Consider the following 137648-nt stretch of genomic DNA (forward strand, 5'->3'; position numbering starts at 1 on the left):
CTGTGGCCTGGGAGGGCAGTAGAAGATGGCCCACATCCTTGGGCCCCTGCACCCATGTGGGAGACCCAGAAGCAGCTCCTCCTGGCTCCTAGCTTCGGATCAGTGCAGCTCCAGCCGTTGCCACCATCTGGGGAGTGAACCAGCGGATGGAAGACCTCTCTCTCTGTCTCTACCTCTCTCTTTAACTCTGTGTTTCAAATAAAATTTTTTTTAAAAAATGCTAAACCATAAGGGCATTTTCATAGGCAATTTAACCAAAGCCAATAAATATTAGGGCTTTTAAAAAACCACACGGGAAATCTAAAATACTTTGGCCCATGCTTTAAGGTGAACAATGAATTTACCTAAATGAAAAATCACTAAATAATCTGTCTACCCCCTCTCACCTTCAAACTAATTTTGCTTCCTGGAAAAGCAGTATATAATGCTTGACATGAATTTTAGCTGTGCTGTTTGACCTATCCAAGCCTGTTTCCCTAAAAGTTTCCTGTAAAAACAGGACACAATTTATACCTCACCAGGATTTTAGCAGGATTAGATGTTAATTCTGTTGTTAACTTAGTTTTAAAATATTTGTGAACTTAGTTGTTCAGCTTATAATTACTATTAAATATACAATGTGAGATTTAATTCTGCAAGTAACAACAGCATTTCCTGCAAATCAGCTCCTCCAAGACAAGCCCTATCTTACCTTTAAATATCCAAAGTCTCCAATATAGGGGAAGCAAGAAAAAAGTTGAACTTCTATCTTATAAAAACTTTGAAAGCAGACTGCTTTGAATTAAATCCTGGATTTACCACGTTACCTTTTGAAGGTAGGACCAATTACTCAAGCTCCTTGAGCCTCACATGGTTATTAGATAATATCAATGAAATACTTAAAATAGTGCTTGGAACATAATAATTAATGTTACTTTAAATAGTAGTATAAGTGTATGTGGGGCCAGCGCTGTGACACAGCAGGAAAAGCCACCAGCTGCAGGGCTGGCATCCCATATAGGTCAGCTGCAGGGCTGGCACCCCATATAGGCACCAGTTCGAGACCTGGCTGCTCCACTTCCGATCTAGCTCTCTGTCATGGCCTGATGGAAGATGGCCCAAGTCCTTGGGCTCCTGCACTCGCACAGGAGACCTGGAAGAAGCTCCTGGCTTCAGATTGGCCCAGCTCTGCCTGTTGCAGCCATTTGGGGAGTGAACCAGCAGATGGAAGATCTCTCTCACTCTCTGCCTCTGCTTTTCTATAACTCTGGCTTTCAAATAAATAAATCGTTTAAAAAATAAAAATAAAAAATGTATGCATAATAATTTAGTACTTTAAAAAGGTAGACTGTGGTATCAAATGATTAAAATATTAATAAGGGTGGTGTCACAGTTTAACTGTTCCACGACCAAAATGCCTGGAATTGGATGCATGCCAAATCAAACAGTTCTAAAAACATCAACTCTCCTGATAAGTCTGTTCAAATACCTCATCTTCATATATGAAAGACATCAAGTTGTTATAATAAGTTACCTTATTACTTACTCCAAAAGAGCAGTTAGTATTTTCCTTAGATTAGGAAAGAAGTATGACGAAGCCCTGTTAACTCACTGACAATCATTTATCATTAGCCCAGATGCAACAGTTGTCTCAGCCTTTTAGTCTACTGATGAGGAGGAGGGAATTCTATCACGTTTTCTTTGAAGAGAAAGTTCTGTGGATGACAATACTGTGCACTAAGCATAAGAACATGACTTACTCAGCAGTAAATAATGTGGAAACGAACAGCTTATTTTTAAATAATTTTACTCTCTATCATAGTCACATTTAAATTGGCAGAACTGCTCCCCTGACAGACAAGATAAACACCTGTCATGCAAGGAAAGGTAAGTGAGGTACCATGGCAACGCAGGGTGGCTGCAGCAATCTGACAACAGTGCGGGTTTGCAGGTGGGTAGGAATAAGGCCTGCTGCTCAGTAGTTGGCCAGAGAACACTAATGTTTCTTAAGGGTGCTTCCTAAAATGCCTGGCGAGCAGCTCACACACAACAGAGATAAATGGAACACGTGACACCACTGCAGAGTAAATTCTGTGAGTTCCTGGACAGGTTTTACAATTCTCATTCACTTGTGCTAAACGGAAGAATTAGGAGTCTGCAAAAGTAATCTCATCAGTGAGCATCCAGGTAGGTTTTACAATCAGTGAAAGTCTTGGGCCAAAAACAGAAAACAGCCTACACACCACAGATTAACATGGAGCCAGCTTAGGGTTTCTGAAAGAACCGGAGCAGGAGCGATTATTCAAACAGGAGATCTTCATCCTTCTCCTCAGCCAGAAGATTAGCAGGCTCCATCACCTCTCCTGCTGCTCTCCGTTGCTCCAAATCCTTCTCGGATTTTTCCTTGAGAATTTTTTTCTTCTCCTGTATTTTCTTTAGCCTGCAAGATTAAAGGGGGTATCTTCTGAATGCTATTTGTCCTGAGTAGACTTGACTGCTTCTAGTTTTGTAACAAGGATAACAAACACAACTAGAACAAAATTTGGTATGCCCATTAATTTCAGTAATTTATTGATAACCCATTTTTGAAAAAAGATTTGAGGTAGAATACACTCAGCTAATAACTAATTTCAGAAGCTCCTATCCCAAACTGATTTTGAAATCTTCCTAACAGAATATATTCTGAGCATTCAGGTATGTATTAAAATCCTCAGTCACCACAACTCTGAATTTCATTGGAGGGCAAAACTAAATAATCTTTGATAATTAACATAAATCACATTGAGATGGTACTCAAAGTCTAAGACCTGTATGTCACCCCTAAATACTCCTGTTTTCACATACCATCCACTTCTCTACACTGGGTGTATCAACCCTGACACACCACTGATTTAATTGTTTATCCCGACAGCTCTAACATCATAACCAATTCACAGACATGCAGCTTTTCTCTCTTCAGTTCTGTGCTAATTCTCTAATTGTATGATTTATACTATTTGGTAATGTTCCCAAGTACTTTACACCTTCTCCTGAACATATTCAACATGCTATGCATATCTGCCTAGTGACTAATTTGTTTCTACTCTCAGGTTTTCTGTAAAAGACACCCATTATAAATCATAGCTGTGTTGAAGTAATAAATCATTTTTAAACATGTGCAAGACACAGCATGGATTTGTCTCCACAGCATCTAGCAACACCATTCTCCTCCCTTAGCCGTGAGGGATATGTTGCAAGACCCCCAGGGGGTTCCTTAAACAGAACAATTCCAAACTATATATAATTTTTTCCATAGGGATATATATATATATACTTCATATATATGTTGGTTTCACATGTTCAAATTCAACCAACTGCAGATCAAAAATCACTACAGATAGAAAATAGTGTACATACATAATGATAATTGTTTACAGATTGGGTACGGTAAGAACTATTTTTTTCTAAGTTGAGAACTTTTTACCTTTTCACTTAAAGGAAGCACTTTGCAGCTTCTCTTTGGCATATCTAAATTGCCAACATAGCGATTCTTGTGCACTGGGACCATTATTAATTAAAATAAGCGTTAACTGAACACATGCACTTTGATGTTGCTACAGGTGGTCTGATCAACTAATTAACTAATCAACTCTTAACTAATAGGCAGGTAGTATACAGCTTGGATACGCTAGACAAAAAGATAATTCACATCCCAGATGGGACAGGGCAGGACAGTGACATGGCATGAGATTAATCATATTGCTCAGATGGCCACAATTTAAAATGTATGAACTATTTCTCAAACTTCCATTTAATATTTTCAGACTTTGGTAGAAACCATAGAAAGTAAAATAGCAGATAAAGGAAACTCCTGTGTTTCTTCTGATTTACCAGAACAGAACATATGCTGTGCTAATTCTTAAGAACATAAGCCAACTTATGAATTACAGCAAATCAAGCCTTTGACATATGGAAAACAAAAAAAAAAATGATCAATAACTTTCCAATTTCAACAAACCTATAGAACTCTTCTCGTTCTCTCTCATCCAGCTCTGTGATGATATAAGCAAGGGTACGTTCAATCCGAGGAATGATGACTAGAGTTCAAAAAAATATATATACATGAGAACTTCAAACTCCCTGTTTTCAAATTTCTAGTGCTCACCTGTGTAATACTTATCTCTAACTGTAAAATTAATGTAAATTTAATGCACAGAACTTAGAAGAAAAAACCACAAAGAAAAAATTAAGCATCACCTAACCACCCAAAGTAATTACTGGGAATATTCTTTATGTGCCCTACTAGTGTCTTTTCTATGCCCAGATAATGTATTGGAACAAAACAGATACTAAATTGAATAGATATGAAAATATGTCATTGAGCCACAGATGTTAATTTAAATATAATAGCGATTCACTGTTTAAAAAATGGAGCAGGGACAGGTGTTTGGTGCAGCAGTTAGGACATCATTTGGAAAGTCTACATCCTCTGAGAGCTTAGGTTCCAATCCTGGCCCTGATCCCAATTGTAGCTTTCTACTAATGTGCACCCTGGAAGGCAGCAGACAAGGGCAAAAGTGACTGGGTCCCTGTCACCCATGTGCGAGACCTGGATTGAGTTCCAGGCTCCTGGAGTGAACCAATCAATGAAAGATATTTCTCTGTCTCTGCCTTTTTTTTTTTTTTTTTTTAAAGATTTTACTTACTTGAGAGGTAGAGTTATACACACAGAGAGGGAGACAGAGAGAAAGGTCTTCCATCTGTTGGTTCACTCCTCAAATGGATGCAATATCCGGAGCTGAGCTAATCAAAAGCCAGGAACCAGTAACTTCTTCTGGGCCCCCACACGGGTGCAGGGGCCCAAGCACTTGGGCCATCTTCTACTGCTTTCCCAGGCCATAGCAGAGAGCTGGATCAGAAGAGGAGCAGCCGGGACTCGAACTGGTGCCCATATGGGATGCTGGCACTGCAGGTGGAGGCTTAGCCTAGTATGCCACAGCACCAGCCCCACTGTCTCTGCCTTTTATTTATTTATTTATTTTTAAGATTTATTTATTCATTTGAGAGTTACACAGAGAGAAGGAGAGGCAGAGAGAGACAGAGAGAGAGGTCTTCCATCTGTTGGTTCACTCCCCAACTGGCTGCAATGGCCAGAGCTGCACTGATTTAAAGCCAGGATCCAGGAATTCCCTCTGAGTCTCCACATGGGTGCAGGGACCCAAGGATTTGGGCCATCTTTCACTGCTGTCCCAGGCCACAGCAGAGCTGGATTGGAAGTAGAGCAGCCAGGACTCAAACTGGTGCCCATATAGGATGCCAGCACTGCAGGCAGTGGCTTTACCCACTATGCCACAGTGCCAGCCTGTCTCTGCCTTTTAAATAAAATTAAAATAAAAAATATTTTCTTAAATGTAGCAGAGAAAATGCAATAAATTTTTTATGTCAGCCACTGGACTCTACAAACTTTGCCTATTTTGCTTCTAGAATATAAACTCCTTGAGGGTGAAAACTATTACCCTTATGCATTTTGTTTTGTCTGTAGCCATGTATAATTCATGGCACTAGCAAGTGAGAAAGAAATATGATTTTGAGTTCTTAAAAAATGAAAACTTTTGGGGCTGGGGTTGTGGCATAACAGGTTAGGCCACTGGCTGTGATGCCAGCATCTCATTTCCTATCCAGCTCCCTGCTAATATGCCTGGGAAAGCAGCAGAAGACAGCCCACATCCTTGGGTCCCTGCACCCACGTGGGAGACTCAGAGGAAGCTCCCGGCTCCTTGTGTTGGCCTGGCCCAGTCCCAGCCCTAGTGGTTGCAGCCATCTGGGGAATGAACCAGCAGACGGAGGTTCTCTGTCTTTCCCCACTCTGTCTGACTCTGCCTTTCAAATAAAAAAAAATAAAAAAAGCTTTAAAAAAAAATTTTTTTAACACTAATGTAAACCTAATCAAAAAAATTTATTTCATCCAGTTTTTGCTCTTTACCTTAAAGTTGAATGTTTCTTGAGCAAAAAGTATTGTCAAAAGTAAACAAATAAACAGACTTTTTTTTTGGACAGGCAAAGTGGACAGTGAGAGAGAAACAGAGAGAAAGGTCTTCCTTTTGCCGTTGGTTTACCCTCCAATGGCCGCCGCGGCCGGCGGGCTACAGCCGGCGCACCGCGCTGATCCAATGGCACGAGCCAGGTGCTTATCCTGGTCTCCCATGGGGTGCAGGGCCCAAGCATTTGGGCCATCCTCCACTGCACTCCCTGGCCACAGCAGAGAGCTGGCCTGGAAGAGGGGCAACCGGGACAGAATCCGGCGCCCCGACCGGGACTAGAACCCAGTGTGCTTTTGCCGCTAAGTGGAGAATTAGCCTAGTGAGCCGCGGCACCGGCCAATTTTTTTAAAATAATGAAATAAAAGATAATAGAAAAATTTTGTTTTTAGAAATCAAGGAGAATGGCCTAAAGGAGAGGAATGTAAAGTTAAATACTGAATATATTAAAAAATACTTATCACTGAACCGTTAGAAAGAACGAAAGAAAACACTAACACTCTTAGGAAGTTTCCAGCCTTTACCAACTGCATGAACAACAGAAACAGAACATTCTGTAACTCTTTACTCTTCACTTCCCTCTGTAACTCACGCACATCACATACCATACATCTCTCTCAACACCTGCTTGCAGTGTTGACACAGCCCTGCACTGGGCAGGGGCAGTGTCTCACTCTCCTTTCAATCTGCAGCACAGTGCATCTCCCTGGCAGGTGCAAAGCAGATGAGGATGGGCAAGTGAACCAACAAAGTGCCTCACAGCAGCTTAGACTCACCATGCTCAATGGCATTTACACGCCTGTTGGTTATCTTTATAGCTTCATCCAAAGTAACAAAGGAAGTCTAAAATAAGAAGATACATTAATAAGGCGAGCACAAAGTCTTTCTAATCATACTCTGTTCACCTGGCTCCACGCAGACTGCATTAGTAAAATCGTTGTTGAGGGAGACGCGGCACGGAGGCTAAGGTGCCAGCTGGGACATAGCATCCCATACCAGAGTGCCTGGTTCTAGTCCCGACTCCATATCTGGGAGGCAGCAGTGATGGCTCAAATACCTGGGTTCCCGTCACCCATGTGGGACACTTGGATTAGTTCCCAGCTACGAGACACTGGGAGTGAACCAGTGTCTCTCTCTTTCTCTACCTTTCAAGTAGATTATATAACATTTTTTAAAAAGAAAGACAAATATTTGGGAACCAAGGCAGCTTCTTTTCCACATGTTTTAAAAACAAAATTTGTATGAGATTTCCACAGAGCTAACACAGAGCTTTACATCAGACTAAATAAAGAAAAATGACATCAGGAAATAATCATGCAGTCATAAACCTACATCTTAACTAGTCACAAAAGGAAAAACTGGCTTTCCTGTACAAACCATGTTGTAGCTGCGATTAAATCTAGTTATCAACTTCGCTGTTCTCATCTAGCAAAGAACGTAACTACCACTACACATACATTTTATTAATAATAAAAAACCGGGACAATGATACAGAAGTCACCATTTCAGAAACAGAAACATTAGGCTTGCTCCCCGAAGGATCATGGGAACAGTTCCAAGTACACGGTGCAGTGTGATCCGGTGCAAGGGCTAAATCTCCTCACGTAAGCCTTAGAAACCAACCCGCAGGGTTCCTGAACTCTGCTTGAGACTCACCTGCAGAGAAGCCAGTTCCACCAGTAGCTCCACTGCTTTGGCATAATTCCTCTTTAATTTAGCCAACTGTTCCCCACCTCTGGCCAAACCGGTCAGTTCATAACCTGAGAGAACCAGTCACACGACATTTGTAATTAGAGAGTAAATAATACTTCCCCATAACGTTCCCCAAAGGAAGAGAATTCAGAATAATACCAAACATGGTAAGACACATTGACCAACCACTGTTAAATGCAAACATGGAATGTCCATCACAATCCCCAACACTGTAGGAACACGCTGTTCAATGCAGTTTACAGGGGCTGGCGCTGCGGCGTGGCGGGTAAAGCTGCTACCTGTGGTGCTGGCATCTCATGTGGGTGCCAGTTCAAGACCCGGCTGCTCCACTTCCAATCCAGCTTCCTACTAATGAACCTAGAAAAATCTTTGGGCCCTTGCACCCATGGGGGAGACCTGGAAGAAGTTCCTGGCTTCAGATCTGCCCAGCTCCAGGTGTTGTGGCCATCTGCGGAGTGAATCAGCGGATGGAAGATCTCTCTCTCTCTCTGCCTCTGCCTCTCTATAACTCTGCCTTTCAAATAAATAAATCGTAAAAAATAAATATACAGTTTACACACTACACATACTATTGTGAATGTAACTAGAAGAGAAACTTTATTTTTAAAGATTTATTTATTTATTTGAAAGGCAGTTACAGAGAGGCAGAAAGGTCTTCCATCTGCTGATTCACTCCCCAAATGGCTGCAACAGCTGGCATTGTGCTGGTCTGAAGCCAGGAGCCAGGAACTTCTTCCGGGTCTCCCACACGGGTGCAGGGGCCTAAGCACTTGGGCCATCTTCTACTGCTTTCCCAGGCTGTAGCAGAGAGCTGGTTCAAAGTGGAGCATCCAGGACTCGAACCAGCACCCATATGGGATGCTGACACTGCAGACTGGGGCCCTAACCTGCTGCACCACAGCGCCGGCCCCAAGAGGAAAAACTTTTAACCAACCTTCATTTCACTAGCTGAACTTGCCAATGCCCCCTATTCCTTTTGGATACCCACTGTATAATGGCCCTGTTAATGGGTGGTCCTCTAGAATGATCTATTTTTTACATGATCCATAGATAATATTCTATATGATTTAATTAACTATTACATGAACAAATGAAGTCAGTGCCAGCAGAACATTGCTTCTATGAAAAAAAGTTACTTTACCTTGGAAATACTTAATAAATATATTACAACCCATTAAATGCTGTCAAATTAGGAGTGGAGTAGCTAAGACATTACAAAAAATTGGGAGTGAGCTATAAATATCTAGAAAGATTCAGCATTCAGGTTATGTCATAGTATCCAAGATCTTATTCCACTTTAAAGAAACCAAAACTGGAATCTATAAACAATGCATTATGGTTATAGTTTATGCAGAAAGATAACAGAGAAGTCTGGTCAGGGGTTCATAATCAAAGAAAAGGCCTTATCTTTTTAAAGTGGCAAGCCGGCGCCGTGGCTCAATAGGCTAATCCTCCACCTTGCGGCGCCGGCACACCGGGTTCTAGTCCCGGTCGGGGCGCCGGATTCTGTCCCGGTTGCCCCTCTTCCAGGCCAGCTCTCTGCTATGGCCAGGGAGTGCAGTGGAGGATGGCCCAGGTGCTTGGGCCCTGCACCCCATGGGAGACCAGGAAAAGCACCTGGATCCTGGCTCCTGCCATCGGATCAGCGCGGTGCGCCGGCTGCAGCGGCGGCCATTGGAGGGTGAACCAACGGCAAAGGAAGACCTTTCTCTCTGTCTCTCTCTCTCTCACTGTCCACTCTGCCTGTCAAAAATAAAAAAAAAATAAATAAAAATAAAAAAATAAAAATAAAAATAAAAAATAAAAAAAATAAAGTGGCAAATGACTATATGTTGATGTATTTCTAAGTTAAAATAAAATGTAGGGTATAATGTTTTATGGCTTTTGGCCATTAGACCTTTTTGATAAACTGGTAACTATTGCCCTATCAGATAAAAGGGCTTCTAACACTGAACTTCTGAACTCTAGGGTCTACCTAGCACCATTTTCCAGAACAAAATTCAATTAAAGACCAAAGGAGATCCTAGAGATACCTACTAACATAAAAAGTTTCACACTTACTATCAGTTCCTTCATGGTAATGTTCAAATACTGGCAAAGTAACACCTGTTAAAAGCAAAACATATATGGATTAACAAGCATGGCCATGAAAAAATACTCAAAAGTCAAGAATTACAATTGGTTTTAATGAACGATATGGGACCCTTCCTTTGTAAGTGTTCATTTCAATCCAAAAGTCAAATTATCCTGGGTAATAGGGACCTGATTGCTAATGGCTTTAACCTACATGTAAAGCCAACCTGTTGTAAAGAGAAGAGAGTAGTCTACGACCACACTGTTCTGAACATGCCCGACCTCATCTGATCTGGGAAGCTAAGCAGAGTCGGGCTTGGTTAGTGCTTTGATGGGAGAGAAGAGAGTGACAGGGACATCAAGATCTTGTATAAACAGGGTAATTTTTAAATGGCACCTTTTCTCCTTCAAGGATTTTAAAGGGTTGAAAAGTTACCTGCTACGTTATCTTTCTTTGCTCGAATCTTCACCTGGGCTTTATTTACATTTTGGATAACCGTGGTGCTGCAGGAAAAGAAAAGGCCTTTATTTGTGGTTTTAGAAATAATTCTACAGGGACTCACTGTATAATTTCAACATTACATGATACCAACAACGAGAAGTCACGGTTAAGTATGTTTTGTAAATTATCTTTTTGTCACAGAAAGAGAAAAATCACTGATGCCAGAAGAGGGCCTCAGAGAGCAGAGAAAGAGCAATCATTAAACCATTAGCCACTAAGATTTTACAGTAGGTGTACTGTTTATATTTTCAGTCAGGCGTGTGGTGCACGGATATGACTTCACAGATGCTGATTCTGCTAGTGTACTCTGGAGAAAATGTTCCTTCTAAGTTTGCTATTAAATTGGTTAAGCTGGTGGAACCTGTAAAACTTAATCTGACTCTGGCTCCCCACCTATTATTATCATAAGATTATGACCCTAAAACATACTCCATACCACCACTTACTCACTATTGATTTCTTCCCTTTACTGCAAAAGTCGTGCAAGCTGATATCCACCAGCACTGGCAAAAAATTAAAAGTCTACCACTTCAACTGGCCACGTGGTCCTCGTTGGCCACCAACGAGAGCTCCTAGAAAATGACCTAAGAATGGAAGCATCATGTTATTAGGGAAAATCAAAGCCCTAAACACCTTACACCTCTGCCCTTAACTAGCCATGTGACTTCAGGAAGACATTTAACTTAAACTAAGAATAACAATTTGAACTGCTTGCTTGCTTTTCTAATTTATTTTTAGGGTTTTTTTTTTTTTTCAAAGACTTATACAATAAGTTTTAAGATGAAACAATGGTTTTTTTCCTGATAAACAGAGCATTTAATTGACTATTTTATCAAGATTAATTTTTGATATTTGCTAAAGACTAGTTCTTTAAGCTATGACATAAGATAAATCCCAAAAGGCAATACCTCATTGTTTGCTTATCCTTTGTTCCTATATTTTTCAGAGGAAAACACTATAAATTGTAAATAGTCAATATGTAACTATTGCATGCAAATCTGTGACTGCTGGCAATGTCATCTAGAAGGAAAAGATAAAGTTTATTTACTATAAAAAAAAGAATAACAATGCTTGCCTTAACTACCTCACAGAATTATTTGGAGAATCATATAAGTTGGCATAAGCCATTGTAAACCATCTGTTGGTTCATTCCTCAAATGCCCACAATAGCTGGGTCCAGAGCCTGGAGCAGGGAACACAATCTAGGTCTCTCATATGGGTGGTAAAAAACTAAGTACTTGGGGCCGGCGCTGTGGCAAAGAGGGTAAAGCCATTGCCTATAGTGTTGGCATCTATATGGACACTGATTCTGGCTGTTCCATTTACGATCCAGCTCTCTGTTACGGCCGAGGAAAGCAGTGGAAGATGGCCTAAGTGCTCCATGGGCCCCTGCACCCACGCAGGAGACCCGGAAGAAGCTCCTGGCTCCCGGCTTCGGATCTGCCCAGCTCCAGCCATTGCGGCCTTCTGGGGAACAAACCAGCAGATGGAAGACCTCTCTCTGCCTCTGCCTCTCTACAATTCTGCCTTTCAAATAAATATAAATCTTAAAAACAAAACAAAAACACCCAAGTATTTGAGCCATCACTGCAGCAGAAAGCTAGAATTAGGAGTGGAGCCAAAGACTTGAACCCAGGCACTCTGATAGGGGTGCTGGTCTCCCAACTGGCACCTTAAGCTAAAGTCAGGACTCAGAGCCAGAAATGAACCCATACACTATGATGCATGACAACTGTGTTTTAACCATTAGACCAAAAGCCTGCTCCATACAAATCATTTCATATGCTATGTAACACATAGAATGATATGGCAACCCATAAAACTCATGCCTTTTAAACAATCTATTGCATTCTCAAAAATTTATCCTAAGGAGGGGCAGGCATTGGGGTGCAGCAAGTTAAACTGCCACTTGGGATGCCTGCATCTCATATTGGAGTGCTGGCTAGAGTACTGGCTACTCTGCTTCTGATCCAGCTCCCTAATGCAACTGGGAAACAGCAGAGAATAGTTCAATTACTTGAATTCCTGCCACCCACATGAGAGACCCAGAAAAAGTTCCTGGCTCCTGGCTTTGGCTCAGCCCAGCCCCAGCTGTTGCCAATATTTGGGAAATAAACCAGAAAATGTGGGGCCAGTGCTGTGGCATAGCAGGTAAGGCTGCCAATGCAGTGCCAGCAGCCCATATGGGCACTGGTTCGAGTCCCAGCTGATCCACTTCTGATCTAGGTCTCTGCTGTGGCCTGGGAAAGCAGAAGAAGATGGTCCAAGTCCTTGGGCCCCTGCACCCATGTGGGAGATCCGGAAGAAGCTCCTGGCTTCAGATCAGCACAGCCCCAGCCGTTGCAGCCAATTGGGGAGTGAACCAGCAGATGGAACACCTCTCTCTGCCTCTCCTTCTCTCTCTGTGTAACTCTGACTCTCAAATAAATAAATGTTTAAAATAAAAAAAAAAAGAAATCAGAAAATGAAAGATACTGCTTTCAGGGCCAGCACTGTGGCAGAGCGGATAAAGCCGCCACCTGCAGTGCCAGCATTCCCATTTGGGCGCTGGTTCAAGTCCTGGCTGCTCCACTTCCAATCCAGCTCTCTGATATGGCCTGGGAAAGCAGTGGAGGATGGGCCAAGTCTTTGGGCTCCTGCACCCACATGGGAGACCTGAAAGAAGCTTCTGGCTCCTGGCTTCGGATCGGCTCAGCTCTGGCCGTTGTGGCCAATTAGGGAGTGAACCAGTGGATGGAAGACCTCTCTCTCTCTGCCTCTCCTTATCCCTCTGTGTAACTCTTTCAAATAAATAATCTTTAAAAAAAAAAAAAAAAGAAAAAAGAATGAAAGATATACCATGCTCTTCTTCCCCCACCACATCCCCCATCAGCTTTTCAACTAAGTAAATTTATATTTGAGAGGTAGAGTTACAGAGAAGAGGGAGAGACAGAAAGGTCTTCCATCCACTGGTTCACTCTCCCAAATGGCTGCAACAGCCAGACCTGAGCCAATCCGAAGCCAGGAGCCAGGAGCTTCTTCTGGGACATCTGGGACCATCTTCCACTGCTTTCCCAGGCCATAGCAGAGAGCTGGATTGGAAGAAGAGGAGCCAGAACTCGACGAACCAGTGCCCATAAGGGATGCCGGCGCCTAAGGCAGAAGTTTAGCCTGCTACACCACAGCACCAGCCCAAATATACAATTCTTTAAAAACAACAACAAAAAGTATGGAGTGGGCATTTGGCACAGCCATTAAAATGCCACATAAGACACCCACATCCCACACTGGATGGCTCTAATTCTGTATTCCAGCTTCCTGCTAATGTGCACCCTGGAGGCAGTGGCTAATGTCCCAGGTATTTGCATCCCTACCACCTACATGGGAGACACAGACTGAGTTCCTGGCTCCTGAATTCAGCCTGGCCCAAGCCCCAGCTATTGCAGGGATCTAAAGACTGAACCAGCAGATGGAAGAGCTCTCTATGCTTTTCAAAAAAAGAAGCATGGATTTTCCATGAATTTCTGAAGCCCCCTAATATTAACGTAATTTCTTTAATGCTTATATAATTTTATACTAAAATGATCTTTAAATGAAAATTAGGGGGGCAGGTGCTGTGGCACAGCAGGTTAAGCCATCACCTGCAACACTGGCATCCCATATGGGTGCTGGTTTGAGTTCCAGCTGCTCTATTTCCTGTACAGTTCCCTCCTACTGCACCTGGGAAAGCAGGGGAAGATAGCCTAAGTGCTTGGGCACTGCTACCCACGTGGGAGACCTGGATAAAGCTCTTGGCTTTAACCCCAGCTACTGCCCCCATTTGGGGAGTGAACCAGATAATAAAAGATCTCTGTGTCTCTCCTTCTCTAACTCTGCCTTTCAAATAAATCAAAATTAAATGAAAATTAGGGGAAAAAAAAGGAAAATTACGAACTTGAAAGCACTTTGTTTTTGTTTTTTTTTTTTTCAAAACACCCACTTTAGTCTGCTTACCTGAAGTCTCCTGCTGTGAATTTGGCCTCAGCTAGTGAAAAGGCAGCTTCTCTCATGACTTCACCCATCAACATTTTAGTCTGAAAAAGCATTAACCAACAAATTCAACCAAGATTTCTATAGGGAAAAATTATATCAAATAAAGTTTCCTTAATAACCACCAGTATTTTATGCTAGGTGTGGATATAAATATTTAATAATGATAAAGCAAATGAAAACTTCCAATTATGAATAATTCGATTATGACCACTAACAATGTTGCAAAATCATGTTTTTTTTTTTTAAATTTATTTATTTGACAGGTAGAGTTGTAGACAGTGAGAGAGAGAGACAGAGAGAAAGGTCTGCCTTTCATTGGTTCACCCCCCAAATGGCCGCTATGGCCGGCGCGCTGCGCCAATCCATAGCCAGGAGCCAGGTGCTTCTTCCTGGTCCCTCATGCGAGTGCAGGGGCCTGAGCACTTGGGCCATCCTCCACTGCCCTCCTGGGCCACAGAAGAGAGCTATACTGGAAGAGGAACAACTGGTGACTAGAACCCAGCGCCCATATGGGATGCCGGCGCCGCAGGCGGAAGATTAACCAAGTGAGCCACAGCGCCGGTCCCCAAAATCATAAGTTTTATAATTACAATGTTAGAGGGGCCAGCGTTGTGGTATAGCAGGTAAAGCCACTGCCTACAGTGCCAGTATCCCATATGGGCGCCGGTTCGAGACCTGGCTATTCCACTTTTGATCCAGCTCTGCTATGGCCTGGGAAAGCAGTAGAAGATGGCCCAAGTGCTTGGACCCCTGCATCCATGTGGGAGACCTGGAAGAAGCTCCTGGCTCCTAGATTTGGATCAGCTCAGCTCTAGCCATTGCAGTCATTTGGGGAATGAACCAATGGATGGAAGATTCTCTTTCCCTGTACCTGTGTCTCTCTGTAACTCTCTGTAACTTTCAAATAAATAAATAAATATTTAAAAACAATAATTAAAATATTAGAATAAATGCATTAAGAAATAAAAAACTGAATCTTTACTGACAGGGCTCCCTATTTTATTTCTGATTTGGTCAAATTGATCTCTTAATTTAAAAAAAATATTTTTAATCCAGATGTTATAGATAACAGCTTTCAAAAACCTGTAAAGTAACCAAGACAGTACAGGAGAACATTTTCTTAATCTCTTTAGACCTTCCTTAGCCTTATATCCAACTTCAAAACTATATAGACTAATAGATTAGATCAAATAAAGATTAAGACACCTTTTCTGAAAGTCAAAAGATAAGCTGTGTAGAAAATCTGTTTAGCATGTTACACATAAATCAGATTATTTATAGAATTTTCACAAAAAATTTCATCAAGAAAATCAAATTACTGCAGGCTGGCACTGTGGTACAGCAAATTGAAACTGCCACTCATAACCTCAGCATCCCACACAGAAGGAAGGGACAGTTGGAGTACCAGCTCCTTTGCTTAGGATCTAGCTCCCTGTGTGCTTGGGAAAGCAGTAGAAGACGGGCCAAGGCCTTAGGCCCCTGCACCCATGTGGGAGACCTGGGGGAAGCTCCTGGCTTTGGATCGGCCCAGCTCCGGCCATTGTGGTCATCTGGGGAGTGAACCAACAAATGGAAGATCTCTCTCCCTCTGCCACTGCCTCTCTGTAACTCTGCCTTTCAAATAAATAAATTAATCTTTTTTAAAAAATCACTTAAAGGAAAATTAGGAGTGGGTGTTTGTCCTACCAGTTAAGCCATCAATAGGATATCTAATTCCAGCTTACTGCTAATGCACACCTGGGAGAAAGCAGATAATGGCCTGAATACTTGGGTTCCTGTCACCTATGTGGAGACCCAGATGGAATTCTGCACCTATGGGTTCAGCCTGACCTAACTCGGCTATTACAGGCATTTGGGAAGTGAAGCAGCAGATGGACCAACTGTCCCTTGCTATCTCGGTCTCTTGGAATTTCAAATAATTGTTTTAATGGATCATTTATTTTAATAAAAAAGAAAAATGCCAAGGGCCAATTTTCCTTATTAGATATTTCTAAATAAATACTGCTGGGGGTGGCCTTGTGGCACAGTGGATTAACTCACTGCCTGCGACACGAGCATCCTGTATCAGAGTGCCAGTATGGATCCCAGCTGCTCTGCTTCCAATCTAGCTCCCTGCTGACACACCTGAGAAAGCAGCAGATGAGGATCCAAGTGCTTGGGCCCCTGCCACCCACACAGGAGACCCAGATCAAGTTCTTGGTTCCTGGCTTCAGCCTGGCACAGCCCTGGTGACTGCAGCCATCTGGGGAATGAACCATTGTGTGGAAGATTTCTTTCTTTCTCTGTCTCCCTCTCTCTGTCACTATGCATTTCAAATAAATTCAAATAAAACTTGAAAAAAAAAAAAAAAATACTGCTCCAAGCAACATTCATGCTACCTCTATTATCTTCTTTAGGATTTGTCGAAATCGAAGCGTTAAGGCATCGGATTTTTTCTTCAGGAGGTTTCGGCCCGTCTGTGCTCCTTTTAATCGAGCCTTCATGATGGTCTGTGCCCTATACAAAGACGTAGAATTAAAGACATTTATTCTCATAGACTCATTGTGTTTAAGAGACACAAAAATACCTCCTTTATTTTTTGAGGTAGTGACATCAAGAATATACAGCATTTGCAACTGACAGGTTAAAATGGTTTCTTAATACAAAAGCTTTCTATCATGAGTGTTCCATAAATGAAGTTTATTTACTTACATCAGAAACAATTCTGCAGTCAATGATCTGGAGTAAGTATTAGGGCATAATAAAAATTATCAGGAGACTTATTTCCTAATACCAGTATAGTTCAAGTACTTATTTGATTTTTAAGTTAAAATAACGCAAATAATGGTTCAGTTGCCATTACAGGTATATTAAGACAAAACAAAAACAAATTGATCCGGGCCAGCATTGTGGTGCACTGGGTTAAGCCACTGCCTGCAACACCAGCATCCCATATGGGTGCTGGTTCAAGCCCTGGGTCTCCACTTCCTATCCAGCTTTCTTCTAATGTGCCTTGGAAAGTAGAAGATGTTCCAATGTGGGAGACCCAAACGGAGTTCCAGATTCCCAGCTGAAAAAGAATCGGAAAGAAATTATCTTCCTTCTGCTGGTTTATTTCCTACAAGCCCACAACAGCCAGGGCTGGGTCGGGCTGAAATCAGTAATCTGAAACTCAGCTGGGGTGGCAGAGACACAAGTACACTAGAGCCATCATCTGCTGCTCCCCAGAGTATACATCAGCAGGAAGCTGGATCAGACTCAAACCCAGGCACTCCAAGCATCATTTTAAATACAAGCCACAACTTCTGCCCCTACTGCATTTTATAATAACCATTTTCTATTAAAATGCCAACTGTTTTATTAATCTGTAAATGACTCTAGGTAACAAATGACATATATAAGGCTGCTGAGAAGTGACAAGCTGAACTTACACTCAATTCTCCCTTCATTTTGATTTTTTCCCCATCAGAAGCCCCAAAACTGAAATTATACAAAAATCGACATTTCTCTTCTTGCAACCATATGCCAGATAAAATATGGGAAAAAAAGTTCAGGTAATAAAATTCAACAAGAGATTGTACAAACTAGATATACAATGATTTAAGTATCTATATTGTAACATGTTACAATCACTGCAAAACAGCATGTAACAATGGACCTTTTCACCAGATTCTTATTATATATACCGAATATTACTCTATGATTAAGGTTATCAAGACAATCCTATAGCTGGAAGAGACTTTAAGCATTAACAAAGATGAAGAAAATAAGGCTTAGAAAAGTAGAACAACATCCTCACACTCAGTGAAAAGGCAGGATAGCAGCTTGAACCAGATTTTTTAAATTCTTTTAAGGATATATTCATTTATTTAAAAGGCATTGTTACAGACAGACAGACACACAAACACACACACACATACAGATTTTTCCATCTACTGGTTCACTCCCCAAATGGCTGCAACAGCCTGGAACTGGATGGGCCAAAGCCAAGAGCTGAACTCTACCTGGTCTCCCACATGGCTACAGGGGCCCAAAGATTTTTTTGGTCATTCTCCACTGCCTCCCCAGGCACAGTAGCAGGGAGCTGGATCATAAGTGGAACAGCTGGGACTTAGACTGATGCCCATATTTATTTGAAAGGTGGAGGCAGAGAGAAGAGAGATGGATCTTCCATTCACTGCCTTACTTCCTAAATGGTCACAACAGCTGGGGCTGGGCCAGGTCAAAGCCAGAAGCCTGGAACTCCATCCAGGCCTCCCACGTGGGTGGTAAGGGCCCAAGCACTTGGGCCATTTTCCAACCCCTTCCCAGGTACATCACCAGGGAGCTGGATCTGAAGTGGAGCAGCTGGGACTGGAACCCATTGCATCACAACATCGACCCCTCTTTCGTGCCTCTTTTGTTTCCATTCTCAATTTGTTGTTTTGTTTACTCTGGTGTTTAAGTGGGTGAAAAGAACATGTCAGATGATAATACTATAGTCTGGAATGTTTTAACCCTGTTATCCTTGTTTATTTTTGTTTCTTTGTTTTTTGAGAGACAGAGAAAGAGACAGAGCTCCTATCTCCTGGTTCACTCCCCTAATGTCCTGAACAGCCACAAGTCAGCCAGGTCAAAGCCGGAAACCAGAAACTCAATCGAGATCTCCCACATGAATGGCAGGGACCATCACTTGCTGCCTCCCAGAGTCTGCATTTACAGGATGCTGGAGTTTTAATCTGTATCTTAATCTCTAGGCCAAAGGCCTGTTCCCTAGTTTAGCATTTTTTTATGGTTTATTTATTTGAAAGAAGAGTTACAGAGAGAGAGGAGAGATAGAGAGATGTTCCATAGCTTAGGACATTTTTTTAATGATTTATTTATCTTATTTGAAAGGCAGAGTTACAGAGAGGTGGAGAGAGAGAGGTCGGTTCTCCATCTGCCGGCTCACTCTCAAAATGGCTGCAACAGCCAGAGGTGGGCTGATCCAAAGCCAGGAGCCAGGAGCTTCCTCTGAGTCTCCCATGACTTGGGCCATCTTCCACTGCTTTCCCAGGCCACAGTAGAGCTAGACAGGAAGAGGAGCAGCCAGGACTTGAACCTGAGCCCACAAGGGATGCCAGCACTGCAGGTGGCGGCTCCACCTGCTAAGCCAAAGCACTGGACCCAGCTTACGATTTTTTCTTTTTTCTTTTTTTTTTTTTTTAACAGGCAGAGTAGACAGTGAGAGAGAGAGACAGAGAGAAAGGTCTTCCTTTTGCCGTTGGTTCACCTTCCAATGGCCGCCACGGTCAGCTTACGATTTTTAAAACCTGTTCTTGTACATGTTTCAGAGCTGCTCAGAACTACAAAACAAAGTCTGACCTTCAGCTAGGACAATGACTTTGTTTCTAGCTGAATCAAAGACATATGACTATATGACAAAGAAACTGCTGTTGGGCCTTGGGGAAAATATTTACTCCCTGCACCAGATTTTCCTCTCAAGCAGCAAGCTGAGCAGTCTCCAATAGCAGTTTTCTCCTTCACAAACCAATTATTTTTCTTGTCTAAGCCTGAAAAGGTCAATTTTTGCTTTTTAGTTTCCAAATAAAAGTTCCAAAGTAAAAAGAAGAAATGTTAACATTCTGACTCCTGTGGAAGATGAACAGCCAGACATTATTTACAAGAGTGATAACAGACTTTATTCAGTAGCCACTGATAATCAAGGAAAGAAGAGAGTTCCTTTCTGATTTCTATGGAGGAGAGTGGGCTTTTTAATGGATAATTCTCTCTTTAAAGAGAATGGAGTGGAGCAGGCCCCAAATAGTCAAAGAAATGAACGATTACAGAGGGGTGGCTGTGTAAATACGCTTAGGCCAGGGATGTTTGCTAGCTGGCAATTATGGAAGTGGGAGTCCACCTTCCCAGAGGCAGGGAGACCCTCCTTCCTGATGACCACATTTCACCCGGCCCAGCCCTGCCATTGTGGCCGTGTGGGGAGCAAGCAAATAGATGCAAGAGCTCTCATTCTGCCTCTTCCTCCCCCTCTCCTCCTGCCTCTCAAATAAATACATGCATAAATCTGAGTGTTACCCTTCTGCCCAGTAATAGCTACGTATTCATGATTGTGAGCCCTTTGTAGTAAATCTAAGAATGGGAAATCAAGGGTCTATCAATCAGGTGTTGACTAGAAGAAATAGTAAATTATCTTTGCCTTTTTTTTTTTTAATTTTTAAAATTTATTTGAAAGGCAGTTACGGAGAAGGAGAGGAAGAGGGGAGGAAGGGAGGGAGAGAAACGTATCTTCTATCCACTGGTTCACTCTGCAAATGGCTGCAACAGCCAGAGGTAGGCCAGGCCAAAGCCAGGAGCCTGGAACTCCATCTGGGTCTCCTATGGGAGTGCAGGGACCCAAGCACCGGGCCACCTTCTACTGCCTTTTCAGGCGCCTTAGCAGGGAGCTGGATGAGAAGTGGAACAGCTGAGACCTGAACCAGCGCTCACGTGGGATGCCTGGATCTCGGGCAGCACCTTAATCCACTGTGGCACTGCCGACCCCCTCCCAGCTGTTCTGGCATTCTCGTAGGGGGCTGGAGGGCCATCCTAATGACACGACTTGATGCCGCTGGCAGCCATGTCACAGCTCACTTGTCTCTCAGCCAGAGGTTTGTGCGGATTCTGCAGTCCTCACCACCCCAGAGTAGTCCTAATGGCCCCTCTTTCACAGGCACTGCTTTCTCCACAACTGGCTTGCTTTCGCCTAGTGTTGCAGCTGTTACAAAGTCAGCAGTGAAGGGAAAGCCACGTCTTAAGGCCCTCTCATTCCACCAGGAGCTGCAGTGGCCCTGGCAGACTGTGATCAGGGGTCTGGAGCTTGAATGTAACAGCTTTTACCTGAAGCATCCTCAGATCCTCTGAGAAAAAGACAGGATGAGGAAAACACACCTCCACCAAAGACATGCGGCCACAAAGGAAAGCTCAGACCGTCACATTCACAGCTGATTTTCTGCTTCCTCAGTAGAGGTGGGGGGAGGGAGAGAGGGGAGAGAGGGAGAAGGAGGGAGAGAGAAAAAGAGGAAGAGAGAGGGAGGGAGAAGGGAGGAGGGAGGAAGGGAGGGAGAAGGGAGGAGGGAGGAAGGGAGGAAGGGAGGGAGGGGGGAGGGGACAGGGAGAGAGAGAGTGGGGAGGGAGAGAGAGGGAGGGGGAGGGAGGGGAGAGGGAGGGGGAGTGAGAGGTGGGGGAGAGGGGTGGGGGGAGGAAGAGGGAGGGAGGGAGGGAGAGGGGGAGGTGGAAACGGAAGGAGGGAGAGAGGGAGGGAGGGAGGGAGAGAGAGAGAGGCAGCACACAAATGCAAACGCTTTACTCTCCCCATAGCTGTTAGGCCCATTTCAGGCGATGTCCAACTCTTCTTACAAACTGGCCAGACACCTGCAGAGCTAAGTTGTTTCTCCCGACAAAGTGTTCTGCCCAAAAGAGAAAGGCGGCCCACCAGTGAGCAGATTCCAGGGGAACTTTGGGGCCTTTCTGTGAGCTCATAATCAAGACACGGGCGTCTGGTGGGAGAGTTTGACATGCAAACTTGGCAGTGTGGTGAGTGGCACAGAAACACGGGCCATGTTCCCATAGCAGGGGCCGCTAGGTCAACGAGGATGGCACTGCAAGATCCAAGCCAGCGCCCACGCCGGCGCAACTCCCCGCTCTGATATACCAAACTCTTCTGTATGCTTCCCATGGCAATCAACTAGCCTTCTCGGAGCCGGTTTACCAAACCTCCTTTTCTCTCTCTTCACTATAAACTGAGTTCTGTAAGGGCAAGAGGTGGCGACGGTGCAGTCACTTAGGAAATTAAAAAAAAAAAAAAAAAAAGCCGGTGGACAACTGAATTCAAAGATGTGTGTTTGGGTGCACAGCATTTCTGAATCCCGTGCACAGTTTTGCATAACATGCATCTTCCCCGACGCTGCGTAAATCCAGTGCCCGGCCCAGTGAGGGTTCGCGGAACACCGAACGGTTCCATTAGGGAGTAAAGACAGCGGACCTTCACACGATCGGCAGTCCGGCCGCGTTTTCCTGTCCAGCCTGACTCATTCAGAAGGAAAGTGAGGGACCCCGACTCTCAAAAAGAACCTGGGTCGGCCCTAGAAACAAGGACCCTCCGCGCAGGCTTTCCCGACCCTACGAGAATGAAACACCGCTCACCCGCCCCCTTTTACTTACATTCGCGAGGGGAAGATTTCAATTCGGTCTTTGCCAGACATTCTGACGATGGCTGACTGGCTTCGGTACCCCGCCGGGAAACCGTGGCTGCAACAGCTCCAGGACTGGCCGCCCCAGCGCCTTCCTCTACCGGAGTCAGCTGGTTCTGTCAGATGACCCCGCGCGTTGCTAAGAGGCAGCGAGGATACCCATCGCTCACTTCCGCTTCCGGTTGTCAGGGCGAGGAGGGGTGGGGTGCTGGACGAGGGCAATGCCCGGATGTGGAGGCGCGCGCACCGCGGAACTACCTCTCACTTCCGGTTCGCCTCCCCACACTCCTCCTCAGCCCAACTCTCCCGCGACTGCGCAGATCGCAGCACGCGCCGGGGTAGGGGGAGCGAGAAAGGAGAGAAGAGGACACTCTGTCTCTGCTTCCGTTTTACGTCGTTGGTCACAGCGCCATCTCATGGTTGGCGAAAACTTACAGCGAGGATTCCTACTCAAGGGCAAGGAATTATGGTCCCACCTCGTCCCTGGGCCTTGAAAGTTACTTAGCAAAAATTAAAGATCCTGAGAAAACGTGCTTTTCAGGATCTCCTAGGAATCATAGTACTCGGAGGACCCACGCTCTATAGTCAGTTGTGAAGAGCGCCGCTAGTCTGTCGGCGCCTGCGCGGGACAAGGCGGCTCCGCATGCGCGGTGGAGTTGAGCGAAGCGCACGCTGAGGTTCGGCGGCTGGTGCGGCTGGATCAAGTCCGATCTCTGCGATTGGAAGGCGCGACGCGGGACCCCGGTGTGGGATTCACACGCATACTTCAGGTCGCTAACCGCGTGGCTCGGTTTCTCCAAGATCTCGCTTTGGGTTGTGTCCGCTGACATGTGTGGTCAAGAGAGGGTAGGCCCCGGGCCGAAGCCCCCACCCTTTCCCGTGCCTGCGCGGGAAGTGTGGACACCGCGGCCGCCACCCTCGGGCTGTGTCCTGGGCCGAGTGGCTTGTACAGCCTCTGCAATATGCCCAAAGTGGGGCTCCCCCGAGGTGGGGCCCTGGCCACCCTGCCTCCGCCCCCGGGACGCCCAGCTCTGCTTTTTCCGGCTCCCAGCTTGCATCTTTTTTTTTTTTTGAAATCAAACCAATCTCTTCTCTAAGGATAGGTGTTGAGAACATCTGGGCCCATAAAGTGCCTTATTAATCTGATTTTTGAGAACGTAGCCTTATTGCCTTTTCGCTCTAGTTGTGCATTTCTGTAGGATGAGTCACAACTCGAACTGAAACTAAATCTTGGGACCCAGGAGTCTCTTACTGTTACTGTCGGTTTGCAGTATCCTGCTAACGATGGATCTTTGTAGTATTCTGGTCGTACAGTTAGTCGTAACGAAAAGCTCAAGGTAGGGAAAGACTAAGCTTAAATACGAATTCACCCCAAATCCTTGTAACCCTGAAACTTAGCCTGCCTTATACAGTTTTTGTTCAGCAGGGAACACTTCTTGGAGAAGTAATACAGCGGAGACGTCTCGATTTGTTTTTTTCTCCCCTCTATTGAGTTGTTAGTTAAGGGGAAAAAAGAACTTCTAACTGACTCTCATGGGTTACTTAAATAGAGCTTCCTACCTCAGTTTGCTTCCCGTCAAGTGACAGGTACCGATTCTCAGACTGTGCAGTTGAGTGGGACTTCCGGTATCAGCTGCAGGTAAGCGTGCGGCACTCCTGTGCCTAGAACTCGCATTCAGAGAGAGCACAGCTGCTGAGTAAGTGCTGGAGCCGACAGAATCGTCACGTAGCACATCCTACCCTGCAGAGAAATGTCGACTTCCTGTGCCCCGGACGGTGCCTGCCTGTGCGCTCGTGTGAGGAGGCAGCTCTGGGGCAGACAGCTAGCATGGGGTTTAACATGCTGCCTGGGATTCCCGCGTGCTGGAGTGTGTGGATTCAAGCACTGGCCCTGTCGCATTCCAGCTTTTCTGCTCGTGGGCACCCTGGGAGGCAGCAAGTGATAGGTCAAGTACTTGGGTCCCTGCTGTCCTTGTGGGAGACCCTTGGGGCGTTTAGAGGGTAAACCAGTGGATGGGAGATCTCTGTCTGCCTGTTAAATAAGTAAGTAAACACTTAAAAAAAGTCATATGGCAAACATACAATGTGAGGTGTTTGGAGTTGGGTTAAGATATTTTGAAAGATGGATTTTTTTGCATCAGAACACCTTAACAGTGTTGTCCTCTGTCACACTGAGACTCTGAGAAGCCCTCAATGTAAGGTCAGAAGACTTACATTTAGCTCCTGCTCTAGTCTGTATTAAGCATTTGTCCTTGAGGAGGACGTTTAATATTTCTATTCTTTGATAATTGATTGCTTCACTGTGCTGCTTTCTTAGTACTCTGTATTGTAATTATTTGCTTACTAGTTTGTTTCCTACTCCATATTTACACCTTAGGTACTGGGGGGAAAATTGATTAATGCAGTAAATTACAAAATGGAAATAATACTTCTTTGCCTTTTTTTTTTTTTTTTTTTAAAGAGAGAGGGAAAGAAAGCATTCACTAATTTCACTCTCTAAATTTCCAAAATGACTTGTAGTAGGCCCAGGCAACCCAGGTCTCCCATATGGATGACAGGAACCCAATAACCAGCCATCCCCACTGCTTCCCAAGGCCTGGATCAGCCAAGTATTGAACCCAAGCATTCTGGTCTGGGACACAAGCATGTTAATTAGCATCTTTAAGGTTAGGCTAAATGCCTGTCCCTCCTTTGCCTTTTAATACCTTATGTTTGTGTAACACATTACACTTTTTAAAATGTTGTTGCATACATTTGATTGCATTGGATAGACCCATCACATCTGTGAAGTATATGGCACAAAGGAGAAACCAGAGATGAAAAGGGACACCTTCCCAGACAACCACACCTCAGAGGCAGGTGCGCAGGACTGGAACCCAAATTTAGGGCTGCTCCCAGATTTCACCATGACGCGTGATACTTGTTTGACTCAACATTGTTTTTGGAGACCAAATAAAATAAGGCAAGATGCTATGAAAATGATGAAAGGGCCAGATAAATCATGTGATTTCTCTTCAGCTAAGGAAAAAAAAGGTTTAAAAAAAAAACCTTACAAGAAAATTATCCTTTTCTTTCCATTTTTTTCTTTATTTATTTGACAGATAGAGTTAGTGAGAGAGAGACAGAGAGAAAGGTCCTCCCTCCGTTGGTTCACCCCCCAAATGGCTGCCACGGCCGGAGCTACACTGATCAGGAGCCAGGAGCCGGGTGCTTCCTCCTGGTCTCCCATGCAGGTGCAGGCACCCAAGCACTTGGGCCATCCTCCACTGCCTTCCTGGGCCACAGCAGAGAGCTGGACTGGAAGAGGAGCAGCCAGGACTAGAATCCAGCCCCCAAGAAAATTATCTTTTCATAAAAGCAGTACTTTCTTTTTTTTTTTTTTTTTTTTTTTTATACAGGCAGAGTGGACAATGAGAGAGAGAAAGGTCTTCCTTTGCCGTTGGTTCACCCTCCAAAGGCCGCCGTGGCCGGCGCGCTGCGGCCGGCGCACCACGCTGATCCGATGGCAGGAGCCAGGTGCTTATCCTGGTCTCCCATGGGGTGCAGGGCCCAAGCACTTGGGCCATCCTCCACTGCACTCCCGGGCCACAGCAGAGAGCTGGTCTGGAAGAGGAGCAACCGGGACAGAATCCAGTGCCCCGACCGGGACTAGAACCCGGTGTGCCGGCGCCGCAAGGTGGAGGATTAGCCTAGTGAGCCACGGCGCCGGCAAAAGCAGTACTTTGAAGATCTTTCAGACAATGTGCAGGTGCTTTGTGATATGTGTTCTTGTGCTTCCTGAATGCTGCATTGGCGGTGTTCCATTATTCACCCTGTATATTGCAAAAACACTCCTGCCCCTTAAAGTTATATCCCTATCTCCCTCCAGGATTTTTTTACACTGTGTGTATGTTTTTAATCATCAGATTAAGCTTTACAGGGCTAGGGTTTGGTTCGATGGTTAAGAAGCCCACTTCCCACGTCAGAGAGCCTGGGCTCGAGTCCTGCCTCCACTTCCAGCCCAGCTTCCTGCTAATGTGTATCTGGGGACCAGCACCATGGCTCACTTGGTTAATTCTCTGCCAGCGGCACCAGCATCCCATATGGGCGCCGGTTCCGGTTCTAGTCCCGGCTGCACCTCTTCCAGTCTAGCTCTCTGCTGTGACCCAGGAAGGCAGTGGAGAATGGCCCAAGTGCTTGGGCCCTGCACCCCATGGGAGACCAGGAGAAGCACCTGGCTCCTAGCTTCGGATCAGCATAGTTCCAGCCATAGAGGCCATTTGGGGGGTAAACCAACGGGAGGAAGATCTGTCTCTCTCTACCTGTCAAATAAAAAATTAATATGTATCCTGGGAGGCTGTAGGTGATGGCTCGTTAGGTCCCTGCCATTCATGTGGGAGATGCCTTCAACCTGGACTTTGCAAATGGCTGCTGTGTGCATTGGAGGAGTGAACCAGTGGATGGACAATCTCTCTCTGCATTTCAAATATATAAAAATAAATTTTAAAAAATTAAGCCTTGCTTCCACAACAGTATCACCCTCACTATTTAGAGAAACTTGGTTAAGTGAATGTGAGTAACTCCTGTTAAATTGCATAAAACTGTGCTACATATTTCTGTGATTTATTTTGATACCCAATTTGAAGCTTTTTTTAGCTCTCAAGTGTGAGTACTTCACATTTAGGTATTTGACAACAGTTGTCCACCACTGCCTCCTCCCAAAAGGCCTGTTTAATGAAACAGCCAGCTCAGCTGTTTGTTAGTGGGTAATTCTGGCCATTGACAAACTCCTTCCCTTTATTTGCTAAATCCCTGTTCTGTCAAGCTACACCAAAAATACCTCTCCACTGTTTAGTATGCTGCTTTTTATTGTTAAATAGATTGTTACTAGTAATTTCCACTAGTCTGAGACATGTTCCAGTACTGAATATATTAGCAGTGCTTTTGGCGTATGTAAGATGTTTCTAATTATAATATATCTATAATATTAAGAGAAAAATACAGTCAGATTGATAGGAACACGCTCTGGATCCAGACTTCTTGAATTCAAATCCTGACTCTTTGTTTTAAATATTTATTTAAAATGCGGAGTTGCAGAGAGAGAGCGAGAAAGAGAGTCAGAGAGATCTTCCATCTGCTGGTTTACTCGCCAGTTGTCCAAAATGGCCAGAGCTGGTCTGGTCTGAAGCCAGGAGCTAGAAGCTTCTTCTGGGTCTCCCATGCGGGTGCAAGGGCCCAGGTATGTAGGCCATCTTCAGCTGCTTTCCCAGGCGCATTAGCAGGGAGCTGGATCGAAAGTGGAGCAGTAGGGACGGCAGTGCCACAGGCGGTGGCTTTACCCGCTGTGCCACAGCGCCTGCCCCCAAATCCTGACTCTTTACTGCTTCTTATCTATATGAAAGAGACTGCTTAACCTGTGCTTCAGTTTCTTTATAAGATAGGGGGGAAGTGACACCCCAAGGAGACTGGCAGGAGCCAAATCATATGGACCCTGTAGGTGATGAAGCCATGTATATATATATACCTGTCTCTTCCCAGTAGGTGGTGCTTGTGGGTATCAGGTAGCACTGGAGCAGACACTCATGTTCAGTGAGCTAGCTGGATACCTCTAAGGTCAAGTACTAGCAGCCTTAATTACCCAATTAAGTGATTTAGAAAAAACAATTTGTTAAGTGAATTTTCACAAATTCTTTTTGGGCCTTTGGGTTCTATTACTGCCTGTCTTCTGAGCTCTCAGCAGTAAAAACGTTAACAGGAAAACATGAAAATCATCAGCCAGAGCCCAGTGTTGTGGTGCAGTGGGTTAAGCTGCTGCTGTTTGCAGCGTCAGCATCCAGTATCTGAGTACTGTTTCTAGTCCTGGCTGCTTCATTTCCAACCACCTGCCTGCTAATGTGCCTGGGAAAGCAGCAGATGATGGCTCAAGACCTGGATGAAGTTTGTGGCTCCTGACTTTGGCCTAGCCTGACCCAGCCCTGGGCCGTTAGGCCATTTGAGGAGTGAACCAGTAGACAGAAGATCTCTGTCTCTGTCATTCTGCCTTTCAGATAAATAAATCTTTTAGAAAAAGAAAATCATCAGCCATTGTTGGTCTGAGAGCTTCCTTTTTAAAATGCACTTCTACTTCAGGCTTGTAGGTCATGAAAGGTTTGGTGCTAAAAATATCTGTAGTGCCTAGAGGTTAAGAGCAACTTGAAGATAATGAAGATGTATGAACCGTTGTCAAGATTAGGTATACTTCTTCAACAAAAGAAAAAATGGGAATAGTAGTATGAGAAGAGCATATATATTCATTAAACAATGTTTCCTGATTAATAAAATGTTAGCTTTTGTTTCCTTGACTTGTGATATCTTAGAGCTTTGGCTATAATAAATGATAAGGTATATCATTTTTAGATTAATTTAGACTTAGGAAAATTAGAAAATTCTTTCTTTTATACAGTGGGTAGCATAAATAGTCTTAGATAACTTGGAAAAAATGTAACTTTGGGGATGGCACCAGCCTTCTGTATGGGTGTTGGTTCAAGTCCTGGCTGTTGCACTTCCGATCCTGCTCTCTGCTAATAGCCTGGGAAAGCAGCTGAAGATAGCCCAAGTCCTTGGGCCCCTACACCCAAGGACTTTTTGGGGAGCCCAAAAGAAGCTCTTGGCTTGGGATCAGCCTAGCTCTGGCTGTTGCGGCCATTTGGGGAGTGAAGCAGCAGATGGAAGACCTCTCTCTCCATCTCTTCCTCTCTCTGTAGCTCTGCCTCTCAAATAAATAAATCTTTAAAAACAAAAAAGAAGAGTAGCTCGAGTTTTGCTGATAGATTTATAAGAGTGCTGGTGCTTCCCGTCATTTAGTGCTCCTGAAAGTGGTGGTGTTGAAGCAGGGCTTTCCTCCTGAGTATTCCTTTAATCCTGCGTCTCAGGGTGCTTCAGTACTCGTCATTACGTTTTATGATTCATCTGAAACTGGTGCCAGAGAATTGCCCAAGCCTTTCAGAAATGTGGAGCAAAACAAATTAAAGTGGCCTTCTTGAACATCTATTTTTTCTGGTGCCATTTAAGAAATTTAAGAGATGAGAAAGGGGCCAGCACTGTCACTCAGTGGGTTAAGCTACCATCTGCAGCGCCAGCATCCCATATGGGTGCTGGTTCAAGTCCTGGCTGCTCCACTTCCCATTCAGCTCCTTGCTAATGTGCCTGAGAAAGCAGTGGAAGATGGCCCAAGTCCTTAGGTCTCTCCACACGTGTGGGAGACCTGGAGAAGCTCCTGGCTCCTGGCTTCAGCCTGACCCAGCTTTGGCCGTTGTGGCAATTTGGGGAGTGAACCAGCAAATGGAAGATGTCTCTGTTTCTCCTCTCTCTTTAATTCTGCCTTTCAAATAAATTAAACCTTTAAAAGAGAGAGAGGTAAGAATTATTTTCAGTTGCAGTATGTGGAAAATTCACGGGCATTTCTTTATTTTGATCTGAACTAAAGGCATTGATTTTATTTCTTTGTTTAAATTGCAGAATGCCAGGTCTAAGTTGTAGATTTTATCAACACAAATTTCCTGAGGTGGAAGATGTAGTGATGGTGAATGTAAGATCCATTGCTGAAATGGGGGCTTATGTCAGCTTGTTGGAATACAACAACATTGAAGGCATGATTCTTCTCAGTGAATTATCCAGGAGGCGTATTCGTTCCATAAATAAACTCATCCGAATCGGCAGGAATGAATGTGTGGTTGTCATTAGAGTGGACAAAGAAAAAGGTACGTGAAGAAAAAAATCTAAAATATAAATTCCAGACTTCTGTTTGCAAGTTGTGAAAGATAATTCTTTCTGTACCTAAACTCTTCAGCATGCAAAGTTGTTAGAGAAGGATACCGATGAGCCATCCAAATAAGACCTCACCTCTTTACGTTAGTAGTAGTTTAATTAGTACAGCCCAAGATTCATTTCTCTGGGCCAGATAACTTGAATTGTATTCCCAGGTTTTATAAGGATCTTGGTGATGCACTCACACTGACCAAACTTAGGGAAGTGACTAAGTAAACCAGAATAGCAGTTCATCCATCTGCACTGCTGGGTATGAATGCATCGGTTGTCTTTTGCTTATTTAACGCTAGATTAATAATAATTAGTAATTAGATTATTGGGTGAGCATGAAAACTGGGCAAAGGTAAAGGATTTTAGGAACATTTCATAAGCTTTCACAAAGCAGTTTGTGTGTACACACACCTTAAATCCAGTATTGCATTTCTGTCCCCTAGACAGTGTTGAGTATACAGTGGGTATTCAGTTTTTACTCAGGCGGTGCCTTTTATGTGGACCCCATGTAAATCATCACCTTTGTGAGCACTTTATTTTCTAAACACAGTGTACAGTCCCATTAACTGGGTTTTGGTTTCAACCATCTCACTATAATTTATTTGGTGTTAGTTTCAGGTAAGTAATTACCATCATGCTTGAAAGACGACATATCAGTGACCTTGACAGAACTTGTCTTTCTGAATCTCCCCAGCCTTCCAGTTTGATACTTTCTCATTTCTGCAAGTAATCATTGTACATACTGACATATTTTAATTTTTCCTGAGTATAATTATAGATATTACACTTAGAGGATATTTTATGTTCTCTAGGAAGTAGCACATTGTTGGTAATAAATATTTCAATATGACTTGCTTGTAGCTTGACAAAATTATTAAACTATTTGAATACTGAGACCGTTCTTAAACTTGGGTAAATCTTCACATTACTGCCCTAATAGGACCTAGGATAGTGTCTTGTTGTGTGTTTAATTTTTTACTGTATAAAAAGCATATACAAAAGAAGGAATCAAATATATTTTCAAGTATATTCAGAAAAAAATGGAAAGGTATACTCATATAAGTATAATGGCTACATGTAAAAATATTCCCATGGTAGCATTTGAAGAGTATTAATTAAAAACAAGAAACAGGCTGGTGTCGCAGCTCGATAGGCTAATCCTCTGCCTGTGGTGCCAGCACACCAGGTTCTAGACCCGGTCGGGGCGCCGGATTCTGTCCTGGTTGCCCCTCTTCCAGGCCAGCTCTCTGCTATGGCCAGGGAGTGCAGTGGAGGATGGCCCAAGTGCTTGGGCCCTGCACCCCATGGGAGACCAGGAGAAGCACCTGGCTCCTGCCTTTGGATCAGCGCTGTGCGCCAGCTGCAGCGGCCATTGGAGGGTGAACCAACGGCAAAGGAGGACCTTTCTGTCTGTCTCTCTCTCACTGTCCACTCTGCCTGTCAAAAAAAAAAAAAAATTAAAATTAACAAAAAAAAAAAAAAAAAAAAAGAAACAGCCAAAATGAGGACTGGCTAAATAAATCATGGCATAGCCACACAGTGCAATTTTATACAGAACAGAATCTGAATCATGTGATGTGTTTAATACCAGGGACTCAGGTCCTGTTGGATAGAAACAGCTGTAAACCCTGGGCAAATTTTAAAATGCCTACCTAAAAACAATGAGAACAAGCAAAAGCAGGCTCTGAAGTCTTGCAGGCTTGAGAACCAGAGACAAGAGCTCTTGACAACTACAGCAGGTGGAAAGTGATGGTAATGACAGGTTTTAGAGGAAAGACACACACAAAACGAGAGTCCCAAAGTCCAAATATAAGTTGTGCCCAAATCTGTGGCTGGCCTCTGAACTACTGATACATAGGTTAGACTCCAGGCAGCCCAACAGGATAAAAGGGCTAACAAATTTCAGTTTCCTCACTTGGGAGACAGAGTTCTAAGTTCAGACAGTTCACCTGCCTCCTAAAATGAAACATCCGATGTTAAGGAAAGCATAAATGAATCCAGATATTCGTGGTGTCCTGGATACAGTCCAGAATTGCTAAACATACAAAGCAGGAAAATACGAACTACACAGAAGAGAAGGCAGGCAGTAAAGACTATCCCAGAGGTGATCCAGACGTTAGAATTAACAGACAAGGCTTTGGGGCTGGCACTGTGACGCAACAAGTTAAAGCCTCCGCCTGCAGCATCACTATCCCATATGGCTCTGTGGTGAATGGATGCCAAATAGATAGGAATCTCACATATAGAACCTTGTTTAAAGCAGGCTTAATAGATTTGACAACTAAATATGAAGGCCAGGATGAGGATGATAAATAGAGCTATATAACTCTTACATTCTACATGGAGAGATACAAGTTTGATTCTAAAAAAGAAACTTTAGAGTATATTTTTATTTCCTAAAATAATCACTGATAGATAGAGGAGTAAGCAAAAGCCAAGGTTAAATTTAATTGAAGTTGTAAAAAAAATTTCAGTTAAATTAAAGTCAGGAAAGGGGAAACAAAACCAGAATGAACAGATAGAAAATATTTAAAATATAAATCTGAATCCAGTTATATCAATAATTAAACATAAGCCAAACAACAAGTCAGAGATTGTTAGATTAAAAAGCAGGACCCAGGTGGCAGGCATAGCAGTAAAGACGCTGCCTGGGATGCCCACATCCTGTGTCAGATGCCTAGGTTCACTTCCCGTCTCCACTTCCTGTTCCATATTCCTGCTGATAGTGCGCATGCTGGGAGGCAGCCAGTAGAGCTCAAGTAATTGGGCCTCTGCCAGCCACATAAGAGTCCTGCACTAGGTTGCCAACTTTTCCTTTGGGGAGATTTTCTCTTTCTCTTTCTCTCCTTCTCCTCGCCTTTGAAATAAAGTAATAAAATGATTTTTAAGTTTTTTTAAAAGACTAAGAGTCCACAGTGTTGTCTATGAGAAGTATACTTACTTGCAAATAAATGGGTAGAGGGGCCTGCACTGAGGCACAGTGGGTTAAAGCCCTGGCCTGAAGCGCCAGCATCCCATATGGTTGCCAGTTCTAGTCCCAGCTGCTCCTCTTCCAGTCCAGCTCTCTGCTGTGGCCTGGGAAAGCAATAGAAAATGGCCCAAGTGCTTGGGCCCCTGAACCCCCATGGGAGACCTGGAAGAAGCTCGTGGCTCCTGGCTTCAGATCGTTGTAGCTCCAGCCATTGCAGCCATCTGGGGAGTAAACCATTAGATAAAAGACCCCTCTCTGTAACTGTCTTTCAAATGAATAAAATAAATCTTTAAAAAAAAATAAGAAAAGAAATGCATAAAAAAATACATTCTTCACAAACAAAGTAGAGGCCAGCTAAGCAATTAGACTGGGGCTGTTACTACAGAAGCTGCAGGCATTAAAAAGGGCTAAGCAAGTATCACTGACTTTATGCCAATAATTTCAGCAAGTGAAATGGGCAAATTCCTTGAAAAATTCAACTCACTCTGATACAGCATTAAAGGAAAAATTTAAATACTGCTGTATCTTCTAGAGAAATTGAACATAAGTTTTCCATCATGAAAACAGCAGGCCCAGATGGCCTCACCAACAAATTATCTCAAACATTTAAGGCAAAAATACTAAGAATCTTATATGAAAGTATCTCAGAAAGTTCATGGGAAAATGGAATCAAAAGATGAGTTGATTTTGGTACAAAAAAAAATTGAAATCCACAGGTATAGGGATTTCAGAAACTTTGTGAAGGGGCTGGCATTGTGGCACAGTAGGTTAAGCTACTGCCAGCGCCAGCAGCATCCCATTTGAATACCAATACCAGTCCCAGTCATTCCACTTCTAATCCCACTGCCTGCTAATACCTGTGAGAAAGCAGTGGAAAGTGGGCCGAGTAGTTGGGCCTCTGCATCCTCCTGGAGCATCCAGATGGAGTTACAGGCTCCTCGCTTGGGCCTGGCCCAGCCCTGGCTGATGGGACCATTTGGGAAATGAACAGGGGATAGACATTGTGTGTGTCTGTCTCCCTCTCTTTGTAACTGCCTTACAAATAAATAAATAATCTTTTTTAAAAGTTTTTGGGAAATAAGTATGGAAAGAAATTCGTGGATTTCAAAAATATTTTACACCAGAATTTTTCTTTTAATTCCATCTTTCCACAAACTTTAGGACGTACCCTTATATGAAATTTTTAAAAGGTGAGGAGGTAGGACACTTCCCTGATAATTTCATGAGTCCATCATCATAAGCCTAGTAAGCAAATGACCCAGGCAGACACTTGGTGCAGCAGTTACATTGGTGCTTAGAACACCTGCATCCCATTCCCACTTTTGATCCAGCTTCCAGCTGTGTACATCCTGAGAGACAGAGGATGGTCCAGTAGTAGTGTCCCTGCCACCCACTTGGGAGACCCGGATTGAGTTCCAGACTCCTTGCGTTCCAGGTGCCTGGCCTAGCTCCAGCTGTTGCAGACATTGAGAAGTAAACCAGAAGGTACACAGTATCTCCCCACTCCCCTTTTCAAATATTAAAATAATGATTCTTACCCTTTAAAATAAACTAAGACATTATTTCTAAAACGAGAAAATTACCAAACCTATGATGAGCATCAGTGCCAAGATGTATGATAAAATATAAGCTTATAAAATGCAGCAATATGTAAAAAAGATGACGAAGCAGGACCAAGTGAAGTGTATGGAATGCTGATTTTGTTGAACATTCCACACTTTATGTTTACTCAGTCATCAACAAAGGTACAGAGGCAGTAGAGAATTGTCTCTCTCTCTCAAGAGTTATTTATTTATTTTGAAGGAATAGAGGGAGACACAGGGAGCTTGTATCCACTGGTTCACTCTCCAGATTGCTGCTGCTGCCTCTGCCAGCACTGGGACAGGCCAAAGCCAGGAGCTTCATCCGGGTCTCCCGTGTGGGTGACAGGGGCCAAACTCTTGGATCATCTTCCGCTGCAGTTCCCAGGCCATTAGCAGGGAGCTGGATCAGAAGTGGAGCAGCCAGGACGTGAACCGGGGTCCATATGGGATGCCTGCATCACAGGCAGTGGCTTTACCCACTACACAATGCCTGCCCTGAGGAATTGTCTTGCTGACAACTGGATGTCCATATGCAACAAAAGAACCTTGGGTTATCTCCCATTTTACAAAGTTAACTTAAAATGGATCATAGACCTAAATTTAAAAATTTAAGACTATAAATAACACTTTTAGAAGAAAATGAGTAAATCTTTATGAACTTGGGTTAAACAAAGATTTCCTAGATACAACACCAGAAAAGTGTTGAACCATAAATGGAACAATTAATAAACTGGACTTCATCAAGTATTAAAAATACTATTTTAAGAAACTTAACAGAATTTAAAAAAAAAAAAACAGAAAATTTAAAGAATTGTTTAAATATATATATATATGAATATATATTAAACCTAAACTATCCTTTAAAAAATGAGCAAGATTTGAGGAGGGGCCAATGTTGTGGCACAGCAGGCTAAAATCGCCACCTGCAGTGCCAGCAGCCCATATTGGAGCACCAGTTTGAGTCCCAGCTATCACGCTTCTGATCCAGCTCTCTGCTAGTGTGTCTGGGAGGATAGCAGAAGATGGCCCAGACCCCTGCCACCCACATGGGAGACCCAGGTGGAGTTCTGGTTTTGGCCTGGCCTAGCCCTAGCAGATGGAAGATCTCTCATTCTCTGTCCCTTCCATGCTGTCATCTACCTTTCAAATTAAGCAAAATCTTCAAAAAAAAAATTCAGACAGACACTTAAGCAAAGAAGATAAATGGCTGCCAAGTGTACACATGAAAAGATGGTGAACATCATTAGTCAACAGAATGCAAGTTAATACCACACAGTGAGATGCTGCTGCATCTCTGTTAGACTGACTTAAAACAGCTGATAGATGTGGAGCAGTTGGAGTTGTTGCTCATTGTTATGGTAATGCAAGATGGAATATCCACTTGAGGAAAGAATTTGGCAGTTAGAATTAAACATACCTACTCTACAACCCAGAGATCCCACTGTGGGCATTTAATGCAAGTGAAATGGAAATTTTTGTTTATGGTGGCTTGGAAGTTGATGGATCTTGATTGTGGTGGCTACATGAACTATATAAGTGAATTTTGTTATATGTAAATCATAAACCAGATACCATGGTGACATTTTTATTTGTAAGGCAGAGAGAGAGAGAGAGACAAAGATCCTCCATCTACTGGTCCACTCCCCAAATGACCATAAAGGCCAGGCTGAAACCAGGAGCCCAGAGCCTTTCCAGGTCTCCCCACGTCGGTGCACATACCCAAACACTTGGGCCATCTTCTACTATTTTCTCAGACTTTCCCACTGCAATGGATAGGAAGTGGAGAGGCTGGGTCTCAAGCTGGCACCCATATGGGATGCTGGCTCATAGGCAGCAGCTCAACCCGCTATACCACAAAACCAGCCCCCAAATACTATCTTCTTGTACTTCTCATACAGAATTTTGTTAGAGTGATTTTAGGTGGGGAATTGCCACTTGTTATATGGACACCTGAATAGAGATAATTTTATTTTCAAAATTTCTCATAGGATATATTGACTTGTCCAAAAGAAGAGTTTCTCCGGAGGAGGCAATCAAATGTGAAGACAAATTCACAAAATCTAAAACTGTAAGTTCATTTTGGGATCACATTAGTTCACCTGTGTGTTTAATAAATAATGAGTTGAATTGTTCCTGACAGAAAAATGAAAAGCAAAAACTGATACAGGGTGTGTGTGTGTGTGTGTGCGGTTTTGTTTGTATTGCTTTGTTTTTGTAAACTGTGCTATTTTCCGTCATATATTACCTGGAAATACAATTGAAAATTTTAAATTCTAAAAGTTCAACTCTACAGTGTTTTTTATTTCAAGAGACTACAACCTTAAAGTATTGCTTACTAAGATTTAGTATTCTTGAATGAGTTCTGGAAGGTAGTGTTTTGAAGCCATTTCAGGTCCGATTAACTGATTTCAGCTGGCTTAGTTCATTTCTCATTGGAGTGTCCTAACAGCATTCTTGATATTCAGCTCTGGTGTGGGATAAGAGGAAGGAACTACCAGCTGTTGTATGTGAAGAATGAGCAAGTTTTCAAGATGTCTGAATCCATGAAAAGGCAGCCGCCTCTTAATAGGACTTTTTTTTTCTTCCCAGTTTGTTAGGATTATTTCTTTTCCTTTTCTTACTATTTTTGCTGTAATTTCCTGCTCATCTACAATAAGTGCTAGTAAATCAAAATCAGCCCTTTTATTCATATTTCTTCTAACATATTTCTCTGTTCTTAGGTCCTATGTAAATTATCCTTTGCTCCTTGGATCCTCAGTTCTTGACGATACTGTTTCCATTTTTTTTTTATCTTTGCCCTTTTCTCATGTCTTTTGTCCTCTTCTTCCATGCATGTTCTGTCCTCAAGATAAAATGCTAAAGAAATAATATTTGAATGAAGGAAAGATTTTTAAATCTTGCTTAATCCCAGTTAGAGTAAAGGTCTGAAAGCCAGCAGAGTGTTACCCAGATCTTTCTCTTTGTTTTACAGATGTATTTGTTACTGTTACTGCAGTGTGGTTTGCACTTTTGGAAACACTATCTGTAAAATCTCTTTCTGATAGGTCCTTACCACTCAAAATGTAGTCACTGAGCCAACAGCATTGACATCACCTGACTGCTTATTAAAACTGTAGAATCCTGGGTGCCATCAAATTTGAGAAGCACTGCTCTAGGAAAACTGCGCGTTTTTTTTGTCTGCTTAGGATGCTGTTAAAATGACTTTGTTAACAGATCTTATCCGGATAAGATGGTGAAATGAAACAGTCACTGTTAGTACCTTTCCTTATTAATTTAACTAATCTGAAAACCTCCTTTTTAAATGAAATAAATAAAACTTTCTCTTCTATAAGCCCTGTATTTTTAGGAGGTTAGAAAAGGAATTTGGCTATTGGGTAAGATTGAAGGATAATTGTTAATAATACATGTTTATTTAAATTGTCTACTCCTAGTATTTGTATACAAACATATTTGACCTATACAGAGATCCCTTCAGTAAGATGAAGAGGTGCTAGTATCTCCATTTTCAAGTGAGGAAACAAATTCAGATATGTTAATTTGTCCAATGTCAAGACTTGGTCCAGGTCTTAGGACACTAAATTATGTATTACTTCTACTAAGTATACCAACTTGGGTTCATTATTATGATAGTGTGAATATCTCTCTGTGGAGAAAGAACAGAGCTCTTTTATTGTTAATGAATTACTATAGTCAAGTTATACTATCTACCAATGTAAAAATACCTAGTTTTATAGATTTCCCATCTTGGAATTGTTGAGCTCTTCATTTTGTTTCTAGGTGTATAGCATTCTTCGTCATGTTGCTGAGGTGTTAGAATACACCAAGGATGAGCAACTGGAAAGCCTGTTCCAGAGAACTGCGTGGGTCTTTGATGATAAGTACAAGAGACCTGGATACGGTGCCTACGATGCGTTTAAACATGCAGTATCGTAAGAACACCTTTCTTTATGTCATTTTCTTAGTATTTGAAAGAAAGAGTTCCCATCTGCTGGGTCACTCAGTTCCTTTGGCCTTCAGTGCACACTGCCAGCTTGTGTTTAGATGGCCCCTCACCTTGGGTCTTACCACCAGAGTGTGCTTTGCCTCTGAAGCCTTTACTTCACACATTCTATTATTTTATCACAGCCTTCTTTCCTTCCAGCTCCCACAGAGTTAGATTTCTTCTTGATTTGGCTCTGGTTCCAAACCTTTTTTCTGCCTGGGTTAGTTTGTTTTTGTTTTGTGCTCTTCCCTGGCTTATCCAGCAGAGGCACACTGTGACCTATCGTTTCAATAGCTTCCTTACAAGTATCATAAACTTTTGTCCTGTTTTTCCTTCTGTTGCATCTAGTTTTGGGCGTGCTAGGAAAGATTAGTCTTGCAGGTTGATGCTGCCACACATTCTCTGTGTTCCTGCTCCGTTCTTTCCCGTTTTTATAGTGTCTGTTTTAGAGCTTCATGCTCTTGCACTTCTCAATGCCTATTTTAACTTTATAAGGAAAATAGAATCCATTGTACCAGTATTCCTCTACTTCTTTCACTGAACAGACTTAGCCCCGTTCCACCTCTCATTTCTTCCTGAGTTCCTGTCACACGGAAATTCATATCCTTCCTGCTCTTAGACTAATCTTACCTAGCATGCCCAACTGCTGCTGAGGGATCTCTTGCATCCATTAACTGCCTCTCTTGGTTCTTAGCCTTTACCTTTATTGCTTTTGCACCAAGAGCATAAACATATTCTCAGGAGGAGAGAGCATTTGGCTTAGCGGTTAAGACACTGCTTGGACATCCACATCCCTTAATCAGAGTTCCTAAGTTTGAGTCCCGGCTCTGCCCCTGATTCTGCCTTCCTGCTGATGCACACCCTGGGAGGCAACAGTTACAGCACAAGTGGTTGGACTCCTGCCACTCACAGGAAACATAGTTTGAGTTTCCAGCTCCTGGCCTCAGCCTAGCTCCAGCCATTGTGGGCATTTGAGGAGTCGAAGCAGTGGATGGGCGCCCTTTCTCTTCTCTTTCCCTCTCAAATTAAAAAGCAAAAAATTATATTAGTTTCCTCAGTTCATACCAAAAAACAAACTTCTCAGTCTTCCCCCTGCATTGCTTTGTAGCAAGCACCTACATTCTCTTCTTTTAACAGCCAGACTTCTTCAGTTCTCTGCGCTTGCTGTCTTGGCACCTTCACCTTCCTAGATGTTCACGTTCCGTGAGCAGCCTTACCCTGCACTGATTGAATTCATGTCCAGCCTTGTGCTGCCAAGATATTGGTCCCTGTGGTGCTCAGAATAGCCAGGTGGGACCTGGGAACTAGAAGCACCAACAAGCCAACCCTCCAAGGTGCCAGATCTGTTCCTGTCTACTACCCTTGTGTAACACTCTTTTTTAATCACACTGTGGGAAAAGTGGGAGTAATGATAATAGTTAACATTGGAGATTAAGTAATTTGTTCAGGTCATACTACTAACAAATTGTGGAGCCAGTGTTTTAAGCCCATTCTGAATCCATCCACAGTCTGTGCTACTTACCATTAAGCACTGCTTAATGTGTCTGTCCTGCACTCGGTCAGTGCATTTCTTAGCTTCGCTTGCGGTCATCTGGCCCCAGTTTACATTGCAAGCTTCTGTCTCCTGCTCCCCCTTGGTTGCCAGTACGCTGTGGCTTGTGTTATTCCCTTTACTGTAACACTCTTTTCTTGCTTTACCTCTCTGTCACAACTGTCCAAGTTTATTTAACAAATGCTAACTCTTTGCTGCATGCTCTTCAATATTTTTCTTTCAGTTAAATTTTTTTTAAGGCAGAGAGACCTTCTGTCTAGTGGCTCACTCCCCAGATGCTTTCAGCTGAGAAAGGGCTGGGCTTAAGCCAGAAATTTGGAACTCAGTCTGGGTCTCCCATGTGAGTGGTAGTGACCTAAGTACTGGAACCACTGCCTGCTGCCCCCCAGGGTACACATTAGCAGGCAGCTGGAAGAAGCAGGTGATGGCTTATATAGTTTGGTCCCTCCCACCCACATAGGACACCTAGGCTATTTCTTCCACCTGGTTCTATCCCAGTCAGTGCAGGCATTTGGAGAATGAATCAGTGAATGGGAGCACCCTGTCTCTGCCTTTCAAATTAAAAGAAGAAAAAGAAAAATTGCATTTTGCCTCTCAGTAAACTACCAAAAAGAAAATCACCTTCAGGGTCTGTTTATAAGGTAAACATAAACAAACTTCATGTTTAAACTTGTGTCCTATCCCTAAGTTCATTACGTGTGTGTGTGTATGTATGTATACACACACATATATACATACACACATGTAATGAACTATCTTAGGGATAGGACACAAGTTTAAACATGTTTAAACATACACACACATATATACATACACACACACACACACACTGTTCCAGACTCCAAAAAAATCTGAAATCCAAAATGCCTCTGGTCCCAAGCATTTCAGATAAGAGATCCACATCCCAGTTTGGAAAGCCTGGGTAAAGGGCCAGCTCCACTTCCAATTCCACCTTCCTTCTACTGTGCATCCTGAGTGCCAGTAGGTTCACTTGGATTCCTGCATCACTCAAGGAGGGAGACCTGGATTGAGTTGCTTGCCCTCGACTTCAGCATGACTCATCTCTACGTGTTGCAGGCATTCAGGGGGTGAACCGGTGTTGGAGAGAGATCTTTTTCTCTGCCTTTCTTTCAAATACATGAATAGATTTTTAAATAAGCTGATTTGGGGGCAAATGTTGTGGTGCAGCAGGTTGCCTTAGATCAAGTCCTGCTTTTGCTTCCCATCCAGCTTCTGCTAATGTACCTGGGAGGCATCAGATGTGGCTCAAGTACTTGGGTGCCTGTCAGCCACATGAGAGACCTGGATGGAATTCTAGGCTCCTGGCTTTAGCCTGGCCCAGCCCTGGCTGTTGAATGCACTGGGAAGTGAACCAGCAGGTGGAAGATTGATATCTCCCTCTCTGTGTCACTCTGTCTTTCAAGTAAGAGAGTTATGGCCAGAGATAGGGAGAGACAGAGAGATCTTCAGTCCACTGGTTCACTCCCCAAATGGCCACAACAGCTAGAGCTGGGCCTTTCTGAAGCCAAGAGCCAAGTGCCATCCTTTGTTTTCCCAGGCCATAGCAGAGAGCTGAATCTGACGAGGAGCAGTTGAGAAGGGAACCAGCGCCCATATGGGATGCCGGCCTTGCAGATGGAGGCTTATCCTACTGCACCTCAGTGTCAGCCCTTGTATTTTTACTTATAATGCTGTTGTGGAGCAAAATTTCTCCAAATTGCTATCAATATAGCAACTTTATATTAATTTCTGTGTTGTTTTTCATTGTGAGAATTATGTTTTCTCTCTCTTCCCCTTTGAGAGATATTGAGGTATTTTTCCCTTACATCCTGTTTTTCAAACAATGCTGTGTTGAATATTCTGTTCATGTCTCCATGTGTATGTGTTTGAGAGTTTCTAAAATAAATACTTAGGAGTGGAATCCGATCATTGGGTTGATTGTATTGTCTTTAAGCTGACATGATTTTGCCAAAGTATACTTCAAAATTATGCAATTTATATTCTCTAGCAATTGGATAGGTAATCCATTTCCCCCATTCTTGCCAACATTTTATGTATAAATGTATAGGGTTTTGTGCTTTGGGGTTTGTTGTTTTCATTTTACTATCTGATTGACATACAGCAGGCATTTTGTGATTTTGTGCACTCCTAATTATTTTGTGCACTCCTAATAACTTTTCATATTAATGGAAATATTATTCATATTAATTGTATTTCTTCTGTGGAGCATCTCGTTTGCCCATTTTCTGTTCATTTGCCTTCCTTTCTCTTGTTGCTTTGTGGACACATCTGTTGGCTTATCTTATTACTTTGGAAAGTTTCCTTCACCTAAATTTTGTTGCCGTTCATTCTTTACCAGACCCATGGTCTCTAGCCCTGATGCTTGCCCATGCCGTTCCTTTCTTAATATAACTTTCTTACAGTGATTCTGCCTGTGCTTGTGAAAGCACCACTCTTTTAGTCATTCACGTGGTCAACATTTAGTGACTGAGACTCTGACCCCTGTCGGTGGCAGCTGGGAGGAGAGCCAGATAAAGTTCTGCACAAAATCCTTCCTAACTGCACTAACTAGAAGTAACACTTTCCTCTCCTGGTTGGTTTCTATAAGTTTTTCCTTGTTTTCATTCTTTTGAAGCTAGATTACAAAGTCCTTGAAGCAAAGGCTGCTAATTATATAGAAAACCTTAATTATAGTGGGATGTCAGATGTGTTGGGAGACATTAGGTTTCTTGTTTTAGTCAGATCTCTGTAATTTTTTTCTACTGGTAATTGATTGTGTTCTGTTTGTCATCCCCTGCTAAGTGCTTTACTTGCCTTATCTTATTTAGTATTCACCACGGTCTTGTGAAATTTTCATCTCAATTTTACCATTTGAAAAGGCCCAGTTACACAGTTATTAAAATCCAAAACTAATATTTCTGACCCCAAAGCCCATGCGTTTCGGTGTGTGCATTATTTCATGATATAGTATGTTTTGTTTTACACTTACTGGTACTATAACCTTGACCCTTTGTTTTATTTTGTCTTTTAAATCAGAGATCCATCTATTTTGGATAGTTTAGATTTGAATGAAGATGAACGGGAAGTACTCATTAATAATATTAATAGGCGTTTGACCCCACAGGCTGTGAAAATTCGAGCAGGTAAATGATTTTTTATAAATACTTGTATGTACCAGAAAAACCGTTAAATATTTGCTTTTACGGCCGGCGCCGCGGCTCACTAGGCTAATCCTCCGCCTAGCGGCGCCGGCACACCGGGTTCTAGTCCCGGTCGGGGCGCCGGATTCTGTCCCGGTTGCCCCTCTTCCAGGCCAGCCCTCTGCTGTGGCCAGGGAGTGCAGTGGAGGATGGCCCAGGTGCTTGGGCCCTGCACCCCATGGGAGACCAGGAAAAGCACCTGGCTCCTGGCTCCTGCCATTGGATCAGCGCGGTGCGCCGGCCGCAGCGCGCCGGCCGCGGCCGCCATTGGAGGGTGAACCAACGGCAAAGGAAGACCTTTCTCTCTGTCTCTCTCTCTCACTGTCCACTCTGCCTGTCAAAAAAAAAAAAAAAAAAATTTGCTTTTACAAAGATTGGTCAAACTAACCTTTTTCCATCCAGAATATCATGGATACCCTTCCATGAGAAAGAACATAGGGATCTTATTCTTTTTCATGGCTGGGAGAGCGGATGAGCTTTAACAAACCAGTCCCCTTTTGATGAGTGTTTAAGTGGTGTTAGTTCTTTTTTCCACAATGACGAACAAAAGAAATGCACTGGCGCAGGTGGGGCCGGCACTGTGGCGCAGTAGGTTAATCCTCCGCCTGCGGCGCCGGCATCCCATATGGGCGCCAGTTCTAGTCCCAGCTGGTCCTCTTCCAATCCAGCTCTCTGCCATGGCCTGGGAAAGCAGTAGAAGATGGCCCAAGTCCTTGAGCCTCTGCACCCATATGCGAGACCGGGAAGAAGCATCTGGCTCCTGGCTTAGGATCGGCACAACTCCAACCATTGTGGCCATTTGGGGAGTGAACCAGTGGAAGGAAGACCTTTCTCTCTCTTTCTCCCTCTCACTGTCTGTGACTCTACCTCTCAAATAAATAAATAAAATCTTAAAGAAGAAAGAAAGAAATGTACTGGGAGCCAGCGCTATGGTGTAACGGGTAAAGCCACTGCCTGCAGTGCTAGCATCCCATATGGGCGCCAGTTCAAGTCCCAGCTGGTCCTCTTCCAGCCCAGTTCTCTGCTATGACCTGAGAAAGCAGTGGGAGATGGCCTATGTGTTTGGGTCCCTGTACCCATGTGGGAGACCTGGAAGCAGCGCCTGGCTCCTGGCTTTGGATTAGCACAGCTCTGGCCATTGAGGCCATCTGAGGAGTGAACCAGCAAATGGAAGACCCCTCTCTGTCTCTCTCTTTGTAACTCTGCCTTTCAAATAAATAAATCTTTTTTAATAATTAACACATTTATACAACAGTTTTCAAGACCAATTCCCAAAAGTAGAATCAGTGAGTCAGAGGGGCTGTAGTTTGTAGACACACCGCAGTGGTTATTTCACTCGGCCTTCACACCCTCCTAATCTCCATTTATAAACAAGAAACTAATTTCAGAGAGGTCGGAATCGGTACTTCAACCCAGTCGTAACCAAAATTTAAAGTGTTTATTAAATATATTTATCATTTGTAATTTTGTTATTAGGTGACTTGATGTGGATTAAAAGTTACTATTTCACTGTATATTTAGATATTTTTCATTGTAAAAATTAATAACTGGGATTGATTGCTAATTAAAAGGTGATAAAAGCCTTTATAATTATTTGAATGCTAGTGTATCTACCTCATCTCTTGATATCTTTTAAATCTTTAAGTAATCCTTCCTGGGTTTTTTGTGTTAGCTTTTGAATTTTTGTAATTTTAGATATTGAAGTGGCGTGTTATGGTTATGAAGGCATTGATGCTGTGAAAGAAGCCCTGAGAGCAGGTTTGAATTGTTCTACGGAAACCATGCCCATCAAAGTGAGTCCTCAGTTTTCTCTCTCCCTGATGAAATGTTGAAACCAAATGAGATCCTTATTTGGATTTTTTTTCTGTGATCGTGTTTCATAACAAAAGTGATTTGTCCTTGAAATTGAACCGTGATTCTTGGTGCTATTTCTAGGGAATGTGTAGGCTTTTTGTGATTACTGCTGTCACAGTAGATGGGGAATCCTCTTGCTAACTTCAGTAAAGAGATGTAATGCCCACATGCTCTTAGTACCTTGAAAAGGCTAGCCTTCTCTCTCAACTGCACACAAACAACCTCTGTGAAGTTTGTTCTGACTCTAGCAATAAGCTGGATGGCTGTTATTCACAATCTTTTAGAATTCCTTCTGTGGGCTTAGCTTAGAGCCAAAGTGTCCATTATGCTGGAAATGACTAGTTTAGCCACCAGTGCCAGCCAGAAGCTATAATTAATTCTTCATAGTCTGTATTGCAATGCTCTGTTTATGCTACTGGACTAGGTTACTTTATTAATTATTACTACATTGACAAATGGTCCCAAATTGCACATCTACAGGATTGGGAGTTTTGAGGTGATTTGTTAATGCCACAAATTAATAACACAATTTTTAGACATCCTAATTGTTATGTTTTGTAGGTAAACTCATAATTGAATTTTATTTCTCTTTTAGATTAATCTAATAGCTCCTCCTCGATACGTGATGACTACCACAACCCTAGAGAGAACAGAAGGTCTCTCTGTCCTCAATCAAGCTATGGCTGTTATCAAAGAGAAGATCGAGGAAAAGAGGGGAGTGTTTAATGTTCAAATGGAGGTGAGCTCAAGACCTTCATTTTTACTTTGTTCCTAAAGTCTTTATAGAATTTAAATCATGGCAAATAATGTGCTCTGTAAAATACCTAATCACTGCCCTTTAAAACATCAAATACAAGAGCACTTCAAAAAGTTCATGGAAAATGGAATGTTAAGTATGAGTTTAGGGGCTGGCAAATAGTGCTGCAGCAAGCTAAGCCACTGCTTACGACGCCAGCATCCCAAAGGGGTGAGGAACCTTTTTTCTGTGAATGTCCATCTGGGTATTTATAGTTTCATTCGTGGGCTATACAGAATTATCAAGTTAAAAATTAACCTGCTGTAGATTTATTGAATCTCGAGTCACACCTGCAGTTGCTTTGGCAGGGCCAGGCCAGATGATTTCAGGGGCTTTATACAATTCACATGGACCAGATATTGCCCATTCTTGCTACATTGCAATGCTCATTCCAGTTCCAGCAGCTGGCTTCCAATCCAGCTCCCTACTAATGTGCCTGGGAAGACACTGAAGATGGCGGAAGTGCTTGGGCACCTGCCATCCATGTGGGAGATCAGAATGGAGTTCTTGGCTCCTGGCATTGGCCTAGTCCAGACCTAGCTATTCCAGCCATTTCAGGAGTGAACCAGTGGATGAAAAATCATTGATTTCTACCCACACCCCCCCAAAATCATACTGCCTTTCAAATACTTTTTTTTTCTTTTTTTTTAATTTGGAAGGGTTAGAGGGAGAGACACAGAGAGAGGGATTGTCCATCCACTGGTTCACTCCCCAAATGTCTGCAGTGACCAGGGCTGGGGCACCAAGCCAGGAGCTTCATCTGGGTCTCCCAGGTGGGAAGCAGGGGACCAAATACTTGGGCCATCTTCTGCTACTTTTAAAACAGGCCATCACATCAGCAGGGAGTTGGATCGGAAGTGGAGCAGCCAGGAACCATATGGGATGTCAGTATTGAAGGTGGCATGGCTTTTACCACTGTGCTACAAATGCTGGCCCCATAAATAAAGCTTTTTTATTTAAAAAAAAATAAATAAATAAGTAGGGGACCAACATTGTGGCATGGCCATTAAAAGCCACCACCTGCAATGCCAGTATTCCATATGAATGCTGGTTCAAGTCCTGGCTGCTTCACTTCCAATCCAGCACCCTGATGATAGCCTGGGAAAAATAGCAGAAGATGGCCCAAGTACTTGGGCTCCTGCCACCCCCGTGTAAGACCAGGATGAAGCTCCTGGCTTCAGTCTGGCCCAACCGTGGCCACTGCAGCCAAATGGGGAGGGAACCAACAGGTGGAAGGTCTCTTCTCTCTCTCTCTCTCTCTCTTTTTTTTTTTTTTTTTAAGATTTATATTTATTTGAAAGTCAGAGTAACAGAGAGAGAGAGAGGTCTTCCATCCAATGGTTGACTCCCCAATTGGCCACAATGGCCAGAGCTGCTCCGATCCGAAGCCAGGATTCAGGTTCTTCTTCCGGGCCTCCCACACAGATGTAGGGGCCCAAGGACTTGGGTCATCTTCCACTGCTTTCCCAAGCACATTAACAGAGGGCTGGATCAGAAAAGGAGCAGCCGGCACCCATGCAGAATGCCAGCACTGCAGGTGACAGCTGTACCCACTATGGCGCAATGCCAGTCCCCTATCCTTTTTTAAAAATTATTTGAAAGATACATACAGAGCAAACTACTGTCCTCTGGTTCACTTCCCAAATGCCCACAATGGTCAACACCAGAGTCAGGAGCTGGAAGTGCAATTCAGGTCTCCCCTGTTATTGGCAGGAACTTAAGTCCCTGGAGTGAGCAGTCAAATCCAGACACCCTGGGGCTGCCACTGTGGCATAGTGGGTTAAACTACCATCTGCAGTGTCTGTATCCCATATGCGGCTGCTCCACTTCTGATCTAGCTCCCTAGTAATGTGCCTGGGAAAGCAATAGAAGATGGCCCAAGTCCTTGGGCCCCTGCATCCATGTAGGAGACCCAGAAGAAGCTCCAGGCTCCTGGCTTTGGATTGGTGCAGCTCTGGCCATTGCAGATGGAAGACCTCTCTCTCTGCCTCTCCTTCTCTCTCTGTGTGTAACTCTGACTTTCAAATAAATAAGTAAATCTTTAAAAAAAATCATTAATTCCATAAAATCCATGAACTTGTTGAAGTGCCTCCATACGTTTAGGATTACAATCTGCTGAGCATAAATTAATTGATGACTTGGGGCCCCTTTAGGGGTTTTCAATAGGTAATTAAAAACTGTCAGTTCTAGAATATCAAATTTTGCAATGGTTATTCAGGCCTGTTGCCCCCAATGGTGTTAAGGCTTTCTCCCCACAGGGAGAAATGTTTTACTGTCAGAATTGAAATGTGGTATGCTTAAAGTTTGATTTCAAGATTAGAAGCAAGAGTAGTCTCCTATCTTCCCCTCCTCTCTTCAAGAATGAAGCCTAATTTCTCTGTGTCTCTACATACATGTGTGTATGTATAATGAAACCTTTAGAAGAGTATTTTGAGGCCAGATGATGCATTTTTTTACTGGACATCTGATGTGTCTGCCTCAAATAATAATGCATCAACTTTTTTTGAGTGAATAAAGTTGTTAGAGAATTGTTTACAAGTTAAAATTAAGACACTAGGCAGTAGTAGTACTGAAATTGAATTTGTACACTATTTAACTACTTCACTTTGAACTTACGCCTGTTTCACAGCCCAAAGTGGTCACAGATACAGATGAGACTGAACTTGCAAGGCAGCTGGAGAGGCTCGAGAGAGAAAATGCGGAAGTGGATGGAGATGACGATGCAGAAGAAATGGAAGCGAAAGCTGAAGATTAACTCTGGGAAGTAGTCCAGTTTAAGGAACACAAAGCAGCCCTTCCTGGTGGCAAACCCTAGACTTGAAAGTTTTCCAGTATTGAAAACTTCAAAGCTGAATTTTTTTATTTCCAAGTATTTAAATTTTCCAACAGACCAGAACATATGAAATGCCCTCCTATTTGTCTGCTGTTTTCACACAGTACCTCCAACAGATTGAGCGTTTTTTAAGGGAGCGGCCTAATTTCACTAGAGACAAACCTTTAAGCTAAGAACAGTCCTAAAATTGGGCTTGTGATTTCCATTTCTGATGTCTCCAAATCGGCACCCCTTTGTAATTCAGTGCCTCCATGTGATTTGCCAGGGGCACCGAGAGTAAATGATGATAATCCCAACCTTTCTATATAAAATGTATTCAAGCAAACATGAAATAAATCTCTGGGATATTTAACTATAGGTTTCTTCCTTCGTGTCACCAGTTGAGAGCATTCTGAATGCTAGAACCCTCATTCTGTTACCTTCATTTTAGTCTAGATAGAGAAATATAGGACAGGTGAACAGTGGATCTATTTAACAGCTCCTATCAAAAGGAGAGTTTATGGAAAACTGCAGTGAAAGTTGATCCTTAGGGGGAAAGAGACTTAATAACAAGCACTTAAAGAATTACACTAGGTGTGTGCCTTTTGCCTACTTGAAGCTGATGACAACCTGTGGTGTGAGAGAAAATTGGTTCCTTGGTGTACTAAGCTCCTTGCCTTGCATTTGTAATTTGGGGCAGTAGAATTTGTTCTGCCTTTAAAAAAAAATGCTGCTGCTTTGATTTAGCTAATTTGGGTATCACCACCCAAAATTTGATACCCCTCCTCCTTAGAATAAAATACCCACCAGGTTCCACATAGAGCTTCAGTTTTCTGACAGAACAGGGATCTGTTTGAACACAATCAGCAGTTTCTCCATTGCTGTCATTTTTATCTTAAAGAGCTAGTTATGTTAAGCATGGGTAGGGAAGGTCCAGCCTATGGGCCATCTAAGGCCCATGAAATTGTTAGGCCTCCAAATTCAATCTATAGCAGGCTAACTTCTTTCTTTTCTTTTCTTTTCTTTTTTTTTTTTTTTTTTTTTTATTTGACAGGTAGTTAGTGAGAGAGACAGAGAGAAAGGTCTTCCTTGTGCTGGTTCATTCCCCAAATGGCTGCCACGGCTGGCGCTGCGCCGATCCAAAGCCAGGACCCAGGTGCTTCCTCCTGGTCTCCCATGTGAGTGCAGGGGCCCAAGCACCTGGGCCATCCTCCCCTGCCCTCCCGGGCCACAACAGAGAACTGGACTGGAAGAGGAGCAACCAGGACTAGAACCCGGCGCCCATATGGGATGCCAACGCCACAAGGCAGAGGATTAACCAAGTGAGCCACGGTCTTAAGTTGATAATTTTGTATGACCTGCAAATGATGTCACAGATACCTTTTTTCTGGCCCTTGGCAGAAAAAAGGATCCCTACCCCTGTGTTAAAGTATACGCACAGTTTCATAGGTAACACAGTTTTCAAAGTTAGAGCTGCAGCAGTCAGGTGCAGAATAATTTTGTCTTTGTAGATTTAATCTGTTAGGATTCTTAAGGTGCCAGTCATACTTAATTTTATTAGCCCTAGGAGTAGCTTGAAATGCTTAGAAGATTAAATGTAAACCACTATGATCAGTCCATGGTTAGACGTAATACTAAAGGGACTGGAAAACAGAAGTGAAAGATGTGTTAGAGTTTGTGCCAGTTAGGAAGCTTAATCCCTATAATGTGGCAGCAACCTGTACCAGCTTCTTAAATCCAGAAGTTTAACTTCAAATGGCCAGTTTCCAAGAGGTAATGAAAACTGCTCCCAGTTTGCTACATTGGGAGTATTTAGACTGAATGTACTCAGAATTAGCATGCAATGTTCATGGTTTGTTTTTTTGTTTTTTGTTTTTTTTTGTTTTTTTTTTTTGAGATGTCAAAATTTATAAAGCATATAATATCAAGAATGTCATCAAAGTTATTACAGGTGCTCTTTTGCTGTGAGCCAGGGGAATTAGGTTTTCTTTTTTGTTTACTTGCACTTTGGAAAAATACTGGTATCCTCCATGATAAGTCATTTTTATATAGGCTTTTTGCTAAGTTCCACAACAGTTTTTGTGAATTGATGACCCTAGCCATAGAAAAGACCAGTATTTAACTGATGCCATGAGGAAGAAGTTAACAAACTAAAATTATATGCAAAATACATGAGGACAAGATACATACCTGACTCTGAATAACAAGCAGAATTAAGACAGTTGAACAGCTTACCCAAATGGGTTTCCCACCAGAGCCTTTTCATTTAAAATCTTAACAGTTTCATGCCCTTACTCTGCCTGTGATTGAACTCAAGTGGTTGTCAACTCATAACTGAAAATTAGCAATACTGTGTGTCTCATTTTTGCATAAATTGAAAATCTGTAATGGCCAGAGGGTAATAGCATCCAAATCATTTTCATATCAAGTTTTTAGCAAAACAAGACAAACCAATTCTGGTGTGGATAATGGTCAGACACTTAGTGGGAGCTACAAAGACATGCTAAGCAGGAACATTTCAACCATTCATGATCTGCCTGTTTTACATCAAGAACAACTAAATGGTTAGAGATGCCTTCAAGTGCCAATACCTTGCCACCACTTGTTCATTGGGTTACCTCAAACTCATGGTCGTCTACTTGGGAACCCAGGGAGATCCTGACATCTCCCATAGAGTGAGGCAGTTACGCAAGTGAAGGCAGGAAGCCATCGGACCAAATGTAAGATAAACGCTTGCTGATAGTCAAAAAGCAATAAAGTAATTCCAGGAGCACTAGACCTCAGTGAACCGCCATATGGGAAATGGGTGCTGTAGAAGGCAGTCTCACGACCTAAAGAATAAACCATTTGCCTGGAATTCCTTATCAGTTGGGTCAGGTATTCCAGGCAAGATTAAGAGGAAACAGTTTAAACTGTTAAATTCTTTACTTAAGCACTTTGGAAGTATCCATTCCCCCTTAAATGTAAATTACATATTTTATCTCCTCATTAAAGAAGTCCAAGCACTTGTACTTGGCAAGAATGCTGGCAATAGCTTGTGCCAGATTACTGTATAAACTTGAAAGTAATAAAACTTCTTTTAAAAATGCTGTATGATACAGACTTTTCACTACTTCAGATTAACCGCCCGCTGGGAGAGTTTCTTGGGACGAATTTGTGTCAGTTAAACGTTCATTTTAAAACCAACATCCCATGCCTTAACTCTCTCCTATTCACATCTTTCTCTAGGCTCCCGTGCATCTTTGTAAGGGCCCATGTTTCATAGAAAAGCTGTAATGTTACTCTTATTTATTTATTTTGGTATGCTTGACTGTTATGTCCAACTAAGTCTATGACTTCTTATCTGCAGTGTATATTTCTACAGGCCTATTTTCCAAAGCAAGGCAGTATTCTCTGAATGTTCAAAGTCTGCCGCCCTCCCTAAGAAGGGGGCCAGCGCTGTGGCACAGCAGTTGAAGCTGCTGCTGGTGATCAAGCGGACATTCCCCACTGCACTGCTGGTTTGAGTCCCAGCTGCTCCGCTTCCGGTCCAGCTCCCTGCTAATGTGCCTCAGAAGGCAGTGGGTGATGACTGAAGTACTTGAGTCCCTGTCACCCATGTGGGGAGATCTGATTGGAGTTCCTGGATACTGGCTTTGGCCTGGCCCACACCTGGCTGTTAGGGCCATTTATAGCTTTTTTAAGATTTATTTATTTATTTGAAAGAGTTACACAGAGAGGAGAAGCAGAGAGAGAGAGTCTAATAATTGAGTCCCTGCCACAAATGTGGGAGACCTGGATTGAGTTCACAGGTCCTGGCTTCAGCCTAACCCAGCTCCGACTGTTGGTGGGTATTTGGGGAGTGAATCCATGGAGGACACCTCTCGTTCTGTCTCTGCCTTTGAAATAAACTTTAAAAATGTTAAGATATGAAGTATGTCTTAGTGACATCACCTGAAATGGTTCAGTAACCAACTTGAACAACAGAGTCAGGAACTGGGAAACCTTGGAAAACTATAAGACTGTACAGGAATTCTAATAGCCAAAAATAAATCTCAGTCTTTATTCATCCTAAAGGAGTTAAGCTGTTGACACTATTTCAGAGAAAGCCGCGGGAGACCAGAGTTAGATCTAATGTTACGGCGCGGCCAGTGTTAGCGTCCAACAGAAGGAGCCAAGGAATGGCTGTTGGTTGGGCAGGAGTCCAGCTGCTGACGGTGACAGGCTGTTCACGCCTCTCCTCGCTGCAGACATTCTGAAGACGGGGAAGGAGGCAGCACCACTGCCGTCAGATCCAAGGGACTCCAGCAGTCTCACTCCAAAGCAGTACAAAACGTACGAAAGTGAAAGTCCCCACACACTCCCGTTCTCCAGGAAACCCGGATCTCCCGGGAGGAAGCTGACCCTGTTCCGCGGGTGCTGTCATGTTAGTTTTTTGATAGCTTCAATCCACTCCGCGCGCTCAGCCTTGCTGCTGGCCTGGATGTAATAGTGTGTGTCATCCTTAGTAATCACTTTGAAGAGGTTTCCCTGGACATTCCCTTTAACCCCTGGGCAAAGGAAAAAAAAAATCAGTGGTTTATAGCCTTGTCCGCTTTCAGCTTGAACCGAGACAGGAACAGAAATAATACAAGGAACTATTTCTTAAATACAAACTGTGAGCTTAGAAACATCCCCCAGGTGCACGCCTTCCCCTTTCCTCCCTCGCATTCAGGCCTGGCCTGTCTGTTCCTAGAAACCCTCTTGCCTGCCCTCTGTGCTAACCATAATCTACAAATTCATTCCCATCAAAATGTTAAAAGCAAGCACAGAATTTTGGGGCTTGACTTCAAATTGTGTGACTTCTTTGAACCTCAATTTCTATATCCATGAGATGGGGATAATATTCTCTTCCTGCTATAGCTGGTGCTATGGTTTAGATAAGGTGTGGTTGTCTCCCATGGGTCTACATGTTAGAGGATTAGTTCAGGGTAGTCGTACTGGTACCATAGAGCCTTTATGAGACGGAACCTAGGGGCTGGTGTTTTGGTGTGCAGTGGGTTAAGCCGTAGCCTGAAATGCCAGCATCCCGTATCAGAATGCTGGTTCAAGTCTAAGCTACTCTACTCCTAATCCAACTCCCTGCTAATGTGCCCAGGAATGCACCAGAAGATGGCCCAAGTGCTGGTGCCCCTATACGCATTTGGGAGACCAGGGTGGAATTCTGGGCTCCTGGCTTAGGCTTGGCCCAGACCTGGCTGCTGGTGGCCATTTCGGCAGTAAACCAGAGAACAGAAGATCTTTGTCTCTCCCCCTCTCTCTCTCTTGCTCTGCCTTTCAAATGAATAAATAGATCTTTGAAATTTTTTTAAATCTTCATTTCCTAAAAAAAAAAAAAAAAAAAAATAGGCCGGCGCCGCGGCTCACTAGGCTAATCCTCCGCCTTGTGGCGCCGGCACACCGGGTTCTAGTCCCGGTCGGGGCGCCGGATTCTGTCCCGGTTGCCCCTCTTCCAGGCCAGCTCTCTGCTGTGGCCAGGGAGTGCAGTGGAGGATGGCCCAAGTGCTTGGGCCCTGCACCCCATGGGAGACCAGGATAAGTACCTGGCTCCTGCCATCTGATCAGCGCGGTGCGCCGGCTGCAGCGCACCAGCCGCAGCGGCCATTGGAGGGTGAACCAACAGCAAAGGAAGACCTTTCTCTCTGTTTCTCTCTCTCACTGTCCACTCTGCCTGTCAAAAAAAAAACAAGAGGCAGGACCTAGTGGGAGGCACTTAGATCCTCAGGGGCATGAGGCAGTTCTTGCACGACTCCTTCGGAGTTGTTGCTCTCTGCTTCCGTACAAGCTCCTGCCATCATATCTGCCATGACGGCCCACAGCCAGGGAGCAGCACTTGCTGAGCCCGTGCCATGGGGTATGGGCTCTGAACCTCCCAGACTCTTCATAAATGTGTCTGTCTCGGGCCCTTGGTTATAGTGCCGAAAGCTGACACAGCCAGCTCTAGGGAAATTATTGAGCTAACGGGTACTAAAGTGTGTTGTTAACCCTACAGCACTGTGTGGGACTTCGCTACTATTCTTAGGTGGAAGTTTATGGGCCATCAGCACACAAACTGAGGGGAAACTACATTAAAAACAAGGAGTATTTGCTTGTATGCTTAACACACCATGCCCTTTTGTCTAACTTCTGAAATCGGCTTCAACACTCACACCATCCTCTCACTGAGAAAGGCCTGCTCAGCTTCCAAAGCCTAGTCTTGCAGGAGTGGACATTACTGAGCTTAGAGAGGACCCTCAGATCTCCAGGCCAGGGCCGAAGTTGCACCTTACCAGTGGGAACGCCATTATCTTCCAGGGCAGACACGAGGGAGCCACGCAGGGAAAATCCACCCACTGGCCTGTTCTCTTCCTGCAGAGGAAAGGAAACCTAATTAGAAACATTGTGGATGTACCAAAGGCAAGAGCTGCTGTCCCTACAGCTCTCCTTGATCAGGCCAGCTCAAGTCAGTGCAGGTCGTAATAGAAGAAGCAGCTGAACTTGGACACTGCATGGCCAAGATCCATGCACCAGTAAGGAGGTCTGAGCCTCTGTTTCATAGCCAGTAGCAACAGTGCCCACCAGTGCTGCTGTTAGCAGTCTAGCAGACTTGAAAATCAGTCGGCACGCAGGCATTTGGTGCAGCAGTAAGACACCGTGTGGGCTGCCCGCATCCCATACTGAAGTACTGTCGGGGTTCCAACCCCCACGGCACGTTCAGTTCCACCTTCCCACTAATGCACATCCTGGAACACAGCAGCTGACGGCTCAAGGCTCAAGTATGGGTCCCTGCTCCCCATGTGGGAGACCCAGATTAAGTTCCTGGCTCCTGGCTTCAGCCTGGCCCAAGCATGGCTGTTACAGGCATTTGGGGAGTGAACCAGCAGATGGAAGGTATCTCTCTTTCTATGTGTGTGTGCATCTGCCTTTCAAATAAATAAGTAAATGTTAAAAAGAAGTTTTATTTTTAAAAAACCCGGTCTGCTTTTCATGTCCAGAGATGTCTCAGAGCCTCTGACCTGCACTATGCCAGAAGCATGTGCCAGCCTCCTTAACCCTCTTGTGCATCTTGCCAGCCAACAGAAATGACACAGAGTGATAGTTGTCACTTCTGCAAAACCAACAGACATTCCTGCACCTTGTACACTGTTACGCAAGTCTCTATACGTGCCTGGCAAAACAGAACTGTGGTTTGCAGTATCTCAGGTTACTCAGAGCAGTTACATACACCAAGTAGTGACTCGGGCCCAGCATCCTCTCCATTAATCAATAATCAACTTCATAAGACAACAGCAAACAAAAAGCAGTTAAATAACAACACCAGAGGCCGGCACCCCGGCTCACTAGGCTAATCCTCCGCCTTGCGGCGCCGCACACCGGGTTCTAGTCCTGGTCCGGGCGCCGGATTCTGTCCCGGTTGCCCCTCTTCCAGGCCAGCTCTCTGCTGTGGCCAGGGAGTGCAGTGGAGGATGGCCCAAGTGCTTGGGCCCTGCACCCCATGGGAGACCAGGAGAAGTACCTGGCTCCTGCCATCTGATCAGCGCAGTGCGCCGGCTGCAGTGCACTGGCCGCAGCGGCCATTGGAGGGTGAACCAACGGCAAAGGAAGACCTTTCTCTCTGTCTCTCTCTCTCATTGTCCACTCTGCCTGTCAAAAATTAAATTAAATTAAATTAAAAAAAAAAATAACAACACCAGAGATGTTGACACGTGAGACGCCCAAGGAGGGAAGGTTGTGGTTCGCCTGCAGAATTCCAGGGCAGCCTCAGGGAAGAGACTTGAGAAACAGATCCTTAGAGGGGTGAGGGCTTGCAGCCAGGGCGGGATGCAGGGCGAGCGCACAGCCAGGGAGCAAGGACCCAGGATGCCTGTAGGGTGGCACCTGCGCTCAGGCAGTGGACTCAGGGCACAAGGGGAGTACGTTGCCTGGGCACACAGTGCAATGCAAAATGCAACCGTCCATTGCATCCATTTGTGTATTTTTTTCCTTACTAACCACTGGGGGGTTTCAACTCTGTCCTGTAGCTAGCCCGAGACACTGCCAGGGTGCTTTCTGGAATTCCTTGCGGTTAACCCCTCAGGCAGCCCTCCCGCCATGCCTCTCCCCGACCCTCAGTCCTTCCTTGTGTCCTGGTGGGGTCTCCCCACCTGCTCTCAACTTACAGCAGGGCCTCCCAAAGCTGCCCACTCCTCCCTATTTCGGAAAGTGAATCATACATTCACCAAGACGAGGCTGAACAACCCAACAAAAGGCCATTGTTCTCTTCTTTTGATCGGAATTAATTCAATAGGCAGTCACGCTTATTATCTCAAGTTCAGAAGAGCAATCCCTTGGTGAATTCTTTTAAAAACAAGATGATTAGTGAATTATAGCTCGAAAATTATATGGTAAAAGAAACTCCTCCAAACGTAGGTGGGAACTACAGGTTAACGGAGACAGAATTAATGGGATGTTTAGATAGAAGAGGATGAAGAGGCTGGGAAGAGCCAGTTGGGAGTCTGATCAAAGCAGGCTCTAGGGAAACTAAAAGATGCTTTCTTGAAAGGGGGCGTTTAGCCTAGTGGTTAAGACACCAGGTAAGATGCCTGTGTCCTGCATCTGTGTGCCCAGGTTTGATCCCTGGTCTGGCTTCTGACTCCAGCTTCCTGCTGATGCAGACTCCGGGAGGCAGCAGCGATAGTGCAAGGAATTGGATTCCTGCCACCTGCTTGGGAGACCTGGATTGTGTCCTAGGACCTGGCCCCGTCCCAGTGGCTGCAGGCATTTGGGGGAGTGAATAAGCAAGACAGATTGGATTTTTCTCTCAAAATAATGATGCTGTCTTGCCACAAGAAGTGAGTGGACATGGAAGAAAGCTCTCGCTGATCAGGGAAGATCAAGAACGCTGCAAGGGACAGACTTAGAACGGCAGCAGCTTTGGTGGGGAAGCTGGGAGAGGCATCAAGGCCGGCGGGCGGCCTGCTGTGCTGGGAGACGTCACAAGGCAGGTGCCAGGTGAGCTGCCGCACGCACCTTAGAAGGGTCGTAGTAATGCAGGAAAGCGGGGTCCTTCCTCAAGACAAAGCGACGCACCTTCCAGTTCTTCCGCTTGTGCCCCTGAGGGAAAGAATGGGCTCATCAGAGACAGCTCCATGTCCCTCCTTCCTGCCTCCACGCAGCTAATGCCAAAGCCCACCAAGCCAGCCTGCGCCAGCGGAACTGCCTTCTCCGGGAAACCCTGGGATTGCACCGATGGGTCCCGGACTTGCCCTGACATCAGCCCCTGCCGCATGACACTTCAGCAAAAACACCTTCAATACAGACAATTGTTACCTGTCCATTTTTAAACAGCCTTTAGTGTAAATATTTATTTTTAAGGTTTTTTATTTATTTATTTGAGAGGTAGAGTTACAGACAGTGAGAGGGACAGAAAGGTCTTCCGTCTGTTGGTTCACTACCCAATGGCCGCAACAGCCAGAGCTGCGCCGATCCGAAGCCAGGAGCCAGGAGCTTCTTCCTGGTCTCCCATGGGGGTGCAGGGGCCCAAGGACTTGGGCCATCTTGTACTGCTTTCCCATGCCACAGCAGAGAGTTGGATTGGAAGAGGAGCAGCCAGGACTAGAACTGTTGCCCATATGGGATGCTGGAGCCGCAGGCGGGGGATTAACCTACTGTGCCACAGCGCCAGCCCCATATTTATTTATTTTTCAAAGTCAGAGTTGCAGAGAGAGGGAAAGACAGAAAGAGAGGTCTTCCATCCACTGTTTCATCCCCCAAATGCCTGCAACGGCTGGGCTTGGGCCAAGCCCAAGCCAGGAGCCAGGAGCTTCTTCCAGGTCTCCAACATGGGTGCAGGGGCCCAAGCACTTGGGCCATCCTCCACTGCTTTCCCAGGTGTGTTAGCAGAGAGCTGGATCAGAAGTGCAGCAGCCAGGACTCAAACTGGCACCCATTTGGGATGCCGACATCACAGTTGGCAGCTTAACCCATTATGCCACAATGCAGGCACCCAGTTTTTAGTTTAAAAGAACCAGAAGCTAAATCAGTATTAATAAAATAGTCCTCTTTAAAAAAAAAAATAACAAACCACTGTCACATTAGTCAAGCGGACAGAGCCAAAGGGAGTTACCACTGAGGGAAACGGAACACGTTACCCAGACACCGCTCCATAAAGGAGGGCAGGGTGGCAGCTGGACTGGGCGCTCACAGGCAAACCTGAACCCACTGACACCTGAAGGGTAGCTTAGTTCAAAAACCAACCTGCAGCAGCATGTATGTGTACACACGTGCACACATATGCACAAAACTCCTCGAACGTTCTGCATTTGCAAAAGACCAAGAAATAATTCATTATATGACAAAACCTAAGTGAGGGGCCAGCATTGTGGTGCAGCGGGTTAAGCTGCCACCTGCAACATTGCTGTCCCATGACTGTGCAGCTTTGAGTCCCAGCTGCTGAGCTTCTGATCCAGCTCCCTGCTAATATACCTGGGAAACAGCAGAAGTTAACCCAACTACCTGGGGCCCTGCCACCCACATGAGGACCTGCATGGAGCCAGGCTCCTGGCTTCAGCCTGGCCCAGTCCCAGACATTGCAACATTTGGGGAATGAACCAATGGATGGGAGATCTCTCTCTCTCTCTCTCTCTCTTTCTCTCCCTCTCTCATCCCCCCCCACCTTTCAAATAAATAAAATAAATATATAATTTTTAAAAACCCTAAATGTGAAGACATTAGTGTGTGTGTGTGTGTGTGTGTCTGTGAAAGAGAGAGAGACTTCATTAGCCCCACACTCCAGATCACAGATCTTCCTTAGCCCTCTGGCCTGGCCTGGAACTCCCTCAGAGCCTCTCCATGTTCTCCCAGGGGCCTCTCTCCTTCCCTCACTGAGGACCCAAGTCAGGCCCAGTAGAAGCAGAGTCTGTGGGCCAGACAGGCAACTCCATGGATGGTAAATCATCTAAGAGCAGCTGGGGATCCTTACATGCAAGACACAGGTGACAACGACAGTGCTTGCTCAGAACCACAATGGAAGTGGTGCTGAGCCGGGTACCTGCCCACTGTACAGACACGCACATTCACAGGACGTGGGCAAAACCGCTTCCACCTCCAGTACCGGGACGTGGCTTTGTTCACAGAACAGAACTTTAGGTACGCACAGGTACTGGGAGACGGTTTGCTTCCAGTTTAACACAACTGCTGTCCCACAGCTATTTAGGAGCAGTGGCCATGGCCAATTTTTCATCACTGAGCTTACCCTGAAGAATCTGATCTTCACCCTATGGACTTGGATGAGGAAAATTATTAGCTTTTGTTCAGAGAGTGTTCCAAGGGGATGTTTAGGGCCTCACAAAGGAAGGCAGAGCCCCCACGAAGCCCCAGGAGGCTGAAGGCCAGCAGGTGCAAAACATCAAGCCAGCCAGCCGTCCATATTTTCTGAGAAAAGTAAGTGCGAATGGGCAATGGCGTAGAAGTTCTTTCTCAGTGTTGTGAGGATTCTGTGTGTGTACATTTTTCTGGAGCTGGTCCATGCACACGTGTGAATGAGTGAGCACGTGTGTGCGTGCACTGCTCTTCACCTCGCTTCCCATGGCTGACCCAGGGCCCCGCTTTCGCAGATTCTGCTGGTGGGCATTGCGCTACGGCATTACCAGCCTTCCCTCTCTCTGGCTCCTTCCTGCCACTGACCCCTGACCCCGGGGTCTGCCAACCCTCCTGCTCCTCCCTGCTCGAAGGCAGCCATACCTGCTTGGCCAGGTAGCCCTGTTTTACCACCGTGCCACTTAACTCCACGGTGCTGAGACTGAGTTCTTCCCTGGAGCTTATCTTCTTCTTGGAGCTCTCAGCCTAGTGGAAAGGAAAGAGCAAGCGCTGTTAGAAAAGAGACTCCGGCCCAGGCTGCAGGGCACGCCCGGGATGAAGCTCTCCCTAAGACTGTGAAGCCCCCTGCACCCCCTCCTTTGCCTCTCCCTTCCCTCAGCCCTGGTGGCCAGGGGAACCCCCTCCCTAACTCACGAAAGTGTACAGGGCCGTGGAATCATCCAGAAACTGGTCCGCCAGATCCCCGGAGCGAATGGCTCCCGTGCTCCGGACACCTACTGGCCTGAGGAAGTTCTCCTCCATGAGCATGGAGGCCAAGGTCACGGCCTCCAGACGGTTGGCGGCGAAGCTGCTGGAGATGAGCCAGTCCACCAAGGAGGAGCCTGCGTCAAGGCAAGGGCAGCGCCCGTCAGATGAGAGACCACAGACCAGCCACAGGAAGTGGTGACCTCACTGACTTGGACCCCCTGAGCAGCCCTGGGGAGCTCTGTAAGAGCTGTAGCCATGCCCACTGTCCAGCAGGCAACTCTGGCCAGCTTCCAAAGGAGCCGGTCAAACATGTGCCTGAGCCCCGATCATCAGCTCCCGGGTTTCCACTGCCCAGCCCAGCCCCTGCGCAGGGAGGGGCAGGCTCACCTAGAAAGGTCTTTTTGTAGGTGCTTCCTTGCTCCATGTTGGGGCTTGACCGGATCCCATTGCTGCTGTCACGCATCTTGTCCACGATGTGACTGCAGGGAAGGCAGGCAAAGGAGAGAGGACTCGCATCAGCACCGCCGGGCACTGCCACGGGTCCAAACCGTGGGACACCCCAGCAAAGGAGCACCAGGTCACACTCCAGAATCTGAAAGGCAGGATTTGCAGACCTTTCTTTCCTTCCCCTGGGTCCTCTAAATGTTCTGTTCTTCCTGTGCCAGACAGGTATTACTTTGGGAGTAAGAGCAAGGACTTGTGAGTTTTACCTTAAACAGGAACGTACAGCAGCCAGGTGATTCTCACTGATTGACTGCATTAAGTCCACGTCCCTCCGGCTACTTCTCAAGGGCACGCGTCTCTGAGTCCTCCCTTCAGCCACCCTCTGCTGCTCCTCCCAGCACTCAGTACAGTGTAGCAGCTCCTATGCACGCAAGGTGCACAGTCAAGATTTCGGTGCCGGGGCTGGAGTCTCGGAGCCCAGGACTGCACGGATGCCACACTGTTGATGGGCACAACGGTTCTGCTGCTTGGGAGGTCAGCAGCTTCTCCTGCAAACCAGAGAGTTTCCAAGATGGGAACTCCTTTTGCATGTCCCTACCTCACCAAATCACCTCCGCCACAGACCAGCTTTCCCTCTGCCCTGGAAGACAATTACTACCACCACCGGAAGACGCTTTTTTCATTTCTTGCTTCTGTACTCGGGCTGGATGAGACTTTGCTTATCTGTATTTGCATCTGCTGAGCACCCGGCTCCGTGCATGGCATGCAGAAGGCACTCAGTGACTGCCTGCTGGGTGAATGAGGAACCCCACTGAGCAAGCAGCCAGCTGCTCCCAGAATGCACCCTTCTCGCCACCAGGCAGCAAGCAAGACCAACTTGGTAGGTGGAGATTCCTGGGGAGCCGTGCTGTGGCTCTGATCTCCCTGGCTGAAAATGAAGCGAGGTGTGCACCTCATTCACTAACAGAAACCAAGAGCATTTGTGGTGCAGCAGGTTAAGCCGTCACCTTCAGTGCCGGCATCCCATATGGGCTCCGGTTTGAGTCCTGGCTGCTCCGCTTCTGATCCAGCTCCCTGCTAATGTGCCTGGAGAAGCAGCAGAAGATGCTCCAACTGCTTGGGCCTCTGCACCCACATGCGAGATCCAGATGGAGCTCCTGGCCCCTGGCCTTGGTCTGACCATTGTGGCCATCTGGGGAGTAAACCAGCAGATAGAAGATCTCTCTCTCTCTCTCTCTCTCTCTGTAACTCTGCCTTTCAAATAATCTTAAAAAATAAAAAAAAATAAAAAAAAAAAAAACAAAGAAGAAGAAAAAGCATCAGCAGCCAAGAGATTACACAGAAGCAGGGTGGGTACCCAAGGCCACTTCCAGGCAGAGAGAGGAAAAAAAAAAAAAATATATATATATATATATATATATATAAAAACCAGACAGGGACAGCTGAGGGCCCTGAGTGGCAGCCACAGCCCCCAGCCGGGCCTGGTCCTCCTCCCACCAGCCACAGACAGGAGAGGCTGCAGCGAGGCCGGGCGGTTGCAGGGGTGGCGGGGTGGGGGAGGCACTCACTGCAGGCTGATGTGAGGCGGCAGCTTGAACGAGTTTTTCAGTATGTGCAGTTGCTGCACCTTCCCCGGCTGCCCTGCGTGAATAGCCCCTGTTATCTCAAAGGCCCAGGCGTCCCTCTCCTCTCGAGAACACGCTTCCAGGAAGTACTCCGTGGACGTCTGAGTCTTCAGCTTAATGAGGAGCTGTGGGAAGAAACAGAGGCAGAGCCGGTGAGAGAATGCTGCACGGAAGATACCACAGGGCCACTGCAAACCTACGAGACGGTGGGGCCCACTGACTGCCTGTGGCCCCAGTTCCTTGCCCACACCCCAGCAGGTGGTTTTTAAAGCTTCACTTGGCTGGGGGCGGGGGGAGGCACCACCGTGGCATAGTAGGAAGCTATTGCCTGCAGCGCGTATCCCATAAGGTCGCCAGTTCTGGGGGCTCCACTTCTGATCCGGCTCCTTGCTAACGCACCTGGGAAAGCAGCAGAAGATGGCCCAAGTGCTTGGGCCTTTGCACCCACATGGGAGACCTAGAAGAAGCTCCTGGCTCCTGGCTTTGGATTGCCCCGGCTCTGGCCGTTGTGGACATTTGGGGAGTGAACCAGTGGACAGAAGACTGCTCTCTCTTTCTCTCTCTGCCTTTCGAGTAAATAAATATTTTTTAGAAAATTTTTTAAGATTTTATTTATTTATTTGAGAGGTAGACAAACAGTGAGAGGGAGAGACAGAGAGAAAGGTCTTCCTTCTGTTGGTTCACTCCCCAAATGGCCGCAACAGCCGGAGCTACACCAATCGGAAGCCAGGAGTCAGGTGCTTCTTCCAGGTCTCTCACACGGGTGCAGGGGCCCAAGGACTTGGGCCATCTTCTACGGATTTCCCAGGCCATAGCAGAGAGCTGGATTGGAAGAGGAGCAGCTGGGACTAGAACCGGCACCCATATGGGATGCCGGCACCACAGGCAGAGGATTAACCTGCACCACGGTGCTGGCCCCAATAAATATTTTTTTAAATAAATATTCACGTCCGGCGCTGTGGCATGGCAGATAAAGGGGCTGCCTGCAGGGCCAGCATCCCATATGGGCATCAGTTCAAGTCCTGGCTGCTTCACTTCTGATCCAGCTCTCTGCTATGGCCTGGGAAAGCAGTAAAAGATAGCCCAATTCCTAGCGCCCCTGCACCATGTGCCAGACCTAGAAGAAACTCCTAGCTCCTGGGTTCAGATCAGCATAGCTCCGGCCATTGCAGCCATCTGGAGAGTGAATCAGTGGATGGAAGACCTCTATCTTTCTCTCTGCCTCTGCCTCTCTGTAACTCTGCCTTTCAAATTAATTAATTAATTAAAAAAATAAATCTTCACTTGGGGAGCTGGCATTGTTATGCAGTGGGATAAGCCTCTGCATGTGATGCTGACATCCTACCAAGAGGACTGGTTCAAATCATGGCTGCTCCACTTCAATCCAGATCCCTGCTAATGCACCTGGGAAGGCAGCAGAGAATGGTCCAAAAGGCGCGGGTCCTTGCCACCCATGTGGGAGACCAGGATGGAATTCCTCACTCCTGCATTTGGCCTGGCCCAGATCTGACTACTGCAGCCATTTGGGGAGTAAACCAGCAGATGGAAGATCTTTCTCTCTCTCTCTCTCTCTCTCTCTCTCTCTCAACCTTTAAAAATTAATTATTAGCCGGCGCCGCGGCTCACTAGGCTAATCCTCCGCCTTGCGGCGCCGGCACACCAGGTTCTAGTCCCAGTCGGGGCGCCGGATTCTGTCCCGGTTGCCCCTCTTCCAGGCCAGCTCTCTGCTGTGGCCAGGGAGTGCAGTGGAGGATGGCCCAGGTGCTTGGGCCCTGCACCCCATGGGAGACCAGGATAAGTACCTGGATCCTGGCTTCGGATCAGTGGGGTGCGCCAGCTGCAGCACGCCGGCCGCGGCGGCCATTGGAGGGTGAACCAACGGCAAAGGAAGACCTTTCTCTCTGTCTCTCTCTCACTGTCCACTCTGCCTGTCAAAAAAAAAATTTATTTATTTATTTTCATTTTATTTGAAAGGCAGAGAGACAGAGAGATATTCCCCCAAGTTTGATTCACTCCCCAAATGCCCAGAACAGCCAGGGCTGAGCCAGGCTGAAACCAGTAGTCTAGAACTCAATTCAGGTCTCCCGTGTCGGTGGAAGCAGCCCAGTTACTTGAGCCATCATTTGCTGCCTCCCAGTATGCACGTTAGTAGAAGATGTAAGTGGAGTAGCTGGGACTCAAACCAGGCACTCTGATATAGGATGTGGTTATCCCAAGTGGTGACTTAACCACTATACCAAACACCCAGCCCCATTAATTTTGATTTAAAGATTTTTATTTATATATTTCAAAGTCAGAGTTACACAGATAGAGAGGGAGCAAAAGAGATATCTTCTATCTATTGGTTCACTTCCCAGATGGCCACAATAGCCAGGGCTGGGCCAAGCCAAAGCCAGGAGCTTCACCCAGGTCTCCCATGTGAGTGGCAGGGGCCCAAGCAATTCAGCCATCCTCTACTGCTTTTCCCAGGTCATTAGCAGGTAGCTGGATCAGAAGTGAATCAGTGGTGCCCATATGGAATGCTAGCATCGTGGGTGACGGCTTTACCAGCTATACCAGCTATGTGCTATACCACAATGCTGTGACGGCTTTACCAGCTATACCAGCTATGTGCTATACCACAATGCTGTCCCCACCTTTTTTTTTTTTTTTTTTTTACTTAGAAGGTTCCTTGATTGATCTCACTCCTTCCAGTCTCTTTTTCTCCTGTTCACAGCAGGCATGGAAGACTCCAAGAAGAAAAACATGATGAGAAAGAACAAAACGGTTCTTCACGGCCTCGAAATCACATTAGTAACTGAGTGCATTAGCTTCCATCACTATAACTAAACACTCGATGCAGAATTACTTATGAAGGAAAAGGCTCATTTCAGCTCATCGTTTGGAGGCTCCCAGTTCAGACTGGGCAGGCTCCATTAGCTCAGTATGAAGGAAGGATCTCACATGGCAAGCCAGGAAGCAGAGAGGAGGCACACACTGTCTATGGCTGTGTGGTTCCCCTTTTAAAGCCACCATGATTTGATCCTGGGGGTCCCACCCTAAGGATCTAATTCAATCTAATCACCTCCCAGAGGCCCAGCCTTCAGCCACCACAATTAGATTACATTTATGCCCTTAATCCATTCACCACTTACATAAGACTACAAGAACTTGGGCTGGTGCTAAGCCTCTGCCTGCAACACTCGCACCCATATGAACACCGGTTCGTGTCCTGGCTGCTCCCCTTCTGATCCAGCTCTCTAGTAATGGCTTAAGAAAGCAGTGGAAGATGGCCCAAGTGCTTGAGCCCCTGCACCCACAAAGAAGACCCCGAAGAAGTTCCTGGCTTCTGACTGCCCCAGCTCCGGCCATTGCAGCAATTTGGGGAGTGAACCAGCAGATGGAAGATCTCTCCCTCTCTCTGTCTGTAATTCTACCTCTCAAATAAATAAATAAATAAAAAGGTGTGGCCTTTAACACATGAGACACCAAAACTTTATGGACACCAGAGCACTGAGCTTTGTGGGCTCGTCCTGCGAGGCCCATGCACTGCCGGGATGGTGGGGTGACGGCGTTTGTTTATTAACAATCAGTCTCAAGCTTTCAAACAGCAGGCAGAGGGGGCGTGGCTAATTCAGGGCAACACTGATTCTATAGGATAAAGCCAATCTTGGTGCCAGCGTGTTTCTCCAACCAGCTTGAAGGTCACATAGGCTACCGTAGCTTTCCAGGTGGTCCTAATAGGCCTGGGCCACACGCAAGAGCTGTTTGTCAATTACAAGACCCTTCAAGGGTCGGGGGCAGAGGAAATGTACTTGGGGCTCCTGCCACCTGCCAGCAGTCAGGCTGTCCAGGGAGGCTTGGTGTGCCACACCCCCTAACTTCCTGCACGGGCTGGGCGGGCAGCCCCCCGGCCAGACACAGGATCACACACAGTCTTTTCCGAGAGGGTTTTCGTCAGTCCATCCAAGCTCTCTCATGACCTTCAGTGGCTCCACATTACCTCCGCTTGCCCCAGCTAATCTCCCAGCTCCACTTTCTCTCCTATGGCTACAGGGCAGCCCTTCTCCCCAGAATCCACTGCAATCTCTCTCCGTGCACAGTCTTCTTTTTTTAAAATTTAACTTAATTTTATTTATTTGAAAGTCAGAGTTACAGAGATAGTGAGAAAGAGAGATCGTCCATCTGCTGGTTCACCCCCCAAATGGCCGCAATGGCCAGGGCTGTGCCAGGCTGGACCCAGGAGCCAGGAGCTTCTTCCAGGTCTCCCATGTGGGTGCAGGGACCAAAGCACTTGGACCATCCTCCGCTGCTTTCCCAGGCATATTAGCATGGAGCTGGATCAGAGGTGGAGCAGCTGGGATTTGAACAGGCACCCTTTGGAGATACCTACATTGCAGTCGCGGCTTAATGCACTGGCCCCTCTCCTAACTTTTACTCAAGACATACCACCTTCCCCAAACTTCTGCGTCTCTCCTCTTTCAATCTGTGCCCCAATCTCTACTCCTGGAGCCATACCTAACCCAAACAGATTAGGATGGCTTCTTCCTCCTCTTCAGGAATAGAATTTTCGCTGCAACTGCAGACTATTTATCCATCACAATGAACCCCAAGACAGCGGTAACAACCCACATGGGTGTTGTGCCTGCTTCCTAGCCTGCAAGTGTTTTCACAGTGCATTGCCTTGATGATCTTCATCACAACCATGCGTGATATCATCCCATTTTCCAGCTAATAAACGAAGGCACAGAGAGGTTCAACTATTTGCTCAGTGTCACAGACCCGGCACGTTGGGACGCCAGGATCTGAATCCCAGGCTCCAGGGATAACTCTTAGCTCTTCCTGTTACCCACCCTTCCTTCCCCAGAGAAGCCAGAGGTGTGTAGGGCAGGGAGGAGCTCGGCAGCAGGGGCTCACGTACAGGGCGGTTCTCATAGTCCAGGCAGGGGCAGGTGATGGTGCAGCCGTCCAGGAGGATCCGGCCCTTGGGAGGGGTCACTCTCCGACCCCCCTCCAGCTTGTAGTACAGCAGCGTGTTCTGCCGAAGGATGAACCATCGAGCCTTCCAGTTGTGGACGATGTGACCCTAGAATCAGACAGAAAAACCCTGAGGCGAGGTGGCCAAGGGCAGGGTGTCACGTGGAGGCAGCTGTCCCCACACACGGGGAACCACGCGGAAAGTACTTTCCGGCAATGATGGGGAGAACAGCATCTTTGTTTGGACCTTTGGTCTGAAGCAAAGACCTTTGGCATTGACCTTCTAACTCCCATTTGGCCTTTTTCCTGCTTAAAAACCTTGAAAGAAACTGTGAAGAGGAGGGGCCCTGCACTGTGGTGTAGTGGGTAAAAGCCACCACCTGCAGTGCCGGCATCCCACATGGGTGCCAGTTCCAGTCCCGGCTGCTCCGCTTCCAATCCAGCTCTCTGCTATGGCCTGGGAAAGCCGTAGAAAACAGCCAAAGTCATTGGGCCCCTGCACTCACGTGGGAGACCTGGAAGAAGCTCCTGGCTCCTGGCTTTGGATTGGGGCAGCTCCAGTTGTTGCAGTCAACTGGGGAGTGAACCAGCGGATGGAAGACCTCTCTCTCTCTCTCTCTCTCTCTCTCTCTGCCTCTCCTCTCTCTGTGTAACTCTGACTTTCAAATAAATAAGTAAATCTTAAAAAAAAAAAAAGTATGCATGCTAAGTGTTAAAAAAAATAAAGAAGAGGAAAAAAATCACTCAGCTATAATCCCAGTGACAAGAGATAGTCATTGTTAGCATTTGGCATCCCTCCCAGACTTTTTTCTTTTCGGGTTTTACTTTCTATTTTTATTTATTTATTTATATACTTATTTATTTATTTGAAAGGCAGAGTTACAGAGAGGCAGAGACAGAGAGAAAGTAAGATCTTCCATCTGCTGGTTCACTCCCCAATTGGCTGCAATGGCTGGAGCTGTGCCAATCCAAAGCCAGGATCCAGGAGCTTCTTCTGGGTCTCCCATGTGGGTACAGGGGCCCAAGAAGTTGGGCCATCTTCTACTGCTTTCTCAGCCACAGCAGAGAGCTAGATCGGAGGTGGAGCACCTGGGACTCAAACCAGCACCCATATGGGATGCCGGCACTGCAGGCAGTGGCTTTACCCACTACGTCACAGCGCCAGTCACAGTTTCTATTTTTTAAAAAATTATTTATTTGAAAGACAGTTACAGAACTCCAACCGGTCTCCCATGTGGGTGCAGCAAGCCAAGCACCTGAACCATCTTCCACTGCTTCTCCTGTTGCATCATCAGGAAGTTGGATCAGAAGTGGAGCAGACTTCAATAGCGGCTCATACAGGATGCCAGCATTGCAGACAGCAACTTAACCAGCTGTTCCACAATGCGGGGCCCTCAGACTGTGGGCAGTTTCTATGTTGAAGCCACAACTGTGGTAGGCATTAAAGGAAGAGTAATTTTGGGAGTTCTTAGTTGGGAGAACCCCAATTGACAGGGTAGGCAGGTGAAGGCAGAGAGCCTGTTTCCAGTATAGACCAGCGGATAGGACCGTGTCAGCTGAGTGATCAGAAAGAAGCAGGTCTGGGACCAGCACTGTGGCACAGAGAATTAAGCCCTGACATCCCACATAGGCACTGGTTCGACTCCCGAATGCTTCACTTCCTGTCCAGCTCCCTGCTGTAGCTGGGAAAGCAGCAGAAGATGGCCTACGTGCTGCCATCCACTCAGATGGCATTCCAGGCTCCTGGCTACAGCCTGGTCCAACCCCAGCCATGGAGGCCATTTGGGGAGTGAACTAGCAGATGGAAGGTCTGTGTGTGTATGTGTGTGTGTGTGTGTGTCTCCCTATCTCTCTGTAACTCTTTCAAATAAAATAAATCTTTAAAAACAGAAAGAAAGAAATGGTTTTGGTGTGCACTCATGAAAGCATATTCTTGGGGCCAGCATTGTGGCACAGCGGGTAAAGCCGCCACCTGTGACACTGGCATCCCATACGGGCATTGATTCCTGTTCCAGCTGCTCCACTTCCAATCCAGCTCCCTGTTAGTGTGCCTGGGAAAGCAGCAGAGGATGGCCCAAGTGTTTGGGCCCCTGCACCCATGTGGGAGACTGGGAAGAAGCTCCTGGCTCCTGGCTTCGGTCTGGCCCAGCCTTGACTGTTGCAGCCATTTGGGGAGTGAACCAACAGATGGAAGACCTCTCTCTGTCTCTCCCTCTCTCTCTGTAACTCTGCCTTTCAAATAAATAAAATAAATCTTTTAAAAAATAATTTAAAAAAGAAAGAAAGCGAGCGCATTCTCAGCATATTTCCAAGCAGGGATCCTTCAAGGCTAGGTTCTGACATGGTTGTGCTTTATCTGAATCAAGGACACTGAGCTAATTCATTTCCTTCCTAGGACTTACTAATATCAAAGGCGCCTGCAGTTCTCACATTCATGGTGCAACTGATATGATTCTTCCCATGCTCAGCACATACTGAGAGCTGTTAGGGAAGAGAAGTTGTAAAAGGAATTGCCAGCTGAAAGTTATTTATGTGCAAATATGCTTCAGGAGCACTGATTTGTCTCCAAATAGAAGTTACTATGGCAACCAAATAACAGTTATAGCAGGAACAGGTGTTTGGCCTAGCAGTTTAACAGGCCCAAGTCCCACAATAGACAGCCTGGACTCCACGCCCAGTTCCAGCTCTGGAATCCAGCTTCCTGCAAATGCACACACTGGGAGGCAGCAGTGATGGCTCAAGCAACTGGGTCTCTGCCATCCTCATGGGAGGCCTGGATTGTGTCCCTGACCCCTGGCTTCAGCCTGGCCATTGCAGGCATTTGAGGGGGTGAACCAGAAGATGGGAAAGCTCACACTCTCTCTCTCCCCTAAAAAAAATTAATTTTTTAAAGAAAAATAAGGCCGGCACCGCGGCTCAATAGGCTAATCCTCCGCCTAGTGGCGCCGGCACTCCGGGTTCTAGTCCCGGTCGGGGCGCCGGATTCTTTCCCGGTTGCTCCTCTTCCAGGCCAGCTCTCTGCTGTGGCCCAGGAGTGCAGTGGAGGATGGCCCAAGTGCTTGGGCCCTGCACCCCATGGGAGACCAGGATAAGTACCTGGCTCCTGCCATCGGATCAGCGCGGTGCACCAGCCGCGGTGGCCATTGGAGGGTGAACCAACGGCAAAGGAAGACCTTTCTCTCTCTGTCTCTCTCTCTCACTGTCCACTCTGCCTGTCAAAATAAATAAATAATAAAGAACTGAGCTAATCCGACAGTTTACTAACACGCCTTAGTGGTATTCATAGTGTCCCCTGAATTTGACAGTTTTTATCTCTTCACTTTGTTCCTTACTTAGAACATGCATGTGGCCTCCTGAGGGGTGACAATTTTATCTGACACAGGAAAACTAGAAACAGCAACAACAAAAAAAGGGTCTTTTTTTTTTTTTTTTTTTTTTTTTTTTTACAAAACCAGGGTCTTAGCCCTCAGTCCTGGGGTTCTGTAGCCCAGCCTCAGCTCCCCACCCCCATCCAAACCCAGGTAGCAGAGCGGAGCTGGCCTGGGGCATCTGGGTGCTGCAGAACTCAAGGCAGTAAGGGCTGGGGGACCAGGCTGTGGCCGCTGTAGGGAGAAGAGAATGCAACCCAAACTGATGGTCTGAGGGCTGGTGTGCGGTGCAGAGGAGGAAAGTGCAAAATCTCTTCAACTGAAAGCACAGGTACGTAAGCACAGGTACGCAAGCACAGGTACGTAAGCACAGGTACGTAAGCAAGCACAGGTACGCAAGCACAGGTACGTAAGCAAGCACAGGTACGCAAGCACAGGTACGTAAGCAGATGCTCAGTCTAGCAGCTAAGAGGCCTCATCCCCCATCACAGTTCAAAGTCCTGGCTCCAGCTTCCTACCAGTGCAGACCCCAAGAGGCAGGGGTAATGGCTCAAGTAGTCAGCTCCCTGCCACCCACGTGGGAGACCCCAATTGATTTCCCAGCTCCTGACTTCAGCGTGGCCCAGTCCCAGCCACTGGGGCTATTCAGGGTTGAACCAAACAAATGGGAGCTCTCTGTCTTTCTCTATGTCTTTCTCAAACAAAAACAAAAAACACCAAAGGTGTTATGAGATGAGTTCTGTTGCCTCCAAAATTCTTATGTTGAAGCCCTAACCCCAGGACCTCAGAACGTGGCTGTGACCATAGTTAGAGACAGGGCCCATCCAGAGGTGATTAAGATGGCCCAACAGGGAGGGCCCCGATCTGACCTGACTGGTGTCCTAATAAAGACAGGCAATTGGACAAGCAAGAGCCACCAGGGAGGCCTGGGCCCAGAGGAAAGCCATCTGCAAGCCGGAGAGAGGGACCGCAGAAGAAACCACCTTGGACCTGTAGCCTCCAGACTACGGGAAATGAATCTCTGTTGTTGAAGTCACCCCAGTCTGTGGTTTCTTGGGACAGTTCTAGCACACTACTACTACAGGGAAAGGTGGAAGGGGGCTGGATGTGCAAGGGGGCAAAACGTAGCCAAGAGATGTCGAGCAGAAACAAAACACACACGGAGCTGTTGTGAAGTCCTAGACAAAAAATTTAATTTCCCAGAATCCCTGGCACTTAGGGGACAGACACGTGACCAAGCTTCTGCCACCCTGCTCACAGAGCAATAATGCATGATTGACAATGGGGAAACTGGCGCTGTGGCAAGGGCAGCAGAACAGGAAAACAGTCTAAATATAGGAGAATTTCCAAAAGTTCCTGGAAAACAAATTAAAGATGTTTATTTGGGGGCAAAAAATTTTGAAATGCACATATAGGTTTGTTTTTTGTGTTTTTTTTTTTGTTTGTTTGTTTGTTTTTTTTTTTCAGAGAGACAGAGAGAGTTATAGACAGTGAGAGAGAGAGACAGAGAGAAAGGTCTTCCTTCCGTTGGTTCACTCCCCAAATGGCTGCCACGGCCGGAGCTGCACCGATCCAAAGCCAGGAGTCAGGTGCTTCCTCCCGATCTCCCATGTGGGTGCAGGGCCCAAGCACTTGGGCCATCCTCCACTGCCTTCCCGGGCCACAGCAGAGAGCTGGCCTGGAAGAGGAGCAACCGGGATAGAATCCGGCGCCCCAACCGGGACTAGAACTTGGGGTGCCGGAGCCACAGGCAGAGGATTAGCCTAGCGAGCCGCAGCGCCGGCCTAGTTTTTTCATAATACACATTCCCCATGAACGTTTTTAAGTCCCTCATATGCATGCATTTCATAATTTTTTTCCACCAAAATATATACCTTTTAATTGCACTTTCTAGGAACATTTTTGAACCCCTTGTATAACAATATGGCGCCTGGCGTGGCTGCAGTGAGGGTTCCAGCCCTAAGGGGTGGGGAGCCCTGCCAACACCTTGATTTTGGACTTGTAACCTCCAGAACTCCTTTCCTCTTGTATGCATATTTTTTTTCTTTCTTCATACCTTTTATCATTTGAATCTGTGCATTCTACTACTATAAACATTTTAACACCCACATAACCATAACCTATCTAATCATTTTTTTATTTGGGAGGACATATAGGTATTTTCCAGTTTTTTCCATGCATAAATAACACGGTATTCAGGGGCCGGCACCGTGGAGCAGTAGGTTAATCCTCCGCCTGCAGTGCCGGCATCCCATATGGGCACCGGTTCTAGTCCCAGCTGCTCCTCTTCCAATCCAGCTCTCTACTGTGGCCCAGGAAAGCAGTACAAGATGGTCCAAGTCCTTGGGCCCCTGCACCCACATAGGAGACCTGGAATGAAGCTCCTGGCTCCCTGGCTTTGGATCGGTGCAGCTCCGGCCGTGGCAGCCATTTGGGGAGTGAACCAACGGAAGGAAGACCTTTCTCTCTGTCTCTCCCTCTCACTGTCTGTAACTCTACCTCTCAAATAAATAAATAATATCTTTAAAAAAAAAAAAGCAGTATTCAGAAAGCTTGTATGGTGTTTCCTTGGAATAGAGCCCTACGGATGAAATTCCCAGGCTAAAACGTGTGAATACTGCTATGGCATTCACGCTGGGAACCCGGAGCAAGGCCTACAAGTGCTTCTGCCTGGACAGAGTGAGAGAGAGAGCAGGTGCAGGCAAGAGAGCTTCCATTTGCTGATTCATTTCCCAAATGCCCTCAAGGAGGAAGCCACCGCTAGGAGCCAGGAGCTCAATCCAGGCCTCCCATGTGGGCGGCAGGAACACTGTGATTTCAGCCATCACCGCTGCCTCCCAGAGACTGAATTAGCAGGAAGCTGGAGTCAGGAGCTGAAGCTGGGAGCTGGTGCTGTGGTGTACCGGGTAAAGTTTCCAATATGGGTGCCGGTTCAAGTCCCAGCTGCTCCACTGCCAATCCAGCACCCTGCTAATGCACCTGGGAAAGCAGCAGAAGATGGCCCAAGTCTTGGGCCCCTGCACCCATGTGGGAGACTTGGAAGAGACTTCTGGCTCCTGGCTTCGGATCAGCCCAGCTCCAGTCATTGTGGCCATTTGGGGAGTGAACCAGCAGATGGAAAATCTCTCTGTCTCTTTAACACTGTCTTTCAAATAAATAAATAAATAAATCTTAGGAAGGAAGAAGGAAGGAAGGAGCGAGCGAGCGAGCGAGCTGAAGCTGGGTATCAAACCCAGGCACTCCAAAGTGAAATGCAGGCATCCTAACAGTTGGCTTAGCCACTAGCCCAAATGCCTGCCCCATTCTGCCTCTTCTTACCAGAAAGGCGGTCCTGCCCGCAGCTGATCCATGCCTCCTCCTCCCCCACTCTCCTAACAGCCAGGCCCTGCATTTCGTCTGGAGTTTTGCTGCTTTCTTGTCTGGGCGGAATTCAGAGCCAAGCCCATCGTGCCCCTGCCTGCCCGTCTGCAGCTTTGCCCTGCCCGGTGACCACTATTCTGCTGTCTGCCTTCCAGCGTGGGGTGGGGGCCGGCCCCACCTTCGAGCTCTAAACCCTCCTAAATCTGCGCGACCCACTGCCGCAGACCTGTAACTTTTCAGGCAGTCACCCGGGAGGAAGGGAAACTGGGGTGGAGGAGAAAAAGTCAGAACTGAAGGGCTCAGTAGGCGGAGACCACAACCTGGGCATTGGGGCCACTCCCTCACCTGCAGTGAGGGGCGTGGCTTCTGCTTGCCTCAGAGGAGGGAACGGAGTTTTGGGCATCTCAGCCAAGTCCTCTGCGTCCTCCAGGCCAGACCCGTTGATTCTGCTCACTTTGCTGCACCCTGGATTCCCTGCCCAGGCCATCTGGTGGGTAATCCTGTACTTTCCCGGGGATATCCCCGGGGGGCCCTGTAGCTCCAGCCCTCTGACACTGCAAGGTGGTGGTGGTGGGGGGATCATGTATGTATTCCCTGGGAACAGGAGGAGGCCCCCAAGGCCCCATCTGAGGAGGGTGGGGTCTGTCCTTTGTATTGACTCCATTCTTTCCTAGGCCCCTAGCAGGGCCAGCTACCAAGAGTCCACCCAAAACCCCTCTGCCCACCTCACACACTGTCTGTCCCCTCACAAGCTGCATAAAAGGACCCGCCTACCATTGTAGCCACAAACTGGGTGTGGAATTGTGGACTGTGTATGTCCAGTGTGACCCTTGATCGGCTGCAGCCTCCCACTCTCCTTGTGTGCAGTTTTGAGCAAATAATCCACCCTCCCTCCTGCATCAAATAACGTATAACAAAATACAGACACGTTACAGAGGGAACAGAAGGCTCAATGATTTGAGCTTTCAGGGGCCAGTGGGGCTGATCTGGCCACCAGGGGAAGTCACGGAAAGGAAAGCCCCTTCATCTGTCATTATCCTCCCCCAACACAGACACACACACACACACAGAACTGGAAAGCAGTGGAAGAGTCCTGAGGCTCGTCCCCAGCCTTCGCTACCTGTGCACACTGCTGCACGTTAGCATAGACGCTCATGCTAACCTCAGTAGGAACATCAAACATAACTGGAAAATACCAAACTTCCCCTTGAAGCTGCTCTCATTCAATTTCTTGATCCCAGGCATCCTGCTTTTGTCTGGACTGCCGCTTGCTTGCAGTGGTGATGGGGAAGAGCTAGGCATGGAGGGTCAGAACAGGGCCAGGACCAGCTCTCCACCAGCCACCAGCATTCTCACCCTCTGTGTGTCCTCACCTGTAACACAGTGATCACGAAACCCACTGTGCACAGCACTGGGCAGACAGGAAGGGTCTGGGGGACGACCCGAGGGGGGCTGACTCTGGCCCCATCACCCACCTCCTCTGTGACCCTGAGCAAGCCACAGACCCTCTCCGGGCTTTGTTTCCCACTGGGTGAAAGGGGCAAGGCCGTACTACTGGGAGTTACGGCAGCCAGCCTCCCTGGCCCGCCAGGCACGGTAAGTGCATTCCTCCCTTCTCACTGGTTGCAAACCATGGCGCCTGTCTATGCTACTTTCACAAAATATATTTAAATATTCACCACGGCTCAGTAAGTTACTTTAAGTCAGGCTTCTGTGCCCACACCGCACCCACCAGGCGGGGCTCTCACCGGGTGCCCGTGAGTGGCCCCCGCTCTGCCAGCTGAAGCTTTCCCTGAAGTCCATTCACTGTCCTCCTCCCTCCCCTGCCCCGCCGTCCCCACGCTGCCGGACTCCACTCCGGGCACGCCCGGGCTAGGGCGCGCGTGCGCCCCGCTCCGGTGAGACGCAAGGTCCCCCGGGCCCCGGGCGCGCACTCACCCGCTTCACGAGGAAGCCCTCTTTGAGCACGCCGTCCTCCATGTCGCCCAGGCCAGCCCAGGTGCGCCGTCCCGGCGCCCGCACAGCCCGCGCTCAGGAAGCGGCTCCGACGCGGCGGGAGCGACGCCTCCCTGGCGCGGGTCCAGCGCCCGCGGCCGCGGAGCCTCCCGGGCAGGAAGTCGAGCCGGATCGGGGTTTCTGCCCTAACTTTCCCGGCTGGAGGGGCTTCGGGGCCCGCGGTGCGTCCTCACGGTTCGGAACGTGGACGCCCCGCCCGCGCAGGGCACCGCATCCAGGTGCACCGTGCGCTGCCTGTCCTCTTCCAGCTCTGTCCAGCCTCCTCCTTCGCCGCCCCGAACCAGCGCCTGCCTAGCACTTGGCCTATTGCCCGCGGTTAATACGGGAACGAAACGGAGCTGAAAGGACTGCGAAGATACGGAAACATCTCTGAGCTCAGTGCAAGCATGGGCAGTGTGGACCTGGACTGGGGACTTTTCCCCTGGGCCTCTGGTGGTGGTGTTGGTGGGGGTGGGTGGGGGTGGGGAGGCGGGGCAGAGAAAAATTCCCAAGAGCCAGAAGGGCACAGGTTTAAGGAGACAGGCACAGTGTCTGCAAGGACCTCTGCCCTGGAAACACCCCCCCCCCGCCCCCAAAAATGCTAGAGCCAAGGATTCCATCAGTAGGAGCAGAATTTAAAGGAGTGCCAAGAAATTGAGCCATTTAGGTAAATAATATTTTAATGCAATCGTTTTCTAAGTACCAAAATATCCACGGTGGGCAGCATCCACAATTTGAACAAAGGATTAGTGACAATGGCCTGTAAGACCATGGCGGAAGCTAAATCACGAAGTACTGGTCCAGGCTAGTAATGCGTGGGCCAGGTCTCCTTTGTCCTTGTCTACACTCCCTGACAAAGGGCCCTGTCCCGACTCTTCACCAAGCAGGGGAGAGACGCTCAGCGGCCCCTGGGATAGAAGGGTCCCCAGGCTCTGGACAGCCCAAGGCACCTTTCACAGCCTAAAAGGGTGACCCCCAAACCATCCCAGGTGCCCAGGCTGCAGTTCCGGCCACTCTGCTGCACCTATGTGGATGGCACAGGCATAGACCGAACAACCCCAGATAACCTGGCGAGTTCACGACACTGTGTTTCCTGGATGATGGCTCAGCAGCTCTCAGATCTACCGGCAAGTTCAAAGGCAATGGGGCTTCTCTTCTATTTCAGAATGAACATCGACCCCGCACCTTCCGAAGCCAGGCCTGTAGGTTTTACTTAGGGCACAGCAACTCCACGAGGTGAGTTTATTATTTCACATTTATTTTTGGCCAGGGGAATGGAAACTCCAGGCTGTTCTCCAGCTTGCCCAGGGTCACCCAGCACCGGGGCACTGAAAATACACTCTCCTTGCAAGAAAACGACTCAGCCCTGCAGACAGGCTGGGCTCCAGCCCAACACCTGAGAGGATGGGCTGGGCAGCTCTGACCAGGCCTATTTTCTTTCTTGTGGAGTTGTCTTGGCTCTACCCAGGCACAGCCTCTGGGGCTTAGAAGGGATGGAATCTTCTCGGACAAGAGGGGTTCGTGGATGGGAAAGGGAGATAGATGGGTTCTGTGTCTGCCAGGACAGCTCCCTGCCCCAGAGGAGCCCCCGGGCAGGCCCACCTGGCTGACGCAGTGGACTTGGGCATGAATCACACCCTTTCCTTTCCTAGGCTGTGGTGGCTGAGCCACCAGCCACCGGGGAACCACGCTGACATCAGCCTCACTCAGCCACAGGGAGGTGGATGGAGACAGAGGAAGCAGACAGCAGTGAACAGCTGAGGCTGGAGGCAGGGGACAGGAAAGGGAAGGGAGCTCCACACCCAGGAACTTGGCTTGCTCCTCCACACAGACGTGTCTTCCTCTCCCTCCCAGGGTACTGACCGCCCCAGTGCTCATCTCCGTCTGGTCACCATTGGGCCAGACCTAGTCGGTGAGCTGTGTGTTAAAAGCTGTTACATCAGTGTTTGGGTGTAGGTGATTCACAGTCTGATGTGAATTCCACTGTTAGCCATTCCCTTAGCTTTAGATACATACCAGTGCTGTGTTTCAGATCTATACATTGAAGAAGGGTCAGTCATGGAGCATTATTCACAATGAATATCTCAATACATTATCTGAATCTCAGAAGCCAATCTTTAAAGATCCTTCAGTCAGACGCTTCATTTTATAGAAGACAATGCCCTAAGTTTAGAGAAATAAAACGCCTGTTCAAGGTCCTGCAGCCAGGTTCAGATAACAGGGTAAGAGGACGGTCTAGCAAAGCTGGCTCCTGGCAGACACAGGGCGGTGACCTGCCTCGGAGCCTCGGAGCATCGGCCGGGAGAGGGTGCTGTGCAGGCCTAGAGGGCTCCATCTGCAGAAGGCTTCAGAAAACATCTCTAGGTGTTTTTTCTTTTTAAAGATTTATTTATGTATTTGAAAGAGTTACACAGAGAAAGGAGAGATAGAGGCAGGCGGTCTTCCATCCACTGGTTCACTCCACAAATGGCCACATCGGCTGGAGCTGTGCTGATCCGAAGCCAGGAGCCAGCAGCTTCCTCCGGGTCTCCCACGAGGGTGCAGGGGCCCAAGGACTTGGGCCATCTTCTACTGCTTTCCCAGGCCACAGCAGAGAGCTGGATCGGAAGTGGAGCAGCCGGGGTTCAAATCGGCACCCATATGGAATACCGGCATGAAGGTGGTGGCATTACCAGCTACACCACAGCACCGGCCCCTCTAGGTGTTTTTTCTGATCGTGTAGATAAATTTGTGCTCATTGGAGAAAATTTAGAAAATACCAAAAAGGATAAAACCACCTAAATCCTATTACTCAGATACATGATTAATATTTTATATACATAACACTTCTACCAAATTTTATTTAAAAACTTACTTTGACTGCCTTTCTTCACTTGTAATAGCTAATAAGCTTACCAGATCATTAGAAATAATTTTAATTACTTCATAGAATTTCATCATGATTGTATTATAATATATTTAATCATTTCCTTTTAGGTTGAATTTCTTTTTTCACTATGTAAATAAAATGTGATAACTATCTCTTTATATAAACATTTTTGCCACATCTCTGATTACTTCAGATAAATGTTTAAAGATTTACTTATTTGTTTGAAAGGCAGAGTTAGAGAGGCAGAGGCAGAAAGAGAGAGGTCTTCCATCTGCTGGTTCACTCCCCAGATGGCCACAACAGCTGGAGCTGGGCTGATCCAAAGCCAGGAGCCAGGAGCTTCTTCTGGGTCTCCATTCAGGTGCAGGAGCCCAAGGACTTGGGCCATCTTCACTGCTTTCCCAGGCCATAGCAGAGAGCTGGATCAGAAGTGGAGCAACCAGGACTCAAACTGGCACCCACGTGGGATGCCGGCACTGCAGGCGGCAGCTTTACCCACTACACCACATTGCCAGCCCCCAGAGTGCTCTTGATTTGGGATCTCAATTCGATTCCAATCCTGTGAGGCTAGTAGGGGTTTTGGTAATGAGTACCTCCAGAGTTATGGAGCTGGGGAGGAATTATCATAGGGACAAGTATTCACTGTGCTCCTACTTTAGTATGCCAGAGGCGTCACCTGTACCATCTCATTGATCCTCAAAATTACCATGTGAACTAGGTATCATTCCCATTCTGTAGATGAAAACATTCAGAGAAGTTAAATTAATTGGCCAACATTAATCTAGACCTGTCTGTTCCTAAGCTTCGATCTCTACTACACCGTCTCTCTTCCTGAAAAGGAATCTTTCAGCCTATGTCAGGAGACCCACTGTGGTAGGTTGCAATACTGTACCTAACTATTCATTGCCCTATGCCTGTAGGGACAGAATTCTGTCTCCCTAACCCATTGACCAACTTCTGAGCCTGTGACTTGCTTTGAACAATGAAACAACACTTGCATATCCCAGTGGAAGCCTTCTAAAAAACAAATCTTTAAAAATTATTTTTATTTTTTTAAAGATTTATTTGCAAGTCAGAGCTACACAGAGAGAGGAGAGGTAGAGAGAGAGAGAGAGGTCTTTCATCTGATGGTCCACTCCCCAATTGGCTACTATGGTCGGAGCTGTGCTGATCCAAAGCCAGGAGCCAGGAGCTTCTTCTGGGTCTCCTGTGTGGGTACAGGGGCCCAAGGACTTCGGCCATCTTGTACTGCTTTCCCAGGCCATAGCAGAAAGCTGGATTGGAAGTGGAACAGCCGGGTCTTGAACCGGCGCCCACATGAGATGCCAGCGCTTCAGGCCAGGGCATTAACCCACTGTGCCACAGTGCCGGCACCTTAAATTTATTTTTTATTTACTTCAGAGGCGGGGGGGGGGGGGGGGAGGAAGCTTCTATCTCTTGGTTCACTCCTCAAATGTCCACAATGGCCAGGGCTGGGCAGGCACCAGAGCCAGGAGCCAGGAACTCAGTCCAGGTCTCCCACATGGGTGGCAGAGACCCAATTACTTGGGCCGTCACCATTGCCTCCCAGGTGCATTGGCAGGAAACTAGAATGAGCAGCCAGAGTTGGCAATTGAACCCAGATACTCTGATATGAGACACAGGTGTCTTAACCACACTAGGCAAATTGCCTACTCCCCTAGTGGAGGCTGGAAGCACCATTGCTTCGCTCTGCCATGTTCTTTGTCCTGTGCCCCAGGTCCAGCTTGGCCCAGATAGGTCCCACAATGCAGCTGTTTAAATCAGGTAAGAATGCTGCTGCCAACATGAGTGAGAGGTAATGCCTTGTGGCTGTAAACACCGAGGTTGGGGGAGTGTTTGTTACCACAGTACTTTTGTTTTTTAAAGATTTATTTATTTATTTGAAAGCCAGAGTTACACAGAAAGAAGACAGGCAGAGAGAGAGGTCTTCCATCCGAGGGTTCACTCCCCAGATGGCCCCAATGACAGGAGCTGTGCCTATCCAAAGCCAGGAGCTGGGAGCTTCTTCTGGGTCTCCCACGCGGGTGCAGGGGCCCAAGGACTTGAGCCATTTTCGACTGCTTTCCCAGGCCCCAGCAGAGAGCCAGATCAGAAGTGGAGCAGCAGGGACCCCAACTGGAGCCCATATGGGATGTTGGCGCTTCAGGCCAGGGCGTTAACCCGCTGTGCCACAGCGCCGACCCTCACAGTAGAAATCAGGAAAGCTGACTACTACACTCACTCCTCCATTCCAGCTGCCTCTCCCACCATGATGCTGCATGGAAACCCAGAAGGGCTACAAGGCTTGGGACATCTCCCATTAACACCCTCAAGCCCACCTCTATTCTGGAAAAGCTGCAACAACTTGGGCGGGTTGTTGTCACTGTCCCTGGGGCAGCCCAGAGCCCAGATTCCATGATCCCCACCAGCTCTGCCCACCCTTCTGCCCCAGAACCCAGCCAGGGAGGAGAAGTGCCCCTTGGCACTAGGGAGGGTGGGGGTGGGGCAGGATGCATGCTGTGACTCAGCTGGGGAGCGGCAGGGCTCAACCTGTAGGATAGTGATAAGGGCCCCTCCCCTCCTCCTAGACTCCCTTCCCTAGATGATTTCCCTGGAGGTTTGCTTTCTTTTGGACTGCTTTGTGTGCAGGGAAAAAATAGAGGATCAGAGCCTTGGCTTGGAGGTGTTTGGGGAATCCCAGTGCAGGAAGGGGTGGCCATGGGAATCCCCAGCTGATCAGCTGATGCTGTGGGCCGCCTCTGGCCCCAAGGCCTCAGGGACTCGCACTGGTGGTCAGAATCACTTACAGGATTTTCACCAGCGCCTCCCAGGGCCACCCCTTACAGCAGTGCTGGTTGTTTACTGCCGGAAAAGCAAAAGCATCCCGGAAATCTGCTCACAGGGGGCCAAAGTGCAGTCCACGTTCCATAGTCCAAGCGGCACCTCCCTACAGGGCTGCAGGCCCCAGAGAGGGGGATTCGGCGCCACGCAAACGCTCTAACCACTTAGGGAGCCACAGCCCTCGAGACTGCGGCTACCCAGAGCGGCGAGTGTTTTTCTTTGACGGAAATGTAGCAGGGACCTGCCCGTTCTGTCACGGGCAATCCCTTTTACTGGGTTGGGGAATCCTTCTAGGAAATCTCTCCAAGCCTCTTGGAAGGCGTGCGGGCTCTGGGGACCTCGGCCGTGGACTAGCGCTGAGCTTCTGAACGCTCCCAGAACTCTGTGCCAGCCGAGGACCCGCGCATCCTTGCAGAGCTGGACCCCGGAGGTGGGCGCCGCAGGAGGGAGTCTGCTGCTCGCTGGCTCCCAGGTGTTGAGCCTGGCCCGGGGCTGCGCTCCGAAGAGCAGCCTGTGTCCCTCCGGGCGCCCACCCACACTCCGAAACAGGCATCAAGGCGTCCCCGGTCCCCACGCTCCGCCCACGGGAGCCAAGCTCGTTGCTAGGTGGAGCAGTTTGCTATGGAGAGGCACAGAGGGGTGAAGCCAGCCCCAACCACCTCCAACGCAGGGCTGTGCGCTAAGGAGGTAGGGAGAGGCTGCGAGCTTCCTGGGAGTAAAATGGGAAGAGATGATAGGAGGAACTGAATTCTGATTCCGAGCAATCACAATAATTCCTGGCGTCCCCTATACAGGAATTCCCAAGACGGGAGCCAGCGAAGAGCCCCGAGCTGTGGCGCAGCGTGGGCGGGTGCCCCACAGGCGTCAGCAGCGAGGACTGGCGGGGAGACTCCCGCCTCCTCCTGGCGGGGCAGGACGTGGCAAGCACAGAGTCCTGGGCGCAAAACTTAAGGAGGCGCGCGCTCCTGGGATCCTGCAGGTGCAAAGTCGAGCCCGGAGAGTGCAGGCTTCCTTAAGTGTGCACCCTCGGCTCCCGGCTTACCTTGCCTAGAGGTGGGGCAGGCCTCAATTAGCTGGCGCTCCTGACCGCCTATGGGGCGCCCACTCTCTTGTGCTGCACCTTCAGGCCCTTAAAAACTCATCTCCTCTAAGTAGGGTGAAGGTAATCGCTCTCGGGAGGCTCAGAAATGGAGGTCTTTCCTGTGCAATTAAGGATACATTTCCAGTAAATGGAGAACCGTCTGGGTCTGAGCTTGGTCAAGTGCGGATCTGGCTCTGGGGGTCTGTGCCAGGTCTGAGTGGCACTGCTGGTGAGCTCTGGGTGTGCACTAGGCTGTGGTGGATGCCTTGGGTCACCGAGGACACCTGGAGTGGCAAGGACTGAGATGACCTTGGACAAGTTACTCTGCTCCCCTAAAGGTCTCCCACCATGAGCCCTGGACCAGCTTTCTAGTTTGCAGAACCTGGTGCAAAATCAAAGTGTGAGAATTTCAAGACAATGACAGCAAAGCATTAAAACAAGCATGGGGCCCTTTGAAGCACAGGAGACCCCATGCACCTGCTGGAGCCGCACAGGGCTGTTGAGAGGACAACCCAAGTGTAAGGCATTTCAAAAGCACCTGGTGCATGGTGAGTCTGGACATACAAGTGGTCATTGGCCAGCCCCAGAGAGCCTCTCCCTGTATGACTGGACCATCAGATGGTGAGCTTATGTAGACCAACATAAAAGAGGAAATCAAGCCCCGTGGCAGGGAATCAAAGAACAAGCTGTCTCCCCAGAAAGAAAAAAAGGGTGACAGTAGGGAGGTAACACCTCATCTCCCAGATGTGCTGAGAACAGGAGCCTGGACAGATGGACAGAGGCACAAAGTTAACTGGCACTAAAGACACAGCAATCCTAACCATTGGATCATTTGCTTAATGCACTTCGAGAGATGCAGAGCCTGAGCCATTGGCAAAGGCGTGGAATCGCCCAGGAGCTGCAGGGGGAGGCCCCCAAAACATCTTGTGTCTGAAAGGAAGGCTGGCTCCTGGGCTGTGAGGTTCTTGCTCTGCTTCTCCTGTTTTTTTTTCCTCTCTCTTAGTGCCAGCTGCCGCTTCTAATTGCTGTCAGGGTGCCCATCTCCCACACTCACTTAAATTGCTCACAATCTAATAGACTGAAACAAATAACTCGGGTTATTAGAACAATACTTAGAATAAAGATAAGTCGTACGTGACTGATGACAGGCGGGGGAGGGAGCTTCCCAGTGATGTGCATGTATTTTGTGCTCTGCATGCTGACATCTTAAAAAAAAAAAAAAAAAAAAAAAAACCTGCCAACTTCTCCCTGAGTGAGCTAATTCTTAGAGATAGCAAGGGCTTGGTCTGGAACATGCCTGTGATATCTGAACTAACCAATCCAGAGCCATGCCTCTCCTATCTGGCCCACACACCCCGGGGAGACAATATTGCTCAGCCTTAATCATCCCAGAGCCAGGTGCCAGGCAACAAGGGACCACCCCTATAGCTTAGATCCTCCCCCCTCCCCACCCTGCCCTGCCCCCTTAGTCAAAGGAACTGATCCTAGGATGTGCATTAGCAAGAAGCTGGAAAATGGATCTGAACTGAAACTCAAATGCCTACCCCAGGGTTTTTTCTGTCTTTTGATCATGCAGTTGTCCAATTCCTCTATGGAAGAAGGGGGAGGGACATTGGGAGGGCGGTGAGTTCAAGGTGGAACCCCGGAAATGGGGAGCTTCAAAGATCCTTGAGGATGCAAGGTTCCTGGGAGCCAGTGTGGGAGAAGCCAAGAAGCAGGGCAATGGGCGGGAAATGCTGGGAGACCAGATTTTGGAAAGACATCAGAGGACAGCTTTTCTACCAGCTCAACTCCATTCCCCTCCTCACAGGCTCTCCAGCTAGCTCAGTTCTCTCTGTGCCAGGGCCTTCATATGCGCGGCTCCCTCTCCTCTACTGCCAGCCCACAATAGCTTCTGCCTAACTCACCCCCCTTCCTCCTCCTTCAGCTCCAGCTGAAAGGTCACTTTCTAGCTCCCAGCTCTGCTTCAGATTCCAGCTTCCTGCCAAGATGCACCCTGAGAGGCAGCAGATGATGGCTCAAGTAGTTTGGTCCCTGCCACCCATGTGGGAGACCCATACTGAGGTCCTGGTTCCTAGTTTCAGCCAGGTCCAGGCATTGCTCTTGAGGGCATTGGGGAGTGAACCAGCAGAGGAAGTGTTACTGACCTCAGGCTCTTTGACTCACTTGCAAACAGCACTTGACAAGAGGCCAATGTGCAAGCCAGACAAGGTTTATTGGGGCTTATGCTTGGGCACAGGGAGACAGCACAGCGGGAAGAGGTTCCACTGACTGGCTGTCCGTCAGGAGCTGAACAGGTGCTTTGATGGGGTCAAGGAGGTGTAGTGCACTTCGATCAGCACCTGGCCTGGATTTCCAGCTCATCTGTACCTGGCTCAGTGTTCTACGCAAGCGCTGTTTGTTTATTATCTTGTGCAAGACATACATGCTTCAAGTGGCGGTGTTGCTCACTAGTACCACTCCAGGAAGGCCACACATCAGTCACATTGGGCTATTCCAAGCATGCTTGCAAGTAGGGGTGGGAGAAGTGGGGGGGTGTAGTCCCTAGCAGGGCAATAGGGGCCTCTTTTTTGTTGTTGTTGTTAAGATTTTATTTATTTGAAAGGCAGAGTCAGAGAGAGAGAGAGAGAGAGAGAGAGGTTTTCCATCCACTGGTTCACTCTCCAAATGGCCATAATGGCCAGGGCTGGGCCAGACCAAAGCCAGAAGCCAGGAGCTTCTTCCGGGTCTCCCATGTAGGTACAGGGGCCCAGGTACTTGGGCCATCTCCTGCTCCTTTCCCAGGCACATTAGCAAGGAGCTGGATCAGAAGTGGAGTAGCTGGGACACAAATCAGCCCCTATATGGGATGCCAGCACCACAGGCAGTGGCTTTACTGAATATGCCACAACGCTGGCCCCTAGGGGGTCTCTTTTTGAGGTTCAGGTCTGGAGATGCTCCTTACTGCTGATTGGCTTGGAGCTGGAGCTGGATACATAGTCTGGTAAGGAGACAGATGCATGGGCAGATCTGGCAGAGTCAGCTGTGGGCTTGAATTTGCCAGTTGTCTGACTTTCTTTCTCCTCCTCCTCCTCCTCCTCCTCCTCCTCCTTCTTCTTCTTCTAACAGATTTATTCATTTGAAAGAGTTTCAGAGAGAGGGGGAGTGGGAAGGAAGGAGAGACAGAGAGAGTGTTTCCATACACTGGTGACACTCGCAGGAAGTTGGAGGCAGGCGTGGAGCCAGGACCCGAAGTTAGGCACTGTGCTATAGGAAGCTCATGTCCCAAGCGGACATGCTCCATCAAACACCCACTACTGCTCTTGATTTTAGCAATGGCAGCTCCCTGTGAATCCTGGCATGTGGAAGCCAGTCCATAATGATCAGCTGACAGTTAACTGAATGAAGGCCAGGTGGGTCCATCCACCGTAGGAATTTCTGCCCCTTTCCACAGGGAAGTGGGGCCTGCCCAGAGTAATCACTAGAACTGTGATTCGTGCGTCCCAGGGACCATCCTCAACCTTCTCTCACACACGGAAGAAAATGAGATTTAGAATGCCCTGGGCTACAAGTAACTGAAAAGTCAGTGCCAGGGAGAGGTTGGTCTTTACATAACCAGAAGTCCTGAGCAGGCAATTGTGGAGTTGTTCCAGTGGCTCAAGGCTGCCCTCCAAACCCGGGCTTGTCACTTTTTTCTGCTCTGTCATCATCCTTGTGTTGGTTGCCACAGCGACAGACATCACATTCTCTCCAAACAGTGTCCCAAGCAGAAGAGACAAAAGGGAGGTGAGGGAGAGCATGTGTTTGCACAATTGAATTTAAAAAAATTTAAGTAGCCCTCTGTGGACACCACGAGGATGGTGTCATGACGTGGCTTTGTAATTGTTTCTTCTTAAAAATGTTTCTTTATTCATTTTTAAAATATATTTGAAAGGGAGAGGGGGGGGAGAGAGAGAGAGAGAAGGAGAGAGAGAGAGAGAGGAGAATCTGTCATCTACTGGTTCACTCCCCAAACGCCTAGAAAAGCAGGAGTGTGTCAGGCTGAGCCAGGAGCCCAGAACTCCATCTGGGTCTCTCGCTATGGGTGGCAGGACCAAAGTATCTATGTGTGCCTTAGCAAGAAGCTGTATTGGACGCAGAGTAATCAGGACTCAAACCAGGCCCTGGGATCCGGGACGCTGGCATCCCATGCAGCATCGTAACAGCTGAGCCGAAAGCCTGCTCCCCTAAAGCTTTCTCTCCCCGGAGCCACCCCTTCCCTGGGCTCCCCCAGCGTGGTTCTGCACAGCGCAGGCCAAACTGCAGGGCTTGGCTTTGCAGGCCCCTAGCACGGTGCAGGGATCTCTGACCCGGCCTAGAGTGGGCGGGCAGGCGGGCAGGGGCCGCGTCTGCAGCCGGAAGTGGGGGACTGGAGGGAACGCGGGCCTGGGGGTGTCCGCAGCACAGGGAAGAGGAAGTGGTAAGTGAGAAAACACGGGGGAGTCGTGGCAAGCAGGCTGAGACAGGGAACGGTGAGCGCCTGAGGTCGGTGCCCGCCCAGCTGCCTTGAGGCCCCCTCTCAGTGGGGGTTTTTCCTCACAGCCCTGGTGAGTTGGGGCTGGCACCGTACCTAGAAGTGTGCAAGTGAGCCGGGGTCCGGGGTGTCGCTGACGGGACTTGAAATCGGCCTGCCTCTTTCCAGAATCCAAGGCTCAATGCTTGGCGCTTAAAAAAAGGTCAGGTAGAGACGGGGCAGGTACAATATGGAGGGTGAAAGAAGAGCTGGCAGTGGGCGTTTGGCACAGCGGTTGAGAAACTTGTCTCATATCCGGGTGCCTGGGGCCAAGTCCAAGTTCCACTCCTGATTTGACACCTGGATTGTGTCCCCGGTGGGACCTGCTGTTGTGGGCACCTGGGCAGTGAACCAGCAGATGGGGCTCTCTGCCTCTCAAATGAAAAAAAAAAAGTTTATTTTCTTTTGCTTTTTTAAAAAATTTTTATTTATTTGAAAGTCAGCGTTACACAGAGAAGAAGAGGCAGACAGAGAGAGAGGTCTTCCATCTGCTGGTTCACTCCCCAGATGGCCGCAATGGCCGGAGCTGCACCAATCCAAAGACAGGAGCCAGGAGCCAGGAGCTTCTTCCGGATCTCCCGTGTGGGTGCAGGGGCCCAAGGACTTGGGCCATCTTCTACTGCTTTTCCCAGGTGTAGTAGCAGGGAGCTGGATTAGAAGTGGAGCAGCCAGGACTCCCAGGCGACAGCTTAACTCTATGCCACAAATACCAGCCTCATATTTAATTTTATTTTTAGAAAAAATCCATCCAGATCTCAGCGTCTTTCCTGGGGGGTGGCCTGGTGAGCAGGGTCCCTGCTGATGCTTCTTGGAGGGGAGCCCTGGGGTTAGGCTGGCCTCAGGACCCCATGCTCTGATCCTGTCTCCTGCCTGAAGGGGGGCTCTCCTAAGGACCCCGCCCAGCTCTTGCCCACCAGAGAAGGCCCAGCTGCCTCTGTCCGCTCCTCCGAGAGGCTGACCCTGGGTGGCAGGGCTCCCTTCTCATGGCTCTCATTCTTCCAGAGTTCCACTGGGAAAGGAAAGAGATCACCCCTGTTGGCCCAGCGGCTTTGTCTGGGGAAGCAAAGTGTACCAGAAATTAGGAAGGCCAGCACTACCTGCTGGGCGTGTGCTGCCCGGGAGAAAACATCTCTAGGAGGTTCACTTAGATAACACATGAGAAGCCCAGACAGACTCCATAGCTCGCATTTACAATATTCACGCGACTCTCAGACTTCCTTGTAGAGATGACCACAGCGGCGGTCCCCAGAGAACACGAGGGCGCTTCGGAGAGTTCGCAGGGGGTGGGATGGAAAAGCAGTTAATTTGGGTGAAAAAGAAAAAGGAAATCCATGCATGGTTTGTTTTTTTTCATAGTAAGCATTTTCCATGAACTTTGTGAGGTCCCCTCCCAGTGTTGGGTCTGACGGGCTGTCTGGTGGGGTTGCTGGGGAAGGGAGACGAATGAAGCCGCACCCTTAGGCTCTCAGTGATGATCTCAGCAAAGGAGTTAGAAACAAGACGAGGGACTGTGGCTGATGCCTTTAAATCATGGAGGCAGGGGCCAGGCATTCGGCGCGAGGGTTGAGATGCTGCCTGGGAGACCAGCACTGTGGTACGACGGGTTAAGCTGCTACCTGAAATGGAGCAGCCCACATGAGCATTGGTTCCCGTGCCGGCTGCTCCACTTCCTCCCGATCCAACTCCCTGCTTTTGTACTTGGAAAAGCAACAGAAAATTATCTAAGTCCCTGGGTCCCTGCCACCCAGGTGGGAAACCTGGATGAAGTTCCAGGCTCCTAGCTTTGGCCATGACCAGCCTTGGCCATTGTAGCCATTTGGGGAGTGAACCAGCAGATGGAAGGTTCTCTCTCTCTCTCTCTCTCTTATGTGGTGCCTTTCAAATAAATAATATGAGAGAGAGAGAGAGAGAGAGAGAGAGAGAGAGAGAGAGAGAAAGGTCTTCCATCTGCTGATTCACTCCCCAAATGGCCGAAATGGCTAGAGCTGAGCCAGGCCCAAACCAGAAGCCCAAAGCTTTATCAGGGTCTCCCACATGGATACAGGGGCCCATGCACTTGGGCCACCCTCTGCTGCCTCCCCAGGTGCATTAGCAGGGAACTGGATTGGAAGTGGAGCAGCCAGGACACAAACCATATGGGACTCTGGCATTGTAGGTGTTAGCTTTACCTGCTATACCACAAAGCCAGTCCCAATTAAATACATCTTTAAAAGGGGGGAGGGTCACTTTGGGTGCCCACATCCTGCAGCAGAATGTCTGGATTCACGTCCTGGCTCTGCTCCTGATTCTGGCTTCCTGCTAATGTGCACCTGGTTAACAGTGACAGTGGCTCAGGTAATGATGGCTCCCACCCATTCGGAAGATTCCTATTGAGTTCCTGACTCCTGACTGGCCCTGGCTCTGGCCTGGCCATTGCAGGTATTTGGGGGATGAAGCAGTGAATGGAATGCTCTCTTTCTCGTTCTCATTCTCGTTCTTGTTCTCATTCTCTCTGCTATTCTCCCTCTGCCTCTTAAATAAATAAAACAGAAAGTATTAGACCCTATACCTTGACCTATTGGAAGTTTTATTTTCTGCTGTTCCCTTTGTTATAGGGACAGACACGACCTCCTTTTAAAACACAAATGGCGGGGGCTGGCGCTGTGGTGTAGTGGGCTAATCCTCTGCCTGTGGTGCTGACATCCCATATGGGCACCAGTTTGTGTCCCAGCTGCTCCTATTCCTCTGATCCAGCTCTCTGCTTACGGCCTAGGAGAAGCTCCTGGCTCCTGGCTCCAGCTGTTGCAGCCATTTGGGGAGTGAATCAGCAGATGGAAGACCTCTTTGTCTGTAACTCTGCCTCTCAAATAAATAAATAAAATCTTAAAACACACACACACACACACACACACACACACGGCTGGTGCCGCGGCTCACTTGGCTAATCCTCCGCCTGTGGTGCTGGCACACCAGGTTCTAGTCCCGGTCGGGGCGCCGGATTCTATCCCGGTTGCCCCTCTTCCAGGCCAGCTCTCTGCTGTGGCCTGGGAGTGCAGAGGAGGATGGCCCAAGTCCTTGGGCCCTGCACCCCATGGGAGACCAGGAGAAGCACCTGGCTCCTGGCTTCAGATCAGCGCAGTGCGCCAGCCGCAGAGCGCCAGCTGCAGCGGCCATTGGAGGGTGAACCAATGGCAAAAGGAAGACCTTTCTTTCTGTCTCTCTCTCTCACTGTCCACTCTGCCTGTCAAAAATAAATAAATAAATAAATACATACATATGTACATACATCTTGGCTGGTGCCGTGGCTCACTTGGCTAATCCTCCACATGTGGTGCCGGCACCCCAGGTTCTAGTCCCAGTTGGGGCACCAGTTCTGTCCCGGTTGCCCCTCTTCCAGGCCAGCTCTCTGCTGTGGCCCAGGAGTGCAGTGGAGGATGGCCCAAGTGCTTGGGTCCTGCACTCGCATGGGAGACCAGGAGGAAGCACCTGGCTCCTGGCTTCAGATCGGTGCAGTGCGCCGGCCGCAGCGCACCAGCCATAGTGGTCATTTTGGGGGTGAACCAACGGAAAAGGAAGACCTTTCTCTCTGTCTCTCTCTCTCTCTGTCTAACTCTTCCTGTCAAAAAAAAATACATCTTAAAGGGAAAAACCCATCCCATTCTCCCCAGGCTTCTCCAGGCTCCAGGCCCTGTCCTCTGCCCATTAGGAGAAACTAGGTAAGCGGAAGGAATGGGAAAGCAGGCATGTTGGAGGTGGCCAGGGTGGATTGTGCTGCGTGGGGCAGAAGTGCTCAAGCAGGCCGATGACTGTGAGAAAGTAGGTGGCACCGTCCAGTGGACAGTCCCTTCTAACCCTAAAGCACTGCCCCAATGATATTGGAGAATCATCCTGTTGCCAATTTTAATAGCACTTCTGCCCAGTGACCACTAGGGGGAGGCCAAGTCCCACACAATTCACCAGGGTCGCTGGCAGGTAAGATCTTTGGTCCCCAAAGGGGGAGGGGGCAGAGAGGGCGGCCCCAGCTGTGGCCTGGGGAAATACTGCCAAAGGCAGATCTCAGGGGTGCTTCCAAGGCGAGGCTCAAGCCGGCCCAACACATTCAAACAGAACTACTGCGTACTGCCCGGGAGCCCATCTGCCTGGTGTGCGGTGAGCTGGGTACTAGAACATACCCTGAATGTCCGCTTTTCGTTCTTATTCCCTTAACTTGCACTAAAATATTAGCTCTTCAGATGAACTGATTTTCACGGAGGAATGAAGGGCACGCAGCTGTGTTTTCTTCCTGCAGAACTCGCATTTGAGGGGGTTTGACCCTGGAGCACACAGTGAGGTCCTCTCAGCTTCCTGGGGCTCCTGCCTTGGGTGATGATGGTCACTGTCAGACACCGTATTATTCTGGTGTGTTCTGCCACTGCTCGGGGACCATCCGCAAAAACTCTTGCACACATTTCCAAGACTCCTCAGCCGCTGTCTCCCAGAGCTCAGAAGTGTGGTTTCAGCCTTCACCCATACCCAGACTTCGCAGTCAGCTCTGGGACGCCGCTGGCTGCCACCAGGGTAATAGTAGCGGCGCCGTCCCTCCGTGTCCCTCCCCGTCAAGGTGGCCTCAGTGCCCCAAGCCCAAAGCTGTACGTTGCTCCCCAAATCTGACATATTCACAGGCAACATAGCACTTCTCAGTGGCCTAGCACTTTTCTAAGGGGATTTCAAAAGTGCCTGGAAAGTAGAATTGAAGGGTGAGTTTAGGGGTAGGTATTTGGACGAAGGGGTAAGACACTGTGTGGGGGCCGGCGCCGCGGCTCACTAGGCTAATCCTCCACCTTGTGGTGGGTTCTAGTCCCTGTTGGGGCGCCGGATTCTGTCCCGGTTGCCCCTCTTCCAGGCCAGCTCTCTGCTGTGGCCCGGGAGTGCAGTGGAAGATGGCCCAGGTGCTTGGGCCCTGCACCCCATGGGAGACCAGGAGAAGCACCTGGCTCCTGCCTTCGGATCAGCATGGCGGCCATTGGAGGGTGAACCAACGGTAAAGGAAGACCTTTCTCTCTGTCTCTCTCTCTCACTGTCCACTCTGCCTGTCAAAAAAAAAAAAAAAAAAAAAAAGACACTGTGTGGGATGTCCACGTGCCCCACGGTGGAGTGCCGGGGTCTGAGTCCCAGCCTCACTTAGCTTCCTGCTAGGAGGCAGCAGATGCTGGCTCAAGTAGTTGGGTCTCTGCCACTCACATGGGAGACCTGGACTGGGTTCTGAGCGCCCAGTTTTGGTCTGGCCCAGGTCTTGCTGCTGTGGGTATTCGGAAAATGAACCAGCATCTCTGTCTCTCTTTCAAATAAATAAATAAACACTATGCATATACTATATATAATGTAAACACATACATACACTACATATAATATATAACACATACACACACTATATATAATGTAAGCATATTTTAGTACAAAAATTTGAAATCTATGCATAGTTTTTTCACACAACACATTTTCCATGAGCTTTTTGGCCACCCCTCCTACTCACGGACATTTATTCTTCACTACCCACTGGGGGGAGCTATTGTTATTATTCCTGTTCCAAAAAATGAGGCCTCTGAGATGTACAGAGGTGAAGTACTTTGAGCAAGGTCACACGGCAGTACAGATCCTCAGCCTGTACACCCACCACCTCTTTTTGTTTCTTTAATTAAGTAATTTATTTCAAAAGCAGAGTTACAGAGAGAGAAAGAGAGACAAGCGAGAGAAAGAGATTTTTCATCCTCTTGTTCACCCCCAAAATGGCCAGGAGTCAGGAACTCCATCAGAGTCTCCCACATGGGTGGCTGGGGCCCAAGCACTTGGGCCATCTTCTACTGCTTTCCCAGGCCTGTTAGCAGGGAGCTGGATTGGAAGCAGAGTAGCTGGGACTTGAACTGGTGCTTGTATGGGATGCCGAAGTCACAGGTGGCAGCTTAACCCGCTGCACCGCGGGGTCGGCCCCACCATCTCTTCAAGGAGATGAGCCGGCTGTCCTGCCTCTCCTCCGACCTTGTGTTTGAGGGCTGTCCCTTGTTCTGTTAGTACGAGCGTTATTTCGGAAAACTCAAGGAAAACAGAACAAAAAGTTAAGTTTATTTTGGTGCAAAAATTTTTTCTTTGAATTAGTTAACAGCAGGAGAGTCTGCTAGGGAGAGAGAGAAAGAGAGAGGGAGAGGCATGGGCTTTGCTGTTGAGGAGCTGGGTGGGCTTTGACAGCCTCTCTTCCCAGGCCCCGTAGGCAGCAAGTCACCTCAGCTGATGATCCTAGTGTTGGCAAGTAGAAGCGCCTGAGCAGAGCCCAGAGCGATGAAACAACTTGTTCAGGTTCATCAAGTTCAGCGGGTCTGAGGCCATGACTAAACCCGGATCATTCTGTCAACAATAACAACAATGGAAGCAACTTTTATTGCGAGCTTACTCACTGCCAGTACCAGCATCGAGCCCTTCCTGGTGTCTTGTCTCGTTCAGTGATTCTAACAGCCCGGTCACCTGGCTCTGTGGCTATCCTCATTTTAGCAGTGAACAAACTGAGACTCCTGGAGGTTAAGCAGCTTACTCAAGATCCCTCAGCTCGCAACCTGTGGAGCTGGCATTGAACCAGGTTTGTCTTTGATACCCATCAAAGCTGAGGCTCTTAAGGATGAAGGTGTGAAATCCACGTCTGTGAGGGGCCTTCAAAACGTTTGTGGGAAATGTGTATTATGAAAAAGACTGGGCTTGAGTTTCAGAAATTTTGCACCAAAAGAAGCTTCTCTAGGGTGGGTGTTGTGCAGTGAGGGAAGCGACCCCTTGGGATCCCCGCATCGCTGGCTGCTCTGCCTCTAATCCAGCCCTCTACTGGTGCACCTAGGAAGCACGGCCCAAGTCCTTGAGCACCTGACACCCACATGGAAGATCCCGATGGAATTCCAGATTTCTAGCTTTGCCTGGCTCAGCCCCAGTCACTGAGGGCTGAGTGAACTAGGGTATGGAAGACATACAGTCTCTCTCCCTCTCTCTCTCTCTCTCTCCCCTCTCTCTCTCTTTCTCTCTCTCTTTCTCTGTCTTCCCCCCACCTCTTTCTGTCACTCTGCCTTTCAAATAAGTGAATAAATAAGTAATCTTTTTTAAAAATTACATTTTAAATTTAAAAAAGTATTTATTCCTTTTCACTTTATTTGAAAAGCTGAGAGACAGAGAGAGATCTCAACATCCAAGGCTGGGCTAGACAAAAGCCAGGAGCCCAGAACCCAGTGTGAGCCTCGCTTGTGGTCACCAAGCCCCTGCTACCTTGTGTACGCATTAGTGGGAGACTGAATTTGAAGCGGCAGGGCCTGGACTCACACCCAGGCACGCTGAGATGGGACGTGGGTGTCCCAAGCAGCATATTAACCACCACACCTAATGCGCGCCCACTCCGTGAACTTTTGTAGAAGTGAGTCACAAGCACTCTTGAAAAACTCTTGTAAGAAGAGATCCTGGTTGTAGCTTGGTGGGAGCTGAGACACACAATGGCACGTGAAGACAGGCCTCAGTCACACAGTGCAGCCCCCTCCTACACGGGACAAAAGCGTACACCTTGGATGACACAGACCCAGGGTCCCCTGGGATGAAACAGGAACCCTGTACACAGTCTGAGTTTGTCCAGACAGAGCAGGGGCTAGGGAAGTGTAGGTTACAGGAAACAGCATCCAGGCTCAGGGAAGACAAAGAGACTTGGTGTGAAAGAGGGAGCCTCCTGGCCCGGTGGGCGGATGTTACATTCGTGGTGGGTACCTACGGGTCAGGAAGGACGGAGTGAAAGGCTGGGCATCGTGTGCTGGACCCACACCTGGCTCCCCGGAGTGCCCACGGGCTCTCAGGGAGGGGCTCTATGACAGAACTGAGTGAGGATTCCCCTAAGGGCGCCAAGTGGCTTTGCTGGAAGTCCCCCTCTCCCCAAAAAAGGAAGGAGGCAGGTTGGCTGGGAGGACTGTGGTGTAGAAGGTTTAGCCTCGGTCTACAGTGACGGCATCCCATATGGGCGCTGGTTCATGTCTGGACTGCTCCTCTGCCAATCCAGCTCCCTGCTAATGGCCTGGGAAAGCAGCAAAAGATGGCCCAAATCCTTGGGTTCCTGCACCCACATGGGAGACCCAGAAGAGGCTCCTAACCCCTAGCTTCCATCTCTCTCTCTCTCTCTCTCTCTCTCTAACTCTGCCTCTCAAATAAATAATTAAATAAATATTTTAAAAAAAGGAAGGGCTCGCCTTTTTCTCCTGGCAGAGAGGTAACTGAGCAGAGTCTTATGGACCAGGGTGGACAGTCCAGAGGGGTCGAGACCCAGAGGAGGTGAAGGTGGTGACAGAACTTGAAGAGCAGAATCTTGGCAGTGAACGTGGGAGGCTGAAGCAGGGAACTACAGAATTCAATCCTGGTGTCCCACATGGGTGGCAGGAGCCCAGGTCCTTGAGCTGTCACCGCTGCCTCCCAGGGTCTGCCTTAGCAGGGAGCTGAAGTCAGGAGATGGAGGTGGGCTTCAAACCCAGGGACCCTGGTGTGGGACAAAGTGTCTTAGCTAGGTCAAGTGCTCGCCCAACGTATTGTTTCAGCAGGAGAGTACTTCAAAAAGCTCGTGTGTATGGAGTCTTCAAAAAGCTCATGGAAAACTTGTGTTATAAAAAAAACCACGTGTGGATTTAAAAAAAAAAATTTTTTTTTGGTGCCAAGATAAGCTTATCTTGTAATTCCATTTTCTACAAACTTTTTGAAGTCGCCTTGGATGTGGAACTAACACATGGGACAATGAGGAATATTCTGTGGGAAGTGTGTGTCCCTCCTACCCTTTCACCCTGTTCTTCCTGCTCACAGGAAACCACTATTGATTGTAACATCTGCTCAGTGTTTTACAGTTGAAACATTTCCCCATAATCATGTCATCAGGTCCCAGCAACAGCTCCCTAAGATGTGTTGCGCATAAATGACTCGTGTGCCCATTTACAGAGGGGAGCCCAGCTCCAGGAGGTTACAGGATCTGCCCCGAGTTAGGCTGCACAAGGGTCAGAGCCCAGTGGTCACAGCCCAGCTTCTAAAGGCTTTGAATCCCGCGTCCCTGCCTGCCTTGGAGAAAGAAAAGAGCCCTGGGTGCTTAGAACCTGCAATGTGCCATAAATAGTTCGCCTTCTACAAAGAGACTTGCGGTCGGCCAGGAAACAGGAAAAATCTCATCACATCTTGAGTGTTTACATTCCGGAGTGAGCTGTTCACTCTCTGCCGGGGGCAGGCTCCCGAGGACACCTCTCCTCTGGGTTTTAGATAATCCTACAGTTAAAAACCACAGCGGGGAGCTTTCCGGCCAGACCGGGGCTCCCAGGTGGACTGGATATTTAAAGCCAGCTTGACAAATCACCACCAATTTGGTGACTTCAATCTCCAGACGTTTATTCTTGCAGTTCAGGAGCCAGAAGTCTGAAATCAAGGTGTCAGCACAGTGTTTCCTTCTGCAGGCTATGATGCAGACTCTCCGGGCCTCTTGGCCACAAGGAGGCTGCTGACGGCCCTTGGCGTTCCTGGGTTTCCAGGTGCATCACCGGGTTCCTGCCCGACCATCACGTAGTTCTCCAGCTCTGTGTCTGATGACTCTCTGGCTCTATTTTTTAAAAAGACTTTATTGGGGCTGGCATTGTGGTGTAGCTGGTAAAGCTGCTGCCTGCAACACCAGCATCCATATGGGCTCCGGTTCATGTCCCAGCTGCTCCCTTTCTCATCCAGCTCCCCAGTAGTGGCCTGGGAAAAGCAGCAGAAGACGGCCCAAGGGTTTGGGGCCCAGCAACCCATCTGGGAGACCTGGATGAAGCCCGTGCCTCCTAGCTTTGGCCCGGCTCAGAGCTGGCCATTGTGGCCATCTGGGGAGTAAACCAGCAGATGGAAGATTCTCTCTCTCTCTCTCTCTGAGTCTCTCCCTTTCTCTTACTTATTTATTTTTTTAATATTTATTTATTTTATTTGAAAGTCAGAGTTACACAGAGAGAGGAGAGGCAGAGAGAGAGAGAGAGGTCTTCCATTCTCTGATTCACTCCCCAGATGGCCGGAACAGCCAGAGCTGCTCTTTGCCTGTCTGAAGCCAGGAGCCAGCAGCTTCCTCTGGGTCTCCCACGCAGCTGCAGGGGCCCAAGGACTTGGACCATCTTCTACTGCTTTCCCAGGCCATAGCAGAGAGCCAGGTCTTGAACCGGCACTCATACAGGATGCCGGTGCTTCAGGCCAGGGCGTTAACCCGCTGCACCACAGTGCTGGCCCCTCTCTTATTTATTTAAAAGCGGAGTGGCAGAGTGCTGGTTTTCTTCCCCAGCTGGTTCCCCAAATTCCCATAACTGCTAGGGCCGGGCCAGGACAAAGCCAGGAGCCAGGAACTCCATGTGGGTCTCCCACATGGGTGGCATGAACGCAGGTACTTGGGCCATCATCTGCTACTTCCTTGATGCATTAGCAAAAAGCAGGATTGCAAGACTGGGGCTGATACATGATAGAATTTAGCAAATATATCATAAAATTCATCTGGAGAGAGAGTGGACAAGGCATCAACAAATTTTGACAAGGAAAGAGAAACTAGGTGGTCAATTTAAAGTGATTGGTCATCATTGGGGTAAGGACAAGATGGGTCAAGGGACTGGAATAGACTACAGAAAAGTGATTTAAGGGCTTGATAGAAGATGAGTGAACAGCAACGCAATGAGGAACTGTCATCTAAATGTAGGATGTCAGCATGGATTAGAATTACTTTATTTATTTATTTATTCACACCATGCACCTCAGTACATTTCCAGTGGATCACAAAAAGCCAGAGAAAGAAATGGAAAAGCAAATGTGCTTCAGCTGTGATGAGCAGAAAGCATTCTGACTATTGATGAAATAGATACCAGAGACAGGATGGAGGGATCCAAATGTGTTTTTAAAAGCCTTTGTGCCACAGAATGTAATAAAGCAAACACAAAAAATGAAAACCACGAAGCAAAGAGAGTGAGAAAAGAAAAACCCAAGAAGGAAGAAATGTATGTGACAGATCAAGCTTTCTGTACAAAATAGCTAAAGAACAGATCCAAGTATAAAAGACCAGTCTCCTGCTCCCTTTAATAAGTAGTCAAAGGAAACACGCAGCTTGCACACCAATCTTTACATAGAAAGATGAACAGTACCACTGTAAATCTTGAACTTGCAGTTTAAACAGCTTTTATGTTGTTGTAAAAATCAACTGAGATGGTAAAACCTAACATGTGATTGTTCAGATTCCCTGGATACTGATTTGGTGAAATGTACAAAACAGTTCCTGTCCTTTGATTCCTTTTTTTGTTTTGTTTTGTTTTGTTTTGTTTTGTTTTGTTTTTTGACAGGCAGAGTTAGTGAGAGAGGGACAGAGAGAAAGGTCTTCCTTCCGTTGGTTCACCCCCCAAATGGCTGCCGATCCTAAGCCAGGAGCCAGGTGCTTCCTCCTGGTCTCCCATGGGGTGCAGGGCCCAAGCACTTGGGCCATCCTCCACTGCCTTCCCGGGCCACAGGAGAGAGCTGGCCTGGAAGAGGAGCAACCGGGACAGAATCCGGCGCCCCGACCAGGACTAGAACCTGGGATGCCAGCGCCGCAGGTAGAGGGTTAGCCAAGGGAGCCGCAGCACCGGCCTCATCCTTTGATTCCATAATCACACTTCTAGGGAAGTGGCTAGAGAAAACAGGGACAGGGAAGGTATCTGTCGTGTGGGTAAGCCACTGCTTAAGATGCTGCCAGTCCGTATTGGTGTGCCTGGGTTCCGGCCGGGTCTGTTTCTGCTCACGCAGATCCTGGGAGACAGCAGGTGGTGGCTACGCTGTGCGGGAGTCCCAGACTGGATTCCTAGAGCTGTGGGATAGGCAGGCAGCTGGGTAGGCTTGCTGAGCCGGAAGTGGCAAGCTCCCATGTCATTCTATCCTACTTGTCAATCAAAACACCCCTTTCCTGGGATGCGTCCGTGTCATCTGGGACCTAAGGGGGGAATGCCGCAAAAATATGGAAGTTGTGTTCCACGTGGGACTTGTGGAGGTGCCACGTCAGGTGGCCTCTTGTCTGGAGGGGCACCGTCCCTGACCTCATAGAGGAGGTCAGCAGCTGGGAGGGGCTCTCTCTCTTCTACTGCAGACCACGGCTGGAGGTGATGCACTCTTTCTCCCTCTCCCCCACCCCTCCTCCTCCGGCAGTCTTCTGGCCCACTGCCCACTCATTTCTCTGTGTGGGGCGATCCACACATGATCACGTGTGTGTGTTCATTTTCTCACCTTTTGAATAAAGTCGTTATCACTGTGTGCACTTTATATGTGCACTTAGCATGCTTTTCTGGGTACAAGACAAGAGTCTGGAGTGAAGTTAATAGACCCGATGCCCGCATGACTAGTTTCTGGCTTTGGCCTGGCCCAGTCCCAGCTGTTGCAGCATTTGGAGACTGAACCAGCAGATGAGAGAGTGCTGTCTCTCTTTTAAATAAACAAATAATTTAAAATTTTATTTTATTTGAAAGGCAGAGTTAGAAAGAGAGAGAGAGAAATCTTCCATTGGCTGGTTCACTCTCCTAAATGGCCGCAACAACCAGACCTGGGCCAGGCAGAAGCCAGGATCCTGGAACTCCATCCAGCTCTCCCAGTGGGGTGCAGGGGCCCAAGTACTTGGACCATCTGCTACTGCTATCCTAGGAGCAGAGAGCTGGATCGGAAGTGGAACAGCTGGGACTCAAACCTGTGCCCATATGGGATGTCGGCACTTTACCTGCTATGCCACAGTGTCATATTTAGTTGCCCCTAAATAAATAAATTTTCACATGCATAAGAAAAATATTATTTCTACAAAGCCCTCATTGCCGTGTTATTGGAAAAGAAAGAGACTGGGAACCAACCACTCGTGCAATGATTTTGAAGTCAGCGTTTCTCAACGTGAAGTCTAGGGATCCCACAGCTCGGAGTCTGGGCCGTGAAGCAGTCTGCAGGGATCCGGGGAGCCTGCATTTCATCACGCAGACCAGAGGATTCATTACTCTCTCCAGTTTGAGAGCCACTAGGCTCTGCACAAACCACAGGCCAGGAAAGCCTCTGGCAGCCTTAAGAGCGTTTCAAGTAACGGACGGACCCCGTGCCTGTGCAGAAAGAGGACGAGGGAGGAGTGGCGACTGCGGAGAGGACACCAGCGGTCACGACAGGACCTGGGACTCGAGTCATCGGGGCTCATTATGTCTGTTTTGTTCTATGAACTGTTTAGTTTTGAAGATTTATTTATTTACTTGAAAGTCAGAGTTAGAGAGAGGCAGAGGCAGAGAGAGAGAGAGAGAGAGAGAGAGAGAGAGAGAGAGAGGTCTTCTATTTGTTGTTCACTCCCCAGATGGCTGCAATGGCCAGAGCTGTGCTGCTTTAAGGCCAGGAGCCAGGAGCGTTTTCCAGGTCTCCCACATGGGTATAGGGGCCCAAGGACTTGGGCCATCCTCCACTGCTTTCCCAGGCCACAGCAGAGAGCTGGATCAGAAGTGGAGCAGCTAGGACTCGAACTGGTAACCATATGGGATGCCGGTACCGCAAGTGGCAGCTTTACTTGCTACAATGCTGATCCCTATGAATTGTTTTTAAAACTCATTGTGATCAGATGATTTTTTGTTATTTGTTGAACTCCCAGGAAAGTCACCTGAAAAGCTAACAGAACACTCACAAAGATGCCCCGGAGTCTTGTCTCAAGTCATCCTTGCCTCTTCCCTCCTTCTCCCTCGGCCCCCACAGTCCCCAGGTGACTTCAAGGCCATTTATGCCTTGAAATCTGTCACAGGACTGCGAATTCCATACGCCTCACCCTCCGTGTCCTTGGCAGCTCCGTGGGGGCAATGCCGGCTGGGAGTGTAGTCCTTGCAACAGGACAACTCACCGACCACACATTTTGGTACCGAAAAAAAAATTTTTTTTGAAATGAGCAAAGCATGAGCCCAGCCGGCAGCCTCCTGGAGACTGTTGAATATTTCCTTTTCCAGATGGGGAGGGGACACAGGTCTGATGGGACGAGTTGCTAATGCAGCTCTGAGCTGCTTTGGCTGTGCAGGGCTTCCTTCCCCAGGGGCTGATCTGAGCACCCTTGCTTCTTCGCGTCCTCTTTCCTGGAACCTACAGACCACTCTTACCCAGAGCCTTGGGACTTTTTGCCAGAATCTGTGGCTGTCACAAGATACTATTGTCCCACCCAGGTTGGCCAGCTACCCCAAGACCCCAGGCCAGCAGACGCAGGTAGCTGAGTTGCTGGGGATGTTGGGGGAGCCAGGCCTAGCCTGCAGCCCCGGGGGTGGGGACCCACTCCCCCTTTCAATCTCCCGTCCCTTGGCTCTGAAATACTGGCTGTCACCCTGGGTATCCTAAAGCTGCTTGCTTAGGTGGCACCCAGTCTCCGACAGCCCTGTAACGTCTAGCAGAGGGAGTCCCTTTTTCATATTGGACACCAGGCTCGGGCAGGAATTCCTTCAGGATCACTCGCCCCCAGTCTCCATCTTATAACCCTTATAAGCACCTTAGAACCCACGGTCACCTTCTACCGTTTTGCAGATCCTTCCTGCAGGGTCAGACACCAGCCCAGAGAGCAGGTGCAGCACTCCTTCAGCCTCTTGTGCAGTGACCTGGCCTCTGGAGGGAGACAGCAGAAGGGAGAGTGTGGGCAAGACGCCTGGCGGATGGCCGGGGCCCCGCTGTGCTTTGCATAATGGGCCTTTCATCTTTCACCCCAAAGCGTTACTCAAGCGCCCACCAGATGACAATCGCTGTGCTAGGAAGGTGCAGCCAGGAACAGCCAGCCGTGACCTTTACCCTCCTGGAGGCTGCAGACCAGGGGAAGGGGCAGATAATCAGCAGGTGAGCGACGTCTGGAAGTGACATCATCAGATTGTAATGAGTACTCAGAGGGAAATAAACAGGGGCTGTGACAGAAAATAAACAGGGTTCTGCAGCAGAGAAGGTTCCCAGGGAAAGGCCTCTCTGAGCTGATCCTGGGTGACGGGGAAGAGCTTTAGGCTTGGGGAACACAGGTGCAAAGATTCTGAAGAGCAATGGGCATGGTGTCCAGGGAACCCAGGTTCAAGGTGGCGGAGTGCAGGGAGTGAGGGGCAAAGCCTGTGGCATGAGATGGTTGCAGGGGTGGGCAGGGGCCAGATCACGTGGACCAAGTCTGGAAGTCTGGAGATCTTGATTTTTGCCTGAATCACTGGAGGTTTTTTTTTTTTTAAGATTTATTTATTTGAAAGGCAGAGTTACAGAGAGGCAGAGGCAGAGAGAGATAAAAATCTTCCATTTGCTGGTTCACTCTCCAAATGGCCGCAACGGCCAATCTGAAGCCAATCTGAAGTCAGGAGCCAGGAAATTCTTCCGGGTCTCCCACATGGGTGCAAGGGCCTAAGCACTTGGCTTTCCCAGGCCAGAGCAGAGAGCTGGATGGGAAGTGGAGCAGCCAGGTCTCAAACCAGCACCCACATGGGATGCTGGCCCTGCAGGCGGTGGCTTTACCCACTACGCCACAGCGCTGGGTTTTAAGCAAGGCACAGGCATCACTGTGGCTTGCGGGGCTGAGAACAGGCTGTTGGGGCAGGGATCGGAGGCAGGAGATCATGTGGGAAAGTCCACAGTATCCAGATGAAAGGGATGCTGGCACGGACCTGCTGATGGAGCAGAAGGAGAGAGCTGGGGAGGTTTGAGGCCCATTTGGAAGGTTGGACAAGGGTCCTTCAAAAAGTATGTGGGAAAATGAAAAGTAAGTTTATTATGGCACCAAAAAAAAAATCATAATCCTGGAGCAGCTGTTTGGCACAGCAGTTATGTGGGTCCAAGTCCCATGTAGGAGAGCCTGGGTTCGAGTCTTAGCTCTGCTTCCGAGTCTAGTTTCCTGCTAATGTGTATCTAGGAGGTAGCAGCTGACAACTCCAGTCCTTGGCCCCTTCCACCCATGTGATTGAGTTCCAGGATCCTGGCTTTGGCCTGGCCCAGCTGTGGCTGTTGTGGCCATTTGGAGAGTGAAGCAGGAGATGGTCTCTCTCTCTGTTTCTCTCTCTCTGCATTCCAAATAAATAAAAAATTAAAATATTTTAAAATCTTTGTCTATGAGGAGTCTTCAAAAAATTTTAAACTGCAGTTTGAAAAGTCTATGCATAGATTTCACAATTTTTGCACCACAATAAATGTATCTTTTAATGCATGTATTGTATTGTATTGTATTGTATTTCTCTGAAAGATAGAGTTACAGAGAAAGAGAGATTTTCCAACTGCTGGCTCACTCCCCAAACAGCCACAATGGGCTGGGTCAGGCTGAAGCCAGAAGCTAGGAGCCTCATCTGGGTGAGGGGTGCAGGGGCCAGGGACTTGGGCCATCCTTCACTGCTTTCCCAGGCGCAGTAGCAGGAGCTGGATCAGAAGTGGAGCAGCGGGGACTTGAACCAGTCGCCATATGGAATGCCAACATTGTAGGATGTGGCCTAACCCGCTTCACCACAGTACTGGCCCTAATAAATGTATCTCTTAATTCCCATTTGCCATGAACTTTTGGAGCCCTCCTACCTAGAGGACTTCCTGATGGGCTGGTGAGTGCGGAAGACGGAGGAATCAGGGCAGAATCTCCATCTCCAACTTCAGCAACCCCAAGACAGGTGTGCCGTGTACCAGCCTTGGAGAAGCCTGGTGAGAGAGGGCCGCTAAGAGTGAGGGGCGGGAGCCATGGTGCCCATCTTCTCATTCCACAGTCAAAGCAGTCATGCTCTTACGCTCCATCCCACCCAGGCTATGAAACCCTCAGTTGATAGGCTAAGGCAAGTGTGGTGAGGCCAGGGGAGTCAGGGCTGAGATAGGGCAGCCGGGAGTCAGTTTTCCAGGCAGGATCTTTTCTGCTCAGTCTAGCGCCCCCTCCCGTACCTCTCACCAAGGCCCCTTCAAGCCATCTTGGCCACAGCCTCCAGGTCTCATCCCTGAGCTCTCTTGAACCTCCCTGGTTTTCCCAAAATACTTTTTTCCGGTGCCCTCTCCTGGGTTAGACTCTAGAAGATGCAGGCACATGGGCAGGTGCATGGGCTGGGGCAGGAACCTGGAAGAGGGGCGATCTGGGCCTGGTGCTGGTTTCAGCTCCTATCTGATCTGGGCTCATTTCTTCCCTCCTCTCATTCTCTTCTTTGCTTTGTTAAAGTGCTTGATTGATATTATTTTGTGATTCTAGATTGGGCAACACTTCATTCCAAAAAATAGAGTGAGTGTTCCTGGAATTGTATATTGCTGACTGCAAAAGGGGACATAATCCTCCTTTTTTGTAATTGTTAATTACTGAAGGTGATTCCAGTATAAATCACAGTAGCTTCTCTATCAAAAAACTACATTTATCTACTAATGAGTCTACCAAGTCCTTGAAGAATCTTGTGTATATTTCCATGGGATAGTTTCATTTGCTTTACAATGAATTCATCTGGAACACTAGTTAAAAATTTATCTCAAGTCTCGGGTGCAAATGAAGACTTCGAGCGGAGCACACGATGCTGAACAGCCCTTGGAGGTTCCTGCCTTTCGTCCGGGCCCCTTGCCTGTGGTTCCCAGCCTGTTGGCCCAGGAAGGACTCCCAGGGGCCCAGATCCTCCCTTATGCCCACGGGTGGTGCTCACTACAGGAGTGGAAGATAGGAGTGGCTCGCTGGACCAGATACAAGCAGGAGAGAGGCAGAAAGAGGCTCAGGCCGTTTTGCCAGTGAGGATGCCACCTAGGACCAACGCAGGGCGGGCTTCCTGTGCAAGACCGCCCAGCTCTCCAGAGAAAATCCTTTCCATAAAAGCACCAGCATGTCCCACCCTCCCCCGCCCCACCCCGGAAATGCCGGAAGACAGTCTCCCTCAGGTACCGACTGCTCCGTCTCAGGCTCCACTGCTCCGGCCACCCAGCCCCCAAATCTCTCCTTTGTTTCCTGGGTTAGGAGTAGGGGCTGTGGAGTTAGGAGGACCTCAGTTCAAATCCTAGCCAGCTGGGTGACCTTGGGCACGTGACTCCTCTAATCTGCAGTTATGTCTTACAAAATAGAAACGAATAGTAATCCCCTCTCCTAATGGGCTCTCGTGAGATTTTGGTGGTGGAGTGCCTCACACTCAGAGCGTCAAGCCAATGGTGGCTCAGGTTGTTGTTGACAACACGAGGAAACAGGTGGCAGGCTTCAGGCAACAGCACAGGTGGGAAATCACAGGATCTGAGGTGTCGACTTGCTCTGCACGTCCCAAGCCTGAAACACACGCATCCACTCTAGACTGGCCCCTGTGGAGTTAGGCAAGCCCAAGGCGACTGCGTATGGTTTTGTGGCTTCCTCATTTTGTCTCTGTGCCTCAGTGTCCTCATCTATAAAATGGGGTAATAATTGTGCCTGTCTCCCTGGGTTGTTGTGAAGCTTAAGTGGGTTAGGTTTTTTAAAAAATATTTATTTATTTACTTATTGATTTGAAAGGTAGAGTTACAGAGAGGCAGAGGCAGAGAGAGAGAGAGAGAGAGAGAGAGAGAGAGAGAAAGGTCTTCCATCCACTGGTTCACTCTCCAAATGGCTGCAACAGCCAGAGCTAGGCCAATCAGGAGCTGGGACAATCCAAAGCCAGGAACCAGGAGCTTCTGGGTCTCCCATGCAGATGCAGGGGCCCAAGGCCTTGGGCCATCTTCTACTGCTTTCCCAGGCCATAGCAGAGAGCTGGATTGGAAGTCGTGCAGCTGGGCTTGAACTGGCACCCATGTGGGATGCTGGCACTGCAGGCGGCGGCTTTACCTGCTATGCCCCGAGGGTTAGCTTTTTAACTACTAAACTTGTAAGGGATTTGGAGTTGTGTCAGGAATAGGCTGTTGTTTGTGTTGGAGTAGGTTTTCAGGAAGTTTTCTTCAATACATTTCCTTTAGCGGGAAACTTGTCTTCAGTGTAGCAGGCACTATGTTCTCTCAGCTGTGGAAGAGGAAAGGATGGATAGTGGTTAGTGACGATGAAAAAACTGACAATTTTGAGAAGAAATTTTAAGAAAAGTTGCAAAGCTGAAAATCAATCTCATCCTACTGGAGTTTGAAACGGACCTAGGAGCTCATGAAATACAAGAGGAGCCAAGTCTCCACTTACGACCCCGTGTGCCATCCAGCTCCCTGCTGGTGCACCTGGGAAGGCAGCGGAAGAGGGCCATTGCCGCCTGTGTGGGAGACAAGGATGGAGTTCCTGGCTCCTGGATTCAGCCTGGTCCAGTCCCCGGATGTTGTGGACATTTAGGGAGTGAACCAGCAGATAGAAGCTCTCTCTCTCTCTCTCTCTCTCTCTCTCTCTCTCTTTCTCTGTCACTCTGCCTTTCAAATAAACAAATCTTTTAAAAAATCCTATCTTTCATGGGAATATTGGCGATCACTTGGTGAAGTGGTTATTTATGGTAATTTATGATGACTTAAAGGGATCTAAGTCAAAATCATTTTACACATGGGTTAATTGTGCCTAGAAGGGATCTATGATCACTCAAGGTCACAGCCAGGCTCCGACAGAGCCAATGCAAAAGCCTAGATCTGCTTTAGGTCTAATCCTCCTTCTGTTGGATTTTCCATAGCTTGATTAGGACCTTTTCACTTGCGGGCAATTGAAACCCAACTAAAATTGGCTTAAGAGAGGGAAATTCAAGACGAATTTTAACCAGAAAGAGAAGTAGATTCTTGATAGGAAAAAACACTGGATGCCCATTAAGCCTCTGGAAACAGACCCCATCAGGGCCAGAGTCTCCCCTTTCTGGTTCAGAACCCACAAGTAGGCTTCCCTGGCCTCGTCCTTGTGAGTCACCACTATCCCCCCTCCCACACACACACACACAGAGTCATATTCCCTTTTCTGAGCAGGGCCCTGAGAATCCCTTCTTTGGCTCATTCCACACTGACTCAAGCCTTGTCTCAGAATGCGCTGGAATCATTCTCAGAATAACCAGCCCCAGTCCACCTGCTCTTCCCTGTTCCTCAGAGACACAGCATCTCCCCCAGCAAAGGTCATCAGAACACACTGTCCCCAACAGCTTTCCAGCCAGAATTTATTAGCTGGTAGTGATGGAAGCATCTGCATTCTTTATTGTCTTGCTGGTGATCTGTACACATCCACAGAACTAAAAATAAATGGCAGGAGATCCGACTGGTTTTGAGATGGGTAAATGTTCATTTTTATTTTTTTTTCAAGGATCCAACTTCCTTGATATGGACGTAAGATCAAAGGAAACGTGCCTACGGACTATGGCCTGTGGTGTGGACATGTAGGTGGTTGGGATAGACACCGAAACTCCCGGCTATCAGGTTTCTGCCTCTCACCTTGCCCCACCGCCAAATCGTGGCTAGGGTGTGAAGATGCACCCAGCTCTCCGTGTCGATGCCCTGATCTGTTTTACCACTGGCCTTGACACATGGAGCAGATGGGCTCCGTTCCCTGTGTTCCACTATTCTCCATCTGACCAATGGGAGGGAGGAAGAGAAGGTAGGGGACGAAGGCAGAACATTGATCGTAACGGTTGTCCTGTCACTGGTGCCTCATGAAGAGCCCCAGGCCTTGCCTTTTCTCTACTCTTATGTTCCTACAGATAGAGAGCCGATATTACAGGGTATTGAGGCCAGGGGATAAAAAGGAAGCATCAACTTTTACTTAAATATTTTGCAAGGAGTAAATATGAATATAATGGGGTATAGAATGCAAAATTTAGATGATTTTTTTTTTCAATTAAAAAATTCAATTGAAAAGGCATTTCCCCGTGGTGGCTGTCACTATTGATGAAGCTAACTGATCTAGGGTCTAAGGTTGGGTTTCTCTGGCTTAGAGGAAGCTTTGTGCCTTCAAATTCTGCTAGGCAAACTTCAAATCCCTGGGGGCTTGACATAGACTGGAGATATTTGTCAAGGGATGGAGATGGTTTGTGACAGAAGGCAGATGAGAAGTCCATCCTCTGAGGCCTTGGCCTTTTTCTCTTCCCACTGGAAATTATGATGCGTTGGCCACTAGCCTTCAAGCGCCTCTACAGTGAGGCCAAGTAAATGCGTGTATACAATCAACTCTTGCACAGTGCTAACGCCAAGGAAAGGGTTGAATGTAATTTACTCCATAATGTTCAGGGATGACTGCTCTATTAGGCTCAGTAGACACAGCTTTTTAGTTGTGTGTGTGTGTGTGTGTGTGTGTGTGTGTTTTAGGAAAGCAGAGAGAGATATCAAGACCTCATCTGCTGATTCATTTCCCAAATGCATGCAACAACTGGGCCTGGACCAGGGCCAAAGTTGGGAGCTGGGAACCCAATCCCGCTCTGCCCTGTGAGTATCAGGAATGCAATTACTGGTGCCATCACCCCTGTCCCCAGGGGTCTGCACTGGCATGAAACTGGACCCAGCAGCTGGAGCCAGGTGTCAAACCCAGGTATTCTGATGTGGGTCACGGGCACATTGATCACCAGGCTAAACACCCACCCCTGTGGCAGTTAATTTTTTCAACTTGATTGGCCAGATAGTTGGTTAAATATTATTCTGGGTCTCTCTGAGGGTGTTTCTGAAGGAGCCTGACATTTGAATCAGCAGACTGAGTAAGCAAGTTACTCCCTCCAATGTGTCTGAGCCTTCTCCAATCTTGGAAGCTTGACTAGGAGAAAGGAAAAGTGCAGTAAGCAAAAATCAGGCTCTTTCTGCCTGCCTGTCTTTGGGCTAAAACATCGGAGTTCTCCCGTCTTCAGATTTGAACGGCAGCTTCTCCATTGGCTCCCTGGGCCTCCAGTTTGCCAGCCGTGGATCATGGGACTGTTCCGCCTTCATGGCTTTCAATCTCATGTCTATGGATTCTGCATTCAAGATTCAGCCACTTATGGATCAAGCATACTTGGGGGAAAAAAAACTGCACCTGTACTGAACATGTACCAACATTTTTTTTTGCCATTCCTTAAACAGTAGAGTACAACAACTATTTATCTGGCATTCACATTTTATTAGGTATTATAAATAAGCTAGAAATAATTCAAAGGATACAGGAGGGTGTGCATAGGTTACATGCAAATACTACACCATTTTGTACAAGGCACTTAAGCATCCAGAGATTTTAGTTTCTCTGGGGCAGTGGCTGTTCCTGGAACAAATCCCCTCTAGATACTGACAGATGACTGTATACATGCAGGGTCATCAAAAAGTTCATAAAATGCAGATTTGAACAAACTATACACGGATTTCAATATTTTTGGTGCCAAAATGTTTATATTTTAATTCTACTTTTTCATCAACTTGAAAGATTTATTTATTTGAGAGGCAGAGTTACAGACAGAGTTAGAGACTGAAGCCAGGAGCTTCCTCCAGGGCTCCCACGTGGGTGTAGGGGCACATGCACTTGGGCCATCCTCTGCTGCCTTCCCAGGTGCATTAGTAGGGAGCTGGATCAGAAGCGGAGCAGCTGAGGCTTGAAGCAGTGCCCTCGTGGGATGCCAGCTTAACCCACTGTGCCACAGCACCAGCCCCAAGTTTTATCTATTAATAGAATTGTAAGTGTGAGCAACGAGATCAGGTTGAGCAGCACAGAAGGCAGAGTAAACCAGAAGCAGTAAAAGTAAGAGCTTCTCTTTCCAAAGAGGGTGACTATCGAGGAGCATCGGTCCCTGCTCCCACCGCCAGTTTACCACTGTGTCCTGTCCTGTTCTCGTCTAACGAGGTTGACCTCTGTTCTATAGACCAGGGGCAGCATCCATGGCATGTAGAAATAAATGCAAATTAGAGTACCATGTTGTAGAAGACCTGCCTTGGCAATAAAGTGTTTTCTGTCCCACAGCCCTTTTAATCACCTGCAATCTGGATAGGAAAAGAGAGGGCTGTGGCATAGTGCGTAAAGCTGCTGCCTGTGGTGCAGCATCCTATACGGGCACTGGTTCAAGTCCCAGCTGCTTTACTTCCGATCCAGCTCCCTGGTTGTGGCTATCTGGGGAGTGAACCAGTGGATGGAGACCTCTCTGTCTCTCTCTTTCTCTCCTGCTCTTTCTCTATAACTCTTTCTAGAAAATAAATAAATCTTTATTTTAAAAGGGAAGAAAGGCATTCCAGGCAGATGGCGCAGCAGAAGCAAAGAGGAGGCGGTGTGAGTGTCCTGGCAATGGCAGGCAGTTCTGCACGGAGGGAGGGATGCGGGGCCTGCGTGTGGCGCCTGTGACCCCAGCATCCCGTTTTGGAGTACCAGCTCAGGTTCTGCTGCTGATCTAGCTCCCTACTAGTGCACCTGGGAAGGCAGCAAGATGACGGCCGAAGTGCTTGGATCCCTACCTCCCATGTGGGAGACCCAGATGGAGTTTCTGACTCCTGGCTTCAGCCTGGCCATTACAGCCATTTGGGGAATAAACCAGCATATGGAAGGTCTCTTCCTCTCTCTCTCTCTCTGTATCACTCTGCCTTTCAAATTAATAAATCTTAAACAAATAAAAATTTTTAAAAAGACATCAAAATTTATTTGCACCAGAATGAAGTTAATCTTTTAATTTTGTTTTCCACAAACCTTTTGAAGGTCCCTTGATTGTGTTCAGACTCTTGTTTTTTGTTTTTGTTTTTGTTTTTGCCTCTAACCTATGAACATCCTAGATGACAGGAGCTGTACAGTTTAGTGTGGTCTTCTACAAATACATGTTTGGTCTTTGTGCTGGGTTCCAGGCACAGAGCTCCTAACACCCTTGGGATTTCTTGGGTGATAGGAGCCTCTTTTGAATACACCTGAGCTAATGGTAATGGTGTGGGGCCCATAAGTAGCTTCAGGATGGGGGCTGTTCACCCAAAAGGCCCAACATGATTACAAGATGGGAACCTTCAGCCTCACTTCCTGACCTCCAGGGGTGGGTGAAGGGCTAGAGATTGAGTTAAAGAAATTCTTTGCTTTTTTGTTTTGTTTTGTTTTTAAAGATTAATTTTTTGAAAGGCAGAGAGATAGAGGAATATTTTATCCACTGGTTCACTTCCCAAATGGCCACAGCACACAGGGCTGGGACAAGCCAAAACCAGGAGCCAGGAATTCCATCCTGGTCTTCCACATGGGTGGCAGGGGTCCAAGCACTTGAGCCATCTTCCGATGCTTTCCCAGGTACATTCACAGGAAGCTAGATTGGAAGCTGAGCAGCTGGGACTCGAACTGACACTACAGTATGGAACGGCGGATTAACTCGCTGTGCCACAGTGCCGTCTTTAAGTTATAGGAAATCTTGAAGAATGAGGTTCCAAGAGTTCTGGGTGCACCTGTTTCACCCCATCTCCTCCGTTTGGCTGTTCCTGAATTGTGTTCTCTGTAAGAAAGCACTAGGCACCAGCTGGGCACCTTTCCTCAGTGCGATTCTTTATTTATTTTTTATTTTGGACAGGCAGAGTGGACAGTGAGAGAGAGAGACAGAGAGAAAGGTCTTCCTTTTTTGCCATTAGTTCTCCCTCCAATGGCCGCCGCGGCCGGCGCACCGCGCTTATCCGTAGGCAGGAGCCAGGTACTTATCCTGGTCTCCCATGCGGGTGCAGGGCCCAAGTACTTGGGGCATCCTCCACTGCCCTCCTGGGCCACAGCAGAGAGCTGGCCTGGAAGAGGGGCAACCGGGACAGAATCCGGCGCCCCGACCGGGACTAGAACCCGGTGTGCCGGCGCCACAAGGCGGAGGATTAGCCTAGTGAGCCGTGGCACTGGCCCTCAGTGCGATTCTTGAGAATTATCAACCCTGAGAGGAGGGTGTGGGACCCTCAGATTTGTAGTTGGCCAAGTGTGAGTCACCTGGGGCTCCATTTACTGCAGGTGTATGAAGCAGCGGCAGCCTTGTGAGACGGGCCCTTTCCCTGTGTTAACTCCAGTGTGACAGTGTCACAATTGTGTTGAATTAGATTTAATTGTTGGACACCCAGTTTTTTTTGTTTTGTTTTGTTTTAAGATTTATTTATTTGATAGAGTTACAGAGAGAAAGGGAGAGACAGAGAGATCTTCTATCCACTGGCTCACTCCCCAGATGTCCACAACAGCCAGGGCTGGGTTGATCCAAAGCCAGGAGCCGGGAGTTTTTTCCAGGTCTCCCACGTGGGTGCAGGGCCCAAGCACTTGAGCCATCCTCCACTGCTTTCCCAGGTGCATTAGCAGGCAGCTGCATTGGAGGTGAAGTAGCCATCACTATGCCACAACGCTGGCCCTAGACACCCAATTTTTGTTGGCGAATTGGATTATTGGTGTGGAAAAACACATATTTGGTATCAGAAAAAAAAGACACATTTGGTGACAGAAAAAAAAATACACATAGGAATGTGCATTCACAAGGAAGCATCCCTAACCTAGTTTAAGGTTTAAGTTCACAAAGCAGCTCGCGACGTTACAGTTTCCTTATGGCTAATGTAAGAAAAAGTCATTTTGGCTTTGGAGCTAAGTCTGTGAGAAGCAGTCCCTAAAACAGGGCTTCCCAGCTGTCTCCTTGTGTTTGGTGCTGGTCTAACAGAAAACCTGACGTCGCGTGATTTACAAAGAATGGCGACTTATTTCTCACACTCCTGGGGCTGGGAAGTCCAAGGTCGAGGTACTGGCAGGTTTGATGTCTGGTGAGGGCCTGTGTTTGTCAATCAACACAAACTCAGAAATGACAAAAGCAAAAGGGATTTTCTTTGGGTTCTTAGGAATTGCAACCAGAGAGACGGGGTCAAATACCTCTGAACCAGTCTTCCAAAGAAGACAGGTGGGAAAAAAAGTGAGAGCTTAAGTGGGCAAACGGGGGCAACATGGTAAACATTCTTTTGTAGGGAACTTGTATTGACATTCCGGGCTCCAGCGCTGTGGCTTAGTGGGTAAAGCTGCCGCCTGCATCCCATATGCGTGCCAATCGAGTCCCTGCTGCTCCACTTCCGATCCAGCTCTCTGCTGTGGCCTGGGAAAGCAGTAGAAGATGGCTCAAGTCCTTGGGCCCCTGCACCCACGTGGGAGACCTGGAAGAAGCTCCTGGCTCCTGGCTTTGGATCAGACAGCTCTAGCCATTGTGGCCAATTAGAGAGTAAACCAGAGGATGGAAGATCTCTCTCTCTCTCTCTCTCTCTCTCTCTGCCTCTCCTTCTATCTCTGTGTAACTGTGACTTTCAAATAAATAAATATTTTTTAAAAATTCAGAAAGGGGGGACCAGGATTGTGGTACAAGGGGGTAAGCTGAGGCCTGCAGCGCTGCCATCCCATATGAGCACTGGTTTGAGTCCCAGCTGCTCTGCTTCTGATCTAACTCCCTGATAATGCACCTGGGAAAGCAGCAAAAGATAGCACCCACATGGGAGACCTGGATCAAGTTCCACGCTCCTGGTTTTAGCCTGGCCCAGCTCTGGCTGTTGCAGCCATTTGGGGAGTGAACCAGCAGCTGGAAGACCTCGCTCTCTCTCTCTCTCTCCCTTTCAAATAAATAAAAAGTAAATCATGGGGCTGGTACTATGGCATAGTGGGTAAAGCTACCACCTGCAGTGACAGCATCCCATATGGGCACCAGTTCTAGTCCCAGCTGCTCCACTTCCAATCCAGCTCTCTGCTATGGCCTGGGAAAGCAGTAAAAGATGTCCCAAGTCCTTGGGCCCCTGCACCCGTGTGGGAGACCAGGAAGAAGCTCCTGGCTCCTGGCTCTAGATCAGTTCAGTTCCTGCCATTGCAGCCATTTGAGGAGTGAACCAGCAGATGGAAGACTCTCTCTCTCTCTGCCTCTGTGTGACTCTGCTTTTCAAATAAATAAATACTAAAAAAAAAAATCTTAAAAAAGAAACTCAGAAGGAACAGGTGCTGTATGACAAGAGCTTGTGATGGAAGAGAAAGAAAATATGTGCATACTTAGGGGCCAACATTGTGGTGCAGTGGGTTAAGCCACCACTTGCAATGTCAGCATCCCATATCTAAGTGCTAGTTTGCTGGCCCACGTACTTGGGCCCCTGCCACACACGAGGAAGACCAGGATGGAGTTCCTGCCTCCTGGCTTCAGCCTGGCCCAGCTCCAGTCATTGTGGCCATTTGGGAAATGAACCAGCAGGTAGAAGCTATCTCTGTCACTCTGCCTTTCAAATAATAAATATTTTTTTTCAAAGGAATATGTATGTACATATATATTCAGCATAAATATCCATGAAAACTGAGTCCAATAACCTGTCATACACCTTGAGTCTCTGGGCACAATGTGATTGCCTGTTCTAGAAGTCTGCAGTCAGGTCGGCGCCGCGGCTCACTAGGCTAATCCTCCGCCTTGCGGCGCCGGCACACCAGGTTCTAGTTCCGGTCGGGGCGCCGGATTCTGTCCCGGTTGCCCCTCTTCCAGGCCAGCTCTCTGCTGTGGCCAGGGAGTGCAGTGGAGGATGGCCCAAGTGCTTGGGCCCTGCACCCTGCACCCCATGGGAGACTAGGATAAGTACCTGGCTCCTGCCTTCGGATCAGCGCCGTGCGCCAGCCGCAGCGCGCCAGCCATAGTGGCCATTGGAGGGTGAACCAACGGCAAAAGGAAGACCTTTCTCTCTGTCTCTCTTCTCTCACTGTCCACTCTGCCTGTCAAAAAAAAAAAAAAAAAAAAAAAAAAGTCTGCAGTCAAAGGGTAAAGATAACCAAGCCAGGACGCTGCTGCTCTCCGCATGAGGCTGGCTTCCTACTGGCCTCCACTGTGGAAAACCCCTACAGTGTTGCTGCCATCATATTTCCCTTTTTCTTTTCTCTGTTCCCACTTCCAGGCTGCATCCCCTGGAGAGGGTACCACCGTTCCTCACATGGCTGAAGAGCGAGGAGAGGGAGCCGACTCGGAAAGTCCTTTTTGACTTTTAAACAAGTTTTATTTATTTATTTTCATTTTACTTAAAAGTCAAAGAGACAGAGACAAGAGAGATCTTCCATCTGCTGGTGCACTCCCCAAATGCCTATAGTTGCCAGCTCTAGGCTAGGCCAAAGCCAGGAGCCAGGAACCCCACCTGGATCTCCCATGTGAGTGGCAGGGACTCAAGTACTTGAGCCACCCCCTGCTGCCTCCCAGAGTGTGCAGGAAGCTCAATAAGAAGCGAAGGAACTGGCGCCACGGCTCACCTGGTTAATCCTCCGCCTGCGCACCTGCACCCCAGGTTCTAGTCCCGGTTGGGGTGCTAGTTCTGTCCCGGTTGCTCCTCTTCCAGGCCAGCTCTCTGCTGTGGCCTGGGAGTGCAGTGGAGGATGGCCCAAGTGCTTGGGCCCTGCACCTCATGGGAGACCAGGGGAAGCACCTGGCTTCTGGCTTCGGATCAGCGTGATGCGATGGCCGCAGCGCACCGGCTGCGGCGGCCATTGGAAGGTGAACCAACAGCAAAAAGGAAGACCTTTCTCTCTCTCTCTCTCTCTCTCTCTCTCTCTAATTCTGCCTGTCAAAAAATAAAAATAAAAAAATAAAAAGCGAAGGAACCAGGACTCAAACCAGGTGCTCCGAGATGGGGGTGCGGACGTCTCAAGACGCAACTTCACAGCTGTGCCAGATGCCCACTCCCTAAAGCCTTTTTTAAAAAAGGCTTTAAACACACATGAGGGCGTAGCCTTCATGGCCCAAATCACCTCTTCCAGGTCCACCTCAATACTGTTACAATGGCAATTAAATTTTAGGGTTTTTAAAATATACACTATAAGGTTTTTTTTTTTTTTAAATTTATTTATTAGAAAGGCAGAGTGACAAGAGAGAGGGAGAGAGATCTTCTATCTGCTGGTTCACTCGCAAAATGCCTGCAACAGCCAGGGCTGGGCCAGATCAAAAGCAGGAGCCAGGCTGGCTTCAGATCAGCCCAGCTCTAACAGTTGCGGCCATTTGGGGAGTGAACCAGCAGATGTTTTTCTCTATCTCTCCCTCTCTGTGTCTCTTTGTAACTCTTTCAAATAAATAAATAAATCTTTAAAAAATAAACAAACAAAAAAACCCAGGAGCCAAAACTCTATCCCAGTCTCTTATGTGGTGGCAGAGTCCCAAGTACTTGGGCCATCATCCATTGCCTTCCTGCCTCCCACGTGCACAAACAGAAAACCAGATCAGAAGTGTCATGGCCAGGGCTTGAACCAGCACTCCAATATAGGATACCAGCATTTTAAGACGTGGCTTAACCCTCCGCACCACAGTGCCAGCATCAGCAATTAAATTCCAAATGATTTTGGAGGGAATATTCAAATTGTTATGCCAGGAAAAACTACACTTTTTTTTTTTAATTTGAGAAGCAGACAGACGAGAAAGAGCTACCATCTGCTGCTTCACTTGTCAAATTGACCGGCAACAGCTGGCTGAAGCTGAGAGCAAGGAAATCACTCACGTGAGCCATCACCTGATGCCTCCCAGGGCGCTCATTAGCAGGAAGCTGAAATTGAGAATGGAGCTGAGAACTGAGCCCAGGCATTCTAATATGGGATGTGGGTGTCTAACTGCTAGGTCTAATGCCCATCGCAAACTTCTGTTCATTTTAACAGCAAGCTGGCCAGCAAGTTTCCCCAGCCTCCTGTCCTCCCTGCAGCCAGGCTGACAAGGGGGCCCCTGGGCTTGCATGGCACAGGACCCGGATTTCAACCTGCTTCTTCCTGATGTCCTCAGTGCCTTTGGGCAAGTTGCTCCCCTTTTGGGCTTCATTTTTCTCCCCAATGAAGCAAGAGAGTACTGGACTGGATCGCTAAGGTACACCCAGCCCAGAGATCACAAGAGGATACAGTAACATAGCCAGATCTAGGGCCGTCACACTGAATCACAGAGGGTGCTGGCTAAAGCAATTCTGCAGGGAAGCCGGCAGGAGACGGCCTCCCTGAGTCTGAAGTCAGGGTGCAGGCCCCCCCAGCAGCAGAGGCTGTGCTGCAGGGGGTGAGCAGAGCGTCTTGTGGGCACCCCACCCACTGCAGCCCTCGGCTCTCCCCACAGTGCTCTTACCCAGGAGAGCAGCACAGTCACCCCCAGGTACCTGCTTAGCAACTGATGGCCCATTAAGATATGAGAGCTCATTCAGTGTGCACCGAGCTGCTATGCTGGGTGACAGACTCTGGGTACGAAACAACACCGCTGAAGCTCACAGATTGGGTTTAACAAGGAGAAATGAGGATCCCAGTCTGAGATCCAACCAGACCAAGAGGTGACAAACTACAGTCTGGGTGCCAAATCCAGCCTTCTGCCTGTTTAGTGTAAAATCAAGTTTTCCTGGCACACAATTCTGTTCCTTAGTGTATACACTCTCTGTGGCTGCTGTCCTACTACCAGGCAGAGTTGGGAGTCACTCTGATCCACGAACTAGACAAGGAGGCCCTCATGGGAAGTGTCTTAGTCTGTTAGGGTTGCTTAAGAATTATTATAAGCTGTGTGGCTTAAAAACAATAGAAATTCATTGCTCACTGATACAGATACAGGGAAGTCCAAGATCGGGTACCTGGTGGGGGCCTGACTTCCTGGTTCCAAGACGGTGCCTCCTCACTGTGTCCTCACATGGCAAAAGGGACAAGGAGTGGGTGGGCATTTGGCCCAGCAGCTTAAGATGCTTCTTGCGATGCCCGCACATCTACTTCCAGTTCCAGCTTCCTGCTCCTGCACGGCCTGGGAGGCAGCAATTACTGGCTCACATACTTGAGTCCCTGCCACCCATGTGGGAGACTTGAGAGTTCCTGGCCCCCGGCTTCAGCCTGGCCCAGCCTTGGCTATCGCTGGCATTTGCGGACTGAACCAGCAGATGGAAGATGTCTCTGTCTCTGCCTTTCAAATAATTTTTTTTTTCTAAAAAGGTACAAAGTGGTCTTTCTTGAGCCTCTTCTCTAGGGGCACGAATCTTGCTCACTAATCCCACTCACCAGGGCTGCATTCTCATTACCTGGTCACCTCCCCAGCCCCCCACCTGCTGACTTCATCACCTCTTGGGTTAGGATGGCAACACAGGAACTTTAGACAGAGACTTGAATTGATAGCAGCTAAAGTGAAAAAGATTTAGCAAGCAGAAAGGACATAACTAGTTAGCCCACATTAATAGCATCGTAATGTTGAGACAATGACATTAGGCAGGTGGGTCTGTTTGGGATGTAAGTGACCAGTGGTAGCACTAGGCAGCTCAGTGCAGGAGGGGTGTGTTGGAAGGATGCTGGGATATCTCACAGAGTAACCAAGCCCTGCAGAAGACAGGCGCGTCTCAGGAACAATCTCACCAGGCCCCGGGGTTGAGTTCTGCCTGGCTCTCCTGCACCCTGAGAGGGGCAGGTGCTGGCTCAAGTGCTGGGGTCCCCACCACCCCTGTGGGAGATGTGGATTGGGAAACTTGTTCCTACGATCGGCCTGGCCCGGCCTCAGCCCTTTCAAGCGTTTGAGAAATGAACCAGTGGGCAGGAGCTTTCTTTATCTCAAATTAAATAAAAATTTTAAAAAGAAAGAAGCAACTTGGAGGCCAAGGTATTATGGGTTGAGTTTGGTCCTAAGTTAATTTTCCAGACTCTTGTCTTTTACTTAGAGAAGAATTCTAAGTACAGACCCAAACACAGCATGCAGTGTGATAAACTTTATTTACAAAGTGAGAAAAATACACAGGCCCGATAAGGCTTTATTTCGGGAGAATGGGGCAAAAGAAAGGGAATTATTACACCCTGCCTGGCTTATCCTGAGTTCACGGGAGGAGAGATGGAGCATCCGGTCTCCCCAGCTTTTTATGCACTTAGGAAAAATGGAAGTGTTTATGTGGTACCACCCCCATATCCGGGGTAAGGGGAGGTACTTCCTGGGGAGGGGTCCCCTGATTGACACGAGATGAACGTGGCAACATGGAGCAAAGGAGGTGCGGCTTCCAGCCTGTGAACCTAAAATTATCTATCTAAGCTACACTACATCAAAGGTATTGCTACCTGTGTATCATCAAGGTCTTCGCCCTCATTTCAGAGTTGAGACCCCGTGGCCATGTGTCTCAAGTTCCTGGCAGGGCCAGGCTTGGAATTCTGCTCTTCCGGCTTTCCTGGGAAGCAGGGAAGGGTGGGATAGTGACTAGGAGCACAGACCACAGTCGGACTACCTAGGTTTGAATTCTGCCTTTGCTTCTTAGTAGCTGTGTGACCTAGCAAGTGAATTTCCCTCTCTGTGCCACAGAGACAGTACCTACCGCAGAGGGCTGGCTGGAGAGCAGACTGGTTATTGTTCCCAAGGCTCAGAGAGAGTAAGAAATTTGCCCAGGATCACGCAGACAGGAAGAGGCAGGTGCAGAATTTGAACCCAAATCTGCCTGATTCTGAAACCAGAGCTCCTCCTGGCCCCCACCCTCACCAGGCTGCTACCCCCGGCCTACAGAAGGCTGTTTTTGTTTTTAAAGATCTTCCTTTGCCGTTGGTTCACCCGCCAATGGCCACTGCGGCCGGTGCACCACGCCGATCCAAAAGCAGGAGCCAGGTACTTATCCTGGTCTCCCATGGGGTGCAGGGCCCAAGCACTTGGGCCATCCTCCACTGCACTCCCTGGCCACAGCAGAGAGCTGGCCTGGAAGAGGAGCAACCGGGACAGAATCCGGCGCCCCGACCGGGACTAGAACCCGGTGTGCTGGCGCTGCTAGGCGGAGGATTAGCCTATTGAGCCGCGGCGCCGGCTAGAAGGCTGTTTTCTGTTACTGTTTCTGGGAGGCCTCGTTGGTCAAGCCGGCGTGTGAAATTTCTATCCTCACAGGTGGGGAAACTGAGGCACAGTACAGCCCGAGTGACGTCACCTCAGGGAGCGGTACTCAGGAGCTGAAGCCTGCACCAGGTACGTTTTGAGTTGAATTCTTGAGGTTGAGAATGACCAAATTGTGTTCAAAATTTCTTCAGTTACCCCTAGGGGTCGGCTTGGCCCTAGGGCTGCGTCCGGGAAGCTGGGTGGGCTGTCACGTTGCCCCTTCCCCTGGTTTCGGGTGCCTCCTGAGCCAGTGAGAGGGCAGGGGCGGGGCAGAACCAGCAAAGGCACCTATCATGCAGGCGGGGAGACAGGGTCGGCCAGAGGCTCCCAGCCCCGCCCCGATGCCTCCCATCAGCCCACTCAGGGACCCGGGCTGCTGACTCGCCAAATCCTTGAACAACCTTCCCTTCTGTCTGGCTATCATCTTCCTGCCTATCAGGGATGTATAAATAGATTCCAGCTGCACCTATCCCCCACCCCCCATCCCACCAAAGTTGCTGATGGACTGGGCTGTTCCTGATCTGTGCCAGGTCAGGGTGTCGCTGTCTGGGGCGCGGGGGGTTCAAGGTTCGGAGCTGACAAGGGAGGCTGGGGAGAGAAGGTTGCCGAGTCAGCGGTGTGCAGGGCGAGCGACTATCTGCCGGCCCTTGGTGGCGGTTCCCATGCAGAGGAGGAGACCTGGGCTGAGAGCTCAGCCCCCAGCCATCCGCAGGCCCTGGACACAGAGAGAGCGGTTGCAACTGCAGATTCTGGCCCTGCTGCTTGTCAGCTGGCTGAGCTGTGACCGTCTCTGAGCCTCAGCTTTCTCCTCTGCAAAATGGGAGAAAATCATATCTCCATCTCTCTAAGAAGATCTTGAAAAAGAAAAGAAAATTGGGGCCTGAATGAGCACTGGCAGCAGAGCCATCGTGGCTGGAGGGCAGCACAGGGCAGGGGTGAGAGCCTCCCCGGGCCAGCCTGCTTGGCTTCACAGATTGGCTGCATCCCTGTGGGTGGGGGTGCAGATGTGTGTACTTAACCTCTCTGCCCCTCAGTTTCCTCGTCTATAAAATGGGTGTGGTAATAGTCAAAGCATAGCACAGCTCTGAGTAATTGTTAGGAGGATTTAAATGGCTTAATACTTGCAAAGCACTTAGGACTCGACACAGCCATAGTTCACGAGCGTCTACTGATTGCACAGCTGATGATCTTGTTCATCCCCATCAACCCAGGCAGCTCTGCCTGTTGACAGTCCTTGCCAGCACCTTGAAGCTGTCATCCCCCCTTCCTGCCAGGGATGGCACCTCATGCCCTTATTTCCTTCATGTGGCGCCAACTGCATACATCTGACCTGTCTCTCCTCCCCACCCCCCCCACCCCACTCCCCAGTTTTCTGGTTCCTTCTCCAAATATCAGGGCAAACCCTTGTCCACACTCGCTTGTGGGCATTCCTGACTTGGCTGGGGCTCCCTGGGTGTGTGGAACTCCAAACACCTGTCCAAAGTACTGCTTGACCCACAGGGACTCACTCATTCATTGATCCAATGTATAATTTGATAAGTTACAAAAATCCCATGGCCAATGTATATATGAAAAAACTATGCCTAGGTTTCAAAAATTTATGCACCAGGGGTTGGCATTGTGGTGCTCATGCTTCATATTGAAGTGCCAGTTTGAGTCCCAGCTGCTCTGCTTCTGATTCAGCTTCCTGCTAATGCACCTAGGAAGCCTTTGGATGATGGCCCAAGAAGTGGGGCCCCTGCCAACCATGTGGGAGACAGGATGAAGTTTCCGGCTTCTGGCTTTGGCCTGGCCTAGCCCTGGCTGTTAACAGCTATTTAGGGAGTGAACCAGCAGATGGTAACCTATTCTCTCTCTCCCCTTTTCTCTCTGTTGCTCTACCTTTCAAATAAATAATAATATAAGTATTTACAAAATAGAAATAGGGGGGTTGGTGTTGTGGCACAGTGGGTTAAAATGCCTCCTACACCACCAGTATCCCATATGAACACCAGTTAAGTCCAGGCAGCACCACTTCCAATTCAGCTCCCTATTAATGTGCCTGGGAAAACAGCAGAAGATGGCCCAAGTGCTTGGGCCTCTGCCACCCATGTGGGAGATCTGAATGGAGGTCCAGGCTCCTGGCTTCAGCCTGACCCAGCCCTGGCCATGTGGCCATTTGAGGAGTGAACCAGCAGATGGAAGATCTCACCCCACCCCCATCTTTCCCTGTCTCTAACTCTGCCTTTAAAATAAATAAATCCTTTTTTTTTTTTAATCCACCTTCCAGTATGTGATGTGGGCTCTTTTTTTCTTTTAAGGTTTATTTATTTATTTGATAGGTAGAGTTACAGGGAGAGAGAGAGACAGAGAGAGACAGAGAGAGACAGAGAGAGAGAGAGGTGTCTTCTATCTGTTGGTTCACTTCCCAAATGGCTACAATGGCTGGAGCTAGGCCAGACTGAGGCCAGGGCCCAGGAGCTTCTTCTGGATCTCCCAAGTGGGTGCAGAGGCCCAAGGACTTGGGTCATACTCTGCTGCTTTCCCAGGTGCATTAAGCAGGGAGCTGGATTGGAAGTGGAGCAGCTGGGACTCACACTGGCGACCATATGGGATGTCAGTGTCAAGTATGGCAGTTTTACCTGGTACACAGTGCTGGCCCATAAATAAATTTTTTAAAATATTAGTAAATGAAATAAAAATATATATCAGCCCATTTTGGTGCAGAAAATTATTTTAAATATTTATTTTATTTATTTATTTGATAGGCAGAGTGACAGGAAGAAATTGAGGAAGAGAGAGATCTTCCATCTGCTGGTTCACTCTCCAAATGGGTGCAATAGCCAGGGTTGGGCTAAGCCAAAGCCAGGAACCAGAAACTCCATCCTGATCTCCCTCGTGGGTGGCAGGAACTCAAGAACTTGAGTCATCACCCACTGCCCCCCAGGCACATTAGCCGGAAGCTAGATTATAAGTGAAACAGCTGGGACTCAACAGGTACTCCGACATGGGATTCAGGCATCCCAGTGGGCAGTTTAACCTGCTGTGCCGCAACACCTGTTCCCCACAGCTCCCCAGACTGATATTTTAATTCAGTTTCTCCGTCAACTTTTTGAAGTACCGTCATATAACAAAGGGAAGTTCTGAGTCCCATGGGAATACAGAGGGGAGGCGCTCATCCAGGTTGAGAGACAGAGAACAGGGTCTTGGAGGAGGTGACCTCTCCTGACTCAGGGCAGCTCTACTGGACACAACTGGGTGTTGCTGCCCAGCTGCTGCTGTTCTGGCCTCCCCGAGGGACCTGCCCAGCTCTGACTGCAGCTGCCTGTCCATTCTCATCCTGCCCAGTGGCACCATCACCCTGCTCACTCCCCGGTGCTCCTTGGCTTCTCCCCTACCAAGCCTGTCTGTGCCATCCCCTTTGCCTGCAGTGTTCTTCTTCTACATCTTGGTGCAGTTGTGACTTCCTCCAGGCACTCTTCCCCGATGTCCCCAGCGGGGCCAAATCCCCCATTACAGATGCTTCTAGAACCACGCACCCCGATTTTGTAGTCCTGACACACATGTCGTATGAGTATCCAGTTCGCATCTCTCCTACAGATCAGAGGCAGAGTTGAAAGAATAACTGAATGGATGAATTAACAAATAATAAATGGAGGAAGCAGGACAATGTACATGTTAATTCCGAGAGCCTATGGGGATGACCATTTCCTTGTAAAGCCATTTATAATAGGCATTTATTTATAATAAGTTGTTTATCCCATATAATAACATGCAAAAAGGTTCATTTGCTTGTCCACTCATTCATTTATGAGCGTTATTAAGTGCCTGCCTTGCATCAGGCACGGTTCCCCGCACGAGGCTGAGAAAGCAATGCACATGAGCCACGCTCCCTGCCTCCTGGAGCTCACATTGGGGTGGAGGAGACGGAGAATAAAGAGACACACAAACGCGTAAGGAAGAAGTCAGAGACTGGAAAGTGCGTCGTCCCAGCGCCACACCTGCAGGAGAGACCTTCGGAGGGTGTCCTGACCACGAAGAGCTCACAATAAGAATATCATTGGCAGGAAACCTCTTTGGAAAAGACCAGCCAGCGAGCCAGACTCTGGCCACTTTGAAATAAGTCCCCAGTGTGGGCTGAGGAGTTCCTTGTTGGCGCCAAGTGGCGCGAGATCAGCAGACTGCAGGGCTGAGAGGCGACAGGACACCTGAGGTCCTGGCTGGGAGCGGATGAGGGCACGGCTGAGGCCGGCTCCAGCCGTCCAGTGCTGTGCTGGCTGGTGACATTGCCTGCCTCAGCAGCCAGGAGCGGGAAGTGAAGGGGCAGCCCTTGAAACCGGAGATGGACAGATCTCTGCTCTCCTGTCCTGGGCTGAACCTCAGGTTTTGGATCTTTGATGTCTTGAATGAAGGAACCGTTCTGGGGGACTCAGGGTGACAGGGTCAGGATGAGGACTGCCCTGGGGAGGATGGCTTTGTGGGGTAGAACAAGAGTGTGTCCGATCAACTTAATGGCATGTGGTTCTCTGTCCCGTATGGAGGGTGCTTCAAAAATTCATGGAAAATGAGGCCAGCACCACAGCTCACTAGGCTAATCCTCCGCCTTGCGGCGCCAGCACACCGGGTTCTAGTCCCGGTCGGGGCGCCGGATTCTGTCCCGGTTGCCCCTCTTCCAGGCCAGCTCTCTGCTGTGGCCAGGGAGTGCAGTGGAGGATGGCCCAAGTGCTTGGGGCCTGCACCTCATGGGAGACCAGGAGAAGCACCTGGCTCCTGCCATTGGATCGGCGCGGTGCACCGGCCGCAGTGCGCCGGCCGCAGTGGCCATTGGAGGGTGAACCAACAGCAAAAGGAAGACCTTTCTCTCTGTCTCTCTCTCACTATCCACTCTGCCTGTCCAAAAAAAAAAAAAAAAAAAAAAAATCATGGAAAATGGAATTAAAAGACGGGTTTATTTTGATGCAAAAATTTTTGAAATCCATGCACAGCTTTTAAAATTATACACAGCTTCTGTGAATTCTTGAAAGACCCTTTGTACTGATAGCAGCCAGCTCTCTGGTACCTTCAAGAAATGTTTATTGAACACCTACTACGTGCCAGGCCCACACCGTGCTGGGGCTAGGATATGGCAGAGAATGAATTCCCAACCTTTCCCAGATCATTTGGGTAGCTCTTTGTTCTTTCTAAAGCACTTGTCAGGGCCGGTGCTGTGGCACAGTGGGTTAACGCCCTGGCCTTAAGCGCCGGTTGGAGTTCAGGCTGCTCCACTTCCGATCCAGCTCTCTGCTGTGGCCTGGGAAAGCAGTAGAGGATGGCTCAAGTTCTTGGGTCCCTGCTCCCACGTGAGAGATCAGGAAGAAGCTCCTGGCTCCTGACTTCTGTCTCCTGGCTCCTAGCTCCTGGCTTCAGATTGGTGCAGCTCCTGCTATTGCAGCCAACTGGGGAGTAAACCAATGTATGGAAGACCCCCCCCCCCCACACTTCTCTTCTCTCTGTGTAACTCTTTCAAATAAATAAGTAAATCTTTAAAAAAAATACCCAAAGCTAATAAATAAATAAGATTTAAAAAAATAAAATAAAGCACTTGTCAGGTTCTCAGCTGATACTTGGGACAATCCTCAGGCCCATGAGAACGTCACCATGGTGCTCATGTCACAGATGGGCCAAGGGGGACAGAGACAGGAAAAGCTGGATTGAGGCAGCCCCCTAGGCCTTGCTTAGTCCTTTCACCGACCCTCCAGCAAGGAGAGCAAGGGAACTGGTGTTGTATGTTGATTTTGAGTGGCCCCCTCTGAGTGCTAGCCTGATAGTCAAACTTGATGGGGCAGAGCAGGTTCCACAGAACCCAGAGCTGGTTTTCTCCATTCACCATTCCATCTTTAGCACCTTCTTGTTAAATGGAACTAATGCCCTTGACTGGCAAGAGGCTGGCTCAGGACCTATTTAAAGTTCTTGCTTTCATCGTGTACATCATCCCCTGGTGCCCATCCTAACAACCCTGCTTAGCAGGCCTGACTGCCTGGGCACAAACACAGCTTGATCTGGAATCAAAAGGCCTTCCTGGCTACACCTGATATCCTTGAGAGTTAGAGACGAGACATAGTTTATACGTCTTTTGTCTCCAAGCAGCACAGAGCATGCTGTACCCTGCTTAGCGCTCAATAAATGCTAATTGATGAGCTGATTGGGAACAACTGTATAGTTGGAGTGCCTGGAAAAATGATCCCCAAAGGCTGCCAGCCAGCCGGGGGCCCAAGGGACAGGTGATTTCAAATCCATGTGCTTACTCATCCCCAAGGCAAAGATGAAAGTGAATGACCGAAGCATTATTGTAGAACGGAGCAAAACTGCAAACATGCAAATGCCAGCAAGAAGGGAATAACTAAGATAACAGGGTTATATAAAGATTTTGGAAGATTGCAATTATTTAAAGAGCAAGTGTGTTGTCCAGAGTAGAGACCAAATTAGGAAAAACAGAATCTTAAAAGAAGGTAGAAATACGAGTCAGGAGAACTTGACTATGTAGTGGCAACTTTTTTTTTGGCGGGGGATGGGGTGGGGTGGGGTGGGGAATAAGGTTCACCAAGCAAGGGGATGGTTAGAACAGGGTGTTGTCCGTCACCCTCTGTGGTATCCCAGGAGGAGTCCCTGGGCCACATCACCAGAACCCACTCTCCTGAACACCGGCCTGCTAGCTGTGAAGTAGGAAATACAATGCTTGTCCTGCCTGTCGCGCAGGCTATGGACATGAGATGATCCAGTCTTTAACCCCATGTACTGTGATATTCATGTTTCAGTGTAGAATAGTACGAGTAATGCCTTTGACTATAGGGTGCTGACCCACACCTGACTCAGGAATTACAAAATAGGCAGCTTATAAATGTTATTTCCTTTCTGGAACCCAAAAAGTCTTGCAAAATCCCATGGGTTTTGGGCAAGGGATCATGGACCTGTAGCAAGCATGTTAGATAAGTTATATATTTTTTTAAAGATTTATTTTATTTACTTGAAAGAGTTACAGAGAGAGGTAGACTCAGAGAGAGAGAGAGAGAGGTCTTCCATCTGCTGGTTCGCTCCCCAAATGACCACAACGGCTCCGATCTGAAGCCAGGAGCCAGGAGCTTCTTCCCGGTCTCCCACAAGGGTGCAGGGGCCCAAGGACTTGGGCCATCTTCTACTGCTATCCCAGGCCATAGCAGAGAGCTGGATCGGAAAAGGAGCAGCTGGGACTAGAACTGGTGCCCATATGGGATGCCAGTGCTTCAGGCCAGGGTGTTAACCCTCTGCACCATAGCACCAGCCCCTATATAAGTTATTTTTTCAAGATGTATTTACTGGGGCCAGCACTGTGGCATAGTAGGTAAGACTGCAGTACCAGCAGCCCATATGGACATATTCGGGTCCTGGCTGCTCCACTTCTGATCCAGCTCCCTGCTAATATACCTGGGAAAGCAGTGGAGGATGGTCCAAGTCCTTGAGCCCCTACACCCTCATGGACATCCAGAGGAAGCTCCTGGCTTCTGGCTTTGGTCTGGCCCAGCCCCAGCCATTGTGGCCATTTGGGGAGTGAACTAGTGGATAGAAGATCTCTCTCTCTCTCTCTCTCTCTCTCTCTCTCTCTCTCGTCTCTCCTCCTCTCTCTGTAACTCTGCCCTTCAAATAAATAATAAATAAATCTTTTTAAAATTTTAAAAAACCATGTGTTTATTTGAAAGGCAGAATCACACACACACACACACACACACAAATATATATACAGAGAGAGATCTTCTATCTCTCAGTTTACTCCCTAAATGCCTGCAATAGCCAAGGCTGGGTCAGGCTGAAGCCAGGAGCCAGAAACTCAGTCCTTGTTTCCCAGGTGTGTGACGGGGCGCAAGCATTTGGGCCATCTTCTGCCTTCCCATGCACATTAGCAGGGAGCTGGATTAGAAGCAGAGTAGTTGGACTTCAGTCTGACACCCTGATATGGGACGCCAGCATCACAAGCAGTAGCTTAACCCACTGTACTACAATGCCAGCTCCTAGGAAAAATTATTTTATGTAACTCAACCTTCTCAATAATCCTACAGAGCGAGTTTTTCACCCCCATTTTATAAGCGAGAAGACTTACGTGTAAATAGGGTAATTCGCCTTCCTGTTAATAATAGGTGATCCAGGCTAGATCAGCAACATCCCCAAACCTAGCAGGAAGCCAGCGTGCTTGCTGAAGCGACATCTGTGAGACGAACACAGTGTATGACATGGATTGCATGCTAAGCTCTGACAGTCATTGTCTCATCCAATCCCAGCGCTCCTGGAGGCCAGATGGTTATCAGCCCCACTTCAGGTGATACCTCGCTGGGTCACATTACAAGCCCAAGTGAGTCAGAGACCCGTGAGTCAAATTCAGGTCTAGTGACCCCTACGCCTTTGTTGGGCAACTTGGACGTTCCCAGAAGTACACAGAGTGTAGACGGCCACATTCCAGCAAGATTGGGAAAGGGGCTGGTTGCAAAAAGAGTTACGAATATGGAACAGTGTCTCCTTCCATGTCCTGGTCTTCCCCCTTTCCTTCTCCCTCCCTAAACCTCACCCTCCCTCTTTCTGGACAACAAAGTCAGCTGTTATCTCCAAGGTGATGAGTCAAGCCAGGGCTGGACATCAAGTTCAGCAGATCCACGTGAGGGAAAAATATACAAGCGAGCAGAAGGGATGCAGAGATTCGTCCGTCAGCAGATGACAATGCTGTGTTCCTTAGGATTCTCAGTGCTCACGTGAAAGCAGCGACAGTGAGATATTCCTGCAAAGGGAGCATCTGGTCCTGCTGGCCAGCAGGCCAGTGACCCTGGGGGGACAGATCGAGTGCAAGTCAGCAAAATAACACCTAATGTCATCATTTTCATACCTACAGGGATCCAAGGAAGAGGCTCACTTTTGGTGTTGAAGAGGTCCTGAAATCTGCCTCTGGCCCTGACCTCTGGCCTTGACCTTTGGCCTTGGTCAGACTGGCCCAGGGTCTGACCTAGACCTCTTGGCAGGTCAGAGTGCCCCAGGGGCTGCCAATGGGCAAACCACGGAGGGCCAGACCTGGCCACCTCTGAAGAATTCCCAAGGGCGCCACATCCAGTGGCAGAAGGGTCACTCTGCAAAGTCGGAACCAAATCCTACTTCAGTTAGTAAGGGCATTGTAAATGTCCACTAAGCAGGGAACTGAAAAAGTCCCCTGCCCTGAGAAACCCCTGTGTCCCAGGCGAACTTGGATGGCTGTCATCTTGCAACTAACAGGGTTGGGCCAGAGTTAGCCAATAAAAATCCCCCACGGGCAGTGCCCACAGCTCTGTCACTAACACGGGTGTCTAATATTCCAGTTTCTGATGCTCGCTGTGCCCAGCGGCCATCTGTGCTCCCTCGGTTGCATGAAAGCTTCAACGTGCTCACTTTTGCACTCAGCTTGGGGGAGGCCACAACGCGCTCCCAGGAAACTAAACCGGCTAAAGTTGAATGAAAGCCACTGAACTAAGTCTCCGAGGGACTCGGTGTCTTCTCAAAAGTCATACAAATGCTAAACGACAGAGTCAGGGCTGGACCGGTTCTCCTTTGGGCCTGATTCAGTCCCTGTGTCTTCTCCGCCCTTGCCTGCGCCTGCTCCTGCTCCTGTCCTAATATTGCCAAGATCCCTGGGACTCCAAGGGTTCTGTGGGAAGGATGGAAACTTGAATTTCCAAGTGGCTTCAGGATGGTCTCAGCAGGCCCATCTCATGAAGGTCAGGTGTAGTGTGTGTGTGTGTGTGTGTGAGAGAGAGAGAGAGAGAGAGAGAGAGATTGAGACGGCAGCCCTGCAAAGCCCAGCCTGGTGCAATCCGCCCCAGGGCAGGAGAGTTTGCAGAAACCACACAGGCCCACATTTCCATCATGCTGACCTCAATCCATGATGTGGCCTCTGGAAGAACAGGCTTAGCCTATACCCTTCCCTGGCCTGGTCACATCCCTGGGAAGGGATCCTGGTTTCAGACTAAATCTCTTGTAGGCCAGCAGTGTGTTGCAGCAGGTTAAACCACTGCCTGTGATGTCAGTTCAAGTGCCAGCTGCCCTACTTCCAATCCAACTCCCCGCTAATGCACGTGGGAAAGCAACAGGATGGCTCAAGGGCTTGCGTCCCTACTACCATGTGGGCGAGTTGGGCAGAGTTCCGGGCTCTTGGCTTCTGCCTGGCCCAGCTCTGGCCATTTGGGGAGTGAACAAGCAGATGGGAGATCTCTCTGTAACTCTGCCTTTCAGATAAATACATATTTAATATATATAAGTAAATAAATAAATCTCCTCCCAAAGACCTTATGGGCTACCCAACCTGAAGCATTTCCCTGTTCCTTTGCACATTATCTTGTTTTAATGGATAACAATCTGGTTTTGTTTTTTCTTGTTTGTTTTTATCTGGATGTCCCTGCCTTGCTTTAAAAGGTATTCCATTGTCTGAACCTGGCTTCTGTGGGCTCCTCCATCTGTGGCTGGAGTTACACCTGCAAGTGCTCCCGTTTCTGAATCCTTAGCCTTCACACATGGTATCCTTCCCCCCTACAGGTGCTGCTCATCACCCCCCACCCCCTTCCTGGTTAAATCCAACCTAGAAATAGTTCCTGATCTGCTGCTGTGATCTGGTGCTGAATGGTCCCCAAAGGCCCTTGTGCTGTTAGTGTGGTGCCAGGGTCACACTGTTGAGATGTGGTGGGACATTGAGGAGGAGGGCCTAGTGGAAGGCCGTGGGTCACTGGGGGTGTGCTCTTAGAAGGGAGTTCTCTCAAGGGGGTTGCAATAAAAGCCTGACTTTGGGCCCAGCCTCTCTTCTCTCTGCTTCCAGGTTCACCCTGTGAACCTTTTCCTGCACGTTCTCAGTCATCTGTCATGCAGCCCTCACCAGAATCTACATCAAGCCATTTGGCTTTTCAGCCTCCAAAACTGGGAGCTTAATAAAACTCTCTCTCACAAGTAGCTTGCTTCAGGTAGCTCAGTGTCACAGTGCAAGCTGACATGTACCCTCCACATCTGGGTGAATTCCGTTCCCCTCCAAGTCAGCCCATCAGAATTCTTAGTGCCTTGCAATTCAGGTGAAGGCACCACGTGGTAAGGACGGAGACCAAGTCTGCCTTCTTCAGTGATAGTAGGGGGAATGGACAGCTAAAATCTGCTGGAAGAACTGGGTTGCCACTGCTGGCCACTGTCACCTTCTGAGTTTCGGGGATGGAGGCAGGGACAGATCCCGTGCTGAATGTTCCTGAAGTTTCTTGAGAGCTGGGCCAGGGTGGGTGCCAAGTAAATGGAGACCAACCACGCTGGCTTTGTGGAGCTCATCTCCAGTCTCCAGTTGGGTTAAAAGAAGGAGTGAGCGGGCTTTAGGGAGAGGGAACCCTCAAGGCTGAAGACCCAGAAGCAGTGAGCAGGCAGCTTCTGCAGGGGGAACCACAGTCAGCCTCCCTGGATTGTGCAAGACTGGGGGGGGGGGGGAGTGAGAAATGATGCTAACCACAGAGGGTTTTGTAAGCCTCACTGGGGAGGTGAGCCCATTTTAAGGACAAATGGAAATCATTAGAGAGCCCGAATTAGAAGCAAAAGGATCAGATCTACTTTAAACAGGAAAATCACAACCACTCTTGAAAGTGTCTTCAGAAGCAGAGCGGCATCCTTATCCTAAATTCGTAAGTGCTCGCCTGGGTTACCCTACACTGTACCTCTAGCTCTTGGTCTTGTTGGAACTCCCAAGTGGGTATAGAATGCAAGGGCTTCAACAGAGAGCTCCTCTTCGACTTCTGTAAGGGATTGAATGGTCCCACAACTACATCCAAAATCCCGGAACCTGCGAATGTGGCCTTATTTTGAAAAAAGGGTTCAGCTGGCGCCGCAGCTCACTAGGCTAATCCTCTGCCTGTGGTGCCAGCACCTCGGGTTCTAGTCCTGGTCGGGGCACCCAATTCTGTCCCGGTTGCTCCTCTTCCAGTCCAGCTTTCTGCTGTGGCCCGGGAGTGCAGTGGAGGATGGCCCAAGTGCTTGGGCCCTGCATCCACATGGGAGACCAGGAGAAGCACCTGGCTCCCTGCGCGCTGACTGTAGCGGCCATTTGGGGGGTGCACCAATGGAAGGAAGACCTTTCTGTCTGTCTCTCTCTCTCTCACTGTCTAACTCTGCCTGTAAAAAAAAAAAAAAAAAAAAAAAAGAAAGAAAGAAAAGGGTCTCTGAAGATCACCCTGGATAAGCTGGGTGGGCCCTAAGTCAATGCTCAGACAGAGGAGGAGGCCATGGGATCATGCAGGCAGGAGTTGGAGCGATGCTGCTACAGGCCTGGGAAGTCAGGGGCTGGCCAGAGCCATCAGAAGGTGGCAGAGGCAAGGGGCGATTCTCCCCCAGAGCCTCTGGAAGCAACAAGGATCCACTGAAACCTGCATTTCACACTCCTGGCTCCCGGAAATGTGAGCGGATAAATTTGGAATAAACTACCTGTGGCAATTTGTTTTAGCGACCCTAGGAAACTAACATGAGGGATCTTCAATGTGCATTATGAAAAATATATGTCGATGTCAAACAGTTTTTGCATCAAAATATACTAGCTCTTCATTCTGTTTCTCCATGAACTTTTTTTTTTTATTTGACAGACAGTGAGAGAGAGAGACAGAGAAAAAGGTCTTCCTTCTGTTGGTTTACCCCCCAAAATGGCCGCTACAGCTGGCGCTGTGCTGATCTGAAGCCAGGAGCCAGGTGCTTCCTCCTGGTCTCCCATGCGGGTGCAGGGCCCAAGCACTTGGGCCATCCTCCACTGCCTTCCCAGGCCACAGCAGAGAGCTGGACTACAAGAGGAGCAGCCGGGACTAGAACCCGGCGCCCATATGGGATGCTGGCGCTGCAGGCGGAGGATTAGCCTAGTGAGCTGAAGTAGCACCTTGACAGTAGGGACTCCATTTTGGAACACTTGAGACTCCATTCTGGGAAAGCACCCCCCCACCGTGAGACTCTGGTCTGCAACTATGATCTCAAATAGTCAGACAATAGCAGTGCACTACATCACCCTTGGCAGAGCACAAAAACCCCCTAGCATGATTGCTCAAGCTTGAAAGTAGAAAGGTTGCACCTGGGTTAATGATAAAGATGTGATTTGTCTATGTCTTACCTATAATTTGGATTAATGTCAAGATCATAATTGATAATTGTAAGATTGTAACTGGTATTGTCAAGATTATAATGGATATTAATTTCACTTAGGACTTGGGTTATATTGACCCCAGTAACTATGTACTCTCTTTTGATTTTAGCAACTGTGTATCCCCCCTCCCGATTTTGCGGTTTTTGCCTTTATAAACCCTATACTTTAGTTCCTCGGGGCTGCTCTGTTCTGGCATGATCAGAGAGCCCCAGCATGCTGGAAAAATAATAAACCCTTTGCAATTTGCATGGGAGAGTCTCTTGGAGTCGTTTCTCGGGCGGTGGACATATCTCGACCTTAACAGAGCCACGGCGCTGGCCCCTCCATGAACTTTTGAAGTTCCCTCATACAACCCCACGCTCCGAGCAGCTTCAACCTCAGGACTTCTTACCATCTCATGGACCCTTAAAAATCAAATTCCTTTCTGTTGAGCAGGTGTGTTGCAACAGAGGCAAAGAGCCCAATCAGACCATCCATGGGTGGGCACCAAAAAGGCCACCTTTGCCCAAATCAAGGAAATGCACAACCACAAGGAACCAATGGACAGATCTTTGGCCAAGGCCTGAAGGCTCTGAGAAGGGAGAAAGGATGTGAGCTGGGCTCTGCAGGGACCCGTGGACTGTGAATTGCTCTATTGTGGTAGGCAGAGAGATGATGGCTGTGGATGTTGTCTAAGCAGAATTCCTAGCTTCAGGGTCTCCGAAGAGCCTGTGGAGCTCTGAACACTCGGCCTGGCTTTGGGATGGACTCACTGGGGCTGATGCACAGGAAGACCTTACTGATCAAGAGTTTCTTAAAGCACCCACTATGTGCCAGCATTGATCTGCATTGAACCTGGCCAGGTACCTTTCAAATAATCATCTGTATACCCTTCCCACCCCCCCCCTTTTAAAGTTGTGTTAATTATTTATTTATTTGAATGGCAGAGTGACAGAAAGAGGGAAAGACAGAGAGAAAGAGATCTTCCATCTGCTGGTTCACTCCTCAAATGGCTGCAACAGCCAGGGCTGAGCCAGGCTGAAGCCAGGAACCAGAAACTCCATCTGGGTCTCCCATCTGGATGGCAGGGGCCCAAGCACTTGGTTCATGTTCCACTTTTTCCTGTGTACATTGGCAGGAGGCTGAGTTGGAAGCTGAGCTGCTGGGACGGGAACCCAGTGCTGTGATATGGGATGCCAGGGTCCCAAGCAGCGGCTCAACTTGCTATACTACAATGTGTGCCTCCACATCTGCATTTCTGAGCTTGAGAATCCAGCCCCGCTCTGAAAGCATAACTAATCAGCCTTCGGGTCTGCACTAAGTATCTATTTCCTGGGAATCCTTACCTATTCCTGTGGAAGGTCAGGCCCCTCTGTTAGAGCCTCCCCTTGGGGGTGTGGCCTGTAATAATGTTCCCTTCCACCTTTCTCCCTGATGAGCCCTCAGCGTCGCAGTAACTGGCCTGGTCTCTGGCTCACTGCAGGTGTCCAAGAGGGCATTGATGGACTGAACAGCTCGCTTCTCAGGCCTGCTGGAGTCTTCAGAAGGGGCCTGGCAGAAGGCTCTTATTTCTAGGAGGAGAAAGGACTGGCCTGGTAGCTCCAGACCCTCTGAGAGTAGCTGCAGCCAAGGGGGCTCAGGCTGCAACCCACATAATGACAATGGGCCCAGTGCTCCACCCAGGAGTACCACAGGCCAACATTTCCCAGCCGTCCCCCCAGAGAGAATCCCTGTGCCAGCTGTTGTAAGTGGTGGCTACGATGCCATCCTCTACCTCCTTCCTCACAGCCCATTCGCTCCCCCACCCTCCCACCCCCAGACACTGTAACTTCTCTTTGCACACAGCACCTCCTCGGGCTGGGTTCTGAAGGCAGCCAGAATCTCTAGGGACCACGAGTCAGTCACTCGCTTTTCCTATACCTGCTTCTCTGCTCACCAAACACAGGCCTTCCCCTGTCCGTTGGCTTCTCAGGGAGCAGTGTGGAGCATGGGGCCTCTGAGAAAGACACCCTGGGATGACAAGGCAAGGTCATGGCCATTTACTCACAGCTATTAGTTAATCACTCAGCTTTTGCAAAGGCTGGGAATATTTCAGAAGACATAGCCAAGGTTCTTGGCATTAGCTCTCCCGGGCTTTTTCTCAATGTGGTGCTCTTGGAACGTGAGTGGGGGTGAGGCAGAGGAGGGAAGGAGGAAAAGGATCGAGAAAGGAAGGCAGGGGGCTGGTGCTGTGGCCTAGTGGGTAAAGCTGCCGCCTGCAGTGCCAGCATCCCAAATGGGCACCTATATGGGCTCTACTTCTTTTTCTTTTCTTTTTTTTTTAATACCATTTATTTATTTGAGAGGCAGAGTTACATAGAGGCAGAGGCAGAGGCAGAGGGAGAAGTCTTCTATCTGCTTGTTCACTCCCCAGATGGCTGCAATGGCCAGAGCTTTGCCAACCTGGAGCTAGGAGCCTTTTCCAGGTCTCCCATGTGGGTGCAGGGGCCCAAGAACTTAGGCCATCTTCCATTCTTTCCCAGGCGTTATCAGAGAGCTGGATCAGAAGTGGAACAGCTGGGATTGAACCAGCACCCATATGTGATGCCGGCACTGCAGGCGGCAGCTCTACCTGCTATGACAGTGCCAGACCCTGCTCCACTTCTGATCCAGCTCTCCACTATGGCTTGAGAAAGCAATGGGAGACCAGGAAGAAACTCCTGGCTCCTGGCTTCAGATCGGCCCGCTCTGGCTGTTCAGGCCATTTGGGGAGTGAACCAGTGGATGGAAGACCTCTGTCTCTCTCTACCTCCACCTCTCTTTAACTCTGCCTTTCAAATAAATAAATCTAAGGAAGGAAGGGAGGGAGGAAGAAAAGCATCCACTCTACAGGGTGTAGAAGGGTCTTGAGTTCCCTCCATCTGCTCACTCGGGGCCTGCCTCCTCTGAAGCTCTATAAAGCAGACTTGGCCTTTCTTTCTATAACATTTGGCTCTGAGAGAAGCACCTTGAAGATCTGTTCATACTGGGCCAGCATTGTGGTGCAGTGGTTAAGCCTTAAGCTGCCACAGATGCCGGCATCCCGTATCAAAGTGCCAGTTCAAGTTCCAGCCACTCTGCTTCCAGTGCTCCTGGAAAGGCAGCTGAGGATGGCTCAAGTGCGCAGGTCCCTGCCACCCATGTGGGAGACCAGAATGGACTTCCTGGCCCCTGGCTTGAGCCTGGCCCAGCCCTGGCTGTTGCAGCCATTTGGGGGAGTGAACCAGCACAGATGGAAGGTCTCTCTCACCCCTCCCACATCTATCACATTGCCTTTCAAATAAATGAATTAGGGAAAAAAATTTTAGGGGCCGGCATTGTGGCATAGCAGGTTAGGCCACTGTCTGTATTACTGTCCATATGAGCTCTGGTTTGAGTCCTGGCTGCTCCACTACTGACCCAGCTCCCTGTAAATGTGCCTGGGAAAGCAGTAGATGGTCCAAGTCCTTGGGCCCCTGGGCCCATATGGGAGACCTGGATGGAGCTCCTGTCTCCTACCTGGTCTAACCCTGGCCTTTGTGATGGAAGATCACTGTGGTGTGTGTGTGTGTGTGTGTGTGTGTGTGTGTGTATCTCCTGCTCTCTCTGTAATTCTGCATTTCCAATAAATTTTTAAAAATTTGTTCATAGTAACATGTGAATGACTGTTGGGACTTTATGCTAGTCCATTTTTATGAGAAGAGAAACTTCCAGTCAAAGAAGTGAATGCCTTCATGTAAGCAGAGAAGGTAGAAGAGCCACTCAAGTGATTTAGAAAGCACACTGCCTATTCCATCCAGAAAACCATGTGGGTTTAGCTGAACTGG

The 137648-nt window shown here is 48.1% G+C and overlaps 3 protein-coding genes across 4 annotated transcripts; 1 reads left to right on the forward strand and 2 right to left on the reverse strand.

Moving 5' to 3' along the window:
* Positions 1-1769: 1769 nt before the first annotated feature.
* On the reverse strand, positions 1770-22594 carry ATP6V1D (ATPase H+ transporting V1 subunit D; the record flags this gene model as incomplete). Its single annotated transcript, NM_001082368.1, is given in 9 exon segments — positions 1770-2419; positions 3977-4055; positions 6773-6839; positions 7653-7756; positions 9771-9815; positions 10219-10286; positions 14257-14336; positions 16674-16791; positions 22450-22594. Coding segments are annotated over 9 exon segments (744 nt in total). The 3' UTR covers positions 1770-2277.
* Positions 22595-22705: 111 nt separating this feature from the next.
* Positions 22706-49377, forward strand: EIF2S1 (eukaryotic translation initiation factor 2 subunit alpha). 2 transcript variants are annotated; one of them, XM_002719515.5, is made up of 8 exons: positions 22706-23248; positions 29955-30196; positions 36797-36876; positions 38586-38737; positions 43379-43485; positions 45238-45335; positions 45992-46135; positions 48822-49377. In XM_002719515.5, the coding sequence occupies exons 2-8, from the start codon at positions 29956-29958 to the stop codon at positions 48945-48947; spliced, it is 948 nt and encodes a 315-aa protein (XP_002719561.1). In that variant the 5' UTR covers positions 22706-23248; position 29955; the 3' UTR covers positions 48948-49377. The 2 variants fall into 2 exon arrangements, with proteins under 2 accessions (XP_002719561.1, XP_069921225.1); XM_070065124.1 differs by lacking the exon at positions 22706-23248 and adding an exon at positions 24916-25994 and having other exon boundaries at positions 26703-30196.
* A 3639-nt stretch (positions 49378-53016) lies between these two features.
* PLEK2 (pleckstrin 2) lies at positions 53017-76913 on the reverse strand. Its single transcript, XM_002719514.5, has 9 exons — positions 76738-76913; positions 68016-68180; positions 63059-63240; positions 61434-61525; positions 60993-61180; positions 60723-60824; positions 58011-58094; positions 55292-55370; positions 53017-53533 (listed from the first exon to the last, which is right to left on the reverse strand). The coding sequence occupies exons 1-9, from the start codon at positions 76777-76779 to the stop codon at positions 53406-53408; spliced, it is 1062 nt and encodes a 353-aa protein (XP_002719560.2). The 5' UTR covers positions 76780-76913; the 3' UTR covers positions 53017-53405.
* Between the last annotated feature and the right edge of the window lie 60735 nt (positions 76914-137648).

This window comes from Oryctolagus cuniculus, chromosome 20, assembly GCF_964237555.1.
Source record: "Oryctolagus cuniculus chromosome 20, mOryCun1.1, whole genome shotgun sequence".
NCBI classification, from domain to species: domain Eukaryota; kingdom Metazoa; phylum Chordata; class Mammalia; order Lagomorpha; family Leporidae; genus Oryctolagus; species Oryctolagus cuniculus.

What these genes read in the sequence shown, in the direction of transcription:
- EIF2S1 (XM_002719515.5), top strand. Translation starts at nt 29,956, where the DNA reads ATGCCAGGTCTAAGTTGTAGATTTTATCAACACAAATTTCCTGAGGTG. An exon ending in GCGTTTAAACATGCAGTATC is followed by an intron (nt 38,738 to 43,378) that starts GTAAGAACACCT and finishes CTTTTAAATCAG; the next exon opens with AGATCCATCTATTTTGGATA. An exon ending in CGGAAACCATGCCCATCAAA is followed by an intron (nt 45,336 to 45,991) that starts GTGAGTCCTCAG and finishes TTTCTCTTTTAG; the next exon opens with ATTAATCTAATAGCTCCTCC.
- PLEK2 (XM_002719514.5), bottom strand. Translation starts at nt 76,779, where the DNA reads ATGGAGGACGGCGTGCTCAAAGAGGGCTTCCTCGTGAAGCGG. An exon ending in CCGCCTCACATCAGCCTGCA is followed by an intron (nt 61,526 to 63,058) that starts GTGAGTGCCTCC and finishes CCTTCCCTGCAG; the next exon opens with TCACATCGTGGACAAGATGC. An exon ending in AGATAATGGCGTTCCCACTG is followed by an intron (nt 53,534 to 55,291) that starts GTAAGGTGCAAC and finishes TCCTTTGCCCAG; the next exon opens with GGGTTAAAGGGAATGTCCAG.